Source organism: Polistes fuscatus, unplaced genomic scaffold (genome assembly GCF_010416935.1).
Source record: "Polistes fuscatus isolate 324 unplaced genomic scaffold, CU_Pfus_HIC Scaffold20, whole genome shotgun sequence".
NCBI classification, from domain to species: domain Eukaryota; kingdom Metazoa; phylum Arthropoda; class Insecta; order Hymenoptera; family Vespidae; genus Polistes; species Polistes fuscatus.
In genome coordinates this window covers 590,091-734,269 of record NW_025113097.1, presented here as the reverse complement: position 1 = coordinate 734,269, position 144,179 = coordinate 590,091, and the positions used below count along the sequence as shown (strand labels likewise).

Genomic DNA, 144,179 nt, shown 5'->3' with positions numbered 1-144,179 from the left:
TCCGATCCGATCCGATCCGATCCCTTCTCTATCGTACCGAAGAATCTGTGAACGCAAGGAAGCGAAAGAAGAAGAAGAAGAAGAAGAAGAAGACCTGTTTCTTCGAACGCCTCTCTTTTGATCGTAGAAGATGCCTCGAATCGATCTAATCTGCCACGAAAGATCTACACTCTTACGTGAGATAGAATGAGAAATAGAAATAGAAAAAAAAGAAGAGAGATAGAATATTATAGCTTGTAAAAACGAGACAAGATTCTTCTCTCGTTAGACTTTATAAACTTTGTGTTACTACTATTATGTAGATAAGTTAATATAAAACATATGTGTGTGTATTTATGTGTGTGTGTATAATACACGTGTGTTTTATACACGTGTCTAAATCAACAATCTTCATTTTCAAGTATATCTTTTAACGCAACGCGTATAAACGATTCGATTGATATTTTATGCGTCAAGGGATAATAGAATCTTATAAACAAACTCAACTATTTTGCGAAGATTCTAATAAAAAGAGTGGGAGAGGGAAGAGGAGCAAGAGGGAGGCTCTTTTTCCATCCTCTGTTTTCTTTTTAATTTTTTTTTTTTGTTTTTTTTTTCGAAAGATCGACATGTGTTTCTGGTAAGCTCGAAGCGTGTGAACGAGAAGAGGATAAAGAAGAAGAAGAAGAAGAAGAGGAGTAGAAAACACGTAGAAGTAAAAGTAAAAGGAAACACGGAGAAAGAGAGAGAGAGAGAGAGAGAACTAATGTAAGTCTCGATTTTTTCAATTCTTAGTGTCTCTGACCTTTGACTCTCCTTTTTCTATCCTTAACCTTATCCTCATCCTCGTCATCTTTCCTCCGTATATCTGCTTTCGAAGTATCGAACACTTAAACGATACTCGAACATCGTCGTCAAATGCTAAATCCAAATAAGAAAACTTTGAATTGAATGAAATTATCGAAGGTTAAATTCGGCGGACCCGTGTATCCCCCCCCCACCCTCTCACATGGTCTGATCTAACGAAGAGTACAGAGAGAGAGAGAGAATAAAAAGAATAAATATAAAATAAAAAAAAAAAGAAATAGAAAAGGATCGAGTATAATCTCGGACTCTCAGCAAAGAAATGGCCTTGGGTTGAAATACCATTTATGTTAGTCTTACGATTTACGACCAATAAACTGTATCTATCTTTCCCCCCCCCCCCAACTATATATATCTTCTCTCTCTCTCTCTCTCTCTCTTTGATTCTAACTTCTTTATTTATTTCTTTGGATTTTTCTCACGAGAAATCTTAAAAGCGTAATATGCATATCTCCTCGCTTGGTAGAAAGGAGTGGGAGGTGGGAAGGAGGTGGAAAAACCAAATTTAGAATTCGACGAATTTGTCCTAACCATTTCCGAATAAAATTTATCGGTGATTGGTCATGCACACACACACACAGATACACAGACAGACAGACAGACGCATTCGAGGAAGCAATTTTATATAAAATGGCATTTCTGAAGGAAGTAGTAAGACCTTCTAGAAGAAAAAGAAGAAGAAAAGGATGATGATGATGATGATGATGATGAAAAAGAAGAGGAAGAAAGAAAACGAGAAGAAGAAGAAGAAGAAACTTCAGCTTCCCGAGTTGTTGCCGCAAAGCATCGCGAGCATCGAAACGCGTTACCTGCGGTAAAATTTACCTCTTCTGCTTGGAATCCTCTTGTTTCTAACGCGCGAGAATATCGCGGTTCCTAGTTCGAACGTAAGCGCACTAACTCGATGCGCACACACGGTGCACCACCAGCCAGTGTGCATACAACAGACACATGCAACAACGATAGACGAGCTGAGGTAGAAAACAGATGCGAACCGCAGCACATCGATGAAACAACGAAGATGAAGATGAAGATGAAGATGAAGAAGAAAGAAAATATAGTGGGACTCGCTATGAGGATCGAATTCGCGGATAAAAAACCGGTCCCCTCGGTGCTTTTCGGGTGCCATTGGAGGCGTTTAGTCCCTTTGCTGAAGCATCTAAAACAGATGTAGCTACGTAGGTTAAAACTGGGCTTGGGGTGGGGAGGAATAAAGGGTGAACGACGAGAAAAATAAAAAAAAATAAAATACAAGGAGGAGGAGGAGAACCTCTTTCGACCAAGTGCAAAACGTGTTTTGGAATCTTCCACCGGAATCCTGGGCGTCACGTTCAATTTGTTGCGAGCGTTAGACCGCAAGGAACGGACGACGATCGACGAAACGATCGATAAAACTCGATGATGATCGATCCTCGCGGAAGAATCAAAAATAAGACGACGATAATCACGATGACGATGATGATGATGACGATTATGATTATGATGATGATTAAGAAGAAGATGAATAATTATGAAAGTGGTTTAAGTTATTTATCTTTTGTTTCGAGATATTTCAACGAATTACATTTGAACATTCAATGATTTCTATATAATATTGAAATAAAAAACACTATCTAACTATATTCTTCTATATTGAATTCATTAAGTTTAAAATAATGTGATGTGAAATAACTGTTAAACTTATTTTTTATTTAAATTTCACTTAGACCACTTTCATAATTATGGGCACAATTGTAGTCGCCAAATAAAGTTGATTCTCTAAGAACGTAATATTTCTCATTATCCGATAGATCAGTGAAGATAGAGCTCTCAGAACTGTCCGAAGGCAAGTCGATCGGATGACTCACGCAAAAGGTTTCTCCTTGGGGGTCATAAACGTTTGATCAGATTGAGACCCCCACCTCTAGTATCCATATACGGATTCTCTGACATATAACAGGGTCTCGATAGATAATTCTTATTAAATATTTTGTCTAACATTATGGAGTGCTAAGTTCAAACATATGATAGTTGGGGAAGAAAAATGATTCCCCTTTTAACGTGTTCCGTGCCATGTACGTCACCGGTGGTACACGTTAAACTTGATCTTGAGGCCACGTGTACCACCGGTGGTACACGTAATCATATTAATTTAATGCGTTAAACATGAAATGGCCTGAACGACAAGTCAGGAAAAAATAACTTGGCACGGAATGTGTTAACAAACGATCGGGCTTGCGATCATCCTGGATCGAATTATCGCGTTAACGAAGTAAACATGGTGAATAAATGATACGGTGTACGTGTATGATCAATGAATGAATGAATAAATGATCGATCGATAGGTAGATCGATAGATCGATTGATCCTCGTATACTCGTTGCACTCACGTTTACTCTTGCGAGGTAAAGCTCGAGTTCCTTGTATGGATCCATCTCTATGGTGGTAGTGGTGGTGGTCGTGGTGGTGGTTGTTGTTCTCCTACTTTCCTCTTGCTTAACCGTGTCAACGTCGATACCTGGCTCGACGATTTTCAGACAATTCTTCCTCGCTACCGGTAAGCAACCAGGTGCGATGTTCCCTCTCGAGGCATCGACCCGTAGGCCACCACTGTCTTCCATGGTCTCCATGCTCCAACGTCACCTTGACCTTACGCGCATTTTCTCGTGCACCTGCAACCGGAACAAGATGTCTTAACATTCTCTCTAATACCACTACTACAAACTTATTAATATTTTACATGAATATATTTATGTATATGTATTTATTATATTTGAGTATATAATTTAATTACTCGTTACGATATACATTTCTTATGTTCGAATAATATTGGAAGTTTGTTTTTTAATTTACAGTTTAGTCAAAAGTGTAATATAATAAAAATTGAAATTTAAAATAAATATATATATATATATATATATACTACTACAAACTTATTAATATTTATATCTAATAATATTTTACATAAATATATTTATGTATATGTATTTATTATATTTTGAGTATAATTTATTTCCCGTTCGAATAATATTGTAAGTTTGTTTTTTAATTTATAGTTTAGTCAAAAGCGTAATATAATAAAAATTGAAATTTAAAATAAATATATATACTTTGGTTCTCTTTTTATATATTATACCACGGTTATTAGTCTCTACTTGATTCGCATTTAAGAACCCGAGGAATATAATCCCAGCTTGTCAAACGTTTGAAAAGGGTAAAACGACCACCCTACTACTCCTTTAAGTCCGTTACATTTCCTCTAAATTTAGCGAGTCGTTCGAGTTAGTCACTAAGGAGGCTAATTATATTTCGCAGATTAGATTTCCTAAATTGAATTTTCAAGGGAAAAATCATTTGCTAAATCGTTTCGTCGTTCTTCGAATATATTCAATGAACCACCCACGTAACTTTTGAATTAATTGCTTCCGTAAAAGTAAAAGAACGATGCATCAATTAAATAATATAATAAATAAATAAATATAATGTATAGAATAATTATTGTAACGATATTAAATATAATAAAAGATAAATATATATTACGTAATAATAATAATAAAAATGAAAAAGAAAACTAGGCAACGCCTATGTGCAATAAAAAAAACCACACACACACACACACACCATCAACGGCAGCAGCAGTACCACCAACACAGCGTTTAAACTCAAACGCCTTTCGAGAAAAACTAGTTTCTTGGTCGGTCGTTTGCGATAATAATAAAATCGCGTGTAAAGGGTATATCAAATATTGCACTTATCGGCGCTAGGCCGTATCATTGCCGGGACTTTCTTGTTCGTAATGTTTTGACAAACACTTCGATAAAGTCTTGACGACCAGCCGCCGGTCGAGTTTCAAGATCGCGTATCTACATAAGTAGATACTCGAAAAGATACCATATACATGATCCTCGTTTCATTCGTTCCCATCAACCGTACACCCCCATGAACAATAATATCAAACGAAACGAAACGTGCTTTATTTTACCTAATCATTTTCAAATCAATCAAATCAATCAAATCAAAAATAATAACCAAAATTACATACGTAATTTGTTTATTTCGATATCAATCAAAAAGAAAAAAACAAGAAGAAGAAGAAGAAAGAAAAATGATTGGGTACACCCCATGAACAATAATATCAAACGAAACGAAACATGATTTCTTTTACCTAATCCCATACATAAGTGTTTCGTTAAATTTGTTTATTTCGATTCCAGTCAAAAATAAAGAAGAAGAAGAAAGAAGAAAGAAAAATGATTGGGTACACCCCATGAACAATAATATCAAACGAAACGAAACATGATTTCTTTGACCTAATCCCATACGTAAGTGTTTCGTTAAATTTGTTTATTTCGATTCCAGTCAAAAATAAAGAAGAAGAAGAAAGAAGAAAGAAAAATGATTGGGTACACCCCATGAACACTAATATCAAACGAAACGAAACATGATTTCTTTTACCTAATCCCATACATAAGTGTTTCGTTAAATTTGTTTATTTCGATTCCAGTCAAAAATAAAGAAGAAGAAGAAAGAAGAAAGAAAAATGATTGGGTACACCCCATGAACAATAATATCAAACGAATCGAAACATGATTTCTTTTACCAAATCCCATACATAAGTGTTTCGTTAAATTTGTTTATTTCGATTCCAGTCAAAAATAAAGAAGAAGAAGAAAGAAGAAAGAAAAATGATTGGGTACACCCCATGAACAATAATATCAAACGAAACGAAACATGATTTTTTTGATCTAATTCCATGCATAAGTGTTTCGTTAAATTTGTTTATTTCGATTCCAGTCAAAAAGAAAAAACAAAAAGAAGAAGAAAGAAAAATGATTGGGTACACCCCATGAACAATAATATCAAACGAAACGAAACATGATTTCTTTTACCTAATCCCATACATAAGTGTTTCGTTAAATTTGTTTATTTCGATTCCAGTCAAAATAAAGAAGAAAGAAGAAAGAAAAATGATTGGGTACACCCCATGAACAATAATATCAAACGAAACGAAACATGATTTCTTTGACCTAATCCCATACATAAGTGTTTCGTTAAATTTGTTTATTTCGATTCCAGTCAAAAATAAAGAAGAAGAAGAAAGAAGAAAGAAAAATGATTGGGTACACCCCATGAACAATAATATCAAACGAAACGAAACATGATTTCTTTTACTTAATCCCATACGTAAGTGTTTCGTTAAATTTGTTTATTTCGATTCCAGTCAAAAATAAAGAAGAAGAAGAAAGAAGAAAGAAAAATGATTGGGTACACCCCATGAACAATAATATCAAACGAAACGAAACATGATTTCTTTGACCTAATCCCGTACATAAGTGTTTTGTTAAATTTGTTTATTTCGATTCCAGTCAAAATAAAGAAGAAGAAGAAAGAAGAAAGAAAAATGATTGGGTACACCCCATGAACAATAATATCAAACGAAACGAAACATGATTTCTTTGACCTAATCCCATACATAAGTGTTTCGTTAAATTTGTTTATTTCGATTCCAGTCAAAAATAAAGAAAGAAGAAGAAGAAGAAGAAAGAAAAATGATTGGGTAAGAGTGAAACTTTCGCCGAAAGGTATCGTCAACGATGAGAATTCGCATCGATGTAGGGGGATCGATCAAAGAAGATCTTTCCAAAACTTTCCCCATTCCTTCGGTTGATGGTCTTTAACCATAAACGGGAGAAAGAAAGAGAGAGATGGAACGTTACCTTCCGTATGACGTATTATATATATACATATATATGTGTGTGTGTGTGTGCGTGTGCAGTTCGTTCACGCGGCAAAAGTTCAGAAGAGATGAGGGCATAGCCGCGAGGAAACGCCGAGTTACGTAAGGTTAATTGCGGTCGTTCGAGTTGTGCCAGCAGCAGCAGCAGCAGCAGCAGCAAACCAGCTCCTCGCAACCGCTTCTCGGTGAGAGATGGTGATATGGTGGTGATGGTGGTGGTATGGTGGTGGTGGTAGTTCGTGTATAGGAAATGTGCGCCAGAATGCAACAGCGCATCATCATTGGTCGTGTCGGTGCATGCGTGCATGCGTGCACGTGCGCACGTGCGCACGTTTCATCGTTCGACGACGCGATCATTATCATCGTCCTCGTCGAACATTCCTTAAGGGGGAGGGGAAAGGAGAGGAGGGGAGCTTAGGATTGGAATTCGTTCGATTATTATTCCGTTTCTTGATATTCTTTTTGAAAAATTATTTTTATGATATGTACACTTGTTCTTTCCCCTGTATTTTTATTTTTATTTTTATTTATTTTATTTTTTTTGGGGGTGTGGTGGGTGGGATTTGTTCCTCTATACTTCCTTAAGGGGGAGGGGAGGAGAGCTTAGGATTGGAATTCGTTCGATTATTATTCCGTTTCTTGATATTCTTTTTGAAAAATTATTTTTATAATATATACACTTGTTCTTTCTATTTCCTTTGTATTTTTATTTTCATTTATTTTATTTGTTTTTTTATGGGGGTGTGGTGGGTGGTATTTGTTCCTCTACACTGTCACGAATTATTATTTTCTTCTTTTATCTTTTTATCGACATAATTTCGTAATAATATTATTATAGTTTTTTTTTTTGTTGAATCGTTAAAAATAATGGTAGAAAAAAGTATATGCAAAATGGAGCGATAAAAACATAGGTAGAACTAGGTAAAACAGAAAGAACAAATTAATTTTACGATAACACGTTGACTTTATGCGAAACGAGTTAATTACCTTACTTACAAGCTTATCTTAGATGAGAGAAGTCTATTACTTTTCAAATGGCAAACTTTTACGTAACGTCGTATAACGAAGAATTTTCCTTGAAATTGGTCGATAAAGAAAAAAATTTACGAGGAAAGAAAAAAAAAAAAATAAAAGAAAAGAAAAGAAAAGAAATATTTATTTACATAGTGAACGTTTCTATAAAACAAGATAGATCGATCGATCGATCGTATCGTATCGTATCGACTACTACGTTTGCTAAGAAGTTGCCATTTCTCTCAAGAATTACCCTCGGATTCAACAGGTTACCTATTTTTAAAACTTTCTTTAAATATATATAACACGAACGGAGAATATATCGGGTCCGCAGGGTATAAAGAAAACGGAATCTATGCTGTAACTAAAATTAAAAGGAAACATAAAAATATAAAAATAAAAAAATAAAAAGAATAAGAATAAGAGAAAGAGAGAAAGAGAGAGAGAGAGGATAAACTTCGAAACAGAAAATTTCGATTCGAAGAAACAGGAAGAAGTGAATTTAACACGCGTCATCGTGCAATCATACATATACATAAAAATATACATAAAAATATATATACATATGTATATATGCGTGTGCTTATCGGCAACCTTAAAGCTCGTTTGCAAAACAAATTATTCGAAGTAAGAGTAATAGTTAAAGAATTGTCGCTTACCCGATACGGTGGTGAACGACAACATGCAACGTTCTAACAAAACGCCCTTTCTAAGCCTACGCGATCGATGATAGAAAGAAAGAAAGAGAGGATGAAATTAATATCGATTAAAAAAGCAAAAACAAAAGAAAAGAAAAGAAAAGAAAAGAAAGATCTTCCGAGACAAATCCTAGAACGATTGTGTTAAAAAATGATCGATGAATAAGCTGCTTGAACACGCAATACTTCATCCGCCTTCTATTCGCAATAAGAACATTTCTTTCCTTCCGATTTCTTAACGCAATCGCCTACTAAGCGAACTATGATCGGAAAAAATAAGTGTGTGTGTGTGTGTAAGAGAGAAAGATAGATAAATAGATAGACAAACTTGTGCTTAGACAATGAAAATATTATTTGCACGCGAGCCTTATTTTACGATAAAAGATCGTTCTATGTATTATCAATTATATTCACCGAGAATTTTCTCTAATGCAAAAATCATTTCGTAGTATTCTATGAATGGTTAGTAACTATTGTATATATGTAACGTAACCAAAGTAACAGGTCGACTGTTTGATAATATGCAAAACCGATTGAATGCAATTCGGTTGGTTAATATGCGAGGGACACGCGTATCAATCAACGATAAATCTTATCGAAACTTATGATCCAAATATATGTGAATGCATACGCGTATACAATTGGCGTGTTGTTCGTGTCGGGAAAAATAACGTTCCTCTTCTTCCTCTCCTCCTCCTCCTCCTCCTCCCCATTATTCGATTAAAGCCGTCCGTTCATTAATTCGACGAGAGTAAACCTAATGCCATGCTAATTCTTCGCGTGACGATGGTACAGTGTTGACCACATGAGTCATGGTAATCTAACGAGAACTATCTCGGATGTTTTAGCTCGAGTTTTACGCTCGAGTTTTACGCTCGACATAAACGCATCAACAACAACGAGCGTATATTACAATAGTTTTTCTTAACTCGTTCAAATGGACATTGTCGTTTTTTCTTTCTTTTTTTTTTTAATAACGTTACATAAGGATACCATAAAACAATAATATAACGTTAGCCATTAATAGTTAAAGAAAAATGATGCTATAACAATTACGATAGAACTTCACATAGGAAAGTTCGTTTAATCGTTAAATAATTTTTCTTAATTCGTTCAAATAGACACATTGTTTTTTTCTTTTTCTTTTTTTTTAATAACGTTACATAACGATACCATAAAATAATAATAATAACGTTTAGCCATGAATAATTAAAGAAAAATGATGCTATAGAATATTTCAAACATATTTTTCTCTTGAAATTTGTATATATGTCTGTGTCTGACTGTGTGTTTGTATGTGTGTGTACACGTCTTATTATCAAATCAACTACAATTTTTCTCATCGTAGGTGCAAATGAGACAGGTACCAAAAAATTAGTCTCATACCATTTACGAAGTCTATTTACCATAATTATCTCTCTCTCTCTCTCTCTTTCTCTTCAAGAAAAACTACCAAGAAAATAATAAGACGACGACTATTAACATTTTGGTCTTTTAAGACGAATCCGGTTGTCTCGGGGTCCCCCCAGGACTGCGAAAGTCGTAACGGAATACTACACCACGTGTCTCGTCGAGGCAGAGGCGTCAATTTGTGGTGTCAGCGTAGCTTTTATGGCTTTAACACTCGTTAAACGTTCGTGTACATTAAGACGAATAACAACACGGTTTACGGCAAGGCAAACGCGAACGGCCCTTTCCCCTACCCCCTACACCCAACACCACCCCCCCCCACCATCCTTTAACATCCCTATAGAAATAACTCAACTTATGGTGTTACTTTACCACGCCATTTATATTACAATAGAATACTTTTAAATCTAACTCGAAACGAAAATACTTGTCCCCTCCCCCCTCCCCCTCTCTCTCTCTTTCTATCTCACATACGTTTTTTCTTTCTTCTTTTTATTTCTCTTCTTATAAATTTATATGAGAAAGAGATATCATTAATGAAATCTGAAAGGGGTCCCATTTACATAGGAAACATGTTAACGAGAGAAGCAAAATAATGTTTATGAAAATGTTATAGGTGATAAGAAAAAAGGGAAATGATTGGAACGATTAATCATTGGCCAGTTCGTCTAATCATTTTTCCAAAAAGGTTGCGTCGCATTCAGGTTAGAAGAATCATATCGATAAGCGTCTACGTTATCGCTGGTGATAAATTGTTTAAACGAGAAGATGATAGATGAGACCTTTCGTAAAAATGATCCTCGAAAGCGATCACTCGAGATCGACGATGAGAATAAGAAGAAGAAGAAGAAGAAAAATAAAAAGGAAAGGAAAAAAAAATAGAATAAGAATAGATCACCTCAGATGGTGATCACCTTGCTATTACGAAACTGGTTTTAGATCGTTCAAACTAATTGGAATTAAATACGATCATCCGCTTTCTCTCTTTCTCTCTCTTTCTCTCTTTCTTTTAATGTTTCTTTCAATGATAACGACTGTAATTAGGAATACACGATATATCCATTTCATTGGACAGTTCCATCGAATTACCGAACGTCAACTTAGTGGATCCTTTCTAATCGTAAATATAAACAACGTTATTAAATACCTTTCGTATGTTTTCAAAACGTAGATCGATCTTTAAAAAGTTCAAACGAATCATTCGTCCAAGTGAATCATTCGGAGGAAGAGAGTTGTGCCGACCGGTTGTGTTTTCTAGTTAAAATCCACATCACTACTACTACTACTACTACTATTACCACTACTACCATCAGCAACCAACCAACACCAGGGTTTTACTCCCGGCGATAAGATAATTGCGATATTGCAGTTACGTGGAAACATAGTTTTGCGAATACGTCTTGTTGCGTTACCTAACGAAAGAAATCTCTTACTCGTCGTTGTCATCGTTGTGAATTTTATTGCTTAGTCATGTTATCGGATCTCGAAAGAAAAAAAAACACACCTATAATTATTTACTCGCGTCGTGGAAAAAAGAAATTTGTTTCTTTTTTTTTTTTCGTCGAAGGGAGAAGGAGAAAGAGAAACGAATCAACGATAAAAAGAAAAATAATCATTCGAACGTTATATCGTGGGAATTTCATTAGCAAGTTTAACCCTATCCAATGATGATGATGACGTTGGGGGGGAGGCTCCAACGAAAAAATAAAATAAAATAAAATAAAAGAAAAGTAAAGAAAATAGTAGGAAAACAAAAACGTGGGGAAATACCGACAACCCTTCCCCTTCCTTCCTTTTCTTCTTTTTACTATTCTATTCTATTCTCTGTAAAGATACCTGGTGTTAAAAGTCGTTTAGCGAGCGCTAAACACCGCGGGCATCCATCCAGGCAGGCGTCCTGGTCGGGCAACTCCTTCTATTGAAATGCCTCCTAGCGGATATTCGTTCCTCTTGCAAGCAACCGAGAGAGAACCTACTCTCACAGGAGGCCTTGCAAGGTTACCTATCTTATAGCGAGGTCTACGAACTGCTCGCGAGTCCGCGTAACAACAACGTGCCCAACCAACCAACCAACCAACCAACCAACCAACCTGCTAGACGACGTTCCACATGCTTTCACCTCGAATCGAATTACATTGTTATTTTCGAGAACGAACGAATGAAAGAAAGAACATACAAAAATCATTTCTTACATTCATTTTATAATTGTATAATCGTTAAATCCCTCCCTCCTCCCAGCCCCCTTTACCGTTGATCAAATCCGAGATACAAAATTGCGATAATTTTTAATATAAGAATGAGACGAATACTTGTGTGCAATGATGATTCATAAATCAAATCAACAAATCTAACAGGAAATGATACGTTTCTTATGCTAATTGAATAATATCTCTCTCTCTCTTTTTCTTTTTCTTTTTTCTTCTTTGCATTACGCACAAAATCGCGTAATATCTTTAGATATAAGTTTCGTAGCTAAGGTGACAGGGTAATAATTATTCGCAATGTTACGTGGATATATATATGAGTGTAACTGATTTATATATTCTGTTGGTATCTACGAGGCACGTGGAAAATAGCAGTCCAACCCAAGCAGCATGAACAAATCTCTTTTTTCTATTCACCGTGTATTCTGATTTATTGACGATAGTATTATCATTCTTCTCGGACGTTTTAGTTCGAGCTTTAAGAGTATAAAGTAAGAGGGGGGGAAAGATATTATGCGATCACGAAGGTTTGCGTGACAAGAATTATCGCAAAACGTTTTACGAATTCTTCCTTTTTTCCATTTGAAATAACACTAGTAAGATTCGTTCGAAGAACTCTACCACCAATAAATTCGAGCTTGAGTTGTTTAAAAAATATCGAGAGGCGGGGGGATTCGAACCCAGGATCTTTCGCATACCGAAATAACGCTCTACCACTTGAGCCACGAAGATCTCTCGCTAATAAGATATCGTTTAAATAATTTCATTCCTTCAATAAAAAAGTTAAAACGCGTATGAACGATTGTAAAATATGAGAATCCTTTTATTTCAAACGATGACATATTTAATTCGAACACTTTCTTACGAACGAATTTTAATAAGGACGATCAGGATAATGATTATATCGTAAAAGATTAGATACGATTCTCAACACAACTATTACTACTACAACTACTACTACTCGATGTAGTAAGGCCACACCGAGAAATAGCAACGAGTGATTCACGCGTATCGTTTAAAGAGCACTGTTCATTTCAAGAAATACATATTATACATATGTTGAGAAAACACAACATGTCTACATAGAAATAATATATCTAACAGTCGGATCTCTAAGTCAATAGTCATACCAAAGTAACACACTCACTCGTAATTTTCCATTCTACGTTAAAAAACTTCTATCTTTTCATTTTTCCTTATATTATTCTTCTTCCATCAAACTTCTATCTATTCGTTTCTTTTTTCTATTTTCTTCATCTTTTATTTATCTCGGAATAAAAAGAAGAAAAACAATAAGAAACAAACAAACAAACAAGATGAGACGTTAAATTCCTCCCTTAAAAAAATAATAAAATAAAAATAAAAATAAAAGATAATATAAAAAACACGTTGGTGTGAGCGCGCGTAAACGACGTTAATTGGCTTTCTAATTAGAACGCTAGAATTGACGGAAGATGTCGACTATGTGACGGCTCTTTATCAGGACGATTTAATCTCTGACATATGTCAAGTACCTACGCACCATGCTGCTATGAAAATCGCATGCGTTCGTTCGTTCGATCGCTTTTTATCGCGGAAACGTTCGAATCGAAACAAGCAGAAAGTCAAGGTATCTCTATGAGGATAGAGGGAGGGAGTAATATCTTATCTTAGGATGTGTTTGCGAAGATAGTTAATTGGCAAGTGTGAGAGAGAAAGAAAGAGAGAGAGAGAGGAGGACGATGAAACACAACGTTAACGAAGACAGTCTTATGTGTTTCCAACCAATCCGATACCAATCTGTCTACCTTTCCATCTTCTTCTTCTTATTATTTTTCTTTTTTGTTGTCTTTAACAGTTGAATTTTCGTCATTTGAAATACAGAATAATCGTTGGACACAAGTTTCGAAATAAATTTGAAAAGAAATAAACTACGACGAGGAAGGAGAGGGAGGGAGGGAGAGTGGTTGTCTTGTCGCGTTATAAGCTTAAAAAAAAAGTCGTTTGAAAATATTTAGATCATAGCTGAATATGTCGGTCGGTACGATTCGATTTAAATAAACACTGCGTCTCTTTACACCCATCGGTAAAGCGTGCATACATACATACATACATATATACATACATACATGCATGCATGCATGTATATATATGTGTAAAGAAAGAAAGAAAACGAAGGAACAGGGAAACGTGCTACAAGTCGGCTTTAGACGAGAGATGTTTGTTTAGGCCGTCTCACGAAGAAGAGAAGATTCATGAGATAGCGAGGAGGAGGAGGAGGAGGAGGAGGAGGAGGGTATCATGAGTCGACTAGAAATTCCAAAGTTCGAAATTAAATTCGTATTCGGATCGTATCCACAAAAAAAAAAAATAATAATAAACTATCATCCGTCGTCTATCGATTATTGTCAATAAGCATTCGGTGCAACCATCGAATCATCGTTCAACGTACGAGTATCGATAAAATTCCGATCACGGATTATCTTTGCTTCGAGATCTTCGTCAAATCGTTCGAGAATCGGATATAAACGTTGTTGTACTAGGAAAAAGTAACACAGATGCATGCGTGATCGTAGTGAACCATTTTTTAGTTAGTAAGAACAGAAAGAGAAAGAGAAAGAGAAATAGAGAAATAAAAAAATAGAAAAATAGGAAGAGAGAGAGAGAGAGAGAGAGAGTAAAGAACGAGAGGAGAAATAGAAATAGAGAAATAAAAAAATAGAAAAATAGGAAGAGAGAGAGAGAGAGAGAGAGAGTAAAGAACGAGAGGAGAAATAGAAATAGAGAAATAAAAAAATAGAAAAATAGGAAGAGAGAGAGAGAGAGAGAGAGAGAGAGAGAGAGAGAGAGAGTAAAGAACGAGAGGAGAAATAGAAATAGAGAAATAAAAAAATAGAAAAATAGGAAGAGAGAGAGAGAGAGAGAGAGAGAGAGTAAAGAACGAGAGGGTTATTTTCTCTCTTTCTGTTTTTCTATCCTCCTCATCACAGTATCCTCTTCTTCTTCTTCTTCCTCCTTCTCTTTCCTCCCATTCGTCGTCCTCCTCCTCTTCCTGGTGACTCTCCGGAGTCGTAGAACTGGTTTTACGCGCGACTGATTCCGAGGCGTATAATGGCGCGAGATAGAAAGAGAATATCCGCGATCTTTAACGACGTGCCGTCCTCCTCTTTCGAAAGAGGACCGATTTGTCCGATCGAAAGCATCGGATTTCATTAACGATCCCCGACCACCCCCCCCCTCTCCCCCTCCCACTCGCGATCGATCGATCGGCAAACTCTTTTCGTTCTTCCATACTTAGAGAAAGGAACTTTTACTGCGTGTTTTTCTTTTTTTCAATATAAGTATTTTAAGTATCGTCAATTTCACGAGGGTGACTCGATCGATCGATCGGTCGATCGACAGATCGATTTAAATGGAATGTATAAACAGAATCTATTGATAACTGAAAATAAAATAATATAATAATGTAAATAATATTAAATAATATAATATAACTGAATTATTATTATTATTATAATTATTATTATTATTATTATTATTATTATTATTATTATAAAATAATATAATATAATATATATATATTATATTTAATTATTTAAATATAAAATAATATAATATAACTGAAAAAATAAAATGAATTAAATTGATTTAAATGAAATGTATAAACTGAAACGAGAACGTACGATTGCTATCGTCAAAGTTTCAAGATTCTTTCAAGTAAAACTTCTGTTAAATCTATCGTTTGGAATTTGCTGATCGAAAGATCGATTTTTTTTTTGTTTTCGTTTAAATATACATTAACGAATACATCAACCAACCGTGTGACACCGATGTAAGTAATTACATATGTTACGTTCACACATTTGACCGATCATCCGATCGGATTTGAAGATCGAAATGAAGTTCGGCGCTCGTTTATTTCGTTTTGGTGATTGGATCCGTGCAAGCTATGGTTGGTGGTGGTGGTGGTGGTTGGTGGTACGCAACGGAACAGACCGTTACTTCATCCTGATGGACACACACTATAATTAACAGCATTCGAAGAACCGTCGAAGAACCAACGATATGTGTGTATACATCGATCGTATGCATGCATGCACTCACGCATACATATATACACGCATACATGCATACATAAATAATAAGAAAGTAAAAAAGGAGAAGGGGATCTTCTATCAATGAAAGAAAAATGCAATAACCTTTTAGCATTTTGCGAATGCCGATGAAATCTAACGACGATCTTTCTTTCTTTCTCTCTCTTTCTATCTATCTATCTATCTATCTTTAATCTTTCTTTTTTATCCGATTACACCGTCCATACATAACAACAACAACAACGACAACGACAACGACAACGATGATGATGATGTTGATGTTGATAATAACGAATCAATCGTAAATACTATCGATGGAAAAACACACCCACGATTTTCCCATTGACAACTTTCGGTTCCTAGGTTATCACTGAAATAAATATTCCCGTCAACTAGTACTATCTTTTTTTAATTTTCTTATTCTTCTACCCCTTTTCTAAGCTTCCTTTCTTTCAACCACCTTCCTACCCCCCATCCGTGTCCACCTTTTCGCTCAATTTCACGCACGAACGATGAGCTGTGTTAGGATTCTTATCTTTCTATCTCTATCTCTCTCTTATTTCTTATTATGAAAGTCCTCGTACTCGGTGACAATGGCTCTTTACCGTTTAATCGAGCGTAATTGCTTTCTTGCTTCTCGTACGTCGTCATCATCGTCGTCGTTTACCATCGTCAGAGGATTCCAAGAGAAGAAGGTTCTCTTCTTCTTCTCTTCTTCTCTTCTCTTTTATCTCGATATCTTGCAATATCATCGTTTTAGCCGAACTTATGTATTTTCCTGAGATTCAGGCACCAACTTTCACAATTCACTAATTTTATCTTTAATATTTAATAAACTCTAACGAGAGTTATTCATTTATACTTATTATGTTTTTTCTTTTTTTAATAATGAAACCGATCAAAATTACTTATTAAATTGATCAAATAAACTTATATATATATATGTATTCATATTTTGTTCGATTTAAATGTTTTATCGTTAATTAAAAATTAAAAACAACTTTCACAATGCAATTTATTATATATACATGTGTGTGTGTGTGTGTATTCTGTTGGATCGAATTACGGAGAAAAATATTGAAGAGAGAAAGAGAAAGAGGATTTAACTATAGATGAGAACTATCGATAAGCATATGTTACTTCGATATAACCAATCAAAATTATTGATCATCGGATCGAATAAATCTCTATATATATATTTATTATTTTTATTTTATTCTCAGTGTCGATTATGAATAAACGAGAAATATATTATATTTTATAACATTTACATATTAGGCTTATTTATACTAAAAAAAAAAAGAAAAAAAAGAAAATATATGACGGTGACTGGTTCTTAACTTCGACCACCAATTCTTTTGACTGGCTTTTTTTTTTTCTTCTTTTTTTTCGATAGTTCCTAGAGTTACAGCGAACCACTAAAATCAAGGAATAACCGTTTGAGAAATGGAAAAGGAAGAAAAACATAAAACACGTCGGCATCTTCAAACTTGCCATCTTTATGCCAAACTACCTGAGGACTGGATCCTCTTTTTCTCATTCTCGAAACCGAAGAAAAATTTTTCCCGTTATCGTCTTATTCCTTGATACTTCGTTCACCCTCCTGCGGTGCTTAAGAAACGACAGAAAGGAAAAGAAATAAGAGAGAAAAAAAATATCGTCTTAGGAAAATTCAATGGACACTGGGAGATATGAATCTCTTTTCGTTTAAAGGCCAAAAGTTTTATTTATCCGACGTGCTTGTCAGAAAAAACTTTTCAAATATTCTTAAGAATACTCTCGAGATATACATATTTTTCATTTTCTCTCTCTCTTTCTCTCTTCAATTTTATTCTAATCTTATAGAATATAAAATATGTATCAAGAAACTGTAAAATATATAATACCTACAATTTATATTTTAATTTAATCAATCTTCCTAGAATATATTATAAAAACCTTTACAAAAATAACTGTAAGAAAGCAATCATTTGATTGCACTTGATAGACATTCATTTATAATTATTTCTATTATAAAAATTCTATTTCTTTAAATTAACGTAATGAATGTATTCAAAATTTTGTCAAATAATTGTAAACGTAAGATAAATCCGAATGTTCTTTTCCTTAAACTCGGTTTCCTGTATTTCCTCGACTACTAACTTCCTGTGAGGATAAGTAAAGAGAAAGAAAGTCAGAAAGAAAAAATTTATAATTATTTCTATTATAAAAATTCAATTCCTTTAAATTAACGTAATCAATATATTCAAAATTTTGTCAAATAATTGTAAACATAAGATAAATCAGAATGATCTTTTCTTTAAACTGTGTTTCCTCTATTTCCTCGAGTACTAACTTCCGGTAAGGATAAATAAAAAGAAAGAAAGAAAGAAAAATCAAGAATAAGAATCCTTCTTTCGTTGTCGTAGTCGTTGTAGTTGTCGTCGTCGTCTATTTCGAGTCTGGCACATTGTTCCTAATGAGGAAATAAATCGTTCGGTTTAACGTAAACGATCCGTAGCCCGGAGGAGTATAGTAACGCGTTACAGCTCTCAGCAAGAAGAGAATTTACGTCGTTATCGAGGCATTCGGCAAAGGATTATACGCGCCGTCGTCCACGCGTGTCTTTCGCGTATAACGATGCCCTAAAGGGAGGGAAAGACGTTTGTCCGACCAACGTCGATTCCTTGTCCTCCTCCCCCTCCCCCTTCCCCACCCCCTCCCTTTCCCTATACCCTTCCACGAGCTCCTTCTCTTCTTTCTCCACCCTTTTTCCTTCCACTTTTCTTCTTTCTCTCGTACCTGGAATTTAAACTTTGCCGTGTATCGAGTACTCACAGAACGCAAAGAAAGAGAAAGAAAGAGAGAAAGAGAAAGAGAGAGAGAGATGCAGAAACTCGTTCGCCACAGTGTATAATTCTGATCGTGAAAGTGCCCAGAGTTTAAAGCTCTCTTACGTGTGTATACATGCGTACAGATGTGTATATATATATATGTATGTATGTATATATACGATCTAAAGAATTTTCCATGATCAAAAGAGAAGGAGAAAGAGAGAGAGAGAGAGAGAGAGATAGAGAGAGGGAGAAAGATATCAGACGCAAGTAAACCAACTTGGAATAGCTTAGAAGCTAACGTCGTTCCTGCCCCTCGTTAATTCCGCCTATTCTAATCGTTATTTCTGATACGCGAGCTTAATAGTACAGTGCGAAGGACTTTCTAAGCCGTGTACCGGACTACACTGGGTCTCTCCTTGATTGACTGCGAATATTCGCCACGCGGAATAATAAATTACGCGAAAGAAAGTGCCAGAGAGCTTGTCTTCTCTCTCTCTTTCTCTATTTCTCTATTTCTATTTCTCTATTTCATCGTGTTTCAATGCGACAATGCCTAAGTTATATTTGTCTCACTTTCCGTGCACTCGACACGCTACAGAACGCACGTAACATTTTCTACGAAGCTAACATACTATATGTATATAATATATCTATCTAAGTATATATATATATATATTTGATAAAAAAAATCCAGGATATCGGGATAAGAGTAGTTACGAAGGTAAGTAAAATGAGAAAAAATGTTTTAAGGAAAACTATTCCAAGTACCGACGTTTCATACTATACATATACATACATACATACATATATAATATATTTTATAATATAATATAATAATATATAATAATATATAATAATAAAAAATATAATACATAATAAATAATAATAAATATAATATAATACATAAGTACGAGGGGTGGGGGTGGGGGGTGGGGGGGGGAATAAAAGCCGGATCGTAATACCTCATACATCTCATACATAAATATCTCCCATACATCGTCCAACGAAATATACAGGCGTTTAAAAGCGTGGAAAGTACTCTACACGTAAGAAAGAAAGAAAGAAAGAAAGAAAGAAAGAATAATCTTCCCTTTGGAAAGAGACAGAACGACGTAGTCGTCGTCGTTGTCGTCGTCGTTGTCGTCGTCGCTTTTTAAACGGCTCCCTGGCATCCAACGAGAGAAGAAAACTCGCGGCTCTCAGAGTTGGCCTAAGTTTTGCACGATTTTACGTTGCGTCATAAATGCGGGATGTAAATCACGCGAAGGGCACGCTGCTGTCGAGCCGTGTAAAGACCCAAGCCGTGGAATAAAAAAAAACAAAATAAAAAAGAAAGAAAGGAAAAAACCCTCCACCCCTTCGTACCTTCCCTCTCCTCCTCCTCCTCCCCCCATGCCTCATCTCACTTGCACGCATCTAAAGATCCGGCTTAAACCATCAACGCCATTCCCTTTTCGTGTTAAGGATATTCTTATCTATTACCTGGGACGATTTAAAATCTTCCTCGAGTATCCTTTCCTTCCTTCCTTCCTTCTTTTCTTCTTTTCTTCCTTTACGACAACATGAGAAAAAGTATGAAACGCGAAATCACCTTTTAACAATTTTTAAAAACCGCCAAATGAATTCTTACACGTTTAATTCGATGAATAATAATTCGTGTTTGATACGTTATACAGCAAAATGTATCGTTTCAAAGTTGTAATTACGTTCATGATACAACGGATAAAGTAATTAACTTACGTACAAACGAATGAAAGAACGAATTAACTAACTAACTAACTAACTAACTAACTAACTAACTAACGGCCCTCATACAACTAACTTCGCATTAGATTACGTTCAATGTCTCAATCGATGACGGTAGCGTGCTTGTAACTGGTAGTTTAGATAAAAGGTACGATTAGAAGGGGTGATTTAAATCGATGATTTCTATCTAATTTCCATATCGGCAAGCTGCTACTTTCCACCCAAATCTTCTCTCTCTCTCTCTCTCTCTTATTATCTAATGGTCATTCTATTTTATTTCACGATAGATTTCATTGTTTTTAAAACACTAAATCGATCAATCTAATATACGATACATTTTATGAACGAAAAATAAGATATAAATGTGATCGTTAGTTTAATCGGCCTATATATATATATATATCTAATACTTATAAGAGTAACATAGTTTTAAACGATGAATGAATATGCTTGCTGCTTCGTTGACAATACTCCTCCGTTCGACTCAGCTTCGACAAATCAAAGAGACAATCTTATCGTCACGTTGTCTACACAACACTACCGTGGACCTCGAACCGTGCATATTAGCGCAATCAGGTATCTGCCCGTCTATCTTTTAACGTTTTCGATACACGTAATCGTTGTCTGTTTATTCGTCGCTTGATAAAAAAAATAATATACTTCGAAAGAAAGTCCATTCATAAGTTAACACGACGGAATTAATAGTTGAGAGATAGTTTAAATAAAATTCAAACTAACACCGTTAATTGTGTATTCTAAAAATGTTGAATAATTTTTATCTAATTTATATTTAATATTATACACTTATATATATTTTAAAAAGAGAGAATTAGAGAGAGAAAATGTAAGAGACAAAGACACGTTATTGGCTAAAAACAGCAACGACGAGGCCTCACCGCGAGAAACGAACTCGCAGAAATAACTTTTGCTCTCCCGGCTCGCGAATCGAAAACTAACCCGTTGTATGATTTCTCTCTATTTCTTGTTCGATTTGAAAATTTCGCAATCTGAATAATAATACCACGACTATTAAACTTCTTGCAAAAAGTCATTCGTTTATTCGTCGCGTAAGTAAAGATCTACAGCATTACTACTCGTAATAGAATATGTTGCATCTAGGCGATAGATAAATACTAGGAATGCGAGGGGACAATAGAGTAACGAGGTTTCTACGATACCGGAACCGTCCCCACTATTTCGTATAATAGTTGACTATATTTTCCTCGACACTTCGTGACTATTGACTGGATTTTTAACCGACACGCGAAATACTTGTACGAAATATTTTATCCAAATAATTTCGTTTATTCTAACATTTACGGGGATAACTCATTATTACATAAAAAAATAAATATCGTAAGATAAAGATAATATAAAGATGGTATAAATATAATACTGATAGTAAAATAAAATAAATATATAAATAAACACAAATTGATTAAAGTATAAAAAACATTGTTACATAAAAATGAAACAAAAAAATATAATATAAAGATGGTATAAATATAATACTGATAGTAAAATAAAATAAATATATAAATAAACGCGAATTAATTATAGTATAAAAAAAGATACATAATAATAAAGATAAGTATAAATAAATAAATATTATATATACATAAAATAATATAAAAATAAATAAATAAATAATATCGAGAGACTGTTTGTTGTCATCGTATTTCCTTTTAAATAAACTTATCGAAATTCCATGATTACGTTAATGTGACACGTTCGTTATATTCCAATTAAAAAATAAATAAATAAATAAATAAAATAATGTATGTTATAAAGCTTAATCGAAGAAGACAATTTTATGCGAGACAACGAAGAAATAGTAAAAGACAATGGTTTACAACGACGACGACTACGACGACGACATAGCAATGACGAATGCGAACGAGCAGAGTAGGTAGACGATGCAGCACGCATAAACGCAACGTGCATACGCCTTCTTCCTCTCCTCGGAAAGGTTAATCGATATAAAGTTATAAATACCTTTGGCTGCTTCTAAACGCACATCTCGTTGCTCGTGCCATTAGTCTCGAAGAAAACGTTTTCTTATCTTCTAATACTACTACTATTACTACTACTACTATTTCAACGCGAAATATAGAGAAAGTGAGATAGTTTATTGTCTAATTCAAAAAGAGAGAGAGATCGTAAGATTCTTCGAAAGATTATAAAACAAAAATATTTTCCAAATACTTTTCTTCATTTTATTTTTTCCCTCCTCATTCCTCTCATTCCCAAATCATATAACAGAGAGAGAGAGAGAGGGGTCTTGGTTAGTAACTAGAAGTAAGGAAACGTGGTGCGAATAACCAACCGTGACTAGTAGATGGAAGATTTGAATCGATAGGGAATTCCAAGAGGATGATGATCCTTCTAACTGACGTCACACTACACAATGTATATATACACAACACACATTCGATAGAATTCTAATCAGGTATTCGTCTTTGAGAATACCCACCTATTCGTAGAACTTCGATATCTGTGATCAATCGATCGATTAATCCTCGCACGACTTTGCCTTCGACGAAAGAATAAAATAAACAAATTGTCATTTCGAATCTCGAACTAAACTACTGATCGGTAGACTGAAAATTATTTTTATTGTTTAAAAATAACCCACGTGCACTAGCAAAATACTAGCTCGATATTTGATATACCAAATTGTCATTTCGAATCTCAAACTAAACTACTGATCGGTGGACTGAAAATTATTTTTATTGTTTAAAAATAACCCACGTGCACTAGAAAAATACTAGCTCGATATTTGATATACCAAATTGTCAACGAAGATCGGTTTTAGTTATCGTATGTTTGATTCGTTTTAAAAATAAAAATAAAAAATAAGAACTCTCTTGTGTCAAATTGTAATGATTCAAGATGGACGAGCTGTAACTTATATATATCCTCTCGTGAGATAGTAACGCAGTTAACCTTATGTTACTTCGCACTTTCGCACGTTACTTTCACGATAATAGAAACTTATTGCTAACGGAGTTAACGCTTCTCTAATAACAGTAATATCTTATCGGCAAGCTTACAATTTTCTCAGATACTCTAACACGAATAAAATCTTATAACAATAGATTAGTAATAAGTGTATATATTAAACGAGAGGGATTATGCTTCCTGGTAAACCAAATTTGGCATACCGATGTTATATGCAATCTAATCCAAAATATTTTTTTTACGTGTTCTATATGTATACTATACGATAACGATAGAAAAATTGATATTACAAAGAAAATCCCTAGGTAATACTGTAACTCGTATTATGATTTATAATAATTTAATTGATTTTTTATCTTGTCCAAAAAATAAAACTATTCAAATAGGTATCTTAAAAAATTTGGACGGATTTTTATAATAATATTCTTAAGTGGACTATAAATTTTGTGTTTAGTGCATACGATCGGTATGATCAAATATTTTTGTTTCTTTTATTATTACAACAAAGAAAAATCTCAGCCTATATATTACTTATAGACCGGTGCATAAGACCGGTGCATAAGCCAGATGCACGCAAATCCCTTCATTGCTCCTTCTCAACCAAAAACATAACAATGATCGTTCCTTCGAAAGAGAAAGGAAGAACGAAAAAATAGAAAAAATCTTATTAAACTCGGTCAGGGTCCTTCTCAGGACGAAGGATGAAGGATCTAACCGAAGATGAAACTTCATTCGTTTCAACAAATAATTTATATTGCATAGAAAAAATGTGCATGCACGAGATCGATCCTTCGTTTTTATTGATAAGAACGCATCGTCCCTGAAGATGGTGATAAATAATCGGAACAAAATACAGGTGTGTTTACATATCTTTACGAATGGACGTTTAAAAAACTGAAAAAAAAAAGAAAAAAAAATGTACTCCGTTGCCGATAATAAAAACTACGAGATTTTGCATCGATAATTCAATGTATAAAGGAGTGTAAATAAACAAGTTTTCACGTAACTCTCGAAGAAAGATAACAATTCGTATAAATGGAAAATAATTCTTTTATCTAACACTGTTTTTTAAAACATATCTCTAATATAAAGTTTAAATACGTTTTCTAAACCGTAAAAATAAAATAAAATAAAATAAAAAGATTCATGAAAAATGTATCTTATAAATTCTATTTCTTTTAAACTAAAAATTACTTTCAACTGTTAAAAGTTAGATCGTGGTTTACACTATAAACCTATTACTTAAAACTTAAACCACGCGAATGGTATATAATATAATACTTACAGAAATAAATTAAACAACGGGGGTGAATCATCATACTTATTTTACATCGCAAGATTATGCAGCAGAGTACAATCATAGTGTTATAAAAAAAATTTAAATCCCTTGCCAATATTTTGGTTCCCAACGTAACATATATTTTTACACGCACGCACAATGAAAGTATTAAAAAATATAATGACGATAAAAACTTGCCCAAATATCGCAGAAAGTTTGTTCTTATCCAACGAATCGGCCAATCCTCGTGGAAGATGATCCCAGAATGAAAACAAAGTTGAAGAAGAGAAGAAGGAGAAGGATAGCGAGCGTCCACGTGCTCGCCCACGACGACGAGTCGAATAATCCGCTGGCAGGAGTAGCGAAGTGCGTGAATATCGAAGCATCAGAGAGAAAAACTACGAGCTTTTCGAATAGAAAAGAAACAATGAGAAAGAGAGAATCAAAAATCAAAATGTTTTATTTTTCTCTCTCTCTCTCTCTCTTTCTTTCTTTCTTTCTTTTAAACCCTAAACACACAAATAATATACAAGAAAAAAGAAGAAAAAAACACTGCGTCACTTGTTTAATACCGTACGTGTAACATTTAATTGAAAAAAAAAAAAAAAAATAACCCGCACTTTGCGAACAACAACCGGGGATAATTGCACCGAGGGTGGTGGGAAAGAAGGGGGAGGAGGAGGGGTTGGTATATTCGTTTATATGCAATTATGTTTGTATACTCGTCGTCGTTCTTCTTCTTAGGGTTGATCGATTTGCCGCGAAAATTCGAAAAAACGAACGGTGATCGTTCGATCTTCGATGTTCGAGTTCGACGCACTCTCCTCTTCTTCCTCTTCTTCTTCTTCCTCTTCTTCTTCTTCTTCTTCTTCTCTCTTTTTACGTTTCTTTTTTTCCCCTCTTTCCGAATACCTTTGAAATTCCAAACGACACCTTCGATCTCGTGTCGCGATTACCGACGAATAATCCACGAGGATAGAAAGAAAGAGAGAGAGAGATAGAAAGAGATAGAAAGAGAGAAAGAGAGAGAGAGAGAGACACGCTCGCAAGTAACCGCAAAAACCGAACGCGATCTCGTGACTGCCAAATCGATCCTGAGACACGCTCGAACAAACCGCAACTACACGACGAAAATTTTAAAAGAAACTTCGAAACCTTCGATACGATATGTAGGTAGGTAGGTAGATAGGTAGGTAGGTAGGTAGGTAGGTAGGTAGATAGGTAGATAAGTGTAGGTAGATAGGTAGGTAGATGTAACTCAAATTTGTATATATAAATATGTAAATATATAAATATGTGTATACTTCAAACGTATACGTATATATAAATACATACATACATATAACTATATAATACGATAAGTACTCGAACGTAATTAGTAATCGATGATCGATATAAAACACGAACAACGATAGATCGAAAGTTTGGAAGGATGCACTACTAACACACGCGAGATACTGCGATACATATACATATATATATATATATATCTATATATATATATTTTAAACGACAGCGCGAAAAAGATGATCCCAACAAGAAACAACTAGCACGAACGCTGCGGCGACACTGAGAAACGACTGAACAACTCGCCGTTCGTTCGTTCGTTCGTTCGTTCGTTCGCTCGGCACGCCGATCGCGCCGCGCGATACACTCCTCTCCTCTCTCACTCTCTTTCTCTCTCTTTCTCTTTGACTCACTCACTCTCTCATACTCTCTCATTCTCTCTCTATCTTACCCTCTTCTTCCTCGTAAGGCCCTCCCACTCTATCTCACTCGCTGCTAAAGCTTCTCCCACCTTTTACATTAGCTCACAGCTAGGCTCCCTCGCTAGCTCCCTCGCACACCCGTTCACTGCACACCCAGTTCTCATATATATGTATATGTATAGGTATATCTATGTAGATATGTATGTATATATTATACTCTTTCTCTTTCTTATATATTTATCTTTATCTTTATCTTTCTCTTTTTCTTACTCTCACCCTATTACGAAGCTTACTACCACTACTACCACTACTATCTACCAATCGGAGACTCTGGCGGGAAAAACGATGCTCCTATCGTCCCCCCCTTTTTCTTTCCTTCCTTCCTTACTTACTTCCTTCCTTCCTGATGAGATTATGCGTTCATCTTTGTCGCACCTTTACTCTCAGCTGTTGCATTTCTGATACCTTTCTATAAAGTATAATCCCCTTCCTCCTCTCGTGTATATCCAAACTTTCCTCCGAGCACGTGGTGTGCTCGAACGATATTTTCTTCCTTCTCTCTTCCCCTATCCATCCCCACTTCCCTCATCCCTCATCCTCTGGAACTATGTATACGTATTCTCTCTTCGTTATAACATTTCATCCAAGAAATGTCAACGAACAAATCAAATCAAGAACAATCAAACCGATCGCGAGATTTTCGTGTTTTTTTTTTCGTTTATTCTTCGTTGTGTTGCATTTGCAAATGCAACAACAACAAAAGGGTTGAACGACCCGGAGGAAACGACCTCTTCTTCGTGGACTATCGCGCCTCTAAGCCCACGGATCGGCACCATCCCGGATTAGATGAAGTAATAATAGGGCAATTTCGCTGGCATGCGGCGAGCACGTTGCAACCTCTACATATATATATATATACATACATATATATATATATATATAAAGACGCATGTCTCTTCCTTTTATCCAAGAGAAAGAGAGACGATCGATTTCCAAGCAATTCCACGATCGAATCCGACCCTTTAAATCGAACACGCGACTTCTACCACGTCTCTTTTTCCACATACACATATTGTAAAAGAAGCATGATACCATATCTGACACACACATACACACATACACACATACACTGTTCGTATGCAACATTTTTCGAAGGTTTATTAATTATCCTGTTATGTTTTCATGAAAATATCTCGATGAGGAACCATGATTTGTCAATCTCTCCTCCCCAACCTCCCTCTCCACCCTTTTTTTACATAAAAATGTGTAGAAAATATTACGTCGAGAACAGAACAAACACGATGATGATGATGATGATGATGATGACCGGGTTCCTTTAAGTTTTATCTTCAATTCGTCTCTCTCGGGTAACAGAGAATGATATCACGCTTTGTACATAAATATACATACATATATGCATACATACGTATATATATATATATATATTATTACATAGTATTAGTACATACCCGCATGCCTTTCCATTAATATCAATTAAGTAGTAATTAAAAGCGATTAACAAAAGTGAGGTCGCGAACCAATGATGTTGGATTTGTGCGTATATGCATTTGTAGTCATCTTCGTAAACACCTTTTTTTATGATCTATATTTCATTTTTTTTCTTTTTTATTATATTCATTTTACAATTTGTCCGACTGACATTAGGTAAATTTATTCTTTTTTTTTTATTCGTTTAATTGAAATAACACGTGGGTGCATAATTTACATTAAATGCATTTTACTTTTATTATTCAAAGTTCTATAAATATTATATATATAAATGTGTAGAAATTGACTAACATTTTCTCAATCGTCTAAACGTTAGCTACTCAAAAGCAGTTGTGAAACCCTTGTGATTTATATATTTTCGTCCTTAACTCCGATAAACGACACTCGCGTATCTGACACGCTCGACTTCGTTCATATCGCTCCTCTCCTCGACACGCGATTACTTTGAAAAGTATGTATGCTATACATGTATGCACGTATATATACATGTATATATATGTATGTGATGCTAAGAGCAATGAATCCTGGCAAAGTACTAGTTAACTAGATTGATAGATATATTTTATTTCATATTTTTATATGTTAATCTTTAAACTTATCCATACAGATAGTATAATAAATAATAATAATGTTCATATAATCATTTATATATTATTACAATTTTTATATTTAATTTTGTCTCATTGTTACGAAAGATATATGATAAAAAATAAGAGGAGTAGGTGGAGGAGAAAATATCTATTCGCAATATAATAGTTTCACAGTGACTGTGTGGTAATCGTCGGTGTATTAAAGGTCTTCGCGATAATAACTACGAACGATACCGAACATCTCTTCCCATAGACGACGTTTCTTTTCGCTAAATTGTCATGAGTTTGAAATTTCGTCGACCGAACGTATATTTAAGAAAATAAAAGAAAGAAAAGAAAGAAATTATTCCTGCATACACGTAAATTATTATGACGATGCAATTAAAAAAAAGAAAACTTTAAATGTCGCGCGTGGTATGAAAAAAGAAATAATACAAATTATTCCTAGTGGAAAGTAAGAAAAAGAAAAAAAATGATGACCGTGTGATATCTCGTAAGAAAATTTTATCTCGTCATTCTGATAGAATTTCTTTACAAAATGTAACCCTTTGGATAGAAAATTATGCACTTTAACTTCGTTGCAGGAATAATTTCATCTTCGTTCTCACAGATAGATAGATTTTCGAACTTATCCGTTTAAAATAAATCGAAGGAAGAAGAGAAGAACAACCATATTGATTGCCACATTTTCTATCTCTTTTCAAACCCGATAATGTATCACACCATGGAGAGAAGTCCCCGTGGTTTAATGACTTCATCGATAGCACCATGAACGAACGAACGTAGGAACGAACGTAGGAACGAACGTTTATTCGCACGTCTATAAATCAAATTCGAGTTTAACTCGGCCAGAGATCGACGAGAAATTTATCGCGTTATACTAACGTGTACGAAGCTTTCTCGATCATGGTCTTGACTACCGCGCGACAACAAGCTCGTATCTATGATCTATGATAAATATCTCGAATTATCATTTTTCTTTGATTTTCTTTTTTTTTCCTTTTCTTTCTATTTTATTTATATTTCTTTTTTCCCTAGCTCGCTTTGTTTTTTACTTGTTACAATAATAAACGGTGAAAACGATTCATAACCGAGGAAAATGGACTTTTCAATGAACGAAAGTTATTACCTTCTTGATTTGATCTATTTTTTTTGTTTTTTATATATAATATCATACGTTGTACCATGTCAATATTGAAATTGATATTAATAAATATAAATATATTACATTGATATAATATAATATCTGTTTATTCATTTTGACATTATTTCTTTTTTATTTTATTTCTATCAGATATATATATGTATTTATTTATTTATAATTAATCACAAGGAAATACTTTGGTTTTCTTACTTCCTTTTCTTTATGTTGGTTCAAAATCACCATTATATGGTATCACCATATTTTAATGGTCTACGAAAGGGGAAATTCGACGATGAAATTCCGGTCTATTTTATCTTAGAAATCGTTTATTTTCATTTTTACCGTTTTACAATCGTTCGGCACCCAATTCCTTTTCTCTCCCTCTCTCTTTTTCATCTCCTTTTCTTTTGTACGCAAGCCTAGTATTATAACGGTTTCGGTAATATGATTCTCGCTTCGAAGTTTCGCTCTAAGCGTCTCTCTCTCTCTCTCTCTCATGTAAAAACGGAAGTAATGCTTTGCTCGCGTTTACCTTCCCTTTATTCTCGAAAGAACAGAAAATTTGAAAGAAAAAAAAAGATGGAGACAGAGAGAGAGAGAGAAAGAAAAAAAAATCATAAAATTATACAATAAAATATAATAAAAAAATAGAAAATAAAAAATATAGAAAAAAAAGGAAAGAAAGAAAGAAAAACTTAGAAACTAATATTAATATTAATATTAATCGGTAAGGATGAAATTACGATAGAAATGAATCCCGATGTGTGATATATAAAAGGTATACTCATTCTCCTATTCCAAGTTACGAGCTTAGAAACAAAGTTACATCGCCGATATAAACCTGCTGTTCTCGTTGTGTATTCGCTTAGCTACTATGCAAATCGATGACACACGTCGCTTATCCTCTCTCAGAAATACAAATCGAGAAAAGAGGATAGATAGTTAGATAGATAGAGTAAGAAATAAATAAAGAAAGAAAGAAAGAAATAAAGATCCTGGCACGCAGCTGATACCTCGGACAGTATGTAAGTTCCTCCAATAGAAAATCCTAGCGAACGACTCTCAAGGCTACCTACTTCTCTTATGCGTTCAAGCAAACTTTGATACACGTATATATATACATATATATATAAGTAAATATTCATATATAAGTAGCGCGAACAGATCCGAGTTTATGAACGTGAATTGGATGGATACGAGAGAGAAAAATCTTATGTGTTCCTTTATTTACCATATGCAATATGGTACGTTGCACGATATTTCGTTACACATATTTTATTACATTTATTTTATTACATTTATTTTATTATATTTTTTTATTATATTTTTTAATTATATTTTATTGCATATAAAGTATAATTATTTAAAAGAACAACCAGTTCACGTTACTTTGATTTCCTCGAATGCAGCTGCATTCCGAATGCAAATACACACGATTATTTACTTCCATACCGGTAACGTCACTCCGTCGTACGATCTTTCGTGGTTTACGAAATAACCGAGAATAGATTCTTCGTTCAAACCATGACGAGAGATGATCTGTTTCTTTATTTCTCCCTTTATAAAAAGGGAGAGCGTTTAGAAAAAGTTTTAATCGTTCTCGTCCCTTCCCTTCCCTTTCTTCCTTCCGGTAAAACGATGAAGCATATCTACTAGACTACTTTTCTCCATCCACTTCGAGAAAAAGAAAAAAGAAAAAGGATTTAACGAGCTGTCGAGTTCGTAGTATAACTCGGAAAGTAAGTTTGTAAGTTCCTCGTAAAGGGCCCCCTTTTATAACGTTCACGAAAATATTTCGGGAATGGTATGCAAGAAAAGACAGATAAAAAAAACCATTGAAAGACGTAGAACTCAATCTTTACGATGAGGGAGGAAGGAAGGGAGGTAGAGAGAATCAGATGACGATGTGATTCTCTTAAAAAAAAGACTTCATTAATTAAAAAAAACAAAAAAAATACGAAGCCTGAGATTTGAAATCAAAATCATTGATAGAATCGGTGGATTATTTTTTCTTCTTTTCGAGATTGTCGCATTAATTTTCTTGTTTCGAGATATATAAGAGTGACGGAGACCAAATACATAGACGAGAGAAAAATTATAGAGATAGAATAATACAACAGAGAGAGAAAGAGAGAGAGAGAAGGATGATGGTTGGTGTACACCCTCCTCTCGTGTACCACCACCCACACTAGAAAACTTTTGCTTTGGCATTCGTCTTACTTACACCATAGCAATAGTCGAGGAAGCTTCGTGTCGAGGCGAAGGAGGGTTTGGGGGGGATTGGGGGGGATTGGGGGTGTCTGGGGGAGAAGGGGTGGTGCAAGTTCACCTCTCCACACTTTTTCTTTTTCTTTATCTCCCCGTTCGTCGTGTTTAGAGGCGCGCCGGGCCGTTTTGTCTGTTGGTCGACGAGCTAGCTGCATGTCATACGGTTTTTCCAAAGGAAGACGAGCCTCCTCCTCGTCCTCCTCGTCCTGAAATACGCCAGACGTACGTACTCTGGCTGGCCTGGCTGGCTGGCTGGCTGCTGGCTGGCTGTACGTCTCTGACAATGAAATATCTAGACGAGTTTGGAAAAAAATCATCAGAATGTTGACTCCGGTCGACCCTACCTACCTACGTTCGGTCGCTCGTAAAAATTATTTCAGGTAGCGAAGAGAGAACTTCAAAGAAATTCAAAGAACCCCCACCCCTCCCACTCCCAACCTACAAACACTCACACGGACACATACATTTGCAATACTCGTTTTAATACACATCTGTTCTTTCTACATACCTCTTCTCTTCTGTAAGAACGTAAATGTAACTCTGTTTCTATGTATGGATGAAAGTGCTATGAATCATACGCTCCTTTCTCTCTCTCTCTCTCTCTGATATATCATTCGTGTTAATTACTTGCTCCTCGATTATCATTCAAATTGACTTAACTGTTTATAAAACTCGAGTTATATATCTCATTAATAAATACAATTTGTCGTGCTAGCCGACGATTCAGACTAATAAACACATCGAAACAAATTTTCAAGACAAGAGGGGAGACACTAAAGGAAGAGAAAAAGAGAAACGGATCCTAACTCTCCTTCCCTCTCTCTCTCTCTCTATCTCTCTATCTATCTCTTTCTTTCTTTCTTTCTTTTTCTGTTGGAACGTTCGAGCAGTCTTGAAACGGAGCACACGGCCCTGTGCTTGGCTGTACTCGAACGACCGTCGTCGTGCATTTTGATATCGTCTTGTTGTCGGGGGCCGTTGCTCGTCGCGCGTCAGTGAGTCACACTATGCCGGTGCTACGCCATATTGACGCGCTCTGACTTGACTTGACCTATCTCTCTCTTTCTCTATCTCAAACACAGCGACAGAGAAAGAGTTATTTATCGACGCAAGAAACGACGCTAAGCGATGAATTATTGATATTCATTATAAATAAAATAAAAGATATATATATACATATATATATAATAAACACATATATTTAGGAAACATGATAGGAATATAAGTATACATGAAATTAAGTTTAGTGTTAAAAGTTTCGATTTGTTCTATTAATCCCGAGGAATTTCCACACCAAGAAAATGAACGAACGAACGAACGAACGATAGAAAGAAAGAAAGAAAGAAATGACTAACTTCTTCCTTATTTTCATGTTTGAACAAAAAAAAAAGAAAAGAAATACTCATGGCAGGTAGAGTCATGGTATATAATACGAATGTTTAAAAATCAACTCGGACCCCTAACGTGATAACTATCACCATTACTACTACTACTTCTTCTATCAACATAGTCCTATCTTCTTAAAGACAGCTGGTATAATATTTAAAAATAGCAAATCATTTTTATCTAAATTTTACGAAGAGAAAGACGGATGTATGATGTACTTCTTCTTCTATAAATACAATTAAATCTTTCACCAAAATACACTTATGATCATTTAACTGTAAACACCTCTATACACATATATATATTCATAAATGCATGCAAAAATAATCCTTCCTATCTCTTTCCTTTTTTCAACGAAAAGAAAAGAAAAGAAAAGAAAAGAAAAGAAAAAAAAAAAAAACAAAATATTTTCACTCGATAAATAATTTATTCTCATCGGTCATTATAACGACAAACGTTGGGATTCGATAAGACGCTTTTAATCTAATGATTTGACTGGTTGTAGGATCTAAACTTCCGTAACTAAAATAGACAATCCGAGAGAGTTTTCAATCGTTTTCCAGCAGGAACTACTACTACAACTACGACTACGACCTACGACTACGACTACGACGACGGTCTAAGGCAGGCAATCCAATTAGAAAGCCCTTTTCGAGGATAGGAGAGCTTCCGTAATAAATAAAATAGAAAAGGATCTAAACTTCCGTAATAAATAAAATAGAAAATCCGAGAGAGTTTTCAATCGTTTTCCAGCAAGGAACTACTACTACAACTACGACTACGACTACGACTACGACTACGACGACGGTCTAAGGCAGGCAATCCAATTAGAAAGCCCTTTCTCGAGGATAGGAGAGGAATAAACGAGTGTCTATACGTGTGTTAGTGTTGTTGACGGTGGTAGTGGTGATGGTGATGGTGATGGTGGTGCGTTCGCGCGAACCACGACGAGAGATTTATCTACGACGTCTCGATAAACACATCCGAGCTCGCCCGTTTCACTCGAGAGCGCGTCAAGAAGCTGCGAGACTGCAACTATCGATAGATACTCCGCCGCACGGCGTCGATTTCTAATCGATATAGGGGAAAACAGGAGACGGAGGAGAGAGGGGGACAATTCTCTTGGCTATTAAATCTCTCGTTATTCATTCGACGGTGTAGGTAAGGCTCGTTAAACTCCAATAACGCGACACCACCACCAAGATAATATATAATAATAATAATAATAATAAAAGATAGAACAAAAATGAAAAACGTTAAACACGCGAACGTTTGTCCTTTTTAAATTGATTATTACATTGATCGAAAATAAACAATTCTCTGGCACATATATCGGTGATATATCTCTGTATGCAAGCGGCGGTGCAGGCCCTGGGGGCCCCAAAACAACGGGGACGTTTAATAAAGACCTCGCGTATTGTTAAATCAACGAGCAAAACTGTGTAGAATGAAATTCCGTCATTGATTTATCATCCGAAAGGATTTATTTCATTTTCTTTTAGCCCGCCTTCTATCTAGCAATTAAACCGCTTTCTTGCATTACCCACCACGACCACCACCACCACCAACCTGGCTAAGGGGAAATCTTGTTCCAGATAGTCGAGAGGAAACCAATCATGTTGTCCTCGTCGTCGTTGTCGTTGTCGTCGTAGTTTCCATCGAAGAATGTCTTTTGCCATTAAAACGAGGAGCAAGAAGAAGACGCGTGCGTCTTTCGTTGTGCATTGTTCTTTCCGCGAGCACGAAGGATGAGGATGAGGATGAAGATGAGGAGGAGGAAGAGGAACGCTCGTCGCTTAGCATAAAACAACGTTGTTTAATGGTATTTAGCATATCCAACCTGAGCAGTAGCTTGCTGTCTGACTCGCATATATACGACTCGTGTAATACACGTTCAACCTTCCGATATCGTTCTTCCCTCTTCCCCTTCTTTCTTTCTTAATTTATTTATCCTTTATCTCTTATTTCCTTTAACTCTTTCCATATCTGACATAACAATAATGATATTAATTATGCTAATAAGTACCGAAAGGTCTTCCCTTCCTTCCTACCTCCGATGAATCCCTTCCGAGTCAAACGAACTTCCGCTTTCGTACTGTTATCTTTTCCCTTTCTGAACAAAATATTTATATTACTGTAGGATTCGTGAAAAAAACTGGGCCGTTGGACTGACTGGAGGACCGGGATTCGAACCCGGATCTTTTGCTTTCCGGACGACTGCTCTTTAACCACTGAGCTATCCAGGGTCCACCGTCCAATCTTCTCACGAATGCCTATTTAAGTGTTTGACTTGGAGACGCTTGCATCCCACATTACAAAACCGATGTCCATATTATTTTGCTTCGTTATTAGAATGATTAAAAGCAAAAAAAAAAACAAATAAAATAAGTCACGTCGAATAAAAAAAAAAAAGAAAAAAAACGTTTAATGCAACACGTCGTCAGGAATGATTTCCCGATTTTGCACCTGCACGCGGATCGTTAGTTTCGTGCACGTGTACGGTATTATAATATAATCTATCTTTACTGTAGGAAGTCGTAATTCACTAACACACACATACACACACATATAGATACTTACAACGAAGCTAAACTATACTGGAATAATGTTTTCCTTCTCAAAGAAAAGCGTCTTAGAACGATCATCTTACTCTTGCTAACCGGACGCGTATTTCTAGCACGAAGTTCGTTAAAACCGTTTGAAAGAAGTGGAAGCGAAGAAAGAAAGAAAGCAAGCAAGCAACCAACCGAAGGAGAAGAAGAGGGTGGTGCAAGAGGAAAAGAGGGAACCGGGGGGGACCGGTAGTCTGAAGTCGTCGCAAGAAATCCATCGTTCTTTGTGCGCGTGATTAGCGATGCTAATTCGCATTCCAGCGCGAACATAATTGGCTGACATTGTGCCTTCGTTAACCGACCATTCTTCCTTTCGCCTTGCTTCAAGTCCACTCGCGGAACGTAGAAATGCTGCGAGTCGATAAAGGACACGAGGTATTTCGAAGGGAAAGGAAAAAAGGGATTCAACGTAAGTAAGTATAGATACGTACTTAGAGTATTACTTGAATAAAATTATTTCTATGCTTCGACCAATCGTACGTACGCAAAATATTCTAATAAATTATAATATATAATAATTAAATATAAATAAATATAATATAATAATAAATTATAATAATATATTATATAATATAGAAAAATCATATTTTGAATTTATTTAAAAAAATCTTCCATCAATTTTGTGAAAAATATGATATAATATAATATATGAATATATTAGTAATAAGAACATTTTCTTAAGAATTTGAACTAACGATAAATCAAAATACAAAATGGAAACGAATGTGTTTCGATTAATTAACAAAATTACCTACTAAAAAATACGAGCAAGTGTCATATCAATGCTGACGTTTTAAACTTCGATACGATAATACGGATTCGAGTATGTAACGGAGAAAGCCTAAGTTCGAACATCAAAGATTTATCCGTTTCACGTGTAATCTCGCGAGTCAAGGCACCAGGTGCATTGGGAAGTATATCACGAGCAATATCTCAAACGTGATCGCATGGTTGAATCGAGCACGTGTCACACGTGATATTCTCAACCGCGTTACGAGAGAGACACGTGTACGTTTCGCGCCTCTGAATATGCGCATGCTCGACCACCTTTTAACTCGTTTCGTTCGCATTGCACGATCTTTCAAATAAATAAACAATTTATCTATACAATTTTATAAATTACAAAAATCCATATGTCATACTAATCACTTTACTTCCTAACTCGAATGATTCATATTTTTATCAAGTACAAACAACTATACTCTATACAATTTAATATGAAATAAATTTACATCATTTTTTCTTTTCGCAATTTTTTGTTTCCCTCTAAAACACAAAATTATAGAGATAAATTATACGGTTAGTAATTATAAAAGTGGTTTTCAATGAAAAAACTAAACAAATTCAAGCCGATCGCTGTGTTATTAAATTATCCATGCGATTGTAATCTTTCTTAGAATGAAAATAAAATGTACCGTTTACCAATATCCTGTTATGTAACGTTGCATACATTTTCTAAGAGAGAGAAAGAGAGAGAGAGAGAAAAAAAAAAAAAGAAAAGAAAAGAAAAGAAAGAAAACGTTTGTGTAAGATTGAATTAATGAGGAATAGAAAGAGATAGAAATGAGCGGACGTTGACTGTACTCATTGATAGAACACACTGATAAGAAAAGTTTACTCAGATGCAAAGTTCGCGTGGTATCACGTTTGTTAGCAACGCGTTAAGGCCCACGGATGTGTTGCAGGCGAAAATAAATATCTCACCTAGTGATAAATGAAAATAATCGTATGACATCCTGCAAGCCTGCGTGTACTGCGTGTAAAAGTTCTCTCATCGTAAAAGTGGGGGGAGGAGGAAAGAAAATAGTTTCAAGAATATCCCATATATAACCGTACAACTATATTCCAATTAGAATTTAGCGCAACGACTAAATATAATAATAATAATAAAAATAATAATAATCGTTTTATCGTTTAACAAAAAGGTCAAATCATATTATTATTAATGAACATATAAACTAACTCTTACATTTAAATATTTAACTAAACCGACAGTTTAGAAATCTCTCGGTTGTAGTATTGTCCCTTAATAAATCATCCGACAAAAATAAGAAAATGAAAATACATTAACAGAAAGAAATATCGATCTCGTTTAAAACGTCATTTCAGAGAAAGCAAGGAGTCGATCATTAACTAATTAATCGTGCTACAAAGTAGTAATAGTCATAGCAGTAATAACATAGTGTTGGTATTGGTAGTGGTAGTAGTAGTAGTAGTAGTAGTAGTATTAATGGTGGTTCGAGAAGGAAGCGGTAAAGCCACTTTAATGGCATATTCTATGCAACGAGTCGATGGGATGATGGTTTTGTTGCCGACTAATCCCCTTATTTTGTCTTTTTCTCTTCATTACATCGTTCTTTCTCGATTTTCCCCCTTTTTCCGTAGGTTCAATTTAAAAGAAAATAAAAAAAACATTGATGGGGCTGGGACTGGGGCTGGGGGTGGGAGTGGGAGGGGATAAATGAAAAAGGATAAAGCATAGTCGATGCATTTTCCAAACGCATCCAAGCTGGTGCTGATGCTGATGCTGGTGCTGGTGCTGATGGTGGTGGTGGTGGTGGTTGCGGCGACTAATTTGGACAAAAAAAAACAACCGACCCGACATGACTTTACCATTAGCAGACGCGTCACTCTAGTATATCGCCTACCATTGTGATTATGCTTCTAGGACACCATAACTCCTCGGCGAAGGTGTATACATGGTCGCGCCCACGCTAAGAATGAAAGAAACAGAAATAACAGAGAGAGAGAGAGAGAGAGAGAGAAAGAGAGACGATGATCTCGAACCCTCGCATCTGCCTCGTGAGCGTGACCTTTGACATCGAAAAATCAAGATGAAATTTATTAACTATCTTGCATCGTATTGATTGTGAATTATGGGAGTGGCATGTGTGCTAAGTGCCGACCACTCTAATGCGACGACTACTCCTCTACTTATTTCATTCCTTCTTCCTCTTGTTACATAACTTTTTTTTCTTCTTTTTTCTAATTTACCTGCTTTAGAGAATAAAGTATTTACTATCTATTAGGAAAATAGATAAAATGTTATACTTGTATTATCTATTTACACTTGGTTAGAATTTCCGCGTGCAATATTGCATCACGACAATTCGTAATAAATATAAACTAACTGAATATAATAATATCGTTCGAGTATTTTTAGACTTTATATAATTTTTTGTTTTTATCAGTCAAACACAATGAGTAAAGAAATCGATTCGAGAATATTTTATCTCGTTGATAATAACATCGTCTATCGGATTAAGTAAAAAAAAAAAATAAAAAATATGAAAAATAGGAATGTACGTAATATACTAATGCAAGAATAAGTATGAAGAAAATTGAAGATTGGAGAACGGAGAACGTAGAAGAACGGAGCACGGTTTAACGTACGATTTCCTGATTTTCGTAGCAATTTACCGCAATTTGTCGCCCACGTTTACTCGCCAAATGCAAAGTGCACGTAGGCAGAGATCTGCTGCTCGCAGCGATGCAAGCGAAAACGCGCTTAGCTTTATACCCATCGACCATATGAGAGAGAAAGAGAAAGAGAGAAAAAGAGAGAGAAGGAGAGAGAGAGAAAGAGAAGTCCGTCGTTCGTTTAACCTACAAATCAGACTGGACTGGACTCGAGATGGGCGTGGGTGGGTTGAGAGGACTCGAACGTTCGTCCTCGAGTACGTTCCACGAATCTTTCTTCTACCGAAATCGATAAATTTGATCCATTCAATTATTTTCCCAAGTATTTAATATCTACATCATCTATCAAACATTGTCTGAATTATCTGTGTAATTATCTGTAATTATCTTTATATTTACCCTGACCTCTTTTACTAATTCTCTATTAATGGGAATTTATCAATACCGTATAATAAAATTAAAAATAAAATATCAGATATAATAAATAATAAAATAAAATACTTTTCTTTAAATTAAAATAAAATTAAAACATAAAAATATAATTTATTTTTAATTTATAGCAAACTAATATCGTTTGATTTTTATATTTAAAACAATATTAATACGATTAATTTAGATTCGAAAGTTTACGAAGAATTATAATTCAAACGAATTGTTAGATTCTCCTAGGTAATAGAAAAAGTACGTTCCTATATAAAAAGAATTTCTTATTGGTCTTAACAAACTAAACGAATTCCTTCTAGTTCTACTAGGAAGTGGGACACACGTTTAAGTCGCCGAGGAATTCGACGCTATTAATTTAACCGCATTCCGATTATGTCACCGATCTCCTCCTCCTCCTCCTCCCCCTGCCATATTCTCCTCTGTAAGTAGTAAAGAAATGATTTTAAACGAGCTCCTTGTTAGTTCAATATTTTTTTCCCTTCCCATCTATACACGCACACATATATTTTGCAATACTTCAACGGTGATTCTATTTTCCTAGTAATTAATAATAGAATCTACAACACTTCCCCGTAAAAAGATGTTAGATGAAAGGAAACGTTTTGGTGACTACGTCATCGTTGCAAAAAGATATGATTAAAAGAAATAACTACTGACACAGAGAGAATATGAATAAGTTTTTTCGAGTCGTTATTCGATAAAATATCAGACTACGACGTGGCAAAAAATTGAGTGAAATCATTCTAAGTTAGGTCGAATGTTGCTATTCGATGACGCGAGCGAGCGGAGCGAGTATCGTTCGAGTAATCCTCAAAAATAAATCTGAAGTCAAGGGATGGATCCCTGGTCGAGTAGTATTATAACGGCAGAGTTCGGAGGCATTAATCATTCGAAGGATTTTACATTAGCGCACTCGAGTTGTTCTATCCAACGTGTACGGTGTCCCCCTCCTACCACCACCCTCCTCTCCTCCTCTTCTTTCTCTTTCTCTCTCTGTCTATTAATGAGTACCGTGGTATCTTTTAACTTCCGTGCGTGCACGAGAACTACGCTAATGCGGTAGCTACTCGTTAATCATTATTACAACGTAATCAAACGGCGGTAGTGGTGCACAAAATTATCGGTTTGTAAGGTACTCTTAATAAAATTAGGGATTACGCTTTCCCCTATGCGATACAGTTTCTAATATAGTTCTCCCGAGCTCGGTGGTCGTCGTATAAATACGTTAGGTTAGTATTAGTATGTACATAGATATATAATATATAACGTGTATATAATATATATATGTGTGTTGCAAATAAAGTATGCTTTTAATCGATAAATAGAGAAACTAGTTCCTTCCTCTAACGTCATCATTCTTCCACTTAGGAATTTGTGAAGATCGAATCGAAAGAGAACGGATCACGTTTGAAAAGGTTCACTGAAGTTTGCCGACTCTTCCCACCGTCTCTTTCTTTCTTTCTTTCTTTCTTTCTTTCCTATCCTTTCCTATCCTTTCCTTTCCTCTTCTCTTCTAAACCGTCCAATTACTTCGTTTCGTACGATTTACTGTGTACGTCCGCCTTTCTAGACACTCGACCATCCATGAAAACGTCGTTCAATGAAAACGTTGGCCAAGTTATTGCCAACGATATGGCGAAATTGCCCGTAACATTCTAACAAACGAGAATATTTCAACGGTTTCAACGAATCACTCGAGATTATTTATGAGAAAGATAGACGGAAAGGAGTAGAAAGAGTAGAAAGAGTAGGAGGAGGGGGAGAGAGAGACAGACAGGAGACTGAGGGGGGAGGGCAAAAACGAAACAACTAAATTGGCCGACTACCGTTTGGAGATTTCCTCAATCATTTCATCAGTTGGTATTATTATCAAACCCGAGCCGTCTCAGTTCTCGACGTAGGCCGAATCAATCCCACGCGATCCCATCTGACTGACTCTCGTCAACGTCGACATCCTCGTCAACCCCCTCTCCCCCCGTCATCTCATTCTTTTATCTTATTTCTATCTGTTTTAAAAGATAGAACAAAAAGATACGTTTGTTTAGTCTCAGTTTTACCTATTTACACACATAGCAAGGTTGTATTTATAATTCTTTGGATGCATCGTGTCTCGATTAAAAATCCCCACCCCCACCCTCCCTTCCTCCTCCTCATCCTCCATGTTTTATACCGCCTTACTACGAGGGAATCTAAAGAACAACACGACGTTTTACTCTCCATTTCTTCAGGTCATCACGAACTACCGACTTTTGCGAGAAACCTTTCCCTTTTCTAACGAACGAACGAACGAACGAATCAACCAACCAACCGTAGTATCTCGGCAATTAGAATCCAGTTCTCGTTCTCGTATAAACGTTTTTAGATCTTTATTTCTAACAATATTCGCGACTCTAATAGTAAGAACAAAAACAGTTAAATTATATTTGAATAAAGAATTCTTTTTCAATTGAATTTTATAAATAAATAACATATATATATCATCTCTCGTAATTAACAGACGATCAGTGATTCTTAAATCGTGATAATTAATTAATACTTGACTACTCGACTGTCATAAAATACTTTTCCTCTATCAATACTTATTATTGATAGTACATAAAACGCGTAAATATATATATTACAATACTTGAACAGTGTACACAGTATATACACTTTTATATATCATATGAAAAATATACATTACATCGTTCATTCCTTCGTTCGTTCGTTCGTTCGTTCGTCGACATCAATATTAAAGAGATCGATGGGGGTTTTATCAAATGAATTAATTTCATAAATTACGCGTACGAACGTGGATCGATGCCCGACACAAGATACCTAAGTACCTACGCGAGTTCTCCAAGTATCCAACCAGACTTCATTCAGTAGCTTTTTATCTTGTCCCTTTTCCTTTTCCTTCTTCTTCTTCTTATTCTTCTTCTTCTTCTTAGTCGGACGATGAATCGAATGAGAGAACTTCAAGAAGACGACACCCCCTCTCTCTCTTTCTCATTCCTTCTCCCTGAACACCCTTCTCCTTCCTACCACCCCCCCCTTTTTCGACGTTCCTATCTGTCGTATCCATCCATTCGAACCAGAGAAAGAAAGAGAGAAAGATAAAGAAGAAACACCGATCGAATCAAGTTCAAGGAGAACTTCGGCTGATCAGAATGCGAGAAACGTTTTCTATGGGGGATACCTCGGATACCAAACAGGGTGCAAGTTTCCTTAGAAGGGTTGTCTTCTTTCTTTTTCTATTTCTTTTTCTTTCTCTTTCTCTTTCTCTTTCTTACAGCAACAACAAAAAATATAGCGCATATTCGAGTAAACCGATCAATTTGACATCCTTCTTACCGATTTTCAACGATAATAAAATAGAAAAAGATTCTATCTAAATTATTTTCTATATAAAAGAATAGAAAAATAGTATTCAGCGACAATTAACAAACAATTTTTCTATCCCTTAATGTTGCATTAAAAAACAAAAAATGTTCCTATTATTCTAGTTACTTTTTTTGTTCAAAAGTCAAAGTGATGTAAGTCCACTTTAAGGGAACGCATTTCCGCAGGAACTGGCCCCTACATTCTTTTTATTTAAAAAAACAAGAAATGACATTGTACCAATCCGTCGATTTCGCGGAACGCATTGCACTCGTTATGCACTCGAATGCATTTAACAAAAACTCGCAGAAGAGCTTCCGTCGTCGTCGTCGTCGTCGTCGTTGTTGTTATGTCGTTGGCGTCAGACTAAGAACATAAAAGTACATCCGCTCGTTTTATTCGCAAGAGATAGAGAAAGAAAGACAGAGAGAGAAAGAGAAAAAAAAAAAGAAATAGCCATGAAACTAGTCTACTAACGTCCATCATTTCATCGGTCGTGTCCAGAATATCTTTCACGTTGAAGAAAAAACGAAGGTCGTTGTAAAGCAAGCTCGAAGGAATAGGGGGAGGGGGTTGGGGTTGGTCTCTTAAGATCTCAACAAAAAAGAAAAGAAAAGAAAAAAAGAAAAAATACACATTCCCTTCGACGAAAGGAAAAACTCAAATCAAGGAGGAGGGGAGGAGACAGGGGGAAATAAAATTCTACGAGATCGATTTCTTCTTAGTTTGCAACATAAATACAGTGTCATTTTCATGGTCGATGATCGTGAAAGAAAAGTAAGCAAAGGGGGATATAATTCGATGGTGATTTGTAATAACTCATTCATTTAAAACTGAGAAAAGGAAGTAACTCGCTCGTGCCATTCGCGTCAAACCTTTCCAACCTTTTCTCTCTCTCTCTCTCTTTCTCTCTCTCTTTCTCTCTCTTTCTTTTTCTTTCTACCCTTGCTGACCACGAATAATGGAAATGTGGCTTCTGCGGTTATTGCTTCGCCACATCAGACGAGAACGCGCGTATTTAACAATCTCAAAAGCGTGCCACTGTCGTCTTGGCACGAATAAGAACCAAGGGATGTGGTTCGCGCTCGTTAGGAACATTTTTCGTTTTATTTTCTACAACTCGACAATTATTAATTTAACATGTAATAATTAAATATCGTTTAAGACGAGCGCGTGGTTCGTGAAACAATTTCACTAAAGTAATAGTCATTTTCATTCGACAATTATATATTAACAACTGAAATTCTCCTCGTTTATTTCTCGTGTCGTAAAGAAGGAGGCGGCTTGCCGGAGGAGGGAGGAGGGTGGGAGGGAGGGTTTGAGGGAGAAGTAGTCGTCTTTGAAGAAACAATATGGAAGAGATCGATCAGAAATTACTTTCGACGAGAGAGGTAGGTATACGTCGTCTAGTGAGATTGTTGTGCGAGTTGAACGCGACAATGGTTCGCGTGGGTGGCCACAAACGTCCCGTAGAAATATATATATACATTTTTTTTTAATATAATATAAATTAAAAATATACATATATATATGTATGAGATATAGATTAAAATTCGCTTTTATCACTATTTCATATAATAACATATTCAATCTTTGATTTTAGTAGACAGATCTCAATACATTTTTAAGAACAATAATCGATCATACATTTTTATATATATTTACATTATATATTTTATATATTTCTACTCGAAAGAGACGTTCTTCCTCAAAGGTGTTTAGAAATCTAAGAGAGACGATCGACTCGACTCGAAACAACGGAGGAGTCATTGTTTCATCGTTGAAAGAACCGAGCAAAGCGATGACGAAGCATCGAACCTCCCGGTGTCCTGGCTCGAGCTACTCTTGCACAACGATCCGATTGTTTATAAATTATGCAACTCTACCTTCCGGAACGGCGCCGAGACCCATTTTCGATCTTTATAGTTAGACTCGTATAAAAGGGTTAGGATCAAAATAATGAAAGTGAGACTGAGTGAAAACAAAATGTTACAATTTTTGGAAAAGTTTCTTATCATCAAACTTATTATTATTCGATATCACGATAATCGATATCGAATCACATATTATCATTGAAATGTTTCTTTGTTTTATCAAGAAAAAATAAAATAACGATATACGCAATCTAAGTTATTTTCTAACTAGTCTCATAAACTAAATTCCAGACAGACAAACAGACAGACAGGCGGGCAGACAGGCGAAAGATTATCGAAGGATAGTCTCGTAAGAAACGGCGCCTGTGTTCATGAGAGGTTAACACAGAGACGAGACAGACGGACGGACGGACGGACGGTTCCGGGCTGAATAAAGACACGCAAAAGACCACCTAGAAAGCTCGCCTAGTTCTCCAACAGTTCGAGTTAAGGTCGATTTAAGTGTATCCCAGACTAGACGTAAAACGTCAAAGATTTAGTCGATATTGAAAATTTTATCGTCTCGTAGCTGCCATTACTTTTCTCTTCCTCCCCACCCTCCCCCCTCCCCTCCTTCCCACTTCAACCCTCCATCCGTTGTTTCTTTTTATTTGTATTCTTTTTATCTTTCATACATTCAAAGTCGGAAACTTAGAACTTTTCTTCCGTCTCGTCGAGGATTACGAATTGAACACGGCCGCTATTCGATGTCGTATCGATGGATGGAGGAAATGCAGTAAGTATTTGTTTTCTACGGGGTTGAAGGTATAGAAAACGGAGAAAGAAAGAAAGAAAGAATCGAAGAGAGACGAGAGAAACGACCACCATGTCGCGAACGTTAACTCTTTTAGCGTTTTCTCTCTGTTACTCTGTTAAAGAATTTTATTATCTTTCGCGGACGCCTCCGTAGTTGTCGTAAAGATCAGGATTTCAGTGTGATGCCAAGTCTCGGGTTTAAACCGAAAGACGGGCGCCGTTTGTCAGATGTTTCTCGTTCGGTTCCGTTTCGTTCTTGTATTCTTTCGAACTAGGAAATGCCACCATCCCTGAGAAGAAGAAGAAGAAGAAGAAGAGGAGGAGGAAGAAAGAGAGAAAGATAACGGGTCTTTGCTAAATAATTCATCTTCATTCTACATTCAGCAATCAACGACAACGACAACGACAACGTAGGCTTGCTTCGAGAATCGAAATCAATTCCAACATAGGGCTACTACGAACTTTGTATTTTTTTTCATGGTAACGCGAAGAGAGTAGCGAGAGCAGCATTTGTCGGTCGGTAAATTGGTTGGCATGCGAGAGAAATAAAGAAAGAAAGAAAGAAAGAAAAGAGAGGAGAGGAGAGGAGAGGAGAGGAGAGGAGAGTCTTCACCGTCGGTTCTTGTCGCCCGAGGTTGGCCAGTGTCGAGGTTTCGATTCAACAATGGGGCTCCTCTCTCGGAGAAAAATCACCGCACACGAAGAAGCTGCACACGCGCACGTCCAAGAGAAACAGGTAAAGGTAGACGAAGACGACGAAGAAGAAGGAGAAGGAGAAGGAGAAGGAGAAGTAAGTAGAAGCGGCGCGCGGTTACATTAACAAACAATGGCACGAAGGGGTTCGCGTACGCGTTCATGCTCGAGGAAAGAAATGATGCTCTCGTTGCCGGACGAGTTCTCTTCTTCTCCGAGACGAAGAGAAAACGTTCAGAAGAAGAAGAAGAAGAAGAGAAATCGACGTCGAGAAACGGAAGCCAACCAACCAACCGACCAACCAGCCAACCAGCCAGCCAGCCAGCCAGCCAGTTGCTGCCTGCCGCTGCCGAGTCGTTGAAACTTCAGCTAACGAGATGTAACCGCGGAAGAACGTTCCTTTAAATCCTTCAAGATGTTTGTAAGCGGCTCGTTTTACTCATTTCCAACTGTAATCTCGGAGTAGAATTTTACGAAAACTGGGTACGCGCGCGACCAGTTACTACTACCATGTCGAATAATACCTAAGGAATAATTTGTCTGCATGAGATGAAAGGGCAACAGGATTTCGTAACAGATTTTCAAGGTTCTTCTTATATGAAAGTTTCAAATGAAAAACATGGGGGGTCTAAAGCAGTCGACTACTCTTTCCTTTTCTCTCTCTCTTTCTTTTTATCCCAACCTCCTTACCCCCTACACCCCATACTCTTCCTTTCGGTTAAAGATTCTTCTTCGTATATATGCATGTATGTATGTATGTATGTATGTATGTATGTGAAACGCGTCTGGTCCCTTCATTAGAATAATTGCGTAGCGCGGGATGATTAAGTGCTCCCTCTACAAGCTTAGACGGTACACGTATGAATTCTTTTCTTTTATTTTTTTTATTTTTTTAATTATTATTCGCTTGGACGAATACGTTGAACGTAAATGATTCCGTAGTTACGTATTTTTATATGTTTTTTTTTTAGTCGTCATCGTTGAAATGAATCAATAAAAAAAATTCATCACCATCATCACCATCATCATCTTCTTCTTCTTCTTCTTATTCTTCTTCTCCCTATGAATTTGATCTTACATGTACATATGTACGTATATGCAATATAAGTATTATATATCTTTTTTATAGGAAGACAAAAATTTCTAAACATGATCCCGTTTAGTACAAAGGTCACTTCGTCGAGCAAACTTCTCCCACGCTGATATCATTTCTATTATTATCTTTGTCCCGTGTGTCCGAGAATGACATCAGCTAGTAGTCTATACCACGAGAGAGTTAGCAACCACTATGAAATACTATGACCCGAACCGAAACGGTGGACTTACTTATTTACTTACTAACTTACTTTGTTGCATGCTGGCTTGTTTGCTGGCTTGCTGCTGGCTTGCTGCTGACTTGTTGCTGGCTTGTTTGCTGGCTTGTTTGCTGATTTGTTTGCTGGTTTGTTTGCTGGTTTGTTTGCTGGCTTGCATCGAAGATCTTGAAGAAGAAACAGGAAGCCCTAGCGAAAGCAAGGAGACTCGTGTCGGAATGGTGAGAGGAACAATGAAAGAAGAAGAAACATCCATTCATCCAAACGTAACACTACGACCAAGTTCCCACGAATCTCCTACGTGCTTTCGAAATTTGTACTCGTCGTCTAACGGCAAACGCAAAGAAACGAAATGAGAGCGCTAGAAATAATTCAAATCCTTTCGTGGACAATGATATATTACTATCCTACGTATTTATCTTATCGTTTTATTCTAAAACACATTTATAATCGTAGGTTTATTGCTCTATCGATTAATTAACAATTATTTTAATACTCTTATTTAATCTTTACTTATATTTAATGTTTTATTTAATATGTCGAAATCTAACAGAGAACTGATTACAAAATTATTTAAATAATCGCAACATTTTGGATGTTTTTATTTCGGTTGAGTAACGGAATCAAGTTAAAAACAATCATTTAAAAGAATACAATAAAAACATATGAAAATTATTTACTATTTGAATTACTAATTATTTATAGGTGTTTAAACAATCTTAAATATAAGTAGAGTACAGTAGAGTATTAAAATAATTGTTAATTAATCGAAAAAAATGTGTATTGCAATTTAGAATCACTGAGTATATATTCGGAGCACCGTCCTCCTCGAAATTCCCCTTCAGTCTAGCACGTTGTCATCAATAAAAATTCTTTTATTAAATATTGTGTATATGACTTTTTTAAAGTTGTGCATGTGTATACGAGAATAATATTTCTAATAAATAGAATTTCCTTTTATGGAAAATCACATATAAATAAACAACTTTCTATAAAGAACTTTCAAAAAAAGGACAAAGTACTAGTCTAACACTAAATTTAGGAAAAAACGGTTAGTAGATCTTATACTCAGTGTTTTAAAACAAAAATATACATTTTCTTCGATTAATTAACAATTACGTTACGTATGTCGAACAAAATATTACTCTCTGCTCATTTTTTCGATTGGCAAAATTAAAGCAGATATATTTAAACATTTTAATCTAGTTATTAATTCGAATTCCAAATTATTTTATATTCAATGTATATTAATAATTATGAAATATTAATTGTCTAAGTATATATTGTCTAAGCAATTGAAAAATAATTAATTTAAAGCTTACCCAATTTCAATGCATTCACACCATCGATTATGATTGCATGTACCTGTAAATCAAATGATATTTAATTAGATATCAAATTCTGTATTGAAATATTATTTAATTACGTATTTTTTAAACCATAAAAAGAATGAGAGATTATTGTTAAAATCTTTGTGAAAACATAGAAAAATATAAAATCATATAATTCTAATTACAGATCTTCTTACCTAATTTCAATGCATTCACGTCATAGATAATGATCGCATGTACCTGTAAATCAAATGAGATTTAATTAGATATCAAATTTGATAATTAAATATTATTTAATTAAGTTCTTACGCGGAGCGAAACTAGTTGAGACTTTTCTCCACGGCGTTCGTAAACTAAATGAGGTGTGACGTCAGTTCTAGTCACCTCTCCCCTCCTATTTACCTTCTAAGATAGTTCCTAAATGTTTTTCTATGCGTACTCGTTGAAAGACAACGTGTATACATAACCGCGGCTTGCCGCGTTTAACTTTGACCCTCACCTTCGCGTGTATTTCTTATTCTCAACGTACATTCAAACGTATTTAATCAATAATACACGTAACAATAAAAGGTAAATACGCGAAATACGTGTATGTTAGAAAATAAATTCGTATAAATAAAAAACATAGTCTAAAAGAATGTACCGGGTGTTACTTTTTTGTTGACGTATTGTTTCGTGTATTTTTAAAGATAAACTTTTATTACAAACATAAAAGGAAAAAATTACGGATGTTATAATAAAATAAATTACTAATAAAAAAAAACACTTGAATAATAATGTATTGAATATACTGTGAATTATTATTAATATACCAATAAAAAATAAATAATAGAAGAAAAAGCTTAAACGTTTGCTATAGTTCAAATGGAAAAGAATACTAATTAGATCTTTTTCAAATCAAATTTTTTTGGCCATTAAGAAATAAGTAATTTATTTCAGAAACCACTGTGATTATTTTTTAGCTATTCTTTCTTGTTAATTTTATACACCGTTATAATGAAACCTATATCTGTATTTATGCATCTTACATTATATATATGAATCTATATTATAACAGAAATTTTAAAAAACAATGTACATTATTTCATCCCGTTTATCGAATTTTTGTTTTATGGAGTTAATCGATGTGTGCATTGAACGGTTCATTTATTTTCTCGAATTTGAACCTACACACGGATAGAGGCACGTTTTTCCCGTGACTCTCGTGTCTCATTGGTTTCGGTGATAATTGTGGCAACAAGATGCCACTTGACTCGTGCGACTGCACTCTTTCCCTCTCTCTCTCTCTTGTTCACGATGCACAAACACTGTGGGAATCCGGAGAAGGATCTTGGAACGAAAAAAAGAAAAGAAAAAGAAGAAGAAGAGAAGCTGGGTAAGGAGAAATGGTGGGGAGATGAATGCACAAGCGCATCAAACGTGCCGCCCGCGCGCTGCACACGGTAGGAGAGCGCATTTCGTACACGAATGGCAATGCGGGGTGGGGGGGGGGGCAGGGGGCAGGGAGGAGGGTAAACGAGTTCTCGTTCCGTGCGCACCGACGTAATCGCGTTATCTTAAGGTTCTGGACCAACCAGGGGCAGGCACCCGATCGAACAACGATGAGAGAGAAAGGAAAAGACACGACTTCCAACCAGATTATTTTTCTTTTTTTTTTCTTTTCTTTTTTTCCTTTTCCTTTTTCTCTTTGACATCCAGAAAATGCAATTCTCGATGCGATTTTAGATCATCCAAAATGATAGTCTTACTTATATTAAGTATTTACATTTAAATAGATGTATAATATTATTAGATAACCCACTTGATGAACACTTGATGAAATAATAACGTCTAATCGTAACACGCATTGTTTTTTCGTTTCAACGAAAAAATATTTATCATCTTTTCATAATAAGAATATACTATATACGAGAAAAAATAAATGTTTTTTCAATTGGCAAGCAAATGATTTCTATGCGTGTTCAGGGAAATTTTTTATTTTTTTAATCTGTTTTATATTATACGTGATAATTAGACGATACGATGACATAAGTGGGAGGGATAAGAATAATGTGTGATACCTATGATAATACCTGTGTGATACCTGAGATACCTATTTTGATAAGAATAACGTTTAACTCGTGTGAGAAATTATTACGCGCGTTTACACACAGGTAATTATATTTCTACGGAATTAATCACCCCCCTCCGATGTCAAAATGTGCGATTACGTTTTTTAAAAAAGAAAAAAAAGAAAAAAAAAAAGAATATTACTTCAAATGACATTAAAATTGTATGCGTGAAATAACGTAACGCTTTCACTCTCTTTTTCTCTCTCTCTCTCTCTCTCTCTCGGCTTATGTTGTTGTTGTTGTTGTTATTATTATCATTTCCAGTTATGCTCATGTGCACTGGTTGATGATAATCGAGAGTGTAATTTTCCTCTCAACGAACGATGACGATTAACTTCGATGGTAATAACTTGAAATTCCGTGATGGGGAATCCCAGCAGAGTAAAAGGGGGAAAGAAAAGAAAGCAGCGGGGCCGAGGGGGGTCGGGAGAAAGGAAGGGAAAAGGAAAGAGAAGGGATCTTCCGTCCTTCGTCCCTATACATTTAATAATCTTAACGGATCGTGAGAAAGGATTCGAAGCCAAACTCGAGACGAACGAGATTCGCTTACGAAATCGTCCTCAGGTGCGTGTATCGAATCGATCGGTGACAGCAACAAACCGTTACTACCTTTTAGATCTTTTATTTAATCTTACGTGTCGTTAATTGCATTGGGAATGTGCAATTAAATCGATAATATTACATGTTAGGAATGAAAAGGATACCGATTCCTTGCTAGGACGCGTGTAATTCGGTAAGAAGGCCGTTGTTCGTCGTTCGAAGACTGCGAAGGGATTTTCAAAAGGGTTTTTCTTTTTCGAAAAAAAAGAAACATTTCAATCAAAGGGTTATGCGTGCCACGAAATTACGAAATGCGTGTCAATCATTATAAAAGACAGAACGTAACACGTATACGTAATAAAATACTACTGTTATATAAACTCGAGACAACAAAATAATAAAAAATAATAAAGTAAGGAATGAAAGAGAGAGAGAAGATTAAAGAAAAGGGATAGAAAGATAAAGAAAGGGAAAGGGGAAACGAAAGCACGATGTGGAATCGACGTCAATCTGCGTTCACGCCTCGTTCCGAGCAGTTAATTGCGGTGTAATCTTTTGGCTCCGTTAGGGACTCGCTATTATACGAACCATAAAGGGAAAAGAGAAAGAGAGAGAGAGAGAGAGAAAGGTACCGGCATGAGAAATGCTTTTCTAAATGGCCAATGTGTTTTGTTCGTCACGTCAAAGGTACAACGCCAAGCAATTCTATATCGTCTTCGACGTGTATATTACAAAACGATACTGTTTATATAACGCGTTCACTTCATATATAAATTAATATTTTTAATTAAAGTATCATGCATACGATATTAGAATAGAAAGAAAAAAAAAAGGAAAAAATCTTAATCAATTTAATTGGTTTTTATCGTGTCCAGAAAATAAAATTATTTAACTTCAATTTTCTTGACGACACTTAGTTTAATAATCTTATTCAATGTTTGAGAAAAACATTGAAAAGTGTCATGAATTTCATTAAAACGAATTTTTCAAACGCGAGTTTAGTTTTCTTCCCTCTCTTTTCTCTCTCTCTCTCTCTCTCTCTCACTCTCCTCTCTTCTTTCTACGTCCGGCTGTCGCTTTGTGTGGCTCTTTACGCCACAGAGAAACCACAAACGGGGTGTCACTGTCCCATTGCGTGAGATAATGCATCGGCTTGCGTATACTTTTACGCACAAAGGCAACCTCGCGGCGGGCTTACGTGGTGCCTTTGTACGAGCCCTCGCGTGGTCTCTTTCGTGCGATGCGAACGGTGCATAATAATGTCATTGCAACATGCTCGTACGGTGAATCACGAAAGTTCAACGGTGCGAAGAAGTTTTCTTCTTCTATCTCATCCCTATCTGCTTACCTATCTTTATTTTCTTCTCTCTCACCCATTTTCCTCTCTCTCTTACTCATTCAATTAAATTTTCAAATAATACGCGAAAAGAAAAAAATATTATGTCTCTCGTATGAAACAATGGAAAATATTTTTGAAACGTTTTGGAAATTCTTCATCCATCCCCCATGGAAAATGTTAAATAAATAATAGAAAAATGTGATATATATATTTATTTATAGGAAATGGGATGTCATAACGGAACACAGAGGCGTTCTCCTTCGAGATAAACCAATCACTTTTATCTACGTCCTACCGGTAGTTCAGGCGTGAACTGTCATCGAGATAAAACCTATTTGTGAGTAGTTGCTAACGAATAAGTTCTATATAGTTAGAGTATATAATCATGGGTGTATAATATGTAGAACATTTATCAGAAAGATATATAGTTCATCTGTATAAAATCATGGAATGTTAATAAGACAAAGAACCGAAAGTATTTTTGATCTGACACGAGAGGACACTTTCAAATCTAATACTTCTTTTGGAATAACAACGGAAAAAATTCACTTTTCCCCTTTACTCAATCCTCCATTCAAACAATCTTTGTAAGTCATTAAAAAAATAATGAAAAAAATATCCGTAAATCTAGTGTTAATCAATTTCAAATCATTGTGTGCACCTTTTGGTTTATTGATATGTGACAAGTAATTACGATTTAAACGTCATCTTTCTCATGAGAATATTCGTTAAGAAAAAAAGGATGATAGTTGATCTCGAAAATTCGTCTATTGGTCAATTTTGCAAATGATTCGATAATGTTATTCGTCTTTTTCTCACCAATGAGAAGAGAGAAAGTATACCTCCGAGGGTATCCCTCTTACGAGTGGCGGCTGTTCATTCTTCCTCTTTTACTTTTCTTTTTCTTTTCGTTATTCTTCCTCTCCGCTTGTTTTTTTATTCTGAAATTCAGGTTCGGACGGTCTAAGGAAATATCGCAACTGGGTGGTCCGTTTTCGTGGGTACATTGAGACGTCAGCGGTACAGTAACTCGGCCGAGTTCTTCTCAAGCTGGCGTGCATTCGCTCCTGCGAATCCTGTTGGTTCTCCAAAAACGCTTGAAATATCGTGTGAGGAAGAAATCATTCTCTTTTTTGAAGAAACAAGCAAACACTACAATTATCGATCCTGCACAAACGACGTTTTACGTTGCCGAAAAAACTCGCGATCACCCAAGAAGATTTTACTCAAAAACGTGATTCCTACAAAAATGTATCCTCTATAAATATTATTCGTTCATTTCCTAAATAACACTTCGATAAAATAAATCAACATTTAATATGCAAATAAATTTCATTACGTTATCCATAAATGAATATATTATCGTTACCAATTAATCATTAAATATAATGTAAACCGATTTTTGATGAGTCAAATAAATAATCGTAAAGAACTATGAACTATGAGAAAAAATAATAATAGTTAAGTTGAGAAAACATTGAAAGTACAACAGTGACAGATCGAGGATCTACGCGGAGCCACGCAAAGGGATCGGGATTAATTCCAAGGAAAAGGGAATGGCAAAGGGTGAGACGAAGGAGAGAAACTTTCGTGCTCGTGCAACGAACGAACGAATGAACGACAATCTGCAGTCGAGGTGCATACGGAATACGTGTGCCAAGAGAGTATAGGCCTTTGCACATCGATCTCGCAATACGGATCACCGCATTATACGAAGCTGTTCTCTTAAAGCCGCTTTTAAGACTCGAACACGAGACACGAGGAGGTACTCGTGACATTGCACTGTCTATGATAATACGACACGCGAACTCCATAATCTGCTCTACCTACGACGATATTCCTGTTTCTACCAGCTCTCTGAGCGATCTTCAAACTCTCTCTCTTTCTCTCTCTCTCTCTCTTTCTTTCTCTTTTTTTTTAATTCTTTTTCTCTGACAAAAAGATTCACGATTACGTACACGTAGAATTCTACCTATAAGAATTTACGAGGATATTTAAGAAAAATTATTTCATACCGGTGCAGGTATGTTCTTTCATCTTATTTGTTAGAATTTTTGTTAACACAATAACGAGTTACATTCGTAATCATTCGAATACAAACTAAAACGTACTTTTATCTTTACTTAAAATATTGAAAATATTAATAAATAAAAATTGTTAAATTATCTAAGATTCCTTTTCAGTATTAAACGAGGTTAAGGATCTCTTATTTCTTATTCTCTCTCGATGATTTTACTAACCCCATGGTATTTCGCGGTCACATGGCTGCGTGTAATGCTCGACACCTTCCTCTTTGTTTTTCTTCAAGCGTACCGCGAGCTCGGTTCACCACTGGTATTCAGTAACTCGGTCACTTTGCTAATAAACTCGCGTACGCGTTATCGAATTTGCAAACTACTTTCTTCATTCGTTTTATCGACACGTTTTTTAACGTTCCAAAACTTTGTCAACTTTGTTTAAAATACTTTGAATGTGAGGTAATAACTATTCATTTATTTATGATAAATAAAATAAAATAAAATAAAATAAAAAAAGAGAAAATTACAGATTTATATACATGCGTGCGACATCAAAGTTGCGTGAGCATTATGGAAGGGTTAATCTCTTCGCAGACCACACGCATGCATCAAGCTCATTTACGAGTAACGATTATTCACGCATGTATACATATATATATTTGTAGATCTGTAGAGAATATGTAAAGGGCTAACGCACCATGACACCACCCGCAGAGGGCTCTCCAAATAATTTTAATAATAATAGGGATTTAGGTATTAAACGCAGGTCCCAAAATCCACGCGTTATTCACATCCTAACTAAAGAACCCCTAACACTTGTGTGCATATATATATATATATGTGTGTATGTGTATGTGTATGTGTATGTGTATCTCCCGGACGTGTAACCCTTTAGCACCGCAAGAATAGCAACGATACGAAAGGACAAAAAGAGAGTTTGTTGAGTCTTCTTCGATCGTGGGAACGAGATCGTGGTTTACCAAGCCCAAACAAGAAAAAAAACAGACAAAAATATACAAAAATAAAGATATTATACGATCGATGCTTGTAATTCTTCTTTACGACACTTAACGTCGTTTTCGTACCGATTAAAGATCATACAAATGATCTATTTCTAAACGAGAAATTAACTAACAAAAATATTTCCACACGTGTACCGTACTATATAATTAAACGTATTATTATTTACCTATTGAAAAATCTGAATCAATAATTCCTAGAGTATATATCGCAGTTATAATATTTAGACCGATCTTAGAAACGTTGTAAGTAAGGAATATTAAATATCACGACCGCCCGTCGTGTACACATTACACTTCCAAATGAAATAAAAAGTACAAAATACAAACTACGAACTAATAAAAAATCATTCGAATGGTTTAGAAATGATAAAATTGTGATCGGTTAACGAGCAAACATTGCAATCTCTCTCTCTCTCTCCCTCTCTTTCTTTATTACTTTAAAAATGAAAGCAGATGCAGGAGAATGATAAGAGGTCGTAGACATTGGATCCGCTTAGCGAGAAAAAGGGAAACACACTCCTGTCATGTATCGTTGTGTGTTCTGTTGTAAAAAAAGAATAAAAAAAAGAAAAAGGGAAAGATAAATATTAAAGATAAAGAGAGTAGTATGAGGATAAAGGAAAAAGCGCGTGGCCGCGAGAAAATAATTCGTCCCAATTGAAGCGGCCAGTTAGTGCAATTATCGTTGACGGTGTAAGCGCTCCCTCGCGTTACTTGATAGCGTAATTAGTGTCGTCTAGCCGGTTGGCGTGTGAAACACGCGGCGGTAAACGCGAGCAATCGTATTAATCGTTAACTATCTTGTACGAGAGAACGGCACGCCGCGTGCTGCAACCTTTCCTCCTCCTCCTCCTCCTCCTGCTTCTCCTCCTTCTTTTCTTCTTCTTCTTATTCTAAGTTTTCTTCCTTCTTTACTCTTATTCGCCATTACTATCGTTGCCATCGTCGTCGTCGTCGTCTTCGTCGTTGTGGCAGCATAATAGTGACAATCGTAAAGTTAAAGCCGCGTCCAATTAATTTCTACTCTCCTGTAGCCCTTCTTACCTTCAACTTCTATCTCTATTTCTATCTCTCTCTCTCTCTCTCTCTCTATTTCTTTCTCGTTTTCTCTCTCTCTCGCTCGAAAGAGTACGGAAAGAAAACGCTCGAATCACCCTCTTCTTCTTCTTTTTATTTTTATTTTTATTTTTATTTTTACTTTTATTTTTATTCTTCTTCTTCTTCTTCTTCTCTGTGCCGACTCCGCAAACGCGTGGAAATTAATTCGACGACGTGCGAGCCAAGTCGAAGGTGCGACACACTCGAGACCAGCCGATACTTCGAAGAAATTTATTGTACTGCCGGATCGTGAGCTCGCAGTAACATAGAACGTTGTTTGTCTTCTCTCTCTTTCTTTCTTTTTCTTTCTTTATTTATCTATTTCTATCTTTTTCTCTCTCTCTCTCTCTCGTACACGCCAATGAAATTTTTGTTCTTAGCCTCGTCTTCTATTTTTATCATAAAAAGTGACTTTTCCCGAGTTACTTCTTTGAATAAATCCCCATTATATAATCGGGGGAAAAAAATTAAATTAAATTTAAAAAAAAAAGAAAAAAAATATCATTAGAAACATCCGGCTGCATTGACCGTGACACGATATCAACCTCGCCGATCAAATTCGTCCTTGCTTATTCGTCGTATTACGTTCTTGGCTGAGCGTGGAATTAAACGAGCGGCAAATACTAACTCAATGGGACTCTTTCGTAACTACGAAATCGGATAACTTCGACCTATTTGCAGGTAGAAAGGACTAAATCGATAAAACCTTGACTCGCATAACTTTTCGAACGAAACTAACGACATAGAGGAAGAACTAAATTTATATTAAAATAATATTTAAAAAATTTCTATAACCGAACACTAGTTTAAAACGAAACACCGAGAACACGAAGAAACTAGAAAGCAAGATCGGAACCGAACTATATACGAGCCGTTTATTTTGAAAGTGGCATAAGTCAGTTTTTCAAAAAAAAATCGAGTCAATAGCAACGCTAATTACAATTTAACGGTATCTTTTCATTTTAAAAAAAATTTGTAATCAATAAGTTGAGAACTATTAAGATTTGTTCGAGAGAAGTATATACCTCTATATATATATATATATAATTTATATTAATTTTTTATATATTTTATAATTTATTTAATATTATATATTATATATATATATTAGTAGTATATATAAGTAGTAGAAGTATATACCTATATATATATATATATATTCGAAACTAGGATCCGCGTTGATCCTTTTCTCTATAAAAAAAAAAAAGATAAAAAAGAAAAGAGAAAGAGGGAGAGAGTAAGAGAGAGAAAGGATTGACTCTACGTGATATCTAACGGTACAATATAAAGTATATATACGTCGCGGTAACGTGACAGGAGATTCAATAAGGATACGATATGCCCAACGACGTCCAATAACTCAGGCTCTCGTTACAATGCGATCCTAACAATTACAAATAACCCTAGCAGTGGCGTTCGCACGGTCGTTGATCGACGACGATATCCTCGATCGTCTTGAGTCGCTTAGTCGTTCACAAAAGGTCCTTCCTTCCTGGTAGATAATCGTTTCGTGGAAGTCGTTCGCATCCTGAAGCTCGTGTTGCGTTGTTGTTGCTGTTGTTGTTGGCAGTTGAACGAACGGTTTCGAATCTTTCGATCCACGAAGAAAAATATTAAGGGAGGGAGGAAGGTGAAAAGGGAACATGAAATAATATAATAATAATAATAAAATAATTTTAAAAAATGATTACAGTTTTAATGAATCGATTAGGAGATGTTGGTATTATGATAATTATTAGTTTTTTTATTATTATTCTCTATATATATATTTTATATTATATATATAAAAATATATATAATAAAAAATACATGGTAGAATTTAATGACTGCAAGCGAACAACTAAACGAAGATGAGGGTGACGATCGAAATGGCGAAGAATCGAAAGACGATCGGACAAGCTCGTGTAATGGGCCATCGGCTTCGTATTTTTCGTCGATTATAACCCAATCAACGAGCCAAGCTGCGAAAGTAGTGGTGGACGAAGGCTAATATGGAGCCGGATTGCAGCTGGCCGTACGGTTTGCGCAATGCAGGATGCACTAATATGGTTTCGCGAGCTCCGATAGAAAGCGAGATACATACGTTATGAGCCCGTCGTCGCTTACTTTGCATACGCGTTGTGTACGCGCCGAGAGCAAAAATCTTTCGTTCTTATATTATATAAAGAGAGAGAGAGAAAGAGAGAGAGAATGGGTTTCGGGTTAACGGGCGTAGTTATTTCCAACGCAACTTTTTCCTTTGTTTCCTTTTTCCTTTTTTTATTTATCCGATATCAAACTCGTACGATTCCCCGTTATATCTCGATTAAAAATCTTTTATAATAATCTAACGAACAAACAATGTATAATACATATATCTCGCGTTGTTAAAAAATATTGTATCGATTATAAGAAAAAGAAAAAGCGATGATACGAAGAACTCAGTTGCTTTTTCTTCCAATTCAATACTTCCCTTTTTGTAAATGCTTTTCATTTACCAGTTAGACAAACGTAAACACGACTCTACAGTTATTAACACGACGATATAATCATTCTCCGAGAAAGTGGTCGAACGTTGTAGCGATTTATTTCATTCTCCGATTCATTTGCGCTGGACGTTTTCGAAGGACGAAAAATGAATTTCCATTAGAAGACATAGAAGTGAGAGTTAGTCGTCTCGTCTCGTCTCGTCTCGTCTCGTCTCGTACGTGTAATTACACCTGTCGCGAGAGACGATGAAAGAAAAGGTCGTCGTCGGTGTTGCGACAAAGTGACAACGGGAAACATCGACTTCGAAGACGACGAAGACGACGACGACGAGGATGGTGCGATGCTTTCCTTCCACTTGGACGCTTTCGTTCAAGTCAACGGCCCTAAACTACAGGCGGAAGGGGCGGAAACGTCGAGCTGCACATAAATAAGTGCCTGGAAACCACAATGCCTTCTCAGAGACGTCGCGTGTGGGCAGACGAAGCGGTACAGACGCCTCTCTCTCTCTCTTTCTTTCTCTTTCTGTCTTTCTTTCTTTCTTTCTGTCTTTCTTTCTTTCTCTTTCTCTCATCTTCGACCTGAAAATCAATGTGAAACAATTTGACCGAAGACCTTTCGCGTGACATACCGTAAATCTCTGGTACGTCGAAGAAATCATTTTTACCTCTGTACTCTCTTCTTCTTCTTCTTCTTCTTCTTCTCTGCAACTCTGATCTACGTTCGGACTCGTGTTCGAAAATAAGAGACAAACTAGAAAATATATAAATGTTATATCTATATATAAGTATATAAAATAAGTATATAAAATAAGAAAGATTTCTCTTGATTTACAATTATCCTGTATTAAAGAAAAACAAATAATCGGGAGAAACTTTACTCAATGAAGATAATAGTTGAGAAATAAAATGGACTAAAATAGGAAGATAATCAAAAAATATAATAATACGTATCACGCAATGGTTTCTAATACAGAATTCACAAGTTCGTGATATTTTCTTTATTTCTTACTTTATTTCTTTAGTTTTCTCTTTCTTTTTCTTTTTGTTGTCCTTACTCGATCGAACGTGAACGTATTTATAGTTGAAATATTAAGCTCGATGTCGTTTTAACACACGTGCCATGTCGATTACCGATATTCCAACGACGATTATTTCCTGCGAATGTACTTGAAAGATCGTAAACGCTCTCACTCTCACCCAAGAGAAACGTTGAGGATATCGCTTGGTGATTAAACGATCATCGAATTACAGAGTTATGGAAGCAAGCACCAAGACTATTATAAGATTGACGATTGTAATAGAAATTCTCTCGGATGAGACTCGTTAAAAGCAAAAGCCTTATTTCTTTCATGGAAACGACCTTATCTTTTACTTCCTGTATCCTTTTAATAATACTACTCTTTTACATCCTTGAAAATTATTATCTGCTTAAACTGAAACGCGTATGGTGTTCAACCATAACGAGAATTTCTAAGAAAATCAGATATAAATAGACGATACATCGAATCGAACAATTTTATTCTTTTTTTAAATCGTATTACTTGAAAATTTCAATATCGTTGTAAGATTCTAGATATTTTATTTCCAAATACGAATCTAAGCATGTATATAAATTTCATTTTATTACTTTTAATTTAATAGCATTTATATAATATTAAAAAATTGTAAAAAAAAAACATTTACTTCTATATTCATTTAATCAGCATTTTTATTAATTAATGGCAATTATTTGATAAAATAAATAATCGATCTATACAGGGTGAGTTAGCTAAGACTGGCCATCAAAATAATTGTTATAATTTTAGTCATAAGAAAAAACTATTTAAGTAAAAATTGTTTCCTGTCAAGGGATGAATTACGTTACGGGGAACATTTTTCCCAGATGATTTTTTAATACAATATATTAATATTTTACTATAAATACTGATCATTTATTTAAAATACTGGTTATTAAAAAAGTTGAACAATCCTAATCAGATAAATACCAAGTAAAAATATTTGTTTACGAAGTAATAATAATATATATTTCTATAAAATAGTTTGAAAATCATCTAAAGTTTGCAATTTTTCCAAGTACCTCTATATATACATCTTAATAATTACGTTAATACTCAATAAATTTCTCTACTTATTTCTACCATAAAAGTCGAAGCTCTTTTTAGAAAGCTACGTTACAGAAGCGTGATGCTTGCTATCGTTTAACCAAGAACGCTTCATTCATACTTTTACGGGCCATTTACGGTCGCTTTACGTCGGCGTATCGGTCTTATCAGCACTTCTGTACCGCCTACGATTTTAAATGTGCCTCGACGATGCTAGAACTAGAAGAAGAAAAAGAAGGAAAGATAGTGCACTGCAGGAAGCATATATTTACTTACTACCTGCAGCGAACAAACTCATCTTTAAACTCATACTATTTCTCGATGAGAATTTAATAACGATCATCTTTGAAATCGATCCATTGCCACATACTTCTCTGACGATAATATTTTATACGGACTCCCCTAGACGATTCTTAGTACGTTGTTATTAGATCATAAATGCCATTCACAAGTAACGTATACAATTGAACTTTAAACAACGATTAGAAACGTAATTAGGAACTACTGTAAAGGTAACAATGATGACAAAATAAATGATGAAATACGCATATATTTAACACGATGAATGCAACGTTAATTTTATATTCCTTATTCGTAGCATTATTACGAATTTATTATTATGTGTTACATATTATGTTGAAATATTATTAAGAATAAGTTAAGTGTTTTATCATGTGCAATGCATTTATCTTAGGGGGGGGTCACTGGTGACCTCCGTTGCATTCAACGTTTTAAATATATAAAATATATATAAATAAACAATAGAATGTGTGTATGCAATATTAATCAAACCTTTTTTACGAAGTAGACGAAAGACCATTTTCTTATTCTTCTAAACATGCGGAGAGTCTACTGCTTTGTCTGTAAATAAAGAAAATTTATATTAAATAATACAAATTTATCGATATGGGTTAAGTTACAAATATTACATATATCCCGTTATTAAGATTTCTAATTTGTTATTAATTATAACTTACTAAGTATTAAAACGTTGATAATATTAATGAAATGTACTGGAGAATTATTAAAAGTAAAAGAGTCTACTATTAATTTGAAATAAATCATAGAAAAGAAATGAAAAGATCTTTTTCAAATAGTCGAAGTATCGATATACTATCGACGCGACCTCTGCCAGATGTTCTTCGAAACTCTTCCATCTTATGTTGAAAAACTAAAATCCGTTATTTGCCTTTAACCTGAGAAAGCTATAATTTTTGTTAAAACAAAGTCATTAATATCGATGATCGACAGACTAAAAGATTGGTTGAAAGAACTTTACCATTAATCAAGTATAAATTTCACACATAAACGAAAGAACGAATCGAATGATGATTCTGTTCGTTTTAAGTCGGACAGCTTTCAAGGCCCGCGAAAAAACATTCAGGATTTATCCATAAGATTTTTTTACATCTTCTATGAAACATCGTAAAATCGTATGGCCGACCCATTAACGTTTTACGATCACTGCTACGTATGGTAGAGGGTTTCTCCTCTCGATAACTCTTTTCGTGGAATCTTTGCGATGTTAACTGAACGTTCGCGATAAAGTATGTCGAACGTGAAAAGAAAAACTAAACTATTATTTTGTTTTATTTCGAGAAGAAGTAACTTCTTCAAACTTATTTAACGTAATTAAATCTACTTTTACGACATTTTCGCGGAATATAATAACACGTAGATAGTAAGACCTATCGATACTCTCAAATTATACTGATCGATAATTATTTTAAATTATTTTTAATTTTTTTTGATTGGTCAATTTGATTGGTCAATTTGATTGGTCAATTTCATTAGTAAATTTCATTGGTTAATGTCATTGATCGATAGATCTTTAAATACAGCAATCTTCATATAATAATATATTAATTTTGATATAATAAACCAATCGCAATTAATGTTAATGCGATGATGAATTAATGAATGATTTCTTTATTCGAAAATGCGTTTTCTATTTAATTTTTGTAAAAACAATAGTCTATTAAATTTATAATACAATTAAATAAAAATAAAATAAATGGCTATATAAATATAAATAAACATTTCAGTCTGGATTTATATTTGTATAAAAAAAAAATCATATAGTAGAATATAAAATATTAGATTATAAATTTCTTATACAAATTAAAAATGTTTTATATTTTTTATCACGTCTTACCATTCTGTAGGGAACCAGTACCATATGTGTGATCCCATTTAACATAGATTGCTAAATCTGATTGAGAAACACTAGGACGTACATTTTGTAGAGCTTCTTTAAAATCCTGAAGTGTTACTGGTGTTATCTCATCGGATGGTATTTCTTGTAACACATTATACGGAATACATCTGATTGGTCCCATACTAGCTTCCGTACATAAAGTTTTCATATCAGCACCTGAATAACCTTCTGCTTGTTGAGCAATATCAGTAATATCTTGTTCTGTAACATTGTGTTTTACCGATGATAATAGATTGCGTATAATTTGTTTTCGTGCTTGCAATTCCGGTAATGGAATATAGAGCCTTTTAACAAGACGACGACGTGCTGCTTCATCTAATTCTTGTGGTCTATTTGTTGCACCTACAATTAAAATGCGATCATCTTCTGAAGTTGCTGCCCCGTCCAGTTGTACTAAAAATTCAGTTTTAAGTCTTCTCGAACTTTCATGCTCGGTCTCCGATCTTTGAGAAAGCAAAGAATCTATTTCATCTATAAAAACAACTGAAGGTTGATTGACTCTCGCAACAGCAAATAATGCTCTAACCATTTTTTCTCCTTCGCCTATCCACTTCGAAGTCAAGGAGCTTGCTGATATAGAAAAAAATGTTGATTTACTCTGCACTGCGATACATCTTCCAATTAATGTTTTTCCTGTACCAGGAGGACCAAATAATAAAATTCCTCTTGGTGGCCTACGTAGACCGGTGAAAATGTCAGGCCTCAACATAGGAAATACAATGACTTCTTGAATAATTTTCTTAGCATATTCAAGTCCTGCTATGTCATCCCAAGAAACTGATGTTCGTAAGTCCATGATTTCATTTTTTATTAACTCTATCAACTTCGGATCAATGTTTTTCAACCTTTCATCTTCTACATCCGCTGAATCACCTTCATTTTCTATTTTACTATTTTGATACTGCATTACTTTATCTTCCTCACGTTTTAAAGGACATACAAATGGAGATTTAACTGAAGGTTTACCACCTAATGTCTTCTTTTGTGCTGGCCTATTCTTTGAATTTTGTTGAATATTTAATTCATCCCTGGCAGTTTTGAATAAAGAAACCCCGTTTCTTAAGCTTGGTAATTCCTTTTTATTAGACTAATAAAACAAAAAACAAAATAAAACAAAAATTATATTTGAATCAATTTGTATTGATTGTAAATAATATTTATAACTTACTTCTATGAGTTTGATTTGGTTACTTGTCGAACTTTTATTAGCATGAGAAATTTTATTATCATTTGCTTTAATTATTTCAAATTGAGGGCGTCTTTGTATATTACATTTTCTTTTTCTTGTATCTTGTGTCTTCCACATATCAACAATATTTTTAATATGACCATCATTAATTATCTTTTCTTTACATGCTGCAGTATTTTCATCTTGACATGGTAAACATTCTACGAAATCAATTGCTGTTTGTACATCGTTTAATCCTGATTTCCATTGTGAAGGATCATTAACAGTTTCAACAATGTTTTCTTCAATCGAATTCCAATAATCCCCGTTCTTTTCTATTTGATGTTGAAATTCTTTTAGACCTTTTTCTAGCAGACACATCGCTACATCCTCAAAGCCTCTGTAATTTACTAATTTTTCAAGTAATATGATAAATTAAGAAATAAAGATAATAAATATTTTTCAAGAAAATATATACTCACGATCTTTTTGCTGCTAAATATTTCACACCAAGACAACGACGTTCAACGTTCAGAACTTTAAATGGATCTTCATCTAATTTAGAAAACTTTAATTCTTGATAAGCTGCTAAAAAGTTATTATATTCTTTAGTATTTTCCTTTGTATTATCAAAAGCCATAATTTTAATAATAAGTAATAAATTGACAAGCCTTATATGTTGTTGTTTGATAACTGTGGCTACACCTAGCGGTGGACATACGTACATGCCTTATGTTGTTTTTTGGTAACTGTGGCTACACCTAGCGGTGGACATACGTACATACCTTATGTTATTTTTTGGTAACTGTGGCTACACCTAGCGGTGAACATACGTACATGCCTTATGTGTCTTTGGTAACTGTGGCTACATCTAGCGGTGAACATACGTAACTACCTTATGCTAGCATTAAAAAGTTGGCATAGGATCTGAACAGCTGAAAAAAAAGAATAATAATTATATAAAATATATAATCGCTAATTTTTCACTGATTTTTTAAAACAATTACAAAAAAATGCTAAAATCAGAAAATGATATAATCTTATATTCTATTTCTTAGGTAAATTATTCCTATTATTTCTAAAATGCTAAAATCAATACGATTTTACATATCATTACGAGATACATTTCTTTTTATTAGTGAATATAATGTTTACATTACAATAACGTTATTCATATGAAAAAACGATTATTATAATAAGTATTATAATAGTATACATAACAGTTCTGTCGCGAATGGTATTCATGTTGAAAATATTTATAACATTTGTACGTTGTTATTTAACATACATACATATTTATTGGCAAAGATAAAATAGGTGGACATACGTACATACCTTATGTTGTTTTTTAGTAACAGTGGCTACACCTAGCGGTGGACATACGTACATACCTTATGTTATTTTTTGGTAACTGTGGCTACACCTAGCGGTGAACATACGTACATGCCTTATGTTGTCTTTTGGTAACTGTGGCGACATCTAGCGGTGAACATACGTAACTACCTTATGCTAGCATTAAAAAGTTGGCATAGGATCTGAACAGCTGAAAAAAAAGAATAATATTTATATAAAATATATAATCGCTAATTTTTCACTGATTTTTTAAAACAATTACAAAAAAATGCTAAAATCAGAAAATGATATAATCTTATATTCTATTTCTTATGTAGATTATTCCTATTATTTCTAAAATGCTAAAATCAATACGATTTTACATATCATTACGAGATACATTTCTTTTTATTAGTGAATATAATGTTTACATTACAATAACGTTATTCATATGAAAAAACGATTATTATAATAAGTATTATAATAGTATACATAACAGTTCTGTCGCGAATGGTATTCATGTTGAAAATATTTATAACATTTGTACGTTGTTATTTAACATACATACATATTTATTGGCAAAGATAAAATAGGAATAATTAAAAAATCGTGTCGTACAAATATTTAATTTTAATAATAATTACAATTAAAAAAATTGTAATAAAATATTTTTCTTTTCATCACCATTATTTGCTCTCTTTTAACTTTTTTATTACTTTAAATAACATAAACTTTAATAATCAAAATAAAAACAATTAAAAGGGATAATAATTAAATACAAATTTTCTCTATAACTTATTAAAAAGAAAAGAAGAATATTATCAAAGATCTTTAAAGTGATCCATCGTGAAAGAACGCTGAGATTGTAAATTTAACACAGGCTGCTGTTGCCATGACGTCCCTAAATTATTTCCACTCTGGCAGGCAGGAGGTGGTAATTTTTTTGAAATATCATTCCAAAGTACATCTCCTAGATTTTGATTATTATTGCTTTCCCATAGAGATTTGGAAGCTCCAGCAGATTGTCCTTTGTTTTGCCAATTATCTTTTTGATTAGACCACGAGTCCACCATTTCGTGCTCTCTTCCCCAACTGGATGTACTTGGTGGATCAAGTTTATACCATCGTTCCTTTAGACCAATACTATTATCGTCACTCCATGGATCTATTGCATCTTCTGGAAGATCGTTCCAATCATCTTTATCTCCTTTTTGATTCCAAACATCCTTAATGATTTGTGGATCTGTCCATCTATTATTTTTATCCATCCAAGATTCTTCTCTGCTATTGAAACTTTCCTTTCCTCGAATATTCCAATTATCGTTATTCAATGGTAAACTCAAAGATCCTGACCACCTGTTATCGAAATTTGTAGTCCAGGCATCCTTTGTACCTTGCATCATTGATGATGGTTTAGTATTCCATATATCTCCTCCAACAGAAATTCTTACATTATCTTGAGAAGAATTTTTAATATCCCACTTATCTTGATTTTCAATACTATCACGATATCTATTAATACTAGAAGTTTGTTGGTCCCAATTGGAATTAGAAGATTGTCTTTCATCGCGCCACGATTTATTATTGGGTATTCTACTGCTAGGATGCCAAGTATTTTGTTCGATGGCACCACGACTTGGTATATCCCAATCGTCAGCGTATCTTTCAGGTGGAGTCATTTGACGATTTAGAGGTGATATAGGACGATTCGAAACGATTCGAAATGGTGATTCCGTTCGCACAGGAGACTGATACCGTCTTTCTTGAGACATTAACATCATTCTTTGCATATCTCGACGAGACGGAGATATCCTTTCAGGTGACGATAGATGATGTCTTTTTGACATAGCTACTTGATGTCTTATAGGAGACATTTTTCTTCTTGGCGATGTCACGGAAGTTCTCATTGAAGACGTGTATTGTTTTGGTGGTGATATATGTCTTCTGGGTGATATTTCACGCATCAATGGAGAAAATGCACGTCTAGGTGGTGACAAAGGACGCCTTGATCCTGATATTGAACGATTTGATGAAGAATAAGGACGATCTATTAAAGTATTACGCGATCTGAAGGGAGATATTGGACGTCTAAGAGGAGACATATGTTTTCTAGGAGGAGAAAGTGGCCGCCTTGGAGGAGATAAGAGTGGACGTTTCGGTGAAAATCGTCTTGAAGGAGATAAGCGATGTCTTAGAGGAGATATATGCCTTCTCATAGGTGTCGGTGCCTGTTTCCTTGTACTACTAGATTCACTCCAGCAAGTTTTGTCAAAATCTTTGTTTTTATTCCAAGAGATTTCTTCAAAATAATGTTTACGAAAATCTGATCCATGATAACGCTCTGGTGATGATTCTTGTAAAGATATATTCAATATAGGTGTATCATTGGTCATTGGCATGTACAAATTTGTTTCCATTGGTTCTATTTTTCCATATTTTTTATACATTGGATTTATCACTTTTTCTTCATCATTTTCTACAAATTGTTTATTTTCCTTAGTTATTAAAATGTCTTTCGTTCCTATTTCTTGTATATAACGACCCTTAAGTAACGGATCAGATTGATTATCTTTTCTATCGGTTGAATGTCCAGTTGTTTCAGGCGGAGCAATACGATCCCAAACTGAACGTGGTAGTTGACTCTGAAGTTTGTTCGTTTGTTCAAGAACCATATTCAACATATCTTGTAATTGTTTAGCAGTTGCTACATCTACCATAGAAGAAGATCCACTTAATTTTTCTTTCGCTATATCTAAGATCACTTGCTGTTCTTTTACTTTATTTACAATTTCGGGATCAATGCGATTATTGGACAACTTTTCTCGTAGATCTATTCGATCATTGTTTTCTCGTACCTTTTTTTCATACATAGGATTAATACAAAGTTCAGAACCTTCCTCTACTTTATTCTTTCTTCTTGACCAATCTAGTAATATATAATAAGTTACGTTTATTTATAATTTATACATTTAGACACATTTATACATTATGATTTAAATACTTACCACCTCTGCGCGGTTTGAAAACAATTTTATCAATTTTTCTGGCGAATTTTTTTGCTGGACCTTCATTCCTTTCCGGCGAATGAACACGTTTTCCCTTAGATTTTGCTTTAGAACGAATAAATCCTGTCTTTTTATCAATAATTGGTTTTTGGTTTACTTTTTTGTTATTAAATGTAGAAGCTGCTGGTTCAATTGGTTGTTTTTTAGAACTATCAGCATTGTTGCTGGAACTTGTTTCTTGTAATGCTCCCAAAAACAATGGTTGATTAAACATAAGATGTCGTTCCATTAAAATTACTATTTCAAAATGTGGGCCAATTGGTAATGTATCGACTAGATATGCTTTTACAGGTATAAATGGATTTCCCATGTTTCGATTACCAGGTCTAACCAATTCTATTATAGCACGTACAGATTGTTTTGTCAAGGTAGTTATCATTACTAGTCGCTTCAGAGAAATAATTTTTCTTAGACATATCATAAGGTCGATTGCTATAAATGCACAAACACGATTATAATATAGTATTAAATTGTTTTTAAGAGTATTTTATATGAATTTGAGAATGCAATATATATTGTTTAAAAAATCAACATAGGTCAAATCTACACACCTCGTCCAACATTGGTACTTGTATTGATGATGGCAGAAGCTTTGCAATTTCTTAATACATCAGTTATTATATTCGTAACTTCAGATGAAGAACCCACTATAAAAGAAGCATTACTTATATTATTCAATTCGCATGTCATTTCTGCTTCTTCAATTTCCGATCTTGAATCAACTCCTATAATTTTTCGACATTTCTGTAAAGAAATAAAATAAGGGATACCACTTATACATATGTTTATAGAAAGATTCATTTCAAATACTTACAGATGCCACCATTAATCCAATCAGACCAAATCCACATCCAACTTCAAGAACTGTTGTTCTCGACGAAGGTGCCAATAACTCTATTACAGTTTTTGCTACGTTTTCTGCACCTACGGGGTTGGACCAAAAATTTGTTTTTGGAGCTAATTGTACTTTTATACCTCCGACAACTTCGTCTAAAACTTCCGATCCTACCAAAAATGTTGTATTCGAGGCAACCGTATCATTAGATCTATAATATAATAATTTGTAGTATATGCTTTTAAAAAGAAACTTACATTGAGTACAATTTCAGTAAAAATATACATAGTATATATAAAATTCTTACTTATTATATATAGATTCACAATAGATAGATTTAACATTGCAACCTTTTCCGGGTCCAGATTCATATACTTGTTTCAAATGATCCATGGTACTCCGACTAATATTTTTTCCAGTTACAAATAGCATAATTTCCTCTAAGCTATTACATCTTACTATGAGCCAAAGCCATCGTGGCTTTGTTTCGTTTTTCTGATCAATTTCTATGCATGTGTCACTAGAGAATTGTTCTGAGAGAAGAGCTTCATCTGCCTGTTGTACGGATTGAAGAAAGTCTTCGAATATCTAAATAATAAAACATAAATTATTAAAAACAATAGTGCTATATAATTGTATTGTGATATAGCTTAACAATTAACATTTATGAAATAATCCATTATTTTGCAAGATTATAAAACACGCACACACGCAGCACATATAAATCTCCTCTAATATATATTAAACAGTATGAATTTAATTTAATAAAATAAGATATTTAGATTTTGTCATTTTTTTGATATTTTACGCATAACAGCAATGAAAATTTCATTATTTCCTCATAATATTTGCTTTCTTTTCACAAATTTTAGGAGACAACATTCTTATTCGAGGGTTCTTCATTTATGAGTTTTGTAAAATATTCTTCTTAATCAATAGTTTATTTTGCGGATGAGTTCCTCTTCTTACAGCACGATTCATATCCTTATTCTATTTTTATTTCATTTCTTTAATTCAGGTAACAGGAAAGAGCTATGATATTGTATATTTTTCTTAATTACATAGCTCATTTGACGCATTTATTATTATTTATTGCGTTCCATGCGTTTAATGTAATAAAAGAAGTGCTTTAATGAAAGCACTCCTTATTACAACAATAGTAACAATATTAGAATCGTAATATTGTTACATACTTTGCATGCAGCTGCATTTGTTGCATAATAATCTTCTTCCTTGTTGATACTTCTTGACGTTGAATTTAATTTCTTTATAAGATTAATATCCAGGAATTGTAATTCTATACAATGTGTTTCTCTTGTCTGTTCTTGACGAAGCAAAACAACGTGTCTCTTATATTTTCTTTCTTATTCATTCATTATATTTCGTGTTTCATGCGTTGCCAATTATAAAGTAATTTTTTATTTAATTAATTGAATGACCATAGATGTAATTTAATTTCATGAACAATTAATGACTTATCGTCATTAAATTTGTTTTTATTCTTAATGATTGTGTTACTTTTTTCATTGTAGAAAATATTTGGCAACATCGATTATTCGTTTTATTGCACAAAAAATCTTTGTCCTTATAAAAGGATTATTTGACTTTAAGCATTATGCAGGAAATGTCCATGCACTAATATGGACTTTATCTCACACAAGAATGCTTAATCTTTTTAAATACACAATTATGTATATGCTTAACTTTCAGAAGTTAAACGTGCCGAATTGCATTTACGTAGCAAAATTAAATATACCTTGACTGCGCGTAATATAAAAGGCGGAATCTCAGGGATGGTATGTTTACTAACACCCCAAGCTCCAGCTGGTTCCACCCGCCACACTTTTTCCTTACTGTGAAGAGATGCATCCCCCTTCTTTGATACCTCCACATTCATTCTGCTGCCTAAACATGCCAGGTTATTTTTATCATTGGAATACTAAAAAATTCATTACACTATATTTTTCATATTCCAATTTTCTCAATGGAATCCGTAACTAGACAGTTTTTTTTATGATTGTATTTCAAAATAAAATGAGTAAATAAATTGAAAATATAAATATTAAACACTATCTTCTAAATGAAATAATATTTATTTACTGATTTATTGAAGATTTACTATTATATTATAAAAAATTATTATATATAAAAATAGGCAAACTAAGTTTATAAACTTTTTAAGTAAAAATATAATCATTTAATTTAGTTTGATAATTTTGTACTTTACATAACAATTATTTGTCCAGTATATTTGATCAAATGATATCTTTATCAATTTGTAACCGTACACAGGTTTTCAATGCCATAGATAAATAGTCTGTTTAGCATAATACAAAGCAAAATATACGTATACAATGAGTATGAATATGGAGATAATGAAAAATGTGTAGTACTGATGTGAAGCTTATCACTTTATTAATCACATTTATGTATGTATTGTTATCACAATATACTTTATGGATTTATGCTTTAACCACACAAGTATAACACTTTTCTTAAGTTATGCACTTAAAAGATGGGGCAAGTGTCGACATGTTTTTAGATTCATAAACTCATAGTTTATTACTATGAATTAGTCATATATGTTTTCAAGGAATTTTTCGTTCCATTGAAATTCAAAACAGTGTCAGCAGAGAATATTCTCCGGACACAAGCCCATCTATTTTCATTTTTCGCAAAATGTATAGAGAAAAGCCTTGTTGAACGCATTTATATCATTAAAACATTGATTATTCACTGTTCTTTCACTTAACTGCTGTACTCAATCAAAGTTGAAGAGCATAGACGATCAATGTATTAACATTAAGTATATGCATATGCATATGCAAATGTATATGTATATTAATGCGAACTATTCATTTTAGCAATTTTATAAATACAGGTGTCCGAGGTTTTTTCATACAGATGTTATGAGCATACTCTATGTTCACAAAATAATTTAAAGCTTTATTCAAATAAATTTGTAAAATTATGTAAATGTACGTTCAGAGAAGAATACATTGAATCACTCCAAGATATTAAAAAACATATGCAGAATTGTTAAACATCGTCTTTTAGCAACACATTTGGACAGTTTGTCATAGAAGAAATGAAAAAACCTCAGACACCCTGTATATAAACAACTTTACCTAATGTAACAGTATTGATATACTATTGGTATACTATTGGTATACTTACAATTAAATTTCCAACGATTAGTGTGATGTTTATCTAATGGCCAGCGACGTGGTGGTTCTAGTTTACATATAGGTGATCCATAAACTTTTTCTGTGTAGCTTAACCATGTTTTATAAACTGGATAAGAGTTTTCTAAAACACGCGCTAATTTTGACATTCGTTCCTTAATAGTATCTAATTTTTCTGTTAGCTGTAAGTAGTCGACATAAAGTGATAGGAGCAATAATACAATTAGGAATTAAATATATGCTAAAATAAAATAAAACCCTTTACCTTCTTTTCATACCAATGTGTTTCTGTTTTTATAGATAATTCTGTTTTTACGGGTAATTCTGTTTTTACGGGTAATTCTGTTTTTGCGGGTAATTCTGTTTTTATATTAGGGGATGAAATATCTATAAGCATGATACTTCCTTTTGTAATTTCTTCTTGATTTTCACTGACAATATTTTCAGATAAATTTTCTACTTCAGATTGCTTGTTTTCGTTAGAATCTATAGATTCAGTAATATTTTCAGATAAACTTTCTGATGTAGATTGTTTATTTACATTTAAATCTATAGATTCAACAATATTTTCAGATAAATTGTCTGTTTTAGATTGCTTGTTTTTATTTGAATCAATAAAGCATGTAGAATTTAATACTGTACTTTCTATTCCGTCATTGTGATGAATAACTTCTTCATGTATTAAATTATTCTGTTCGTTTAATTTATCTGAAGTAATATCTGCGTTTAAATCAATAGGATTCTCATTCTCTTTTGATTTTACTTCTGCTGTTACTTCTAGTGTTACTTCTGGTTTTGCTTCTGGTTTTGCTTCTGTTGTTTCTGTATTTGAAATACAACTTTTTGTATCTTTGTCTTTGGTATCGGAAACAACATCATGTCCTATTTCTATTTTTCTGTTCTCTTTTATATCTATTTGTGTTTCTTTAACTATATCATTATTAGATATTTCTGTTCTAATAGAGTTTTTAGCGTCGTTTTCTTCCAAATTTTCCATTTGATTTAAATGATTACGAGTATTTAACGAATCTTCTTCTTCCAAACATTCATCAACAACTTTGTAATCCTCTCCTCCTATCACAACTGCTTCTGAAGTTTCTAAGAAATTAAATACTGTTAGGTTATGATTCAAAATTATATTTGAAATGTGTCAAATACTTCAAATGTATGAGACCTTTAAATTTTAAATAAATAAATGATTTTTCAAAGAATATATTTGCCAAGAATGATATATTATTATTTTCTCTTAGATGACAGTTTAGAAATGTCAATATTGACAATAATGGAATAAAAATACAAAAATATTGTTGAAGAAAATTTGTAATTACCCATTGCGAAACGATTTCCTTTCCCTGCGAAATAACTGCCGTTAAAGTACGATTAATATCAAGCTAATATAATGAAGAATTTGTAAGTAAAAAATGTATCAAGCACTAAACATAAATACAAGTTAATCGTAATAGTTGACGTAACAGATATTGCTAAACTATGAACAAAATCAATTGAAGTTATTTCACGATGCGTCATTAAGACGGTTTCCACGGCACACGTTTAGTCTCCTTAAATAATAAATGCACATTATTATATATGTTTTATTAAATAAATTTTATATATTTATCAAGATTTTCATTATAAATCTTAATTTTACTATATATCAGTTCTTATACCATTTACTTTTAAATACAATTATTAAAAATTAATGTCCATAGATATTTCATTTTGTGAAATTAAAGAAACCAATAACGGACTTTATCGAATACTATATATACACTATCTTTTTTTAAAAAATCTTCTATGTAATTAATGCATTAAAAATTTTCAATCATGTTCAGTAAACCACGTGCTTGTTAAGACTACGTTCATGCATTTGACGTTTCACTATATGCGTAAACCTACTTACGCAATAGTATCGAATCATAGTACACCATAGAAACCTTTTGACTGTCAGTACCAAATGAACGAAACTTTAGATTTTACGCGTATTGTGAATGAGGCATAATACTAAGCGCAGTAATGGCGCCAAATTTGAATCATCAAAGCACGAAGCCTATATATACAAGGAGGACCAATCGCAAAAGTATTTTATTCTTTATGCGCATGCGTCATAAGTTCTTTTTAAATAAAATAAAGCGGAAATTAACTTTGACGTCAAAACATACTATTTAGAAGTTGAGGAATGTATTAATTTGATATATTTTTAAGAATTAAAGATATAATTCTTGTATTTTATCATGAAAATATATTATAAGTTTTTTCTTTTTATGAAAATGAATAGATTATATTATTCGTGTAACTGGAAAACAAAAAAAAACAGGAAGCAATTTTTACAATTACTTATTTATCATTAACAAATTATTTCTAAGATTTTTTCTTATTTAATAAATTTGCTGCATCATTCAATTTCATATTTAACCGCTTGCGCATAACGAATAAAGTTACTTTCTGTCTCACTTCATTGGTGAACCTTCCACTTATAAGGATTTACAAATATAATACTACTACATAATATGAAAAAATAAAAAAAAAAGAAAAAACGATAAATGCAGCGGTTAAATAAGATAATAAATAGAAAAGATTATGCATATATAAATCGTAAAACACCGTATTAATTCTCCATTGATTACTTTCGATAATACACAGGTAATAAGAATACAAAAAAAGAAAATAGAAAAATAATATTTGGCGCGAAATAAAATTATTCAAAATCGAGTTCGGCAATAGACAAAGGAAGAAGTCAGTCGGGAAGAAAAGAAAAGAAAAGAAAAGAAAAAAAAAAGCAAAGAGAGTAAAAGAGAGAGGACAAAGAAAAGGATCAAAATCGTTAAGAAGAGAAAGAGCAATGAGAATGGGTCGGAGGGCGCAGACGCGACTCTTATGGATTTTCCCCTCGCCGCCACCCTCTACGAAGTGGAACCTGGTAAAGGCAATATAGGAGGTTGATGGGGTTGATGGAGAGGGATGGAGAGGGATGGAGGGATAAAGTGATAGGAGATGAGGGATGCGGTGAGGGGTAGATGTGGTGGATGAGAAGGAGGAGGAAGGGAGGGTGATAGTTGGAGGTGGAGGTAGAGAATCTATCGAAAAGGACAGAAGCAACGGGCTGGGTCGCTCGTCTAGAAGCTAGACGTTAGCTCTGCAGTTTGTTACGCGCGCGAGTTTTCGCCAACGAGAAAGAGAGAGAGAGAGAGAGATAAAGAAAGAAAGAGAGAAAGAGAGAGAGGAAGAGAGACGACAGCGAGTTGTCTCGAGCGCGCATAAGCGCTCTGGGTAGAGCTCTTGTAAGAAAAATATCGTATAGTCGAATTGTAAAGGGGTTGAACGCGTCCTCTCTTTTTTCCCCCCACCTTTTCCTTTTCGACATGTGACACGACGGTGTTCGACGACGTTTCGTCGAACGACGTCTGACATTGTCCTGTAATATCTTGAGGACTTACGCGTCTTTCGACGACGTCGTCGACATCATCGTCGTCGTCGTCATCGTCGTCATCGTCTTCGTCGTCATCGTCATCATCATCATCATCGTCGTTTTCGTTATCGTTATCACCGTTCTTTACCGTGGTCGACCACGTGGTGGTGAACGAGCCTCGTATCGAGGAGGTTTACTTTATGGTATGTATGAGACACGTTATACATATATATATCATCTGTCTATGCTTTGGATTCGTTATCATATTATGTATATCCTTCTAACTTTTTTTTTTCTTTCTTCCTCTCGATCGATCGATCATCATTAATATTTTCTATCACCTAACTAAATCTCTTACGTCATATTCTGTCTTTTCCTTATAAGCCTTTTTATCATAACTTTTTTCTCTATCTCTTTTTATTCGGTTTAATTTATCTGTCTAGCTATCTATTTTTCTTTCTTTTCTGTCCTATCTGTCGTCATTTTTTCCTTTTCTATCTAACGATGCATTTAATCGAACGTTTTGTTGTTATATTTCTATGTCCTTTTCTTTCTAATGTATTTGACGAAATTTGACAATATACTTTAGTTTGTTTTTTTTTTTTTTTTTAAATGAGAAATTAATTTCATTTAGATATAACTACATATTTTTGATCACTGCATATCAAATACGGTATAGATTTCAATATACGCAGTTGTAATTGTAACGATTCATAACATGCAAGGAGGAAACTTTTTAATTAGTATAAAGAATGGGAAGCATATAATTTTCTTGAAAAAAAATCTTAGGAGGAAGAACAAGTTTTTGTGATCATTTGTGATATATAGATATATGTATTCGTTTGTACATACATTAGATGTAGATATCAACTAAGGTAGCGTGTTCACACAGTTGTGTTAAGCACGCCCGTGCATTAATGTATAAGTATATAATATACTTTATATACACATACGTGGTTTTGCGCGTTTTATGTTCCTTGGTGGATTACGTGCAAGAAGAATATTATCGTCCAGAGAGCAAAGGGGTTATCACGCGATTCACTATTGCCGAGTTTGCTTTCTTGGCACAAATCGAATTTTAAATTTACCTCTGAACTTTGAACTTTCACATTTTTTAAGATACCCAACGCGGTAAGATCACGCTCGAGTAAACTTATCGACGTACTTTTTCAAATTTCGATATTGGTTATTACATCTATTTAAAGAAAAAAATAAAAAAAAAAACAAGAAAAAGGTAAAACGTGATCTTTTGCCAATAAAGTTTGTAGAGTTTTAATGATCCTTTTCGATTTTTTCTATTAGATTGAATTATTTTCGAGTCGACGTTAAAAATGTAACATTGCCAAAATATTTCATTCCAGTTATGCGAAGTTTTTCGACAAAAAAAAATCGCATTTTTATAATTATTTCCAGAGATTATGCTGTTGTGATCGTTTATATACATATGTAATGGTATATACAAAGGTGAATAGTAGTTTTTTGAATCGTTTTACATGCAAGGAAATGAAGATTGGAAGACGTGCTTTGGTAACACGATGAACGTGATCTGACGTTTCGATAATCTACAAATCAAATCGTAAAATTCGATTAAAAAATATATATATATATAAATATATTTACATTATTTCTATTAAAAGATTTTACTCATATCACTTTTTCTTCCTTTATTTCATTCTTTCATTCTTATATCGTTCGACCTCGTTTAGAAAATTGGCGTGGCTAATTAATTTACCGGAGGACTTCTACTCATATAGACTTATTATTATACTTTGCTTTTTAACTCTAATTTTTCCTTATACGATTCATTTCTATTTGTGATTAATATTTAACCCTGCTATTCATTCTTTTCTTCATTTATTTTTCTGTTTTTTATTTTATTTGATTTTATTTGATTTTTTGTATCACGTTTCACATTTACGTATTTCCACAATATCGCAAATGAAATTAGCATTACAAATTAGAATACAGTAATGTAACGCATTGACACATATTTTTTTATTATGCGACTATCCGTCCACGAGAATAACAATACAAGCACTGACCGTGTCGAGATTAGAGAAAGAGACTATGAAAAGATAATTTAAATTTCTATACATATATATATATAAAAAACATTCCCATAAACATTATTCGAAATTATTCGTTAAGTATACACGAAATGTATTCCACCGTGTCGAATGTATTCATTTCTACAATCCACTATAGAGAAATAAATGTCATGTGAATTTGGTATAATATGATATTTGAAATGATTTTGAATCATAAAGTTCACGAACGTTGATTTGTTTTCAACTGGTTAATGGCTTTTGGATTCCACCGAAATAGTTCTAAGATTCCATTACAATAATTTCAATTGAGAAACGGATAATCGGTAAACTTCTAGTTGATATATATTCACAGATGCAGATGTAATACATATCTAGTGTTCTCAATAATTCATGAAATTACTCGAACGTTTGTGTGTGGTGGTATTCAAAATATGTTCTCGATTAATACTACTCTTGTCTCCACCTTTCTTTGATAAACCAAATCTTTCATCCAACTCTATAGGCAATAAATAATTCAAAGGGGTTTGATATGGGGACTTGGGCAGCTAATTAATGGGTTTTATCTCAACTGACGCGATACACATTGCGTGTTTTATTTAATTGTATAGGAGAATTCATAGATATGTTTTTTATATTCAAAATTAATGATCTTTCTTTGCGAGCCACCACGTATATAGGAACATTCATATTTTCTTTTACTATCACGTATTATCTAATATTACAAATTGATATAGATAATGACAGAGATAGAAAGAGAAAGAGAGAGAGAAAGAAAGAAAGAAATAAATAAAGATGATAGATAGTTCAATGGTGGGCGTTCAAATCGTAGTTCTTTCACTGATAAAATCATATTTTAATGTATGTAATTTGATCAACCGTAAAAATGCATTTCTATACTTGATTTTTTGTTTTTTTATTTGTTTTTTTTCTTATTAGTAAGTGGATAAAAAATAGACTCTGAAAAGCTCGATTCGATGTTTTCTAAGCACTTCCACTACTTGCTTGACGTAGAAGGTATTCTTGTTGTTGGTGCCAAGTACCCCTTCGTACTTGTGCTCTACCTACATATTAGATATACGTTTCAAAGTGGTTCGTAGAAGGTAGTATATGCAGACTCTAGTCTCGAATTAGATGTAAATTCGTTCAAGTTTACCTACTTCGTTAAAATTCACATGTTACTAATTATTATTTTATTCTCATTATTTTTTGATTTAATTTTAATTACAAATTTTGCGATTCTAATCTTCTTACTCTCTCTCTTTTACACTTAAAAATGTTATTTACTTTTCATAATCAACTTTTCATTTGATCAACTGAAATAGACATTTATTATTTTGAAGTTTTTAAAACCTCGTAACGATGTTTCACATAGATTCTCGATAAATGTAAATTCAGCATTGATCAGGAAACATTCCAACATTATTAATCATTCATTTTGTTTTATTTATAAGAAGAAAAAAATAAACTGATAAATCTAAAATACAGGGCTTGATTTAAGTCTTATACGTTCTTAGTTATGAATATTTTCATCAAAATAATGATAAAATAAGTAAGTTACTGAGTTGTTTTTTATGGTGGATATCAGTTATTCAAAAACTTTTGATACGTTCCGATACTATTTTCTTTTTTCTCCGTTAGATAATGCGATTATCTCGATTGAAAATTTGTACAACAGTCAGCTCGTTTGTGTTTGAAATTTATTGAAGTATTTCGGTGGAATAATTTTGTATTTTCGAATATTGTAATAGTGAATTTGATAAGAAGAAGAATTTGATAATTCTTGTCTCAAATTATTATAATATTCGAGACTTATCTTTTATTAATAATGTATTTATCTATGAGATAGAGAAAACATAAGTGCAATAGATATTTATTACCTTCGTAATAAGTTTGTTATTATGATATAATTGATTAAAATGGATAATTGTAATCGATTCGATTAAAAAGATAGCTGATGGTTTGTTAAGTGCACGATGTTGATCATAATTAGATGATAATTGGACGATAATTAGATGTTAATTGGATATCGTTATAAATAAAGATAAATGAATGAACGCGTATGGGCTGGCACGAAAAACGTCTCATCTAACAAATAAAAAAAGAAGTAAATAAGATGTAGTATAATAAGATTAATTTGATTATATCGTTAGAAGAAGCTTACTTTGCGATGATGTAGGAAATATTATCGACTTATTATCGATATTTCGATATAAAGAACAGTCTGAAACGAGCCCCAATATAAATTTCTGTTTAGGAAGAAGATGACATATTTAGGATCGTATAAAAAAAAAATCATTACTCTTGTCCAGTTCATCAGAATTTTATATCAATATAGAATGTGCGTTATTTATTTTCATTACCAAAATGAATGCACACTGCTGCATAATATTATAATCAGTTTTTTTTTCTTTTTCTGACGAGTCATCGAAAAAAGACAAAATTAAAAAGTAGATATGACTTTTCCTTTTCTATTTTTCTTTTTTCTTTTTTTTTTTGAATGCTTTAGCTCGGCCGAATGTCGTCACACAAGAAACAGAAGGAGTCAAGGAGAAGGTAGAAGAAAAAGAATTTCATTTTCTTGAGTAGGAGACTGACGGTATGGGTCTGCCGCGTTTGTCGTTGAAGAGATGCTTCCTTTACGTGTTTTGTTTGACGGGGATGTTGCTGGTCCTTATGAACGTACGTCAAAAGGAGATCTGGCATGCGATGAGATCAGATCCAGTTCAAGTGCAAGTGCAATCTCTTCGCGTACTTGGAGACACGACCAAGGTATATACATATTTATAGAATTTTTTCGATTTGTTTTTATTACAAAAATCGATAATACAAATAATTATAATAATAATGAACAAAACTTTAACTGCTTGTTAAAGCTATGTTGAAATTTTCCCTATAAAAAATACAATACGAAGTGTTGTTCATTTTTATAAAGTAGCAAATTATAATAGTTTGATATAAAATAAAATATATCACCCTTATTTATTAATAATAATAATAATGAACAAACTTTAACTGCCCGTTAAAGTTATTTTCGTTCATTTTTAAAGATAGCAAGTATTGAACAAATTACAAAATAATTATAATAATTGGATATAAGATAAAATATATCACCCTCTTATTTATTAAAATACAAAAATCAATCGAAATTCCGTCATTGGTTAAAATCCAATCGATAGCTAAATGAATATTGATTTCCAATAGGCTCATCGATTCGATCGATTTTCTATTTTATTTTTAGTATTTCTTTTTTCTTTTTTTTTTTTTCTTTTTTTGTTAACACTAACCGTAGATACTTTCTATCCGTGTATATGTATGTGTGTGTAATCAATAAGATTGCGCAGCCCAAAACGCTGCACGATAATATCGATCGGCCTACGAACTCTTTAGTGTTCCTTAAAAGACGACTATGGATCGATATTATCAGGTGTACGAAAGCTTTGCACATTGTGATATATTCTGTCTCTCTCTCTTTCTCTCTTTCTCTCTCTCTTTTACTTTATCACTTTCTCTCTTTCTCTCTTTATTCTCTTTATTCTCTTTCTCCACGTATTTCGCGCCTTTTATTTTACAGTTTGATACTTTTCAAGCGTAAACTCTCTTTGCTAACATCCCGTGTGATTTTTTTTCATCCGCATTATGAAACGACGATTATTATCGTTCCATGAAAAAAAAAAAAAATTGTTTGTCCAAACTAGAAAATGTTATCTTTCGCTTCACGATGCATCATCACCGAATACGCGCGCTGCATTTATTAAAACGCGGAACGCGATTTCACGATGAAAACAACAAAAGAATGAAAAAAGGAAAAGGAAAGAAAAACACAATATAAAATAAATACAAAAAAGAGAGAAAAAGAAATAAAGAAATTATATAATATCTATTTTTTCATTTTTTTTTTATAGATAGGTATACTTATAATGTAATTATTTTATTTCAAAATGATGCGTTTTAAATAAGAGGAGGGGGGAAGAGTATACACCAAAAAAAAAATGAGAATGTGAAAATGAATTGAATTTTATAATAAAAATTATTTTGATTTATACGATACCATGTATTAATATGTATATTTAAATGTAGGCAAAAAAGAATAGAATGAGTTATTGAATGGTTAAACGTATTAGCATATTTTAAAACGGTAAATTTTAGTCGCAGATGAAACATGATTGGCCTTTGAAATCGAAGAAGTCGACGATACGGATAATGCAAACGATTCGAGAGACGATCAAGAGAAAATACGTAAATAACGAGGTATATTTAGTTAAAAAATAGAACGCAAGGTTGAATATAATAAAACGTGCGAAAGAGAAACAATTAGCTTGCCTTTTCAACGTTATTTACATATATATATATCTGCCTTTCCTATTTTTTTACAGCAAAATATCGCATAAGTAGTTAAAGTAGCGATTAGTGGCTTTTTACTGTTGTCTAATCGGGCTTCGCTTCAATACATTTACATATACACATACATTACTTTATCTCTCTCTGTCTCTCTCTTTCTTTCTATCCATACACACACACACATACATATTCTCTTGGAATATGTGTATAAGTGTTTGTGTGTATGTCTTCTTATCATCTTCGTTTCGGCGAATGTGTATTCGAATTACGAGGCCTAGTTTCCTTCCTTGTTCTTTGAGCTTACCTATTCTTCGATATAAACGATTTTATATTCTATTTATACTTACCGTTTTGCAAATCATTAAATATAATAGCAATTTGAAAGATAATATATTTAATAAAATATATAATAAGTTTATATATTTAATATATATATATATATTTTATATTATATAATATATATTTTATATATATAATAAATTTAGGTATAATTTTCCAAAGGTTATATATAAATTACATCTAAATGTATATTGTAATACTACATGCATATAGGGTGAGTTATTTATTTTAGTGTTGGCATTAACAGAAAGAAAAGCAAATTTTCAAGATAATTTCAATTTCATACAATTAACTACACTTGTTTATTGTGAATTCATATATAACTTCGTTATTTCTTAAAATTACTAATGTTTTTTAGTGTATAATTAAATTCTTTTTATATGCTTTATTTAAATTTGTTATAATAATTAAACATTTTTGGGCGTTATGATATCATTCATTTCTTTCACCTTAAGATTTCTTTCATAAAAAAACCATAAAAAACGGAGAAATGTTATATTTAAACATTCCGATTTTTAAATGCCATACTCTGTCCATTCAGTATGCCAGTGCACACGCATACGATCTCGCAAAGATCGGAGTTCTACTTGAAAATGCAAAGTTTATTAGTTTGCGGAGCTTATTCACCGATTACTTTTTTACATTTTTCAACGTAGCATTTTTCACGTAGCATTTTTCACGTTAAATGAATGTTATCATTTGAAAGGTTTCAATTCCTTTTTTTTCTTTTGAATGCTTGTAAAATTTATCACTCAATTACATCGAGCAAACGACCAAAGCTTTCGTGCGTCACGTGAACATACCACGCTTTAGATTACTTTGATAAAATAATATTGAAAGAGAACGTGGAAAATAATTTGTCAAGTATTGCAAATCATTGTTGTCATTCAAATTAATTATATGAATTATAGTGAATTGTTTCGCGAGAGAAGATAAAAGCTTGATAGAAATGAACTTTGCATTAATAATAGAATATTATTTCTATAGAAAGCGTTTTTAGATTGAATTTCTTTTAATTGATTTATCGATTTTCATCATTATTATATTTTTTGATTTCATTTGAAAAATCTTTAGAATAAGATTAGCCGAATTTTTATATATAATAATTATGTATTTACATGTGTTTGTATAAAATTGATTGTATCGCGTTTCCTTGTTTGTGATTTTTATTTGTTTTGTTTTTGTATAAAAATAAAAACAGGTGAATTCGACTGGAACGACGATCTTGTCGGAAAATTCGATAGATTCTCTGGCTCCATCGAGAAGACCTTGGTATATGAAAGGTGGAACAAGAAGACCATATCCGGCTACCAAATCTCGTCATACTGGTCGAAGATTAGCACGTTTGTGGCCTGAAGAAGATACTTACGATGACCGTGTGACTAATCAAGTATGTCATTTTTATGATTTATTCCTGTTAAGGTACAATAAGGTACAATATTACATATTAGAGGGTAAAAAAGAAGATATTTCTTAGTTGGAAATGAATTTCTTTTGGTTGATCGATGACTTTTAAGATATCATCCTGTATTATTCATTTTTAATATTTTTATTTGAATTTTCTTTTAGTTGATGTTTCTACCGCCTGATTACAATCGAACGGAAGAGCATAGATTTAAAAAAATTATGGTACCTCATGGTATGGGGGAGGCCAAGGTTGGTTCAGATATTTTCGTTCAACATCGTTGTCCTGTTAACACGTGTACCATCGTTCGTGACAATCCAAATGAGGCTGATTTAATTTTATTCAAGGATTATGTAACATATGTGGGAAGAAGACCCCGTAATCAGGTTCGTATGATATTCCTACATGTTCGATATATTATTTAAGATATTATATAAGATTTAAGATTATTTTTCTCATCGTAATACGATTGTTGTTTGTTGTTAGGTTTGGATGCTGTATTTTTTAGAATGTCCTTATCACACGCAAAGCGTGAAAAATGCTTTAATCAATTGGACGGCGACTTATCGTCGTGACAGCGACATAGTTGCACCCTACGAAAGGTGGCAATATTACGATTCTAGTGTCAAACAAATATCTCAAACATTTAATTACGCTGCTAATAAAACGAAAAAGGTAGGTATTTATATTTTATTCTTTTTTCAAAAAAAAAAAGTTGCACGCGAATTTTATATATTTGCAATAAATTTGATATAAAATATATAAAATATATTTGATATATTCGCAATAAGGTCGCCTGGTTCGTTTCCAACTGTCATCCACGAAATCAACGTATGCATTATGCCAAGGAACTGTCCAAGTACATTCAAGTAGACATTTACGGTGCTTGCGGTACATTACGTTGTCCTCGTTCACAGTCGCAAACTTGTTTCGATATGTTAGATGAGGACTACAAATTTTATCTCGCATTTGAGAATTCCAATTGCAAGGACTATATAACAGAAAAGTTCTTCGTTAACGGGCTTGGGTATGAAATTTGTTATATCAAACTTTTTCAATAAAATTATCTATTTTCTGTATAATACATTTGAGAACAAGATTTCTGAAGTAAGCTTTAATCAGAATTATTTCATATTACAATTTAAAACAACATACGATTTATACATTTTAGCGTGTGCCAGAAACGGTACACGTGGCAAGGAACGTGTTAAAAAAAAAATGATTAATGTGTTATGATTTCTGAAAGTAGATATATTCAAGAACTAACATAAATTTATTCAAATGAATCAAATTTCAGGCACAATGTATTACCAATCGTGATGGGAGCACATCCAAGCGATTATGCGCGAAGTGCACCCTACAGATCCTACATCCACGTGGACGAATTTGAATCCCCAAAAGAATTGGCAACTTATCTTCATCGTTTGGATCACGACGACGAACTTTACAATTCGTATTTTCGATGGAAAGGCACGGGAGAATTTATAAACACATTTTTTTGGTGTCGAGTATGCGCCATGTTGCACGACGATCGTCCAGCCAAATTTTATAAGGACGTTAACGAATGGTGGAGAGGGGAAGGTGTTTGTACGACTAGTTCTTGGCGAGAACACGAAAGATCGAAAAAAACACGCTTGAGGAACACCTGAAAACGTTCCCTAAACGTTCTGCTAAAGTAATCTAAAAAGTAACTTTCGCAATTTTTCCTATTCTTTAAAATTCTGAATCCTTGTTGATGTGGGAAGATTGATTCTCTCATCATCATCATCATCATCATCATCGTCATATAATAAGGGATTTGAAAACGAAGAAAACTATCAAACAATCACGACGAATTCTGATTAATTCGTCAAAAAGTTTCGAATAATGTTATATTATATATTTGATTATATATATGATTATGATCTGATCACATATCGTATACACATGGATCTTAATGATCACGAATTGTCGTCAAATTATTATTACGTATTAATTACGTCGTCGTCGTCGTCGTCGTATGGAAATGCCGTCTAGTTGGAATTGCAAACATTGACTCGTATCACTAGAGAACCTTTCTTCTTTCATCCGATCATCATCTAGTCAAAGAAAACAATCGTCGAATTGTGTTTCGTATCGTTTCATATGCAAAAAGTAATTATTAAGAATAAGTAATTGAATTATTTAATCTTACGTTTATGCTCTTCGTTTATTTTCAATGTATTTTGAGAAATGATACTTTAATTGATGTATTTATGAAAATCAGTATGATTCCTTTTCGATCTTTTGATACGATATTATTTTGCGATTTAGGTATGAACAATTTCTTCAATTACAATTTGAGGAATGAGAATACATATTCTTGTTATCGAAATATAGTCTTGGAATTAGATGAGATTATATCAGATTGGTATGATATATCTAGGACGAAAAAGTGAGATAACTTATTATTATTATTATTAAGTATATGATTTGAATTATTTTTAGCGAGATCACAATTTAGTCTAGTTAACTTAAAGAAATAAAATAAAAAGAAGAAAAAAAGGATAGATTTAAAGGATACATTTTTATCGTCGAGTTATTTTGGATAGGCGATAAGGGTCGTATGTCGTCGCTTTCTTCTAGGTTCCTACGATATTAATATTTAATATAATATACTGTGCGCACAAGCAGCTTAGGTATTAGAACAAATTGATGCCGAATATATTAAAATAGATGTACCAAAGCGATCAACCAAATATTGATAAAAGCAGCATGACAAATTCTAGTACCTTTGCCTTGGTAAAACCAAAAACAAACAAACAAACAAAAGAGAAGGAATAAAATAGTTATTTTATAAAAATATATATACATATATATATATATATAATTGAAAGGGTAACGTGACTAATGCAAGTGCTCGCGTTTTAATATTCAATCGTATTTGCAATAATAACTTCCGTTATTATTACGTTATTATCATTTAAATATTACATTTGTATTGTATTTTTTATTTACTCCGTTGTTGATTTAGATTTTAATTTTCTATTAACTTCGAACACATACCATTTTGTTCATTTATTTATTGTTCAATTATATCATCGTATATTTATATAAATAAGTACATCGAAGAATCCCATCGAGTTTTGTTAAGTAATAATAGTAATCTTTCGATAGTAGTGATATATAAATAGTAGTAGTAGTAATAGTAGTAGTAATAGTAGTAGTATTACAATAGTAATAGTGCGAACAAAATTTCTTTCATCGATCTTTATCATTTGTGTTTCTTATCATTCCTCTCTCATAAAATTGGTGCTGCTTTATAATTGGTGCTGATGTACGGTGTATGTGTGGAACAGAATATAAACAACAAATACAAGGAAGAACAAAATTGAAATACATAGATAACGTACACACGTATATTTGCGATTTAATATAATAAATAAATAAATACCACGATGTTAATTATATATATATATTAGGATAATTATTTATTGAAGTGATCACTCGCTGTGAGAGATTAGATAGGGCTATTATTTGTATATATATATATACAAATAAATAAATAAATAATTATATATATATAAATAATATATGATAGCTGGTAACGCGTCTGTCGTTTTATTCGTTGTATAGTAAGAAGTAAAAAAGAAAAAAAGAAAAAAGAAAGAAAACCGAAAATGAGAAGGAGACTCTATATATATATAATAAATATAGAATTATTTATATTTAAAACGTAGAGAAATACGTTATCGTATTCCTAAGTAAATAATATGTGGAATTTTTGTCGGACGACGAATATCGTATCGGTATCATCACTCGTTCTCGCGTAATATCGTCGTGTCGAATATCGAATTGATAATTTCATACATAATTTATATTTCTTGAAAACAAAAAACAAAAAAAAAAGAACACGCTACTTATATCTGCCAGTTTTCTTCTTCTTCTTCTTCTTCTTTTAATACGTTCGGCAAAATGATTAATAAATTCGCGTGCATTTACATACATACAACGTATGCATACATTTATACATCGATTTTCTAGGATTTTCTTATATTAATATGTGCACGTTACGTTTTTTATATAAACATTTATTTTTTTTCTTCTCATACTATGAAAAATAACGCACGATGTGCTCGTGTAATAATAATTATAATATTATTAAATATATCCAAATTTTTGATTTACTTTTTTATTCGGATTTTTGAAGCCGAACTTTTTATTATTCGAGTCTGGTTATTCGATCAATCTTGTTAAGAAAATGATGCTTCGAATTGAGTCACGTTAATTCGCAATTTCAATTAAAAGCAATTAATGTTATTGATAATCTTGGAATATAAATTAATATATACATGATGTTTCTTAAAATTCGTATTACAAATTCTTAAGATTTATTTTCAAAAATGAAATATTGAAATCTTTCGCTTTTGCTTGATCAGAAAACTTGAATGATATGAATTTAAATTAGAAAAATCAAATGTTTTTTCCAGCGTGAAAGAATTTTTGAACGAATTTAATGTCACGTGAATTCGGGTATTTCATCGTATGAAACGTATTTGTAATATCGAATTTCGAAACATTTTGTATAATATTCGTATGAAATTTAGCTGCTTTCCAAATGAATTGAACCGATCGTTTTTTTCTTAAGACCCTTCACAGTGACCCTCCACATTCATTTTGATAGTCGTTTTCTCGTTTTTAAATATCCAATATTATCGATACAATTTGTATGATTTATTGTATTGTATACCTTAACCAATTGAAATTGTAATATTTATTGCAAAATTAGTAATTGTAAAAGTACATCGAGTTAGATCTACCCAACGAGGAATTTAAATGAATCCAAAATTACGATCGGTTCATTTAATTAAAAAGAGACTGTGTGTTCACGCACTTCAATCAAAAGAAAGAAAGAAAGAAAAAAAAAAATGAAAGATAATAAAAAAAGATAATTTGTTAGATCGCGTTTAGAACAATATTCTCGATGCGAACTAGCGAAAAATGTGAACGAGAAATTAATCGTATAAAAATATTCTGTGAATATTATAGCGAAACGTTTGTATATGCATACTTTACATGTCATTACAATTAAATATTAATTGTATTATAATATCGGCGAAATCGGTGGTTGGTATTATTTTATGTTATATTAAATAAAAAAAGATTAATAGACTGTGGTAACATTTAACAAGAAACAGTCTCACGTCTCGCATCTTTGTCCAATTAATACCTAAATACTTATTACATAATCACTCGCGCAAATTATTCTGCGTTGACAAGAAATAACAGAAGAAAATAAACATTTTCTAAAAATCATTTTTCAAACATAATTTTCCTCGCATCCAGTTGTACAATTTTTATGCTCAATCCCATCTCTGGGAATAAAGATGAATATTGTTCTTATACTTCTGAGCTCATGTTTTCAGTATTTTTCTACCCATCGAGTATTATGGTATTGATTTGCGTTATTTAATTAATCGAATTGAAATATTATTTTTATCGTATGCACTATGACTCCCTTTATTTTTTCTGCATAACAACGTCAACGTATTCTACGAGTAAAATTAAAAGGTAAAATGTTATATAAACGTAAGATAAAATAATAATGATTTGTTAAAAAAAGTTATATAATAAAAATATCTCAGATAAAAACTTATATCAGCATTTCTATATTTCTTAGAAATAAATCTAATTAATAATAATATGTATCAACTATAATACATCGAACATAAAATCCATTCCATTTTTATATCGTATTTTTTTTACAAGCAAAATGTTACTTTTTGTTTATAAGGAAGTAATGTTACGCGGAAAAAATAAAATGGGGACACCTTGTATACTTTGTACGAAAATTTTCACTAATTTATTTATTTGATATAAATATCTATCATTTAATAAATTCTTTGTTCGAGAATAACGTTTTACGTAATATTTCAATTCAATGAAAGATCCTCGAGTCGTTAATAATTATTTCAAATTCGAGTAAACATTAATCATTAATTTGTAATTTGAATTTTGTCATTTGTTAATTGAACTTTTTAAACAGTTAATTATTACAAGTAACGTTAAGAGATATTTTTTTATTATCACAGAGAAAAAAGAAAGAAATACAATTGAATCCGAGAATATCGTGAAAAGTAAAAAGATTTATTAATAAATGTTGAAAATAAAGATAAACATTGTTTCGAGGGGTTTTTCAAGAGAAATTAGAGACAAAGTTTTGAAGGGAATTGAAAAGATAGAAAATTATAGATGTGTAAGTTAGATGTGCATGTGTATAGAAAGTATAATTATAAAATGTTTTATCATTTGAAAATGGGAAACTCTTCTCTCGAAATTTATCCTTCGGCGATGGAGGTACATCAAAAGAACAGAGCTAAAAACAGAAAAGAAAGAGATAAAGATGGAGTAAATAGAGAGAGAGGGAAAGAGAGAGAGAAGAATAAAGTTTGTCAAACTAATTTGCCATTAAAATGGAAGAGGAAGAGAATAAACCAAGAGAGAATATCTTATTAAATCTCAGGGTTCTATAGAAATAAACCATAACTTTATCGGTCTCACGTTAATTACACTCGTAGTGTAACCCCTTTTAAATGAATGAAATATTACATACATACATTACGGCATTGTATATACATATATATATATATAGATAAGTACACAGTTGATAAAAGCATTTCTAAATGAATTTCGTTTTGACCCATTTTCAAACGAAAAATCTATCGTTAATCGTCTTCTTCTCTTTCTATTTCGTTATGTGTTTTACCTCAAGCCCATTATCACCACTTACGGTGTCCAAAGTAAATACTTATTTTCCACTTTTTCGTGAGTGTAACATGAAGTACCGAGAAGTATGAAAATGATCAAGTTATATCACTTTCTCAAATAAATATTCGCAAGAATATTACAGGAATAAAAGTGTCACGAATAATAAAAAAGGATTGAATAGTTAGATCGAATGATTTTACGCGTGATTAAAGATAAATATTAGATAAAATCAATAAATTATGATCGAGTAATCAAAGATTTTATCATAGAAAACAATAAAAAAATGATTGCTAGAACGAAAGTAATAATTATTGTTAGATTAATTGATAAATATAATTGGATAGGATAAATCAACATTACGTAGGCGTGAAAATTGTATGTTTAGCTGAACGAGTAGAGGAAAAGAAAAGAACGTAGTCCGAGTAGCGAAAGATTTAAGAAGGGAAGACCACTATAAGCTGGTAGTTATAGGGAAGCCCTTTGAAAGGGCATTTCACGACGATTACACATTGGTGGACTTGCTGGATCAATCTGTACGGACGATTGCGTTTCTAAACTGCACATTACACAGCTCATATAATCTTCTTCTTTTTCTTTTTTTACATGTCTTTATTATTTTGTTTATTTACATTCTTTTTACACTTTTACACTTGTTCAAGTGGTCTATTTAACGTAGAATTTTTCTGCACATACGCAAGAATTAATTTTATCCTTTTTTTTATTATCCAATAAATGCAACGTTGTTAGACTTTTTTATTCGTTTCTGTTTTCTTCATTCGATACGTGCAACAATGTTTCTATATATATATATATTTTTTTTTTTTTGATTATTTAGAGAAAAATGGCAATTTATATTCGAGTTAATACGCAGTATGAGATAAGTAAATAGCACTGTTTTTCTCGTTTTAGCGCACTTATCGGTACGCAGCATGAATCAATGAAATCCCACTTGGGGAACGAAGGTAAAAGCAATTAAGGCATAACGTTTGAGAGGAAACCTCGTAGAATCGAGAGATTCGATCTCCTCGAGATTAATGAGTTGTGACATTCATCATCTACTTAATCGTAATATTTTATTCAAGAAATTTGATCACGGTAAATACAGGAATATATCGAACATATTAGGAAAAATGAAAGACAGTAAGAAAAGTTTTTTCTTGGGTATCTTGCGGATATAAGTTAGCATAGGAATAATATAAACCAAAAGATATTAAATTAAAACGCAAAGGTGGTTCGTAATGTGTCAGGAATCACAGGATGCGTATTCAGAGCACGCGCAGAAGATAGGAAGAACACGCCCAGCATCTATACTCGTAGCTCGGTCAGTCAGGTATGCAAACGTTTCAACGATATCCTAGAGAAATACATTTCCATACGAACGAATAAACGAATGTCAGATGAAAAAAAAAAAGGAAACGAAAAGGAAAAAGAAAAGGAAACAAAATATGAGAAAGAATTTTCAGTCCACACACACACACGCACATACACACACAGCTTGAACGTTTTCTTTTTTTATTTTTACCATGAGAAAAGTTAATTTAGCTTTTCCGAGGGTGCACCGTTGCTTCCTACTTAATTACCCCCAAAGGATTTCGATTAATCGAATATGGGGGTATTTCTATGTGAAATCAATAGAACAATTGGGTCGAACCCGAAGGATTTCATCGACCCTGACATACTTTCAAAAACGATCAAACGAAAAAACTTCTCTCTATAACTTGGATAAAAGTCCTTTAGTAGACAAAGTCAGATCTTGTTTCTCGTAACTCCGAGCTTTTATCATGTTTATGCATTACTTTTTTTATTTTCAAATTTTTCTTCTCACAAAAGATTCAAATTTCATCTTATTAAACGAATATTCGATACTTTTTATATATACACACAGAATAGTATTTATATTTTGTAGAGAATTTATATCAGAAATAACATTTAATTAAGAGCTTTCATAAGTTCTACAATTTTTCAATTGTCTTTGGTTTTAAAATATCGTTCCATAATAGAAAGGGAGGTCACCTACCTCATGGTAAATGCGATATTTAATGCATATTATTAAATATTTCAGAATAAATGCAGAGAGAGAGAGAGAGGGAGGTACGATATTTCGTAGAATAAACGTGAAATATATTATACGTCGTCATTGTAATCCTTCGGGTTCCTCCCCCAACACCACAATTATATTCTTAATTGTCGAAGGAATAATTGGATATGTTATAGGACATGATAACACGTGAGAATTCTGTTATTAATTCATTCTGTCAAGTATGTGGGTTAAGTGGGCACTCGGTTGCTAGAGATGAATGTACCATCCCTCGTTAATACAGAGAATGCATGCGTTATAGCCTTTTGACCGATTAATTATGAGCCTCGCATTACTATGTTATCAAATCAAATTCTACTCCTAAATTTCTACTCGTCAAAACGGTCCCAAGTATCCATTGTCAATCTAACAGATAAGAGAACGTATATTTGTATATCTTTGATTAGATAAAAGTTTCCATTTTTATTTTCTTCTTATTTTTAATCGTATTCGTTTGCAATATAAAACGTGTTGAATGAGAGATTTACAAGATAAAGTAAAACATATACTCGTGGTTGTTACTTCATCATTTTATCAATGTATTTAGGAACAAATTTTTTTCAAATCAACGATTAGAAAGGTGAGATATATTATGAGATAAGAATTTATATATAATAATAATAATTATAAAAATAATATTAATATAAAAATAATATTATATATAGAAATTTTTGTTAACAAAAAGAAATAGATGAGATAGTGCTTACTTGTTTTAAAACTCTGTGTACATTTTTTAATTGAATATTTGTTATATGACTGCTACTTATTGGATTAGTATGTTTGAACACTTTTAAAATCGATACATATTTTAAAGAAAATGATTTTGATATTTTAATTATTACTCACGTAAATCGAGAAGTATCTGCGTCGTAATTAAATCTTTTTCTCGTAATCGATAAAATAATCAATTTCATCGAGGTAAAGCGTGTTATTTCGAGTTTCTAGAAGGAAGAGAGAGTGGCTTTCTCATAATTTATTTAAAAGTAAGCTCGTATATATATGTATAAAAAAGGGAAAAGGTTAAAATAAAATAGATAGCTTCGTATATGTTATATCTGCATGCATATATATTCATATATATATATAAGGATATTTTCAAAGAAGATTATGAAAGCTCGAACGATAATTTATGCGCCACTTACCGTCCCGTAAGTTTCTCGGGGATATTAGTTTTAATTATTTCTAGTGGAATGAATAAGAATTTTCTTTTCTTCTTATTTTTTTTTCTTTTTTATCTTTAACTTAACTTTTTCCTACATTTTTTAAAATTCTTTCTTGCTTCATAGACGAGTTACATCGCACATGTAGAAAGTTTGAGATAGTGGTATTACGTGTTTAGCAAGCTGCTGGATAATACTAGGTAGTACTTGATTGCAATGGAAATGGGATAAGATATATAACAGCAATTGCTTTTAGTCAGCACGTGTTTGTTTGCGTTTTGTCTATCAGATTGTCTACTACCTGGCCATACATATATTACCTGTTCTCTGCTATCATAGAAACTATTGTCTATCTTGTTGCTAGTTGCCTGTTGACTGTCTTCCATGGTATAGTTGCCTGCCTGCCTGCCTGCCTTGCCTATTTCTAACTAGCTTCACTCTCTCTCTATTCTTGTCGAGGACCGTTTGTTAATTCATGTGAAACTCATCGCGACTCTTATTCGCTTCGTTCAGTAAATTACTAAGCGAATTATTAACGCTTATGATAAAAGAGACTTGCGAGCTCGTTCGATTAGTGCTTAGTCGACCTTATCTAAATTCTCTCTCTTCTTTCTCTCTTTATCTTTTTATCTTTCTCTTTTTTCCCCTAACCCACACTCTCCACGCTTGGTAATCATCGGTCTCGCGGTTGAGATGTCTAAGCTTTACACCCTATTTCTCGATCCTTCTCCACCCCCTTTCCACCCCTTTCATCCCTCTCCAACCCTCTCCACCCCCTCTCTCTTTCTCTCTCTCTACGTAGACGCTATTTTCTCCTTTTTGCGATTCTTTAAGTTAACGAGATTTTACATAGGTATAAGCTTGACGCCTCTTTGAGCCTTTTATGTGTTTTTTCTTTTTTTTTTTTTTTCTTTTCTTTCACGTTATATACACGAAAAGAACTTTCCTCCCATGGAAATGTTGTAAAATTGACGTAGCTTAGCACTACTTGGATATTATCATGGATACTGCATACAGGTGGTGGCGGAATCGTATACACTGACGGGATAACTTTTCTTTTGCCATAGAAGAATTTGTTTCGATTCTTAAACCTTTTTCCTTCGTTTCTTTTCTTCTCCTTTATAGTCGTAGGTTCTTTTTGTAGAAGAAGCATCGATCGATTTTCGAAGCTTTATTAAAGATATCGGTTAAATTTAGAAATACTTTGAGATCATGATATTAATTATTAATTACGAAGGAGAAAAATAAATAATGAAAAAAGGGCAAAATATATTTACGGGAAATTCGTAGAGAAACTCGTCAAGCGTAAGTTAGTTCACTATTAATTTCAAAGTTTTCTTTCGATATGGTCGTCCTCGTAATTAACACACATTCAACGTAACTTACACGTAGGGTAATTTAATAGATCCTATGTTTTGCTTTTCAGAAAATATCTATATTATGTGTATGTAGATATATCTCGAGAAAACTTTTACGTATATATATATATATTATACTATACTATACTATACTATACTATTTCGTTAGACGAACTTTGAACTTTTTCGTTGAAACTGAAACTGCAACTATGATGATCCCAATATGCGCATAAGATTAATATTTTATTCGTTAAGGAAAGTATGAACATTTATTAAAATAAGATAAAGTTATTTTTTCTACGTATTTGATTTATGTAATTGTTATAGATTTTTTCGTAATGACGATTTGAAATTTGAAAATCATAAAACTTATCGTCAGTTCAGGTCACGAATCTTCTTCATTTATTTCTACTCAACGTAATGTTTTACTTTACGTAACTTCAATCATATTCCAACTCGAGCGCGTACTTTTTTTTAAATTTCATCGTTGAATTCTTCTGAAACTTTTTGTTTGACGTCATGTTCTTATTGTTAGTGCAAATACAGTAAGGAAGAAACAAACGAAAAAAAAGAAATAAAAAGAAGAAGAAGAAGGAAGAAAAATTAATAGGAATGATTCCACTTTGCGAAAAAGAATTCTTTAAGAATCATTTCGTTTGCAATATCTTAATATGAAATAACTTTTAAGAGAGATACGAGATAAAGATAAAAAGAAAAACAGTTCATTCTCTGATAAAATGCTTTTTCCTTCGTGAAATCTGCTGTCCGAATGCGTGTCTCAGTTTAATCAACCCGCAGTAGAAATATATTTTTCTCGTTTGACGATCGGTCGATAGAAGATTTGGAGAAAGAAGAAGAGAGAGAAAAAAGAAGAAGAAGAAAAAAGAAAACCACCCACGCAAGACCGAAGTAAAACTTTTAAATTTTTCTTTTTATCTTGTTAACTGTATACAATTATTAAATTAATCATTATTCGAATTTTTTCTCTTCTTTATATTATATTTTTAATACTATTTCGTTTCAAAATAAAATGAAGAAAACGATAAGTACTAGCGGAGAAAAAAAGGGTAGGGAAAATAACGAGGTTCTTGACTCGTATTACTACAATACTACAATATTACTACTACTACTACTACTACTACTGCACTGGAATTCAATCTGATAATAATATACAGCTACACGGTGAACCTGTTGTAAACGAAAAACGCTCGAACATAAATACGTATACTTTTTTTTCCTTTCTTGTTAAAGAAAGAAAAAAAAACCTGAGTCAAATATCGTTGATACGAATCTATCTTAAATTGACGAACCCACCGTCAATTTTTAGCGGTGATCGTAATCAAAGAGTGACGAAGGTTTAGGTGTGTGTATAAGTAAGTAAGTGCAACGTTTGGTGAGTAGGTAGGTAGGTAGGTGAGTGACCTAAGTTCGAAATTTGTCTGACATGAAATTGGAAAGGGTGGCTGATGGGAGGAAAGAGGAGAAAGGTTGATGGAAAAAAGAACAAGACGAACGGCTGAAAAAAAGTTAGAGGGAAGAAGAAGGGGATTGGTTAAGTGGAAACTAGAAGATATACATAGGTCAGAGAAAGAGAGAGAGTGGTAGTGGTGGTAGTGATGGTGGTTGCGAAGGTGTTAGAAGGGCTAGGAGTAGAAACAAGGCACAAGGGTGTTAACTGTCCTTTGAGTCTCGTCGACGGAACATTTCATCCATGCGATGTCTCACTCGGTTCATGGGATTCGATGCTTTGTAAAAAGCCATTTTCACACCTATCCTGTCGCCCAAAATGGCGGACGCGCATCGGATTTCTAAAGGCTGTGTAAGCTTCGTGTAACGATATACCTGATTACCCATAGTGATCACTGAACCGAGTTTGTCCCGGTGCATGCTTCGATAAATCGTTAAGAACGCATATCGTTCGACCAATAGCTTCTCTATGTTCGTTACAAACACATACAGACACACAAATGTTGCTATAAATATGTATATGCACAAACAGGACGATCCTGTCCACTCTTCCATGGGTCCGGAAAATCGGCGTGTATTATTAGCCCCTTCGGATGTGTTGTCCATCGGAATTTTGTTTTTATTGATAAGGCTATGGGTTAGGTATCGTGCTTGACCCCTTATTACCTGTTTTCCAAGTCCCTGGTCGTTCACACGCGATGCAAACCTAGCGTAATGATATCGATTACACCAATAAAGTACGATTTAACCCTTGGATAATTCGTTGATAATATTGGCCAATGGAAATTCAAAGTAGGTGACCTTACATATGTATAATATATATAATATCGTTTATTAATTGTTTCTTCTTCTCATTTTTTTTTAAGTTATACTTATTATAATAATTATAATTTTTTATGTTACATAAATATTATATATTGTCTCTATATATATATAAATAATTATAATTTTCTAAATTTCATTATTTGTTATATTTTCTTGTATACGTCAAAGAAGTATAACTTCTTACGTGAGTACATAAGTATGCATACCTGTATTTTTTGTTTATTGCTTTTTCCTCTTGCTTCGCTAGACTAACCTGTTTGACTTATATATAATATCGTTATTGTTATCCAATCTTATTATATAATCCTAAAATTAAGTAGATATTATCTAAACAATTTCCAGTTTCCAATTTATATATATATACATTATGTTATGAAATTTCTATCAAACGGTTATTCTCATAACTACCTGTTGCATAGCCAATAGATTGATATTAGCCAACAAAGTTCGTCTCCTCAAGATAATAGATATGTTTATCAACTCGATTAGTAATTATTTGTTTGGTCCATTGTTCCATTGTCACGAAAATTTCGTCGTAATTAAACACCACGATCGGATGAAAATTTTGTATTTTGTATGAGGGAATATGTATGAATATGTAGGTCAAAGTTGAAAGTAACCAAAGTTTTATACTTCTAGATAAATATTAATACGTTTACATCTTTCTTCAATTCTTTATCACAGTTGTCAACTAGGATATAACCATTATTCTCCCTTTCCTCTCTTATCTTTCTTTCTTGATATTACTGAAATTGTAGAAAATATACAAATAGATAAGGGTTCCTGGCACCTAACAAACTATAAAGTATTGTCTCTTTTGTTATAACTGCTATGATGTATATGTTTTTCCAAAGAAAGACAATTGCGTTGGCAAAAGAGTAAGAATAACGTCATTCACAATTTCCAGAATAAAGTTTACGTCATATATTAAAACAAATACGATCATTCATACCCCTTATTCGAAGAAAATTATCAAGAAATTTCATCATCTCGATTACAACGATTTTCATTTATACCTGTCCATTTATTTAGTTTACATGAAAACACATAGACTTTATCTTAATATTACATTTTCATTTATCCAATGTCATGAGTTAGTATAGACGGAGAAATTTATTCATGACTATGTATAATAATTAGGAAACTGTAATAAGATATTAAACCATAGCGTCTTAATGATGCTAATGGAATATTAGTAAAGTAATGAACAAACGGATGGATCGATTTCAATGTGTATAGAAATTAGAAAGTAATAAGTATTTATTAATAAATAATACAAATTCTTATTGTTATATTATATTAAATTAATAGTATAATATATTTGATCTCTCAATTTGTATTATTCGCGAAATGAAATTTGAAAGTAATCGAATGTTTTTATTCGAATGGAAATAAAAATAGGTTCGTTTTCTTCCTTTATTTTCATTTCTATTATTTTCCGATGAACACACGATCAATTCAAAAAACTTTTCTGTATCTTTTTCAGTTTACATTTTCATCTGCATATGCACCACAATATTCACCTGAACATGTGCACCTGAATGTTAGCACAATGGTAGAAAGAGAGAGAGAGAGAGAGAAAGATCGTACGACGTCCGAAAATGAGATGAGACTTTTAAAATGTTCGCTTTCACAAATTGTCGAATATATTTTAGAAAAAAAGAACACGAGAAAGAAATATTCGTAGATAGATAACATAAACGTTCAACGACAGTTTGAGCGTGCACGCGCATAAAATGCAATATGCTATCTCGATTTGATGATGGGAGAGAAACGAGAATTCTCCAATCTGTTTTCACTTTATTTTTCTATTTATTTGTTATATAAAAATAAGTTAGGAAAATAGGTCCGTTGAAATAGTTAATAAACTCGTATTGTACATTTAATGCGCAATTTCTAATAGTTGAAATGCAGGATTGCATTTGTACAGGATTATTAATCCTTTCAACACTGTATACCATTTATTTATTGAAAAATATTAGTAATTTATTAAACTATATGTCATAGGAAAGTTGGACGAGTTAAAAAATCTTTTAAAATATTTACAATTCGTTATCCTAAAACAGTTACGTTTGAATACGTAATCAAACAACGTTCGAAAAGATTTTTTAACTCGTCCAACTTTCCTACGACACTCAGTTTAATAATTTTATTTTCTGGACACGATAATAACTAATTAACTAAATTAATTATTTAATTATATATATATAATATACTATATTTTATATTTTTTTTATATTTTTATTTTATATTTTCTTTTTATATTTTTTATTTTATATTATATTTATTATATATTTAATTATAATTATATAAATAATAGAAAATTTCGAGGGGGGAAGCATTACCTATAATCAACCTAATACATAATAAATATTGATTAATTAATATTTTCATATTAATAAACTCGCACACAGGGAAATACTTTTCGAGTTGAATAAGTATATCTTCTATTCAGTTTATTCGAGCATTATAATCCTACAGTGAGATCTCTAGTTTAGAATTATTTATAAAACATTTACAATATTGCAATTCATTAACGATATTCATAGACCATGCACGTAATACGTATTTAATAATATTTTGAAATAATTCAATTTGCGTTCGTTTATAGATAACATATCAAAGGGTTTTTCTTTTTTTTCTTATTTTTTTTTCATTTAAGGAAAAGTTAGGTAGTAACGTCTATATACTCGAGATGCATGGTTAGATCGTGTAATAACCGGAGGAGGAAGCAAAGCTTCTGCATTATTTATCATTGCCTTGGTAGCGTCGAGGTCTCTTTGGGGAGTTGCTACCGCCATAGGTCGTTTCTCTTTCCTTTTGTCTGCTCGGTAAAATTTCAAGACATCCTTTCATAGGATTCCAGGCCAACGAATTGGCCTATGAAATCAAATTAAAAGACAAAATCTTAACGGAAAGGGACGGGGGAGAAAAAGGAGACAAATTTTAATTACACTTACATCGTCCTTTTCAAAAGTTTGTCTCCTTCCTTCTTTTTTCTTTTTTCGAGTTATATTTCTTTCTATTTCTTCTATAAGTACTTATACATTTATATACTTATCTAGTAGGAAAAGAAAAGAGCAAAATGACACTAGTTCTTCCCCTAACTTAAATTCAATCGAACGAACTAGTGAATTTGTTTCGTTCGTTCGTTCGTTGGTTCCTTGCTGGTGACAGAATAGAAAGATAGAGAAAGGAAAGACGATAGTTGGCAAATAGTAACGGAGGGCAAAAGTTTTCTTTGATAGGCTTATATACACGGGGAATAGAATGAACGAGACAAGAGGATTTCTATCGATGGGACAAAATAGAAAGGAAAAGGTTGTCTTTCTCTCGTTAGGTCGATCGAACAAAAAGCTACACACACACGCACACACACACTCGAATATATGCATATGCATCGCTTTTAGTTTTTGTTAAATCATCGAATCGAGTCACAAATTTTTTACGAACGATCGGAGTAAAGTTTTTTCTTAAAAAAATTTATTGTTTACTATAATAATCGTATGATCGTAATTGATTTATTTGACTTGTTTGTTAATATTTGTGAAAAAATGATTAAATATAAGAATTCAATGAAAAATACTCGTTTCGTATTCGTTGGATCGTCGAATAAATTGAAAACAAGTGATAAAAACGATTGGCAACGAACGAGGTATCGGAGTAAGAAAGAAGAAGAGTGCGGATTTGTTGGTGACGCAAAGGGAAAAAGAAGAAAATTAGTTTACAACGGCCAGATTAGGATTTGAACGCGATACTGAATAACGAAACCACTCTGTGACCCAGTTTATCGCGCTTCGGGTATTTCGTAGCGCGAACCAACTTTCCCCTAGTGGATTTGACCGATTTGCGGTGATGTACCACTTCATCCGGAAATCGTCATACGTCGGAATATATTCGATAATGTAGTCATCATTGGCAGGTTTAGGAATACGATATTATTGTTACAATAAATTAAGATACGTGAGTCAGCTTAATTCTTCTACATCTGAGCTTTTTTTTTAGGTAGGAATCTATCAACGATTCGAGACGATTCGTTGCTAACTATTGCAAGTTCAAATATTATAAAAAGAAAATGAAGGAGACATCCAATTGAGATAAAACTTATATGCTACTTTGTAGATAATTGTATAAAGAAGATATTACTACGTAATATTCATTAATTCATTAGAATTTTAAGTATACGTCTATGTAAATATGTCGACGAAGTAAATTTAAATCAGAACTGCATCGAGAAAGATGCAAATGTATTTTTACGTCTCTCTGTGTGTGTTTTCTTTTTTTCTTTTTTTTTCTTTTCTATTTATTTATAATACAAATCCTAAATTGAAAGAAGAAATATAAAATAATAATGTACCTAATACGATAAAAATATTTGATGAGAAAAATTGGAAGGAAGAAAATAAAGAATATAAATTCCGATCGTAAAAAGACTTAACGCGTACGACCTAATTCGTCTTGATAGATAAAAATCGATTGGAAGCATTGACATTGCGATATAATCTCGTCAGTAAAATTATACGATCTATGGGAATGCGAGCGAGTACTCGATATATATGAAAGCACGAATCGCGAACTACGATTAATAATTTGATACAAAATTCGAGAGTTTGTCACGGTGAATACGTAAATGAAGTAATCGACAATTTGCAATGAAAGGTGTGACATATTTTTTAGGAAAAATTATACGATTTTCGCGCAATTTGCGTTTGTTTAATTTCGAAGAAAAATATTTGCGCGTATCTGACTGAAAAAAAAAAAAACGAAGAGTAAAATGTTAAATAAGTCAAACGTATACATTAATACGAATGAAATTGACTGTGGGACTCGAAACGAGTCGCGATAATAGTGGGTAGCAAGCTAGCTAAAATTGAATTCAATCTAAAATTAACAAAACGTATCATGATCGATCGGGTAGAGTGAGTCAGTCAGTCAGTCAGTCAGTCGTGTGGAACGATTCAAATGAAATAGAAAATATGCATTGGAGTTAAAAGCTTGGTAAAGCTTTTCTTACGAGTTTAAAAGTGTTCATTATAGAATTTGAGAATCGGCAAAAGAGTCATTGGATAAATATTTCGAAACGATTAGAAATTTCGATAAGGGTAGTAGGACGATAGTGTTAGTAATAGAACTTAGTTATGGTTGAGAATTATTATTTGGAGAAGGAAGGGTGGACAAATAGAAACGACAAGTACTTGGTAATAACTCGTTTGATATTCTTGACTTGTAACACGATTGGGAATAGAGCACGGAAGTCGTGGTCATTTGGTAGCAATGTTAGAATATGACTATATATATATATATATATGTACAAATATATAGAACGAGTCAGTTGGTAAGTTGGTCGAGAACAACTTGTTGAGTTTCAACTCTAAGGACCGAAGTAAGTACTTATGTATAACGGAGGTAAGTAATATAACGTACAGGTATATACGTTATTACGTATGTACATATATAGACGTTCAAGATGAAATGAAATATCATGACGCGTTAAAACTTTCAAGTAAGTTGATTAACATTTAGAAAGAGGAGATAACAATTTTCATTTTCTTTTATTCATTATTATTTTATATATATATATATATAATTCATATATTGTATAATTTATATAGAATTAATTATTATTTTTGTTATATATATATAATTTTACAGTATACGTAAAGAGAGAGAGAGAGAGAGGAGGGGGGTACACCTATCAATCTTTCTACAAGAAGATCCTTTGTCGTGGGATCTTCAGAAAGCAAAAACAGGGCTCGATATAAAGAGCGTTTGCTTGTTTAGCTAAAATTGTAAAAGGCTATCTGTCTGTGTGTGTGTTTGTGTGTACGGTTAAAAAGATAGATACGTTGAAAGCTTCATTGAGTTTTCCATCGTCCGTACGATTACCTATACGCATAACCAATTACTCTCTTTTTCTTTACTTGTCTTCTTGGATACTCGAAGCGTGAACGGAAGTAGCCATCGACGTGCACCGGAAGCTCACCGGCGAAAGCTCGTGCTACTGGATTAAAAAAGGAAGACCTTTTCTCGTTCCTTTTTCTCTTGAACCTCCTCCTCCTCCTCCTCCTCCTGCTGTTGCTGCCCCTCCTCTCGGTCCTCTTTCTTCACGGCCCAGATCGACCGTGGTAAAGCGTACACAACCGAGGGGTCGGCAATGCCGCGGAAAGAAAAAATGCTGCTCGCCTGGACAAGCGCGTTTGTGTGTGAGCAAAAAAAAAAGAGAGAGAGAGAGAGAACAGATAAAGAAGGGCAACTGAAGAAGATGAGTAAAGAAGAGAAGAGAAGAGGAAGGGAGAAGCAATGATGTGTACGTGTGTATATACGTGTGAGGTATATCGGAAGAAGAGGGCCGATGATAAAGGGATAGTAGTCAAAGGTGGAACCGAGCGAGAGGGAATCGAAAGAGGGCTGCGCGATATCGGTGGTGGCAACTCGGTGGTGGCAACTCGGTGGTGGCAACTCGGTGGTGGCAGCGGTGCTGCCGGTCAGGTTAGGCTAGACGAGTTCTTGGAGAGGGGCGCCATTATATTTGCGCAGGGTCGTCCAATAGGGCGCAGTATCGTCGCGACCCCCGTCGCGTCAATGTTCGCTACGTTTCGTCGAGAAAATCTCCTCGTTCCAAGTGATACCAAACTTCTCTCGTATTCTTTCTCTTTTCATACGCACACAAACACACCAACACAGACACAGACACATTTCCCTACATATCGATATTCACGATAATCTTCTCTCCGTAGCGTTAGAATTTCTAATTCTAACTAAACTTCCTTTTCTTTTTATTCTCTCCTTTTCTTCTTCTTCTTCTTCTTCTATTTCTTCTATTTCTCTTCCACTTTTTTCCTTAATTTTTTACCTTCTTTCTAATCCTTTCGTTGCGTGCGAAAGAAATCAAGAATTTATTTCTCTCTCTCTCTCTCTCTTTCTACTCCTTCTTTTTTCTTTCTTTTTTTCTTGTTTTAATAAACAATACGCTACTACGAGACCCGCAGGAGAGAGTGGAAACCCGCAAATGGAATCGAGCATAAGTGTGCTGCGTTAGAAAAGTGAGTAGAATTAAAGAAAGTGTGTTATTGGTGTTATATTGAAAGGATCTATGTTATATTGTTTTTTTTATCCCCCTTCGTTCCCTCCCCCTTCTTCTTCTTCTTGGATGTGTACACCATTACTATATCACCTCCATAAACAACCAAAAGCAATACCACTTAGGTTTGTTTAAGTGCTCGTGCCCCTTTTCATTTCTATCTCTCCTCATTTAACTTCGTCAGGAAGAAGCGCGCGATTTTTGCGCGATCTTTGGAAGACGCTGGAAACCCTTCCCCCGCGTCCCCTCCCACCACCACCACTCGAGAAAATTTCATTTCCTTCGAGCAATCGAAAGTGGAATGGTTGAACATCGAAGGAGGGTGAGAGGGAGAGAAAGAGAGAGAGAGAGAGAGAGGAGCAGCAAACGATCGATTTCGATGGAGATCATAAGTTAATAATATATTTTTTCTAATTATTTTGTTTAATCTCTAAATAAGGAGATTAATTTTGTTCGAAATAAATTAGATCCCTTATGTACTTTGAACTTAACTCTAAGACGTAACGATTATCGATTTTTCGTTCAGCCGAAGTTGAAAAATCTGATTTAACCAAAGTTTCAAAGTTCTCGCGTGACAAGATATCGAAAGAAAAGGTGGTGGCACTTTGTCGAGTTTTTCTAACTAGAAAAATAAGGAAAAATCAAATAGAAGAAAGAAGGAGAAAAGGAAAAATGGAAAGTAATGGGTACGATCCGGGTGGTAAAGCAAGTAAGTAAGTAAGTAAGTAAGTAAGTAAGTTGCATAAACAGTTAGAAGCTCGGTCCGTAAATGCAAGCCAGCAAGCAGCGAGCCCCGAGAGTACCGCCGGATGGTTTTGAAAACTGTGTGAAGCTTTCGAGTTTCTTCGAGTGCACTTTATCGCGATTTAACTCGAACCTGAAAGAGGGGATGTATTTTATGGGGGAAGGGTTTTTCCTTCGGACGCGAATAAGATGGGGGAAACGAGCGAATAATATTGCTTCTCGTGTGGCAGCACAATTCTTATTGGATTATAAGAAGGCAGATATTTGATATGCCAAAAAGAACAATTTTCTTAAGAACAGGTGCGTATCGAGTATTATAATCAATTGAAAAATGCACAAAACAACATTTTTATTTCGTTCCAAATTATATAAATAAATAAATCATCATCTCTCTCTTTTTGGAACCTTTTTTTTTTATGTCGAGAGTATCGTTACGCGAAAGATTAGATATTTTATTACGATATCTTTCTATATTTTATCATCTCGAGTGATACAGTTAATATTAAAGGCAAATATTTTTCTTTTTTTTGATACCAAAGATATAATTTTTTGACGAGTATGAAAATGAGTAATCCATAATACGAGTAGAAGAAGAGACGAGTAGATTTATATCTGCGGATAATATCTTTTATAAAGAGAAAATATTTCCAAAGGATTTGGAATAAAAGTGGCAAAGGATTTTCTTGATTAAAGCCAAAGGAAGAGAATTTGACAAAGGTTATCTAAGTAAAGATGCTTAGAAAGACAAGATTAGCTGAAACATAGAATAAGAGAGAGAGAGAGAGTTCGATTTTTAAATTAGCTTGCGATAACGTGGGCGTTACTTTAGATTTAGGAATCACTTTAGATTTCTCTCGAGTTCTAAGAATTTTCCAAGAAGACTGTTGTTGTAAGTACATAAAAGTAATACATATATATATACCCATTACACATTCGCGCATGTATAAAATAATCTTTTAGCATACAATGGAAATAAAATAAATCTCTTACCTAGTCTCGAAAATATTTTCTCCATTTTTTTACTCTTTCATAAGTTTTTATATATTTCTTTCCAAATCGTCAACGTAGAAAAGACAAAAAAATAAAGATATAAGAAGAGAAAAATAGCGAATACAACGCGAAACCACGAAATACACACGTGCACACACACACACACACACATACATATAAAAGAGATTTCGCGTTTTCTTTCGTACAGTTACACACGTTTATACGGTAACTTAAATTTATCACGACAAATTTTCTCGAATTTCTTTTCGTTGAATCCACCGACGAATTTATAACACCCATAAAACAAATTCTTTGAGCTTATATTTTTCTTTGATATTTTTATTTCTTATCAAAATCGATTACCTATCTTTTATTATTTCCCTTTTTTATTGTTCTTACGATTTCTTTTTGTTACTTTCGATAAATTTAAACGATACTTTACGTAATCCATTCGCGATTGATAATACCGCGATCGACGTTATTTTCCAAAGTTAAATTTACATGGATTTTTGATTGTAATGATAAGAAAATACAAGTTAAAGTGAAAGAGAGAAAAAGGGAGAAACGTAGAAGTAAATATCTGTTGCCTGTTGAAAGGTTTCGATAGTAGAGACATCGAAGAGCTTGTTTTTAATGAAAGGAAAAAAATATCAAGGGAAAGAGAGAGACAGAGACTAGTTGAATTTTTAAAAGCGTTTTACGGACGTTGACAAAGGATACGTTTACCTGAAAGTAGAATGAAACTTTTCAATTAGAAGTGAATCTTTTTCTCTCTCTCTCTCTCTCTTTCTCTTTCTCTTTATCCTTATCATCTCTCCCTTTATTTCTTCCTTCCTTTCTTTCTTTCTTTCTTTCATTCTTTCTTCTCTCATCTTATTTTATTTTTTTTATCCGATTTTATTTGATATTTTGCTTGTGTCATGTTACTGTCGTATCAAAGCTATTCGAAAGTATTTTTGGGAGATTCGTGATACGAGATACGATAGAATATATAAAATATAACCGTACAAAAAAGATTCACTTCGAATAAGATTCGTTTTACATTTTCACTCCGTTCTTGTCACATTATTTTTCACGTAACATTATTATACATTTCTACGATTCTCTCTCGTGTATTTACCTTTTTCGTTCGATCACAAGTTACAAGTAGTGCTTTTTGGTCAAGCGTCTGATTACATCGCAAACTATTGTTGTTTAATAATATCCTGTAACGGTATCTCTTTTACAATTAAACGTATATTTATTTGCAAATACGAATAAACGAGAAAACAAAACGTACTTCATTGATTTTTACCACGTGTTTTCTAATATATAATAATTTATTAAATATATTGTCAAGAAAATTCTGATTTATATTTTAGCGTGTAAAAAGTATTGCATTCGTATATTTGTCTGTTGAAGTGTGTGCGTGTGTGTGCCTTTGGAAAAGACAATTTTTCTATACATATAGAGAAACTTCATATTTACCGTATATCTTCTTTCCTTTTCTCTCTTTGTGCATTGCACGCCAATATATGAGTTGCGAATACGAGTTTTTGCATATGTGGAAACTTTATGATCCCGAAAAATCCGGAAAGCAGCAGCAGCAGCCTGATCGTCTGTTCTCGTCTCTACGTAATTCTGTTCTTTTTTTTTTCTTTTCTTTTTTTTTTTTATTATTCTTTTTAATACTTAACGAATTCTCTCTCTCTTTGAGCCTGCAATTTCGCACGTAATTTAAGCGTGTTTCGTTCGTAGCTACGTGATGCATTACATGCATGCAACTTCGAGAGAAGGAAAATTCGATATATATTCTCTTTCGCGTGACGTCTAATGTCGGATTAATTTGATCTAGTAGAAAAACTAATTATCGGTTGTATTACCTTCCTATCGAACATCGTTTTTCCTATCTTTTTTTACTTTCTTTTTTCTTTTCCTTTTATGATTAACGCTAAAATGAATTTTTTTGTTGGGGTAAAGGGTGCAGCACACTTTTTATAAGTTTTTTGTTCTCTCTCTCTCTCTCTCTCTCTCTTCGATTAGAGTGTTGGAAAGAAAAGAAAATAAAAAGAAGAAAGATAAGACAAAATGATTATTAACACTTCCGAATCGTTGTAGTAGGAGAAAGAGATAAAAGATTAATAAATTAGCTTACCTTCGTTAATAATAATATGCAATTTGTGCTTTACTCGTGGAACAAGGGATAAAGCTCTCACCCGAGAAAATATACATAAGTACCTTGTTGTATTCATCTCTCGTTTGAAGTTACACCTACACAAGATGGAATATTTATTGTGACTTGCACCGAGGAGACCCTTCTTTCTCTCTCGGATTTGTCACGGAAATAGGACGAGTACTATGAATACGTGGAAAATTAATTCGTAGATTATTTTTCCCCCCCCCCCATTCTCTTTCCCATTTCTCTTTTATTTTCTTTTTCTTTTTTATAAGAGATGTATGTATATATATATATATTTTGCACACGAGAGAATTAAAAATATTAAATTAAAAGAAAACGTAATAAGAGAAGTAATGCAATGTTTAAAGATATTCTTTTTTTGTATGAAATTTATCGTGAACAAATTTTTTGTTTCCTTATCTTTCTCTTTCTCTTTCTTTCTTAGAAACGAAGGAACCTACAAAACTCTTCTTAGTTTCTCAACGACGCAATTTGCAACTACTTGTTGCTTTGAGAGAAAAAAAAAATAAAAACTAAGTCTCCTCATCGGTTTCTACGTCTCCCTGGTATACATCAATCCTTACTTCGGTTATGGTCGTTCAACGAACCGAGAAATTAGTTGTACTTTGAGTTTCAACGAGTAATTCACGCGCTTACGTATAAGTTTCTATATAAGTATGGAAGTAAGTATCTATGTTTTTCCTTTTGTCGATGAAAGGACGAACGAATTTAACGATAAATTAATTACATTGTAATTTATTTCTGAACAACGGAAACATCTTGCTAGAATATATATTTTGGCAGTATTTTCTCAATATTTCTCTCTCTCTCTCTCTCTCTACGTATCCACCCATCTATCTATTTTATTTCTTTCAACTGAGAATAATTTATACAGAAAGTTTCGAATGTTATTTTATTACGATAAGATATATCGTATCTTTGTATCTATTCATTATCATTATAATTGTTTATTTTTTCCGTACACTACTATAATATATGGAACGTTTATTTTGAAAGTGGTGGTGTAAGTTCATTTTTGAAGAAAATTAGATATCACGTAATTCATGCTTAATTTAATATCAATTTTGTATGTATAACTAGTCCGTGTTTTTAATTTATTTACAAATTTCCATGTTTTATGCAATTTCAAATTGATCGAAAATGGAATTGCATCACTTTCAAAATAAACGATCCAATTATATATTTTATATACACACACACATATACACATACACATATATAAAATACGTTTTATCTTATCCGCCAACTTTGATGCATTTCTCTTGTTCCGGAAATAAAAACGTGATTCTTACGACTTTTCTCGATTCGATAGATCGATATTTCGTTTTGAACCTTCGAACGAGATGATGTAGATATTTCTTGTCTATTTTATTCGTTCGACAGTTCAACTACGAATTTTCAGAATAAAAATTAAATTTCATATAAAATATTCATAAGGAAAATTGTAAAAAAAAAAAAAAAGCAAACGATAGCAGAAATAAATAAATACATAAAATAAAGAGAGCGATTCTATTGAAAAAGGAAAAAAAAAGGTACGTACACGGTGAAGCGGTGGGATGAGGTGGGAGGGAAAGGGGTGGGGGGGGGGCAGGGAAGAATATAAAGAAAAGAAGAAAAAAAGAGAGTGGGAGAATAAAACGATGGGATCGAAAAGGGATTAATTTATATATGAATATGGAAAAAGAAAAAAAAGTTGAAAAAAGGGAGAGTCAACAAAAAAAAAAACAAAAAATAAAAACAACAACACAACAAGAGGGATTTAAATAGATTATCGTTAATAATTGAAAATACATAGCGAAAGATATAGAGAGATGTGTTGTTTGTTGGTTAGGGTGGCAGATAGTATAGAGAACCGCAAGAAAATGTTAAATTTGCAATGCAAACGAGTCTCGGCAGCTTGGACAAAAGCATGGCCCGGTAACGCCACGCAAATATTGAAATGGCATTATTCCAAAGACAAGCGGTCGACGTCCATCCAGGAAAGTTTTGGTCGTCGGTCGTCGGTCGTTGGACGCGTTGGTCGACCATTGGCCACCAGCCAATCAGATATCTACCCTCTGATATATCCAGTAAACTTTCAAAGTATCTCTGTTATATGCTTGAGAATTGTTCCCATTATGAAGTAAATAGGGGGAAATGACACGAGTTTTTTCTTTTTTTTCTTTTTTTTATCTCGATTATTTAAAGTGAACTCTTGTCCGAGTCTTTTGAAAACACCTGACAAATAATTATCAAATTTTATATTAAACGTTTATTATTTTGTAGAATTGTAATGAATTTTTGTTAAGTACTTTATTGAAGTTATATTTCTTTTAGAGCTTTCAGCAGAAGCTTAATTTGAAAGCTGCACGTGGATATCGTTACGAAAGTGCAACACGATGAAGTGTTAATTCATCAACATAATCATTTACCGACTAAGTTCATTCGTAGAATGCCCGGATATTGAACGAAATATACGACTCTTTTCATTTCTTTTCTCTCGAATTAGAAAATTTTCAAACTACCAATATTATGATAGGTAAAATGAATTTAATACAATTTGTTCTTTCTATCATAATTTTTAACCCACTTTCATACAAATTTACATACATAAATACATACGTACATTCGTATAGGAGAATATTTTACTTACTTTTAAATGCATGCTGCTCACAGGTGCAGATAAAAAAAATTTTTCATCACATTTTTTGAAAGAAAAATGAAGAGGAAGAAGAGTAAAGCGAGGGAAAAAAAGGGAGAGAAAGAGAGAAAGAGAGAGAGATAGTGAGAAAGGGATATGCAGAGTCAACGAGATTCATTTGTATTAGAGAAGAGGTTATACGCTAACATAAGAGGAAAGCATGTCACTCGCAGATACCCGTTACGTCGTTTACATCATCTATATTGTTTTCGTTTAAAGCATCAAATAAAAGCTGTTTTTATTCTCTACGTATATATAAATATATATTTAGTTTAGAAATATCTCGTTAAAAAAGAAGAATAGATAAGAACGTGTCGAACGATGACAACATCGTAGATACGTTTTTGCATTAAGTTTATGAAAATTCGGATGATTCTCAGAAGGATAAACATGATCGGAATAGTTTGTGTATTGATTAGAAACTTCTTAGACATTCGTAAAGCTTTTCTTTCATTTTTTCGATTAGTTCAATCGTAATAAAGTTGTTATCGAAGAAGACAGAGTACGTTGAAGAAACAAATAAGTTGATGCAACTTATTTGTACTTTTACATGGTATATTTTATTCGCATTAGAACATATTCATAGTTTTGATGAGATTAAATCCCTTTGCATGTTGACGCGTATTTCGGATTAGAAAACGACAAACACTTTAGAATTTCACCTGTAGGATGGATATCTAGATGAAAGGTAGAGGAAGGGGGGTTGGGTGGAAAACAACAAAGCAGTTTGAGACTTTCGGTTATAGAGACAGAACGTTATACACCACCGTCAAACTAATTTCTCTTTGCATGCTTGCATTCCTCGCGCAACCATAATCTGCTTAAAGTAATTTTGTGACACGTTTGTAACACGTAACGTGTAACGGACCTTCCTTCCATTTATTCTCTCTCTCTCTCTTTTTGCTAGCTAAACAATAAATAAACATACTAACATATGTATTTTTTACACACGTGCTTTTGACATCTAACGTTTCTTATGTTTTCTACTCTCTCGAGAGATTTCTTTTACCTTCAATTAAATGAGAAATGGAAAATTATTATGGTAGTATCTAGATATAGATAGACATAGTTAGAGAATAATAATCCAGAAAGGGGTGGGGGAACTTGGATACGTGGTACGATAGGTAGATATAATCTTCCTTCGTTCGAAACAAATGCGAATTGCTAATGTTCTTACTCTAGGGACTCCAATGCATTATATTGTACGTTGTTTCATAAAGTATTTCTCACAGATAATATCACGAATATCCTTTTTATTATATATTCACGTGTACATCAAGTTCATGCAAGTTTTTCAAAAAGTTCAATTGAGAAAAGGGTGAAAAGTTTTACATTACATTATTTCTGATTACAAATGTCTCTCATTTTATATATAAATTTTGTTTCAAATATAAAGTATATATATATATTATATTAAAAATATATATTATCAAAAATTTGTAGCAACGTAATAAAAATTCTGTGATAAATCGGATAATATTATAATCTAATCATTTTTCTTGGGATCTCTTTTCTCATTTGATTCTATAATTTAAAAGATACTATCCCATTAAAAAATAAATATTCACGTAGAAATAAACGTCAGAAAATTCATGTTATTTATGCAATTTCGAAGACGTACGATTCGCAACGATTTTTCACGTCGAAAATGGGTCGAAAATATTTCAGATACTTTGGCTTTCAGTAAATTAATCCTTTGAGTGGAGAGCTTTTCAATAGTAGCAAGGACCGCACCAACAGAGAGTATGATAGATAACCCATATCGATAGCAAACGCCTTTGTTATATAACACTCTTGTATGTTACCTCCATATGGGCACGATAGCTAGTTGCACGCGTCGTACGAAACACTTGCCCTACAATTGTTTAAAACAATATTAATAACAAAAATTATTGCATACAAAGATCCTAACGATATTTCGATGTATTTCAAATTGATATTTCAAACGATATTTCATCCTTTCTTATTCATTGTAAAAAGAGAGAGAGAGAGAGAGAGGGTGTGAGTGAGTGAAGAGGGAGGGAGAGGAGAAGTGTAAGCACGACTCTTCCAAATTGGTATACGATTTTTTTGCCTACTCAAAAATATACAAAAAAAAATTAGTCTAAAGTTTAAGTTAAAGTTTCGATACGATTTTTGGATTTTTTGATTTGTTTTTTTTTTTATTTTTATCGAGATCGTCCCTTTCTTATTCATTGTAAAAAGAGAGAGAGAGGGTGTGAGTGAGTGAGGAGGGGGGAGGGAGAAGTGTAAGCACGACTCTATCGCGGTACTTCAATTTAGAATAGCTATAGTCGCTTCATCGACTCTGAAAATATTGATTCGAGGCAGAAGGCTGTGGTGCCGGTCGTGTTCGTATGCAATCGAAATATTACATTTACGTGGAAGGTGTTCCGTAACGTTTCCCACTTTCTTCGTGATCGCGACCAACTTCCGATAATTACCTTTACCTATCTTTTCCCATTTACCTATCTTTCTTTCTTTCTTCCATTCTTTCATTCCCGTTTTATTTCGTTTCCTTTCATTTAGTTTCATTTCGTTTCGTTTCGTTTCGTTTCGTTTCATTTCATTTCGTTTCATTCCGATTCGTCTCGTTTACGTTCTCCCAATTTTCATTGAAAATGATCACATATTTTTTCCTCAAGGTTTGCCTATTTCTATTAATTTCACTTAACTGAATATACATTTTAAGTTAGATTTTAATGTCACGTAATAAATCGATAATATTGTTGGTAAATTGTGTATCTATTGGAAAATTTATTTCTCCATACATTTTTATCCCCTTACCTTTTTTTTCTTTTATTTCTTTTATAGAATACACTTAAAGGACGTAGAATTTATTTCATTTTAAAGAACATCGAGGAAACACGTGTATATAGGAATTGATAAATTTATAAATTATATTTTTGTGTACTTTCTTTTTTACTTCTTTTATATATTTATTATCTAATAAAAGTTCACGTGTATATATTTAATGAACTAACTTTCTTCGAATGTATGTTTTTTTTCCTTTTTTTAGATAGAAAATTTATTTTCCAATGATGAAAATCTAATTTTGTGTAACGAATTATTCGTTTGTTCGCGTTTTCAACATAAGTAACGTGTGCGATTTGTTCTCTTATAGAAAGGGCTATATACATACTTACACACCCACACACACATACATAGATATAGATCAAATATAGACACGATCCAACAACCTGCACGTTCGAGTTATGTACACTTGCCTCGGGATGTGTGCTTCTTGAAAATTGTGGCGTTTGCTCGATCGAATTTTCAAAGATTTTTCACTGCCACTGTAACGAGCAACTAAAAGTAGATGCAACCGTAAAAACTAAATCGCATCGTTAACTTTACATTTCGCGTGTGTGTGTGTGTTTTTTTTTTTTAAGTAGAATCTATTGCCTTCATACGAAAAATTGTAAATTCCCCATTTGAAATGAAAATAAATCAAATCAACGAAAGATACAAAATATTTTGGCCGTATAAAAATCCACAAGCAACTCTTGTCTGTAGACATTATTTTAAATAAATCTTTCTGTTTTCCAAATGAAAATTTACACCCGACAATGTATATTTTATAAAATAGTATTATTATTATTATTATTATTAAAAACAAAGAAAATACAATATAAAATTTCTCGTATAATTTTACAGAGATAAAAATAAAGAAGATTTAAAAAAATACAAAAATTTATCATACGTATGCTTTTAGTGTATGACCTCAAAATTTATGCATATAACGGTATATAGAAGGTTAATTTTATCTTTTATATTTCTTTCTCCTTCCATCTTTCAATCTCTATCCGTTCTCATCCTCCATTTATAACGTCCACGTTTTTAGAAATATTCTGAATAATTTTAATGAAATATCGAAGGGGGAGGGGGTGGGAGAGCACACCGCTCGTTTGAGAAAAAATCTTTTTTCATATATATAATTTTTTTTTGTTTTCTTTTTTCCTTCCTATTTCATTTTAAATTTACACGTTCGATATTCTTTGTCTCTCTCTCTCTCTCTCTTTTGTTGAAATTGTCGTGCTCGAGAAAATTGTATTACCTTGGCATATCGAAAACGTACGAGCAACGAAATTCTTCGGTATTTGAGTTTTCCTACGCTGTATTTTACTGGTTTTCTTTTTTTCCTTTTTTTTTTATGGCCTCTTTTTAGATAAGTTAAAGTAAAAGAGGAAAAAAGAACGAGAAAGATAAAAAGAGAAGGAGTTCGTTCGTTCGTTCGTTCGTTCAGTTTAGATTTTCCCTCATTCGGTTATCGTCATATAAACTAAAAAGTTTCTTCGTTAAAATTCTCTTCCGACTAAGCGAATTCCAATCGTTAAGAAAGATATTATTATTTTTACCATTCAACTATGAAAACTAATGTATAATTTTAAATATGAATTATACTTTGCCGAGACACTTTTCAGATTAATTTTTTTATGTGTCCAGATTCTGAAATTACAAACCAAGAAACTTTGTGTCCTACTTGCAAAACTTTTGGTCCACACTATATAGCATCGAAGATAAATTTAACAAAAAAAGTATTGTTAAAAGAATCAGTAATGAATTGATCCATCAAACAAAAATCGTAATCAATTTAACAGATATGTACACGAGATTGCTTGAAAATTTCTAGAATCGTGGTGTTTTAAAAAAAAACGAAAAAGTGTAATAGTTTTAATTAATTTAAAAAAATCATCTGTGAATTTTCTCGGCCGACTTCTAATTTGTCAAAAGTAAAATCTCATTTTAATTCGAATGAAAATAATCGATGTTCACTATCGAAATTTGGAATATTTCATTTGGAAACTGATATATATATTATTTTTGTAACTGGTATAAAACAAAACAAAGTATCTCGGATGAATTCAAGTAAGATCGATATTAACTGTCATTAATTTAAAATAGAAAGACCAGAGGAGAAATGTTTAGTAGCCGTGAACGTCGGCTAATTAAATTATTCGCTCTTCCTAATTGTTCGATAAATTATGCCGCTGTATAATTATCTTTTAATTCGTCCAGGCTGCAATAGAACCCGTTAAAGCCGTGTTATTACAATGGTTAACGTAATTTCGACTTCCAATTATGGCCGTCTAACGTGATAAAGTACCCGTCGTAGAGGAAAACTTTGTAAATTAATGCTCGTCGTTGCTATGCGTATGAAAATGATCCTCGTTGTTTATCATATATTATCGATTTATTTTTTTATTTATTTTCTTGCAATAATATTAATTACATTTCCCTGTAAATGTAAACTAATTCAATACACAATACTATCATCAAATAATCGATAAAGCTAATGTAGGATTCGTGAAAAAAATTGGGGCCATTGGGACCGACTGAACCAGGACTCGAACCCACAATCTTCCACTTTTGGGTGACTGATTTTTAACCATTGAGCTATCCAGAGCCCACCATCCAATCATCTCACGAATGCCTATTTAAGTGTTTGGCTTGGAGATGCTAGAATCCCACACTAAGATTATAATTATTGAATAAAAATTCTCAAACTACATTTATTCGATTTCGGATTATTGAGGGAAAGGGCTCGCTAACTTTTCTCTATCAACTTGGCCCAATTACGAGTCAATGGTGTAAAAATGTCGTTGAAACTTTTCTTCCTTTTATTTTCGTAAGATCGTAAAAAGTAGTTGATGATGTCTATGTAGAAGTTAGTTCTACACATATCGAGAAATACCTGCAGAGTAAGAAGTTGTATTATTGTTAGAGCTGTTGGTGCGAATGTACGATAACTTTCAGAAAGGCGATTACATACGTAGTTACGTAACACGTTACACGACTGTTTCTAAGGATTATCCTCTACGGACGAACGATCTTGCAAAGACGAATGTACCTAAGCTTGCTGTGAAAATTACCTTTATAATACCGAGCTTTACGTTATCCTAATATATTTGCGTTAACGACACCTCTTTACTACGATTTAATACAAATTCGTTTGGTCATTAATTGCAAGTAGCGTTAGAACAAAAATATATACTAGTCTTATTTATTTAGATATAAAATACCACATAATGTTTTACCATAAATAAAATCTTGCAATCTTATTTAATTGGATATAAATAATAAATAACTGTATAGGGGGAGAATGATGTTTATTTGGATATGTGGGACGAGTTCTTCCATGCCAAATACTTAAATAAGCATTCGTGAAGAGATTGGTGTATGGTGTAACACATACCTACTAGAAATTTTACTTATATAAAAATACATAGTAATGTATGTGTTATTGATTTCAACATGAAATATTAAACATTTTCAATAAAATATTTCAGTATTATTTATTCAAATGTAAAGTACTACAAATTCCAACATCAATTATTGACTATCTCGATACATATTTATATGTAATGTATATGTAATACGGGTATACGTAAGTTTGCTGAACGTAAGTTTGTTGAACATTATCCCCAAGATTTCGAAGCTTAACCGTTAGGTCCATCGACACGAACGAGGAACCTAACTAACCGCATAATTCACACCAATGTAGAACCTTCGACGTGTTCCAATCTCATTTACGTTCATAAATTCACACATACACACATACACGTATTCATATATTATACTATCGTATCGAATTTCAACGTAATCGGTTAAGAATAATTAACATGATTTACATTGTAACTTTGAAAATTACGATAGAAATGAAATTCGATTGCATTGCACCTATAATTAATAAAGCTTTGCATGTACTTACACGAAAGTTTAGAGAAAATTTCTATCATATAGTATTTGTAAGAATTCATATCAATTTGCTTATAATAATAATTACAAAAATTGATTAGAATTGATTAGATTTGAAATTCTATATAATATTGAAATAACAATCACTATCCAACATTATTCATTTTTGACATTTTTATATTGAATTCATTTAGTTTCAAATAACGTGCTGTGAAATAACTAATATACTTATTTTTTTGTTTAATTTTCACTTAGACCACTTTCATAATTATGGGCACAGATGATAAAAATCAGTGTTTGTAATTTAGTTAGCGAATTATTGTTACTTAATTATCAGCATATCAAAGATATCAAATATTTGATCGGTAATGTGTATAAAGAGCATCGAGTGTAGCTATATATATATATCTTGATATCAAGAAAGCACGTTCACAGCTTAGTGCCTATAGATCTTGCTAGAATCAGCTCGAGTCTCGTTCCTCCACCTCCATCAAGCTCCTACTCTCTCTTCCTCTTCCTTCTTCTTTCTTTATACGTGCTCGGGCACCTGCGGTTACTCACGGAGATTTATAGATCGCCTCTCGAAAGTCGTTGAGAAGTTAGAGAAAAACGTATAGGCTGGATTTTGACTTGAATGGGGAAATAGAGTCGTTAACGAAAAAAGGTTTTCTCTATGTATGTCAGATTTTGTTGAAGTTATATTTATTGTTATTTATTCAAGTAATAACGTTTAACAGTAATTATTAAACGATTTAAGAATATAAAAGATAGACTGGTAAGCATCTGTAATCTAAATTCATAATTTATCTCGTCACGAGATATTAGATGAAACCCTTTACGCCCTAATCCAAAGACAACCGTCATAATTAGCGAAGGGCACATCGTATTCGACTCTTCTTGTGTCCCTTCGCTGTCCCTTCAAATCTAAATTGGTCATAAATATTTTGAAAGTGAAATATATTCTGAAATATATTCTCTGATCACTTAATCTCGACATTCTATGTATAAAAGTAACTAGAAAATACGCCAGAATATATTTATACGTAAGATTGTGTTTTATCTAAATAATTTTGTACAAAAATAAATAGACGTTTTGGAAAGAAAGAAAGAAAGAAAGGAAAAAAGAAATGTGGTCAGTAAGTGTCAAAGGGATGGTGGTTCATGGTTCATAGTGCATCGTTCGCATGGTTAACGTATGGTAGTGGTACATCACGTTGGATTGTGCGAGTCGTTGACGAGCTCGTTAAAGTTTTCAACCGTTATGGAAATAAATGGACTGCTTCGGTGATATGGGGGTAAACGGGGGAGGTACGAGTTAAATAAAGATGGAGAATATGGTGGCGGGTTTACATAGGAAGGTATGTCGAACTATATAGAACTTTACGACCTACAAAAGCCGACGTGCAGAGGCCATTGTTGAGATTAACAGCATGGAAAGTGGAACGAAGAACGCGATGGCAAGCTTCTAACCCCGAAGAGAGAGAGAAGAACGTGCGCCTATTGTAGGACGATCGGAACGTACGTTTCTACGTACAAAACACCTTTTCATTCTGTTCGATTCTTCTTCTAGTTTCTAGAAAAGACCAAAATGAGAGAGATAGGTCGAATAAAGAAAGAGACCTGCAAAAGCGTCATAAACGTCTCAAACTTGCTTTTCTCTTCGTCTAAAAAAAGAAAGGAAAGGAAAGGAAAGAAAAGAAATGAAAGAAGAATCGTCGAAAGAGTTAAAAACGATTTCAAGGGGGGTTTCCTACGTAGCTGAGTGTAATTCGCGCATTGCACCGTAAAAAAGATAAAGCTCCAGCTTTAAAAGCCCCTTTCTTTTTCCTCTCTTTTTCATTCTTTCTATTTCGATTTCGATTTCGTCCCTTTTACAACGCATTCTTTAATCCGTTCGGCTCTTTCATTGGTTAGTTCGTTCTTTCGTTCGTTCGTTCACAGTTTGCAGTTTATAATCGTTTCGATGTATAAGTAAATGTTGAACAAATTGATCATTGAAAAGGATTTTACTCTATCTACTTTTCGATAATCGAATTCATTTCCGCAGAATATCATTTGTATTACATACACATCTGTCTTTATGTTAAATCACGTTAAGTTTATAGAAATCGCGATTAAAGGGATGAGAATCTTTCTTAGCATCGATCTTCTTTTTAAGATAACAAACGAGAAGAGGAAGAGAGAGAAAAGATAATAAAAAAAAGAAAAAAGGGAAAGAGAGAAAGAAATGGTTGTAACAAGACAAGTCGATCGAAAAACGCACTGGAGCCGAGCAATAAGGTCATTCCGCTTCGATTCCTACACCGAACGTTTCTACATTCACTGTGATATTAACTGCCCCGAACCCATTTCTATATTTTTTTTTTTTTAATCCCTCCACCCCACAACCCAACCATTTGTCGTCCTTCTTCTTCTTCTTCTTCTTCTTTGTCTCTCTGTTTTTTTTCATCTAGGTGTTCTTTTTTTTGTTTTGCTTGTTTTTCTTGTTTTTCTTGTTCCTTTAGCCAACAAGAACCGTCCGTGTCCTCCGACTATTCATATTCATCGTCCTACTCGTCCTACTCCTGTTCACTCCGATGGTTGCAAAGACTCGCAAAGTAATTTCAAGGAATGAATTAAAATCATCGTCGTCGTCGTCGTCGTAGAAGACTTATCATCCTACCCGTTGTGAATTCATGGGCTTCGTCGCTTCGAATCCCGACTACCAAACGATTCTTTTTCGATTAAATCCATTGAAATTTCCCAGACAGACACATCACCGTGCCTTTACTTAATCCTATCCTCATCCTTTTATCCAATTTTTGTCTTTTTCTTTTTCATCAATTAAATATATATGTAAATGTAAATATATTTCTATCCTATATCCATCCTATCTATTTTTTTTTCTTTTTTATTTTGGAATTAATTTTTTTGTTGTTCGCATAAAGCCTTCCATAAACTCACACACACACACACACACACTTTTGTTTCTCTTTTCTAGTATTTTCTGATTTAATCTTTTTATTTTAGTTTTTCAATCGACGATTTACCGATATCAAGATTTACTCAAACAAAACGTAAATTCATACGTTTTATTTTCATATGTATACATACATGTATACATGCATAGATGTGTCGTTTCCATCGTCAGATATTCGTCAGATATTCGTCATTTTAAATTCGACAGAGACTAGTCTTCTTTCTTTCAATTTTCAATGGAATGTTTTCTCTCCTTTCTTACTTCTTCCTTTTCTTCTTTCTCTTATAAATTCCTCGTAGTAGTATATATACCTGTAAAGTGTTCTTACCGCGCTTTTTACTTCGGGTACTTGAAATTTCTGTTTGAATAACTCTATTCCCATGAAAGAAACTAAAAAGAAAGATATAGAGATAGATAAATACATATAGATATTTAGATAGATAAAGAATGATAGATAGAAATAGGATGTTTCAATGCTTTTCTAAGAAAACACTACCATCTAGATCGATCGATTTTCTTCACACCTTTCAAATTTTCAAATAATCTTATCAATCATTTTCTTAAGTATGCCATTTATTAGGTCAATATTTGTCATAATTATTCATTATTCGCGATAAAGTATTATTAATTAAAATAAGTAATCAGTATTTATAATTATAATCAAATATCTTGCGATAGAAACACATCGTAACTTTAAGGCAACCCTTTTCTCGAGTAAATTTCAATCGATTTCAATTGATCATTAATTGCTATTATTTGTTCTATTAATTTCTAATCAAATCAATGAAAAATGTATTATTTATATTGTTATTAAGACATGTAGGTTAATCTTAAGATTTTGTGGAATTTGTCAAGACGATCGATGAAAGATCAAAATTCCATGAAAAGAAAAATCATCGTTGGGGGGGGGGGTACGATCGTTTGGAGTACTAACTTTTCGTCTTGAGATAGGCTGAAGAAATGAAGAGAAAAGAAGAGAAGAAAAGCAGTAACACAAGCACGATACCTTTAGAGAGTTCTTTATTCGAACGAAACCTAACGAGGAGAGGATCCTGCGGGATCTTAAGAGTGCCCTTGTGTAAAGTCTCGTCGAACGAACGTTGGATATCCAAGATTTTCTTCTCTCCTTTCCTATATCTCTCTTCCTCTTTCACTTTTTGACCTTCTTTTTCTTTTTCTTCTTACTTTTCTTTCCTTTTTATGTCCTTTCTCTCTCTTCTTTGCTCCAGTTTATGTCCTTTTCTTTTCTTATTTTTCTTTACTAACAGAATAATTACTTTTAAGATATAAATACTTTGTACAATTTTAAATTCAACCCTTGTTTTATATCATATATATATATGTAGGATTCGTGAAAAAATTGGGCTGTTGGATTGACTGGACTGGGACTCGAACCCACAATCTTCCACTTTTGGGCGACTGACTGCTCTTTAACCATTGAGCTATCCAGGGCCCACCGTCCAATCTCCTCACGAATGCCTATTTAAGTGTTTAGCTTGGAGGTGCTCGCATCCCACATATATATTTATTCTTTTTAAGGTTTTATTATTTTATTTTTCATATCAACTATTATATAATAGATTTTTCTTTTATATCCTTTTTCTCATGGTCCGAATAAATAATGTAATATTCGTTGGTTCGTTCGTATGATCCATCGAATTGTGGGATGATCGGAGAGGAGGAGCAGGAAGAGGAGGGTGAGGGAGAGGGAGAGGGGGAGGGGGAGTCCTTTTATCACTGGTATTATAGAGATAAAAAGCAGCTATAGAGAGTACGGTATTCGATACTAATAACAGTAGAGAGTTTGCTAACGGTATGCGCAAACGTTTTACGAAATTCCTCGTAGCGGAATCCATCCCGTGTACCAAGCAACCAACCTCTTGCGAATAAAAAGGAAAAAATAAAAGAGAAATAAACGATGAAGAAAATTTCGGGGATGGGAAAAGGGAAAATGAGAGGGGGGGGGGAAACTAATAAAACTCGACAATATATGTTTCGTTATTCTCTTTTAGTATTATAATAGAAAATATTTCATTGAATTTCATTTCATTTCATTCTGGAGTCGATAAACGATGTAACACACACACACACGCACAGACACACGCTCATTTCTGTGGTTAACTCAATGTTAGCATAGCACTATGGATGAAAATTCTTGTTAAGGATTCATCCAATCGTATTTAGCGAAAAGCATAAGACCACTGAAATTCCATGAATCGCAAAGATTCCAAGTTGAATTTCCAAACGAACTCGGTTTCTCGATACTAACCCCCCGAAAGGTGAACGATCAATATAATCCTCTCTCCCTTTTTACATTTTTTTGGCTTATCGATAAAGAACGAATTAATAATTCTTTTTTTCTTTTTCTTTTTTTACCGATTTAGTTATTTCTCAGTCAAAAGCTAATCTCCGTCTACCCTTTCTACCTACAGGCTTGAATTTATTCTGAAATGAATATATAAGGAACAAACTAGGGATATCTTAATTTGTAAAAATAGAATTGGGTTATCTAAATTTATTTGTGGAAAATTATTATTCGATACGTATTGCGTTTAATTTCGTTTAATTTGTAATCACTTTGAGGGTGTTGATAGATATTTCCATAATTAATGCTTGCCTTATATAATTAGAAATGTAAATATAAGAAAAGAAAAAAAAATTAATTAAGAATTATTTTGGTCTTAAAAGGGGTAAATTAAAACAAATTTACCTTTTTTGCAGATGTTTTTTTTTTATAACGATCTTATGCTTACGTTGTTAAAGTCTTAAATGGTATAAATGCGGGCCTTGTTTTCCCACGGTAAAATTCTTGAAACGATAAAATCACGAGGAATTGGCGTAATTAATTATTCGACGTATTTTACTTTATCCAACTTATCTACCCCTTTAACTTAACTGATTTATAATAATTAAATATAGATCGTGCAATTGGTATAAATTGAGGATAAATGATATTACGATTCATTGGTGCGAGAAGGACAAAGAGACGAGAATTTCTGATACAAGAGAGAAATGGTAACACGGTGGTGAATACCCATGTGATATGGCATTCCCGTAGTTTCGTGGAAATAATGAAAGCAATTCTCCGCCTGGATAGATCTAATTTACAACAATTTCAATGTTAACGAAGAAACGTTAGCATTGATACTACTACTCCACCCATTGATATCGTCGCATTTATCGGATAGAAAATGATGCTACTACTATTACTACTGAAATTTCAAATCATCGTTTGAGGATTTAACGAGATAGAATACCCAATGCGATAATAACAATTTAGGATTTCTCTAAATATTTTACAATTAAAATCGATACATTCGTTTGTAAGAATATTGAATTCCCTTATTAAACGGGGTGCATCTGGAAACGTGGTAAAACTGGGTGGTGGGTGATTTTACGTGTCAAAGTAAGCCGAAAAATAGTAATAACATTTTTTTTTCAAACACTATTTTCTCTAACGATTTATTTTTACGCGTAGAATCACTGTCACACATACACATACACCCCCGTTTAGACAAATTGATTATATTATTTTAAAGATGGGATTGTTATCGCGATTTCGCGTTATTTTCGCATTAATTTCTGCGACAAATCTTTTACGAGTCAATTGTTTTCCCTGTTTTGGGACGAAATATGTCCTATCATTTCGCAGCCCCCATTAAAAATGTAACGCGATTCTCGATAGGTTGAGGAATGGTGCGTCGTAACGTTTTTTACGTGTTTTACGTGTAAATATATATTTTCAGGATAGGAAGAGCTTTTGAAAAAAGAAGAAAATATCAAAGTGTTTCGTAGGTGTGCAGTAATTAGGTAGTTGATTGTATACTCAGTGATATTTGAACCAGTCTTTTAATGGAAACAAAACACCAACTAGGATGGTCTCTCGTTATCATTTCTCTTCTTTCTTTCTTTCTTTCTTATTCCGTTGAACCGGTCGATTGACCATAACTATATACCTGCAGTTTCTTTTTATAAAGATTACCTTAAGTATCGCACGGGATGAGTTTCGTTTAAATCAGCAAACAAAATCAAAGAATAATATTTCAAACAAAAATACGATTTAATTGATTTGACCGGTATTTAATAAAATAAATAATCAATACAGATGCACAAATATTGAATTAAATATAAGTAATTATATTTTGTGTGTGTCTTTCGGTAATACAGTGACTGAAATGGAAATGGTTACTAATTCAATTTGAGATTAAATAATCGAATCATTTGGAAAAGTGAAAATCGTTTAATTTATAGTTATGCAATCTATCAGAAATTGAAAAAAAAAAAAAAAGAAATGTTACTCGTACCTCCCTTTCCTTTTCAGTCATTTAATAATTATTATCAAAGAGAAGAATAACACACACACACACAAAATATTGACCTAATAAATATCAGAAAGAGGAAAGGTAATACGATGAAAGAAAAAAAAAGAAAAGAAAAATCAATCAATCGACTCGTGATGGAGGAAAAGAAAAAAGGGAAAAGGGAAAGAATGGAGAACGTGTCGATATTTTAAATATATAACAAAAATATAGGTGCGCGTATACGTTTGTCGTAGGATTGGACAAATGGTTCTTTGGTAGAATGGGTTTTTGCATGCCCGTTCGAATCGATCGCGTACGATCCAATTTCGGGCTTGATCGGAGTAACGAAACCTCAGTTCGGTTGAAACAAAACAACGAATAATACGAGTGTGTATTTCTAGTGCATAGGTTATATACAGAGCAACAAAGCTCAATCATTGATTGACCATTTTCCAAAGCATTTCGAATAATCATTACTTCATGGGGTGTATTATATTTACTTATGCACGCAACATATACACGAGTATAAACTATGTAAAGTAAATAAGTGTTAATATTTGCTCGCGTAAACGCAAAATTCAAGAAGATATTTTGAATATTTAAACGCGTACTCTTCTTACATAGTTACGAAATTCAAAGGTGCATTCGTATGTAAAATTAAAAAAACAAATCGACGTTAACGTTATACAAATTAACTGTTGTTGAAATTGCATGCAACGATCGGTCGTAAACCCTATAATTCGTGTTTATTTTGAATTTTTATCTTTTGATTGAGGAAAAACAAAAATATCTAAATTCATATAACCACCAGGTTATCGAAATTTTGCTTCGTTCATTTTTTACACTCATAGTGAATTACCAATTTGATATAGCAAACAAATTCAACGTCACGTGCATACGATGCGATTTGTTGAGGTATCAAATAAGATTAATCTATTTGTTAATTTGTCGATCAAAAGAATATAATCAAAAATAAGACGTAATTGAGAATTAAGAAAGGAAAAAAAAGGGCACCGAGGAAACATCGAGAGAAAACATTAGTTAATTGATTTTCTTTCCAATTGAAAAAAAAAAGAAAAAGTTATTATTCATTTTTAACTTCCATTACTACGAGTGATGAACAAATTTATTATTGCGAACAAATAAAATATACGATATAAAATATAAATGTGGAGGGGGGGGGATATATTATATTGTTGTGTAAAAGTATCGAATAAAATTGACCCATTTGTTATTTTCTCGTGGAAAAGGATATAAACAATAGGACGTAATTAAACTACAAAAGGGGGTGGAAGGTGGGGGATGGGGACGTAATTAGAAACTACAGTTAATTGGTTACTTGGGCTTTCACGCTTACACTCGACAACCGTAATAAAACATAACTGTAGACGAAAGAATAATTTGTTATCACCGACTTAAATCTCTTTCTCTCGTTTTCTCCGAAGTTAACTCACAACCATCTGGATTTTATTGCGCAATTTATCGATCTCCGAACAAACACACACACAAGCGCAAACACAAACACAAACACAAATAAAGGAAACGAAAAGAAATGTATGTTCTATGTCAAAGATAAAAAACCTCGAGGAAGAGGAGTTAGGAGGAGGAGGAAAAGGACGAGGAGGAGGAGGAGGAGGAACGTTCTTCGCAGATGATGCAGACAAGAAAAGTAGTAACGCGTGTAACCGAAAGATGGAAGAACTTTATGAATCGTTTTAAATGTGAATTCAGAACCATATCCAATCCATCGATCAATCGAAATATATATCGATCTAATCGATTGAAATTTACGACCAACGGTACGGATAAACATTCGAGGAAACAGACGTTTTCTCGTTTTTAGGGAGAAAGCACGAAAAATAAAAGAAAATAAAAGAAAGGAAAGAAAAATGAACGAACTACGCGAAAAAAAATTGTTCTATTCGGTCGTACGTGTTTGTGTAATAAAAAAAAAAAAAATAGGAAAAACCTTCCCCTAAAAAGAGGTGACATAAATAATGGAAATAAATTGATTGAATAAACGTGGGTGGGTGTACGTATACCAATCGAATTTTCATGCTTATATGGATACGTGATTTTTCTCGATTTCCGTTTTATTTTTTAAACTGATATCTAACGAGTCGAGAACAAAAAAAAAGTGGAAAGATCTTTTCGAAAAGTTTCTTCTTCGATTATTATGGGGTTCATCGAACCCTCTGGGAGAATAACAGCTTGTCGAGAAAAAGTAAAAGAATATAAAGAAGAAAAGGGATAATTAATATAATAATGTAACATTCGATATTTTTTTATTTAGAAAATAATAACAAATTTGTTGGCATCAAAAACATTGATCCGTTGATTTTGAATATAAATTTTCGAAAGAAATGAAAAATCTCTCGAGAAATATATCCAACCTTTTTAAATACCATAATTATAAACCAGTCCAAATGTTTATAATAGAATAATTATGAAGAACCTTGTAAATATTGGGGGAAAGTAAGTTTATAATATTATTTGAAGAAAAAATACTATCGCACGAGTGCAGCATTTCTCGAGAACTTTCTACAACAAATCTCTTAGAAATAATACAAATTAATTACTTTTCGCGCTTTTGCATAAGATAAAAAAAGCCATTATTTCGCAGAAGCCATTAATCTCTTCAGGTGCGGGGAAGAGGGGGGGTGGATATAATTTTTTCATTTCAGTAAAACCGAGGAAATATTTGTTCGTTTTAAAAAAATCTAACTTTGTTAAACTTATAACGACGGTTGCGTGTGATATTCTTTTTCCGATAAGAAAATTTAACAAAGGTTGCACATTTTCGCGAATAAGAATAATTTCTATTTATTAAAAATGTATAATCTAAGTGTATATATAAATATTATATATAATATATTATATATAATTATATATAATTAAGAATAGAGTAACGCGTGGTGGCCTAATTGAATGAAAGAAAACTTTGCAATAGCGTGTGTTATATTCTTTTGTATTTTTTCGTAGCCCTCTTTATCTTCGTCCTGTTGTTATTCTCAGTTCCTCCCTCTCGGTCTTCTTCTTAATCTTTCCCTTTTCCAGAAGAACACCTATAAACGTCGAAAGGTCGTCCTACGCATATGTGTTCGTTATCGATCCTTTGTTCGCAAAAGCTATATAAAAGGGATGGTGTTTTAACCTCTTCAACAACATCTTTCCAAGATGTTCTCTAGAAAAACTTTCAGCAAATATCATCGTACACATTGATTTATCGAATAAACAACGTATTATCTAATTAGACGTTTATTTCGAATTAAAAGAAAAAGAGAGAGAGAGAGAATTGGGAGGGTGGAGAAAAAAATAAACGAAAAGAAAAAGAAAGATAAAAATTTTAAATAAAATTAATTAATTTTCAATTAAATTAAATTTACTATAAATACTATAATACAAACTAAGTATCAAAATTCAATAAATTTGACTCTAAAATGTAACCACAAAGTGTACATTACTACAAATTGACGTCACGAAAATATCCTCCCCTCCACCTAAATATTTTCCGTCGAATAGGACGGCGTGAATATTTACGCGCCAAAATACGAACAAACTTACGTGACAACCTAATAGTATCACGTAACGCAACAAAACCGTTCCTATTTCGTTATTAGAAAATATGTGGGGAAAAAAGGATAAAAGATCCTTGGCTTGTTGTTTTATACTCCTCGGATGTACACCGGAAGAGTATTATTTTGTTATGCACGCGTACGTGAGTGCAATGTTAGAGCACGATTTTGAATTCTCGTACGAGTAAGGCATGCATAAAAGAAAAAGAAAATAGAAGGAAGAAAAAAAAAATAAAATAAAAATGTAGAAAGGGGAAAAATAAAAAGGTTAGAAGGATATGCATAAACGGAAGGATGTGTATCGGCGGCTAGTACTACGAGGAGGGTTGGCACGAACATTAATCAATTTAGAGTCAGTAATTCTGTTGGGGGGGTAGTAGTGGTGGTGGTGGTGGTGGTGGTGTGCGTTTCCGAGGGATGCAAATGCAAGCTCGATGACAGACTGGCATCTTGCCAGTTAGATCAGATTCACACCGAGGTACACACATCGAAAGGATCAATTCGATTCGACGGAAACATTTTCTTGATATTCGGCCAAGGAGAAATCGTATCACTATTACTACTCTTGCTTTCTTTTCAACTCTTCTTCTTTTTCTTCTTCTTCTTCTTCTTATTCTTATTCTTCTTGTTTCTGTTCTTTACCTCTTTCATATTTCATTTCTCATATATGGAAAGAATGAGAGAGAAAATGGAAAATAAAAAAAGAGGATTTGATTAAACAACGAGCTTCCGTGTGTTTACGCAGTCGATTTTGCTCGTTTGCATAATCGAGAAAGACTTTTGGATAAAATGCCTCTTTTCTATTTGCCCTATATGTGTATCAATGTACATGTGTATGTGCATGTGTGTACATATGCAGTAAGTAGGTACATACACATATATATATACGTTCGCGCAAGCTTGCGAAAGTTTATCGAATTTTTCTTACTCGCTTGTGAAAGTTTATCACGGATAAAAAACAAAAAGAGAGAGATAGATAGAGAGAGAGAGAGAGAAATAATCTATAAAAAAATATGATACATATATTTAAATGTTAATTAATTTATTAAAACAAATTGTTCTTATTATACTCAATTATAAATGTGTCGTAACGTTAAATTGTTCTATCAAATGCATAATATGAAAATTTATGACGATATTAATTAATTTATAGAAAAATAATGTGTGTGTTTCTTGCAATATATTATAATAATATATATAATAAGACAAATATATTGTTACGTTTAATGAATAACATTTATTACAGCAGTGTAGTTACTTTTTTCTCACCTATTATTTTATTTATTCTTTTTCTTTTTTCTCGCTCGTATATCTCTTTTAACAAATATAAATTTTCTTTTCGAAAGAATAATAATGATTATATATAATTTGAATAAAATTGCTTTCGAATTACCGGAATAACCGATCTTTGTTTTCGTGGTTCCGAGAGTAGCTACCGCAACGGGCCAAATAATTGAATTAATTGGTAAGATCGATTCGATTCGATTCGATTCAATTCGATGCCGAATAATAATTGTATTCCACACTTGGATATGATGGTTTTCGCGTGTGCATGTTTTCCCTCGTGAAATTGAGGAGTTTGACATGGACATTAGCCAATTTGCGTTATGTGATACTTTCTCTCTTATATTGCGTTATCATATTATTTTCAATTTGTGATAAAATATCGTTTAATTAAAGGGAAGAAAAATAAACATTCCAAATCTCCCTCTCACTCTCTTTCTCTCTTTCTCTTTCCCCCATTATCCATTTTTTCCTTCCTTTACTCGTTTTTTTCTTTGTCTTTGATTTTCGTGAAAAAAAAAAAATAAGATTCGTTTGAATAATTGCAATCGTTTGATACGATCAAGTAATAGGAATACACCGTTGAATAATCTTAAATGTTTGCATAAATAAGAAGGAGAGTTCGTTCGATCTGATAGAACAAACGAGGAGTCGAGTGGAAGAACAATTATTGACTTTTTTAATCGTTCTTCGAGTCTTAGGTCCAGAAACCGAATACAGGATACTCTAATTATATCATCCTTGTCTTTAGAACTTCGAATAAGCTTTGCATTTTCTTTGAGAGTTATCTTTCTTTACTCTCTGTATTAATCAATAATATTTGTATATTGATAGCAAATTAGTAAGGTATTTGATTAAGGGGGTGGGGGGCGGGGAAGGGTTAATTCGGTCAAAAAATCTTGATTACACGTCAAGCTTATTTTTTATTATTGTTCTTTTTTTTTCTATATATTTTTCTCGTCTCTTATTTCACTTTCTCTTCTTACCATTTCCAATTAACTTCATTTTTCTTAGAAAACTTCTTAAATAACTAGCTAGCTAGCTAGCTAGCAAGCGTCGAAAGTTGAAAACGTTGTACTCGAAATATTCTTCTCGTAACGAGGCAAGTTTTGTTGCTGAGGTGTTTATGTTAGTGGTGGGTGTATGCGTGTAAGTGTGTAGGTGTGTATATATATAAAGGAATATACAGAAGACTTTTAAGAGAGGACACCCAAACGACTACTTTTCTCTGCTCTTGCGCTCACAATCAAAGCCACCGCCAAAACTCTCAAACCACCGACGAGTATTTTTCTTTTTCCTCTTTTGCAATAGACACGCTATTACGCAATCAACACCAGTTTTCTTTCATATTCTTTTTCGGAATCTTTACGACCAAAAATCTTGCATTTTCTCTTTTTTTTCTTCTTACTATCTCGTTATTATCGGTGAAAATCTTTCAAGTAAGCTCGAGAGAAAACGATCAATTCGTTTTAATTGAAGAAGTAAGTTTCCTTCTCCCATTTCATACTAATTGGAATTTTGTTATATCAAATAAATTAAATTGGCCATTAAAATAATCCTAGGATTTTAAAATATTTTTTTGTTTTCTTTTTTTTTTTTTTGTGAAACTACTCTTTCTTTTTCTACAATATTATTTATATAAATGACTAACCAAGCTGAAAATAAAACTCGAGAGTATGAATTTCGTATTAAAAAGTATATTTTCCTTATTCGACATTAACTTTTAAAAATCGTTGACTCGACCATCCCTAATCGTAATATCCTCTTTTAACATTAAAACCAACCTAAGAAGAAGCATTTGGCTTCTACTTAATCCTCCTTTTCCTTCCTTCCTTCCTTCCTTCCTTCCCAAACCTAATTTCATTTTGTCGTCTCATCAAATCTTCAATAAACGGGATAATAAATTGTATAGGATCAAAACTTTTCTAGGAACGCAAATTGACTTTTTCGAAAATATTACGTTGTTGTCATCTACGAATAAGATTTTCTTTTTAAAAGCATCTTTTGCAAAACGAATAAAGAAATGAAGTATGATAAAAGGGGAAAGGGGTGGGGGAGGAGGAAGAAAAAAGCAACAAAATTAGAATTTAACAGCTTAAATAAAAAGTTGTTGAATAATTATTTAGAAAAGAATTAATTTTTCGTGAAACCAAATGAAGTAGAAATTTCCTTTGGCAAATACAACGTCGACGATATTATATTTAACTTATTGTTCAACTTTATCTATGGGAAGAATTTAACATAGTTTCCTATAAGAGCTTAATGTTCTTGTTTAACGCGTACTCCTCTCATCTTATAGTTTGACTTTGAAAATACCTCGGTACGTGGTAGGAAGCACGCGCGTACGAAGATTTAACGATTAAAGTACCGCTAAACTTGTCTTTCGGATAGATGTGGACTAACCCAAAGTTTACCGTTAACGTTAAACTTTCTCTCACGAATTATTCTCCCCATCTTGTTTAATTGCACAACAATGAGTTATATCGAATGACTGGATAGAAAAGAAGAATGAAAATCATCTCGAAATCCTTTTTTTATTTTTATCTGCAACTTCGTTGGCTAATATTTTCATCGAACTTGTTAGAAATATTTTACGAAATGCAAGGCTAAAGTTTCTTGCTCGGGTTACTTTTTTAAAAATCAATTTACCTTTCCTTACTCTTTTTTTATTTATTATCTCGGATTTTTTTTAATTAATTATATGTAAATAATAAAGTAAACTGTTTGGACTCGTAGTTTTATAGATCTTATTGTGAAATAAAAACGTAACAAGTTAGATTCGAGTAAATTATTATTACTCCTCTGTACCTTTTTTATCTTATCAAATAATGGTAATCTCAATTAATAACAATATTTAATATAATATATAAATTAATAATTATAATAATAAATAACAATAAATTTCTAACAACGATAAAATAACTTGCTGATACATGCACGAAAATGTTTATTTATCATTTTAATTTTTCTTTTCATGATTGTATTAGCAATAATCTTAAGAAAAATCTCGATTTAATTTCTTTTCCTCTGTTTCACAGACTGAACAAGTAGAAGAAGGCTATGCAGAAAAGAAAAAAACGATGTTGATGGATCCGGGATTATCGTTGAAACGGTGAGAGTGGAAATGGATGTTGTTTTTCGATCGAACATACATACATATTTCTCTATTCAAAATATCTATCTATATATCTACGTGCACATTTACCTATTATATATACGAGTACCTAAATTTTTGTTCATTTTTGTCCGAGTTATTGTTTTATCGCAATAACGTGTGTTTCGGAACACCGTTATTCACCAAAAAGCAAAAACCTATACGAAATTGGACCGATGCACAGGAGGAAATGTCGACCCAGGCACAACATTTTCCTTTTAAATCAATCGAATAATGATAACAATATACATAAACATCGAATATCATTATAAAAACAGGTTTTTTCAATTAATCGGCATAATATTTATTTATTTATTAAACGTATTAAATAATTCATATACGATTGTAAAATAGAACAACTGATAAAAAGATATTGAAAAACTACTACTGAGCCAGTAAAGAAAATAACAAGGCCAAATGATCGTAAAAATGGCTATTAAAAATTGAAATGTTCCTTCGTTGTTAAGGGTTCTTCTTTCTCTTCCGTGATAAAACTTACCCTTTTTTTTCTGCTACCAAGTATCACAAAATATCTCTCTCCCACGCATACGTTTTGCATTTGTAGTCTGTTTGTTGACCATTGAATCCTTCTTGCAGAAAATAATGCCTCGAGCTTCTTTCTCTGTTCCACGCATACTTACTCACTCACTCACTCACACGCTTACACACAATAACGTATTATCCGTATACACGAAAAGAGAGAGAGAGAGAGAGAATATTTTAAAAAAGAATTTCAAACGCATCGCGTCGTAAGCTCGAAATTGACCCTTTTTCTTTTCCTTCTCATTCCTTTTTTTTTGGTTTTTTCTCTCTCTCTTCCTCTCATCGTTTTTACTTTTATTTCGCTAAAAAAGATATAAAAACAATTACGTTCAACCGATGAAATTATGTATATGAATATAAATTGAAATTTAGATCCTTTCCTCTATTTCCTTACTTTCTATTATAATTCATACCTAAACGACAAATTTTCCAGCAATTTTGTTCCACATATTCCCATACTTTCGTGTTACCAAGAATATTTCTTTAATTATTATTAATGTTGAGAAATGTGAGGTTCCAGTATGATAAAATATATTAACACTCGTCACCTTATTAGATTCTTCTTCTTATTATTATTATAACTTTAATTATATTCTTATTAATATTCTATATTTTTATTCTTAAAGTATTACATATATATTTATGGATACAAAAAACATGTGCTTAGGTTATCAATTTTGCTATCTTATGTTTTTTACTTCCGTTTTGCTGCTTCTCTGTAAATATCGTTGCCTACATACACACATACTCTACTTATACTACTTAATACCTGGTATAATAAGTAGCATGGAAATGACTATTATTTTAACAATTAATAACAACATAAATAAAAATATAAAATATCATTTATAATAAACATAATGAAAGGAAAATGTATATTAAAGGAAGTTATTATAGAGTGGTATCAAACGAGAAGAGAAGAGAAGAGAAGAGGAGAAGCAAGTTTTGCACGTTATAAATGTTAAATCGAATATCGTGTTTCTCTAAACATATGTACACCTCCAGGGAGTGGAAGAACAGGAGAGGAGAGGAGAGGAGAGGAGAGAGGGGCAGGAAGTCTCTTCTTCACTAATCTAATCTACGTGTTTACACGCAAAGTCCCACGGGTACCCGTGTGCTTGACGTATGTGCGTGCGTGCGTGCTTATGTATGTGTATGTGTGTGTGTGTGTGCGCAAGCATGTGCTTATTTTACATGTAAAATTAAGATAAATTATTCCCCCGTTTTCCCTTTTCAACGATAATAACTTGATCGATTATTATAGAGGACAGGTTCGAAAGTTTCTAGATTGGTCAAAAACAAATTTTGAGGTTGGCAGGAAAAAGTTCTCTACGAAATTAAATAATTATTTTATATATAAAATTTTATATTAAATTATATATTAATTATTATAATTATTATTATATATATTTAGTAGTATAAATAATTATAATAATAATAAATTAATTATTTATATGAAATTACATATTAATTAAATATATATATATATATATATCGTAAAACTATATTACCAATCAATTAAAATTGAAGCAAATGAAATTGCGAATACTTTAGAAGAAATTGTTCCGTCTTCTTCGTGCCACCACGTCGTTAAACGTCGTCGGTTTAGCATTGTTTTCTTTTCATTTCACCTTAATAATATAAAGATAACAGAAGAAGAAAAATCACTTTTACGATTGTTACGACGACATGTTTGAAACTTTTTCTCAGTCTTTACATTTCCTCTTCTTTTCTTTTATTTTATTTTCTTTTCTTATCTTTCCTTCTAACATATTTTTTTTCCAAACGTTAGATATCATTTATCTCGTCTAAATAATCCGTAAAAGATTTCATTAAAAAAATAAAAAGAAAATAAAAACAAATTATCTCTCTTACGAAAGAGAATTAAATGAAAATGCATTAGAAAAAATGTTACATAACAAGTTGAAAGAAAAAACAAATATTGAATATTTTGTTAACAATCTATCCATCAATCTATACCTTTCTATATATATGTAATAGGCCTATATAAGGTAGAAAGAGGAAAGAGAAAGAGAAAAGGAACGATAGAACAATGGGCATCAGATCGAGTTTCCTAACTGTGAACACGGTGGTACAGAAGCACGGTCCAATTGACACGCACAAAAGCCATTTTGTCGGTGGACGGATAGTTGCTACGAGGATTAACAACACGCTGACGTATACATCGCATATAGTCGAAAGGAGGAGGACCTTCCTGGAAATTAAACTGTTGACGAATAGTTGCCCCATTATACTGATTAAACCGACAGTACCAACAGCTGACATTGATTGTACTCGCTAAAAGAAAGAAAGAGAGAGAGAGAGAAAGGGAGAAGAAAGAAAAAACAAAATGAAAGAGAAAATAATGAAAATTCGCTGGATTTAAACGAAACAGCGAATACGACGCGTCGTTAATAATTCGAGAGGGATGAATTTGCGAACACTGGTCACGTGTACCAACTTTAACCATTTCGATCGATCCTTTGATACGTTTCATCGAGAATGCACTCGACAATGGTTGTCTCTTTTCATTCAAAATAATGGGTTAATCATTGGTATGTTGCAAACAAAACACGTGACTTCTCTTTTTTTTTTTTTTTTTTTCCATTATTTCACAGTTTAATATATTTCCATATGACAAAATATTCTCTATATCGAATACATTTTGCGTATATGTCTGTAATTTATTATTCAATTTCAATATCGTGAAACGCGAAATGAATGTATACGGTATATAAAAGAAAAATGTATACTGATTATAACATTTTACATGGAATTTGTAAATTTGTCGTGTGACTTCGTTAATCAAACAAATATTTTTACCAAAATCTCAATAATTTCATGAAAAATGTTTATTATAGAAAAATGATCTTCTTCTTATTATTATTATTATTATTATTATTTTAAGCAAATAAAAATCGATACATTTATTTTTTGTCATACATGCGAAACCCTATGATAAACTAAAGTCATTAGTTAAACTTATTCATTTCTATTAGCATAAAATGAAAAGGAAATAATTCAAACAACGTTCGGTAGTTGGAACGTAACAAAGGGGTTAAAGATGAACGAATTACTTTTGACGCTTGTAGAAAATTTGAAGCTTAGAAAAAGTTTACTCAAAGAGAGCGTTAGTAAAGATTACAGAGAAAGATAGAAAGAAAGAGAGGAGGGGGCAGAAGGGGTGGGGGGAGGGTGAAGGTGTACACACATAGAATCGCGCACCACCGTGACATCGATCTCGAAGACTTCCTGCTTCCAGGGTGTGGCACCGAGTGGAAAGTGGAACAAAGGGTTGCGCTCCGAATCTATTATTTGTCGCAGAAACACGCGCGCACAAACACACACACATACGCAAAACAAGGACGAAGGAACGAAGGAAGGAACAGGAACAGCAGGATATCATCCTGTGTGACGTTTCTTCGATTACGCGTTGTTCGAAACAAAACTATTTTAAAGATCATTTCTCTTTCACGTCGTCGACATATTTTTCTCAAAGAACAAAAGGGGGCCTAGGGTAAAGGGTGGTCAAGGGGAAGGAAGAAAGAAACAAATAAAAGAAAAGAAAAGAAAAGAAAAGAAAAGAAAGGACGAAGGGAAAATAGGGGTAACAGATGCTTTTCCTTGTTTTATTTCTCTCATTCGAGGATAGTATCTACGTCTTGGTTACGTCGTTCGGCCTGGAAAAGCCACCGGTCGTCGTTTAATTAACCGTCACGCAATGCTACTCGAAGAGGAACAGTAGCAATGTGGATGTGGATGGAAGATTGAGATTGGGGTGGGGTTGGTAATAGAAGGATGTTTAATTAAGACGTCAAAGCAAAGCCTCGTGACTTATTTTAAACAAAATTCAGACTTATATATTTATATACTTACACCTATCTATTTATTTATTTCTATAGAGACATGATCGTTGGTTAGTATAGTTGTATATGCTTTTCTAGAAAAAAGAAAAAATAAAAAACCATAGGAATATATTCCTATTGCATAATTACACGCATCTAACGCGTGATATACCATGATATATTGTGGTAAACTGTTACTGTTTCGGTAGCATATATCTTTGAGCTTAACTACGCTTGGTCTACTTCAAAAACCTCTTCTTGCTCAACCCATTACTAAATTAACCAAGAGCTAACGTATACACACACACACACGCACGTGAATAACATCGTCACGACATTCCAAAGTGAAGAGATTAATCTTTGTTTCACTGTCGCGTGACGAACACAAATACCCCTTGCGAATTTTACTTAAGTTCGCGATAAAATGTTAAGAAAAATGGAATACCCGCGAGTACTTGTGTGTTCCCTTTTTTTAAGTTTATTCTCCTTTTTCGTATCATCGTTTTAGAATTATTTTTTTGTTTGAACTCTAATGGACGAAAAAGATTTGTTGTTAAATGTCTTATTTAATCGTTTGTATTATTTTAGAAAAACAAATGCGTCGTATGTGTCTCGCATGAAAAAATACGAAAATATAATAATACTATAGATTTTATCCGTCTGACATAAATGATCTCAAAAGGGAGTCGTGATAAATACATTTGACGTGAATTCTCTCTTATTTTTTTTTTCTTTTCCGACGATTATTTGACGAAATGACGTTTATTAACGTATTCGTTCGTAAACCGAATAGGATTTTGGGGTTGTACGCGACTGATTTGCACATTTAGTTAGCTATTCGAATGATCAAGGTAATGGAGTTCGACCGGTAATAGGGTTTCGATAGGGCCACAATCTCGAGTAATAACGTCAATAACCTACACGTCCGCAATCATCCTTGATATCCTACTCGAATGCCAAAATTTTCCATAATTTATCAGTTTTTCAAGTTACACTTCTTTCCACCAATATACTTCTAACACCATGAATATAGAACATACATGAAATACATCAAAGTATTTTATATAAATGTTACTGTATAATATATGTAATGTATTATAGTATGTGTAGTGTAAAATATAAACATTTGTTTGATTCTCTGAAAGATTAGTTTCCTGAAAGTTTTTCTTCTACCGCGTGTGAACTGCTCGTGGTTTATTATAATTTTTTCAAATTTCATTATTTTCTATATTTTATTTTCTTATATATATATTATATATACGCCAAAGAAGTATAATTTCTTACGTGAATACATAAGTACACACACACCTGTGTTTTGTTTTTATATATTTGAAAATATTTTATTAATAGGTTATTTATCCCGTGTAAAATAAAATAGTATATTTGTTTTAAGAATATCGAAAAGTGTGCATACTTGGAAACTATGGCATTAATTTAGAAATATATCGCGTAAAATGGAATTCGCTCGTAGGAAGGTTTTTTTTTTTTTAAAATCGTGTCGAGGAGGAGGAGGAGGAGGAGGGAGGATGCTTCTCGACCATTAGCGTTCACCATCGAGATCGATAATAGAATTACGCTCGATCAAATTACCTCGTCCGTGGCTCCATCGTTAACGTTTAATGCCTCCTGTTTGTCCAGAGACATTGGCCGTTCCTTATCGTTACGTTCTCTCATAGACGATGATGTTTCAAATAATGTTTTTCTTTGATTATATTTTTTTCTCAATTTTTTATATTTCATTTAAAAAGGTACCGTCGTAGTAACCTTTGTCAAATTTTCTTCGAACAAGGGCAAAGAAGGAACCATTGTTTTCTATAACCAATCGCAAGGATGTAAAAAAAATCGATGGATGTTCTATGGTGTTGAATTGTGTGTATATCTATAGCTCAGTATCCTATCGACCGCCCCAAATATTACATCTCTGAACTCCTCTTCCTCCTCCTTCTCCTCCTCTTCCTCTGGTCAGTAGTAGCCCTCTTTCATCATCGTCCTCGTTCCCTTCTCTTCGACCCTTTTGATCTTCGCGATCGAAGGCAAACGAAAGCGACCGAAGGTGAACCCAACATCAAATCACTGCCGATTGACACACCTGTGGATAACATCAAATCGATCTAACAGGATGATCTAATCGCGCTGTGGAATATTTTGTTACATTAACCTAAGGTAACCAAAATATTTTCTTAGGTATCCTTTTTCATTTGATTTCTTTCAAAAGGAAGCAACAGTTCCTTGTTCACAAACACACACACACACATATATATAATAATAAATAAATATATAATAATAAATAATATATAATAAATATAATAATATATATATATAAAAGGTTAATAAATATACTTTATCACGGTGAGTGAATCGAAAGTTTAAGAAAGTAACGCTAAAAAAACTTGTTTGTTAGACCAACTTGCCACGAACTTTACGTCAAGCTTTTCCTCCCTCTCTCTCTCTCACACTCTCTCACTCTCTCTCATGGTAGTTGGATTTTTTCGTGCTTTTTTCCTGTCTCAGCGATTGTTGCGGACATCAAGAAGAAAAAGAATATGGTGAAGCGAGAAAAAATAAAAAGAAGGAAAGAAAAATTGTGTGAGAGAGTCTGAGAGAGAGAAAGAGAGTGTGAGAGAGAGTGAGAGAGATAGCAACGGCTGCGAACTGATGAGATTTAACCGCGATTTTATGAAAGCCTTCACCGTCATCGCGAAAAACGAGAATAACGAGAACGTAGTAGGTGTGTATGTAGGTGTATGTAGGTGTATGTTGCTATACATATGTGGGAGTATGTAGGAAGAGTGATAAAAGTAGTAAAGAAAAGAAAAGAAAGAGAGAAGGAGAGAAAGAGAGAGGAACATAGCCCAATATATTACTCGTTGCAAAAAGCCACGATATAGCTTAGAGGTAAAAAGAAGAAAAGGGGAAAAATAAAGCGTTCAAAACTTATAACATATAGAACGTTCCTCGATTACTTGGATTTTCCTATAATGTGATCAAAAATTTCTCTACTACGTTATAATCCTTAGTACATAACGCGGAATGACATAATTACGAGAAATTGTATATAAAAGAAGAAAAAAGTATCATTTTTTGTAGTCTTTCTTTCTCGTGTTCGCGTATATTACTCTTTTGTTAAATTTCTTCTTTTTTTTTTTTTTTTCAAACGAATTTTCATCCTAATTTTGTGGTTACTTTAAAATCGATTATTTGTTCTATTCGATGTTTTTTTTGGGGGGAGTTCTGTTTCTTTTTTTTTTTTAATAAATACATGCATCTATCCTGACAAATATTTGTAAATTAATTTATTGATTAAAAAAAAAGAAACAAAAATAAAAAAGATATAGAAAATAACGTATAAAATATTAGGTTGTTTTTTCGTATCGATATTTTATTTTACAGTTGATAGGTTTATCTGTTGTATGAATATTTGAAAATAGATTCGCGTAGTATTGTTTTCTCTTTCTCTCTCTCTCTCTCGAGAAATAAAGAGAAATAAAAATGTAGAAAAACAAGTACAATTGGTAAAGTAAAATTTATTAGAACAATATTAAATCGATTAATATAGGGTTTCCTGAAAGAATGCAGAAACAATTCCCTGTTGACAACATCCTATTCGATATTTCACGCTATATCTATTAAAATTGAAAAAAGAAAACATAAATCATTTGAAACTTTTTAAACTTTCCTATGGCATCACCTACACTCTATGCACATTTCGTCGGCATATAAATAGGATCTTTCGTTGATATACAGGAGGGTGTCGTCTCTCATCAAAATGCAACCAACGAAATAGGAAAGAAACTATTTCTTTCTCCCAAACAACTTTTTTCATTTTACGTGAACGGTAAATATAATTTCTTTAGATGGAACTTGAAAAGTAAGGGTGGTTGGGAGGGGGGGGTTGGAGTCGATAATGAAAAAATTCTTTTTATCTCTCGTATGTTGAGATAATAGGATTTCATTGAAAAACTCAAAAAACGATTGAGATCTTATAAGAAACAAATATTGTAAGAATAAGTTTTAATCGTTTGGTTGTAATAATGCAATAATAATGATAATTATGTTACTCGAAGGATAATTAAATAATTGCTGATTTTGAGATAGGAATAATAAGAAAATGATTAATAAGGATATATAAGATTTTTTTTGCTTTTTGATTAGATTTATTTAGTCATATTATATTGTAGTGGTTTGTCATCATTGTAGTGGTTTGTCATCATTGTACAGGATGATCGTTTCGCTTTTTAGCCAAGGCTTTTCAGCAGACCGAGAATGGTGGACTGCAAATAAAAATAATTAAATACAATGTTATTAAATAAACAAACGAATGATCCGTATTTTACGTGTAACATAGCTTTATTTTTGAAAACTAATATTACGGCAAACGAAAAAGTATAATAAACTTTTAGTCCAAAATTAAAGATAAAGAAGAAACTTAAACGATATTATTTCATTTGAACGGAATCAAAATTATTATTACACGATCAAAAATATTCGTACCGTGTCAATAATTTATCTTTAAGCAATTTTTTGTTGTTGTTATCTGATATATTACAATCAATTCTTTACTAATATCAGGAAATGGACAAAAAGTATGTAACAGTTTCGATAAATAGAAATTTTGAATAATTGAACATTTAGTGAAATTAAGTTTCATCGCAAAAGATATTAATGTTAATGTTATTTAAAAAGTAAACTTACAATAATTGGTTCCGCTGATGGATCAGCATTAGCCGTTGGATTAGCAAGAGGATTAGAAAGAGATTCAGCGAGTGCTTCAGGAGAGGCATGCGGTGCTGCATTAGCAAAAGCTAACTGCAAGCATGCCATTGAAGCAATGATTGTAAATAGAAATGCAACGATATTGTACTTCATGTTGTCGAGTAATTGCAAAATGGTTCAAACTCGGCCTATTTATACCAAAGAAGTAGGAAGTCGTTCAATTTTCATGATTAATTTATCAATATATTTAATATTCCATAAAATTATGCTAAAAAATGACATTCGCTTAATATAATCTTGACTTTAAAATCATTTGGTTTCGCTTATCGTCCTATTGCGTTTCGTTATTCCAAAATTTCATTGTCGAAACGTGATAAATGCAGCATTTAGGTTAAAATAAATAACTACAATCGTGAGGAAAGTACTCACGACTCTTGTGATTATATGCTCGTAAAATCGAACCTTCGGTTCTCTTTCTACGTTTTATTTTGTTCACGATAAAATATATTTTTAGAAATTTCCTTTCAATCTGGAACGTTCTTCGTATTCTATTGTGTTATCATTTCAAAGAACG

At 33.0% G+C, this 144,179-nt stretch overlaps 4 protein-coding genes and 1 long non-coding RNA gene across 21 annotated transcripts in view; 1 reads left to right on the top strand and 4 right to left on the bottom strand.

Annotated features, from left to right (window-relative positions):
• LOC122517413 overlaps nt 1-25,224 on the bottom strand; it is a 178,158-nt gene extending 152,934 nt beyond the window's left edge. Inside the window, exons 1-2 of the mRNA XM_043635779.1 lie at nt 24,959-25,224; nt 3,213-3,494 (exon numbers count right to left, since the gene is read on the bottom strand). Of these exons, the coding sequence (XP_043491714.1) occupies nt 3,213-3,452 (240 nt within the window). The 5' untranslated portion in view covers nt 3,453-3,494; nt 24,959-25,224. The remainder of the gene's footprint in view (nt 1-3,212; nt 3,495-24,958) is intronic.
• Nucleotides 25,225-59,567: 34,343 nt separating this feature from the next.
• Nucleotides 59,568-65,990, bottom strand: LOC122517410 (fidgetin-like protein 1). 14 transcript variants are annotated; one of them, XR_006303842.1, is made up of 6 exons: nt 65,775-65,990; nt 65,293-65,692; nt 64,062-65,211; nt 62,702-62,767; nt 60,470-60,557; nt 59,568-60,383 (listed from the first exon to the last, which is right to left on the bottom strand). XR_006303842.1 is itself a non-coding variant. In XM_043635772.1 (5 exons), the coding sequence occupies exons 1-4, from the start codon at nt 65,930-65,932 to the stop codon at nt 62,739-62,741; spliced, it is 1,737 nt and encodes a 578-aa protein (XP_043491707.1). In that variant the 5' UTR covers nt 65,933-65,990; the 3' UTR covers nt 59,568-60,555; nt 62,699-62,738. The 14 variants fall into 14 exon arrangements, 8 of the variants coding, with proteins under 8 accessions (XP_043491707.1, XP_043491705.1, XP_043491708.1 ...); XR_006303844.1 differs by having other exon boundaries at nt 59,568-60,555; nt 62,699-62,767; nt 64,144-65,211; XR_006303843.1 differs by having other exon boundaries at nt 59,568-60,557; nt 64,144-65,211.
• Nucleotides 65,991-67,377: 1,387 nt separating this feature from the next.
• On the bottom strand, nt 67,378-75,340 carry LOC122517409. The gene is made up of 9 exons (XM_043635768.1): nt 75,038-75,340; nt 73,975-74,807; nt 73,702-73,891; nt 72,281-72,429; nt 70,832-71,112; nt 70,504-70,735; nt 70,241-70,433; nt 69,630-70,121; nt 67,378-69,550 (listed from the first exon to the last, which is right to left on the bottom strand). The coding sequence occupies exons 1-9, from the start codon at nt 75,039-75,041 to the stop codon at nt 67,446-67,448; spliced, it is 4,479 nt and encodes a 1,492-aa protein (XP_043491703.1). The 5' UTR covers nt 75,042-75,340; the 3' UTR covers nt 67,378-67,445.
• A 1,386-nt stretch (nt 75,341-76,726) lies between these two features.
• Nucleotides 76,727-88,035, top strand: LOC122517406 (glycoprotein 3-alpha-L-fucosyltransferase A). Of its 3 annotated transcripts, none has more exons than XM_043635765.1 (8): nt 76,727-77,318; nt 81,750-81,932; nt 83,310-83,411; nt 85,042-85,230; nt 85,410-85,631; nt 85,732-85,920; nt 86,037-86,272; nt 86,543-88,035. In XM_043635765.1, the coding sequence occupies exons 1-8, from the start codon at nt 77,316-77,318 to the stop codon at nt 86,892-86,894; spliced, it is 1,476 nt and encodes a 491-aa protein (XP_043491700.1). In that variant the 5' UTR covers nt 76,727-77,315; the 3' UTR covers nt 86,895-88,035. The 3 variants fall into 3 exon arrangements, with proteins under 3 accessions (XP_043491700.1, XP_043491701.1, XP_043491702.1); XM_043635766.1 differs by having other exon boundaries at nt 76,728-77,318; nt 81,670-81,932; XM_043635767.1 differs by lacking the exon at nt 83,310-83,411 and having other exon boundaries at nt 76,728-77,318.
• A 3,296-nt stretch (nt 88,036-91,331) lies between these two features.
• Nucleotides 91,332-95,984, bottom strand: LOC122517407. Of its 2 annotated transcripts, none has more exons than XR_006303840.1 (3): nt 95,191-95,983; nt 94,895-94,989; nt 91,332-91,579 (listed from the first exon to the last, which is right to left on the bottom strand). It is a non-coding gene; the product is annotated as an uncharacterized LOC122517407 (long non-coding RNA). The 2 variants fall into 2 exon arrangements; XR_006303841.1 differs by lacking the exon at nt 91,332-91,579 and adding an exon at nt 93,790-94,414 and having other exon boundaries at nt 95,191-95,984.
• Nucleotides 95,985-144,179: the final 48,195 nt, after the last annotated feature.

What these genes read in the sequence shown, in the direction of transcription:
- LOC122517410 (XM_043635769.1), bottom strand. Translation starts at nt 65,932, where the DNA reads ATGGCTTTTGATAATACAAAGGAAAATACTAAAGAATATAATAACTTT. An exon ending in TATTTAGCAGCAAAAAGATC is followed by an intron (nt 65,693 to 65,774) that starts GTGAGTATATAT and finishes AGTAAATTACAG; the next exon opens with AGGCTTTGAGGATGTAGCGA. An exon ending in ACCAAATCAAACTCATAGAA is followed by an intron (nt 65,212 to 65,292) that starts GTAAGTTATAAA and finishes TTGTTTTATTAG; the next exon opens with TCTAATAAAAAGGAATTACC.
- LOC122517409 (XM_043635768.1), bottom strand. An exon ending in TAATCGTTGGAAATTTAATT is followed by an intron (nt 72,430 to 73,701) that starts GTAAGTATACCA and finishes TGGCATGTTTAG; the next exon opens with GCAGCAGAATGAATGTGGAG. An exon ending in AAGTACCAATGTTGGACGAG is followed by an intron (nt 70,122 to 70,240) that starts GTGTGTAGATTT and finishes GTGCATTTATAG; the next exon opens with CAATCGACCTTATGATATGT.
- LOC122517406 (XM_043635765.1), top strand. An exon ending in TACTTGGAGACACGACCAAG is followed by an intron (nt 81,933 to 83,309) that starts GTATATACATAT and finishes GGTAAATTTTAG; the next exon opens with TCGCAGATGAAACATGATTG. An exon ending in ATGACCGTGTGACTAATCAA is followed by an intron (nt 85,231 to 85,409) that starts GTATGTCATTTT and finishes ATTTTCTTTTAG; the next exon opens with TTGATGTTTCTACCGCCTGA.